The sequence below is a fragment of the Mya arenaria genome, chromosome 1 (assembly GCF_026914265.1).
Source record: "Mya arenaria isolate MELC-2E11 chromosome 1, ASM2691426v1".
In the NCBI taxonomy this organism is placed as follows: domain Eukaryota; kingdom Metazoa; phylum Mollusca; class Bivalvia; order Myida; family Myidae; genus Mya; species Mya arenaria.
The window spans coordinates 3598249-3734255 of record NC_069122.1 but is presented as its reverse complement, the minus strand read 5'-3'; the positions used below and the strand labels follow the sequence as shown (position 1 = coordinate 3734255).

At 34.7% G+C, this 136007-nt stretch overlaps 1 protein-coding gene and 1 pseudogene across 1 annotated transcript; both read left to right on the top strand.

The window, feature by feature from the left end:
• The first annotated feature begins 17304 nt into the window (after positions 1-17304).
• LOC128235411 (putative nuclease HARBI1) lies at positions 17305-19450 on the top strand (annotated as a pseudogene).
• Positions 19451-46053: 26603 nt separating this feature from the next.
• On the top strand, positions 46054-121343 carry LOC128235402 (uncharacterized). The gene is made up of 10 exons (XM_052950223.1): positions 46054-46120; positions 60962-61035; positions 61789-61907; positions 63408-63439; positions 63632-63648; positions 100005-100044; positions 100204-100229; positions 117320-117403; positions 118075-118379; positions 121233-121343. The coding sequence occupies exons 2-10, from the start codon at positions 60969-60971 to the stop codon at positions 121341-121343; spliced, it is 801 nt and encodes a 266-aa protein (XP_052806183.1). The 5' UTR covers positions 46054-46120; positions 60962-60968.
• Positions 121344-136007: the final 14664 nt, after the last annotated feature.

Genomic DNA, 136007 nt, shown 5'->3' with positions numbered 1-136007 from the left:
CAGTTCGGGCACTATCTTAATGAAACTTTGTCAGAATGTTACCCTTAATAAAATCTTGGACGAGTTTGATATTGGGTCAGCTGGGGTTAAAAACTAGGTCACCAGGTCAAATTAAAGGAAAAGCTTGTTAACACTATAGGAGTCACATTTATGACTGTGTCTTCAGGAAACGTGGTCAGAATGTTAATATTGATAATCTCTGGGTCAAGTTCGAATCTGTGTAAGTGTGGTCAAAAACTAGGTCACCTGGTCAAATTGAAGGAAAAACTTGTTAATAATCTAGGCCTCAATTTCTCAAAACTTCTTAAGCTTAACAGACTTAAGTAGCTTATTTCAATTACTCAAAATACTCAAAATACATCATTGAATGGAATTTTGATAAATGAAAAATGGTTTAATTTAACTAACATAATAGATAATTCCTATTTAAAGTATAAAAACTCTTAAAGAATCAAATATTATCCAAATTATTGAAAACCAAAAATAGTGTGTTTAGCTTAATCCTGTTATAAAGGACTTAAGAAGTTTCGAGAAATTGAGGCCTGAGGTCTCATTTACAACTATATCTTCCTGAAAGTTGGTCAGAAGGTTTTTATTGATTAGCTCTAGGCCAAGTTCAATCTTGGTCATGTGCGGTCAAAAACTAGGTCATTAAATCAAATCATAGGAAACACTTGTTAGCACTCTAGAGGTCACATTTATAACTGTATGTTCATTATACTTAGTCAGAATGTTTATATTTATTAGCTCTAGGCCAAGTTCGAATCTGGGTCATTTGCAGTCAAAAACTAGGTCACCAGGTCAAGTAATAGGAAAAACATGTTAACTAACACTCTAGAGGCCACATTTATGACCATATGTTCATGGAACTAGATCAGATTGTTATTCTTGATGATCAGATGAGCGATACAGGACCTTCAGGACCCTCTTGTTTTTTTAAATGTTATAGATGTATAATTCAGTTTAAAGACTCATATTTAAAATAATTAAATATTTTCATACTTTCTGCATACATTGTTATATTCAATGATGGAATGGTACTAACAACATCAACTACAGGGAATTTATATTCATTTCAAACTGCTGAGGTGGTCAAACCATTTTTCCAGGTTATTTGCAAAACCTTAAAAATCTAAATTATACACAATGCTGTTTTACATATTAAAATAGTTTAGTACAGATTAATTGTCAGATAACTGCAATAATTAGTTTTAAGTAATCTGTTTCGTTTACCTTGTTATGTTTAAAGTAGGAATCATTTATTTGTACTGTAAATGCTTGTATGATATTCAGTATTAGGTGAATTAATAAACATGTGTTTGTTATTATGAGTTTTTTCAAACATTAAAATATTAAATTTGCTTTGCATTGCCTTAACCTTACTTGTTATGCACCATAATAATCTAATTGGGGTAGTCAAAGTCATAGTATGTCATATAAAAAGAATTTTGCCTTCGACTCTTGTTTACCTAAGAAAAATGTACTGCATTAGCAGTTTCTGCAGTTGATAACATACCTAGAGCCCGTCTAAGGCAGTGCCTTATTTCATATTATGTTCTGTGTTTGTTGCATTGAACATTGTTGTTCTTTTTTCATTGAACTCTGTATATTTCATTCTTGCATACCGGACGTGTGTTTCCGGTCATGTGAACAGTGCTGGAAAACCCCATCTTACCCCCCCATGTAAGATGATTCACGCGCACAACGCGCTATTTCTTTTATTGTATGGTTTATGAAAAGTATATTATGCCGTTTCAATAAAGCGCAATCAAATATATTATTATGTTTGCAAGACTTTTGATTAAAATTGAAAATAAACAATCGTAAAAAACGCGATTTTTAGTTATTTCAAAATTACTACGCTCTATGACGTCAGTAAACAACGTCGCACGCGCTTTTTGGTTTTATTCAACAAAAGTTCGTTTTCTGCGTCATTGTTTCCACAAATTGATAAATTAAGATATGCAATAAAAATATCAATCATGTTTTTCCGGTCTGGATCGAAAAATCCGACCCTCGGGCACGCTGCGTGGCCGGTAACTCGGCAAGCCTCGTAACCGGCTTATGCGGGTGCCCTCGGGTCGGATTTTTCTATCGGTACCGGAAACACATGATATATACTTATAATATTAATTCACTGTCAGCGCTCTTGTGTGTTCATTTTATATTATTATTATTCATAGTCATATTTATATATTGACCGGTTCCATTCAATTTGTATGATTAATAACGCGCGTATCTCTAGCGTTTATAATAGCAGACTTAATCACCTCTTTTAGTGTGTCTCTTTTTGAAAAAAAACTCAAGCTAAAGAGATACTCATTACACACTCAAACTCAAGATGTCCATATGAACCTTAGAACAAATGTTGGCAGAAAATATATGCTCATGTATTGCATGTGAGCATTATTCTAGCTTTCAATTTTCTATGATCACCTTTTTAAATTTGAAATGTGTACAAACACTTTATGGCGCTTAACTTGAAAAGTCTAAAATGTATTGACTTCAAATTTCTTAGAGATAGGAAGTCGCGAAAATATGTGACAGACCGATTTACTTCAAAGTGCGGCTGCACGCAGTAAATTAATACCAGACAAATTTCTACATAAATAAATAAATTTATATATTCTAAAGTCATCAAATCTGTTCCGTACCTTATATCGCATTCCACCGCTGAAAATCTCGCATAAATAGCCCCGGATAGCGGCTATCCCCGCGTGACGTCATCAACCATCAGGTAATTTCAAACACGGTAAAGGTAAAACGGTTCATATCCATAAATCGTTAGCTACTTATAGTGTTACTAATAATACTACAGTTAAAACCTGTTAATTATAACTGCTATTATTCTATTATTTATACCAGAATCAGACACGGAACTTCAAAATGAAATGTTACTATTGCTAATAAGCGTGTTGTACACAATCGAAATAATTGTTCATTAAAAATAAATAATTCTAACCACAGATTAATATATAAAATTGAGTAACTGATACCAGTAGCTATTCATGTCGAAAGTGAGGAAACAAGCTCGGAACTGGAAGATAGCATGTTTTGAACACAAAGTTCTGCACACCCAAAACAACATATGTCAACAACATAACGGTTTATGTTTATCCAGATATGCATTTATTGTACGATGATACACAAATCATTCATTTCGTTTTATTTAATTCTTCAATATGCATATTAATGTTTCCAACATTGCTCATGAAAAGTATCATCCTGGTTGTACACTCACTCACTATTCCGTGTATCATATTCCTAAATGAAACAACGTGAAGATGAGCATTTCTGGATTAGTTGATACCGGTATGTTGTTAGCATTTGTGTTTGTGCGTGGGCCAGTGTTAAACATAAATGCTCTCTACGGGTCAAAGAATGTTTTTTTCCTCACTTTAGACATGAATAGCTACTTGTATCAGATGAATATTTGTAAACTACATAATTAACGATCGATTTGTTGTTGAAATGATAAACAAAGACTAGGGCTACAACATATTTATCTATTATAATATATATTTCAAAATAACATGTCGCTGTGATACATACATTTTTAGAGTTTTTAAAGCTTATTTATGATTACAACAGGAAATATGCCCATGCATACACAATCAGTAAAATATGATTATACAAATAACATAGTTAATGGTCAGTCTATCTTAAAACTATACAAATTTACAAATTGATTTATAAATCACAGGTCAAAGCACAGTACATACATAGCGAGAGCAAAAAATAAATAAATGAAAATTATCCGTGAAAAAAATATAGCAGCAGTAGCAGCAGAAGCAGCAGAAGAAGAAGTAGCAGAATAATGCTGAAGTAGAAGTAGTTCTGGTGGAAAACATAAACACTACTGTTACTAATGGTGATCAGTATATTTCACATAGGATCTACACATTCTTGACATTGGCTGCGGCACTGGTCAGTACGCTAAGGAGATGCTGGACCTCGGAGTCGGTAGAATGTCGCTGATTGATGTCTCAACTGATATGCTGAAAGCGGCAAAGCGTAAACTGGCCAATGCAATTGAACAAGGTACAGTTTTACTGCAAATTTGATCAATTTATTTTTACTGAATTTTGATTTTTAGGTATTTTCAATAATACTTGTTATAATACAATGGTAATCAAAGCGCGAATGCACTGAAAGACTATATGGGGGTAGGTTTGTGAATGTTTTGAATCTTTTTGAACAATAGGAATGAGGATGATTAAATAAATGTCTGTTTACATTAAACTGGCGTATTGTGTGGTTGTCTAGGGACAAGAGCGCTAGGGCCTATATTGAGCGAGGAAACATATCTAAATCTATTTAATGACGTCTGATGTCATTTCGTCGATATGAAAGTCGCTTTTATCCTTCTATCTTCGTAATCCCCTATCCCCATAGATTTAAGGTTACAATTCAGGCCCCTTTAATCGCTTCAAAAGGAATTTCGGTGCTTACATTAGATATCATACAATAGGAAACTATACATCATACATATCATTCCCTTTTATGAACACGCACGTTATTTTATTTCACGACAAGCTTCAGTTATTATTCATTTCAAAATGCAGAACTTATCAGATGGTCGTTTCACTGCTGTGAACATGTGGTCAGTGAATGTATGGAGACATTATTTTTAGATTATCGGATATCGTCAGTTCTGAAAATGGTATTATAATTGTGCTCCTCCCAGTGTTTGTATTGCTAAATTAATGTTATTTATGTGTAAGTATCATGATGTAAAGAATATTTGTAGAAATAGTGCATTTATTAATGGTTCGTTCTCTTTGCATGTTTTACAAGTTTAATCCGAACTATTTTGTTTGACCAAACGCATGTATAACTCTCTGCCGTAGCCTTTATAGCACATGTTTTATGCCATCAGAAAGAAGCTTTTATTCAAATAAATGAAAACCACTTCATTATACGCCTGAAAGGCCGTATGTGTTTATGACATAGAATGAAAAGAAACTTTGTTGTTGTGTAGAAGGCAACTCATAATATCATAAGCATAAGCAATACGATTGATACAACCTGGGAGGGAGTAGTTATGGGTCAGAGATGTAACTAGTTAAACATTCATATTTGTTCTTATCCTATAACAGTACTTCCAACATTACACCATAAACATAGTTGTGCTTCAGGGTCATGATAACAAACCATTCAGAGCTATCAATTAGGCGATGGGACACTGGCGGATGGCAATCATTTTTTGATATTTTTGTGTGTAACTTTAAATGTCTTCTTCCAGAGCTTCCATAATTTTGATACTCACTTTTTTGTAAAATATTGCATTCTAAAAATAGTTATATTCTGGTTAAAAAAAATGCCCGGTATTAAAGAGTACAGCGCGGAAATAGCCGAACTAGTCAGAACTCATACTGGGGCTGCAATCCAACTAATTTATTTGTATGATTTCGAGGTCATTCTGCTGACATGGAGCTTATTGGCACAAAACTGGGTTAAACACGGACATAAAAAATAGTAGTTCCTCGGAGTTTATGGCCTTAATACGTTTTATGCATGCATTAACACTTTCAATAAGCAAACACACTGACAATAGATGAGTTCTTATAGTCCATATTATTCATATACACCTATTCTAGGACGCGTCCAATGTTTGAGAACCATTAAGGCACCTCCATTGCCATTATACAGCGATTGTTTTGATGTGATTCTTATGACTGCGGTAAAGTATGCTGATATGTATTAAAAACGCACAATTTATAAAACGTAAAAATATATGCATATAGTTGTAAGGTGTTTTATTTTGATAAATTCTCTAACTGAAGAGCTATTTATCGACAACACACTCAAATGTTTTTATTATTCGTTTGCCACTCAAGAACGTGAGTTTCGTTTTTAGTTTTCTGAACGCTGTGAAGCATCACAGCATTCAGACAAACATTGAAAACGCACCATTTAAATAATAAAATACAATTCAAATTAAGAATAGTAACGCGTTTCATTTTCGTCATTTGTCTAAATGAACCAGAGCTTTTCACCGACATTATGACAAAACGTTTCGGTCTTGCAGTCGGCGTTTGTCATTTGCTCTGCCGGTTATGCCGGAAATAAGCAAGACATTGTGTTGTTCTATAACGTATTTTTAAAACCAGGACCAAATTTCTCGACATATATAGTTCAATTAGCGAAATAAGTTGCTGTAATCAACCAAAGCAAAGAAACTTTCGATCACCTTTATTTTCTTTTGTTTCTATTTCACCTTTTATTTTAACACCCGACCACCGATCATAATGATATTGAACTCTCAAGTAACTTCAATGTGCTAAAACAAGTAAAATGATCCTTAGGTAGTTTGTCAATTCTGTATGGTAAATATATTTACGCTTAAAATAGTTTTAGTATCATTCTATACTTTTAGTTCGTCTTTGTCCTGTATAATACTTTGTAATTATTAGGTTTCTAGCAAGATTTAAACTATGGTAACCGTTTTAAACATATATTATTTATGTTTCATTCAATACAGGATATATACGCTTTTCACTAGATTTCATCAATTGATACTATTGTTCATAGAAATGAAAGGGGTTCCATATTAGCCTTTGGCTTTCTCCACCATCCTTTACTTATATATGGGCTTTCTCCACCATCCTTTACTTGTATATGGGCTTTCTCCACCATCCTTTACTTGTATATGGGCTTTCTCCACCATCCTTTACTTGTATATGGGCTTTTTCCACCATCCTTTACTTGTATATGGGCTTTCTCCACCATCCTTTACTTGTATATGGGCTTTCTCCACCATCCTTTACTTGTATATGGGCTTTTTCCACCATCCTTTACTTGTATATGGGCTTTTTCCACCATCCTTTACTTGTATATGGGCTTTTTCCACCATCCTTTACTTGTATATGGGCTTTCTTCACCATCCTTTACTTGTATATGGGCTTTCTCCACCATCCTTTACTTGTATATGGGCTTTCTTCACCATCCTTTACTTGTATATGGGCTTTCTCCACCATCCTTTACTTGTATATGGGCTTTCTCCACCATCCCTTACTTGTATATGGGCTTTCTCCACCATCCTTTACTTGTATATGGGCTTTCTCCACCATCCTTTACTTGTATATGGGCTTTCTCCACCATCCTTTACTTGTATATGGGCTTTCTCCACCATCCTTTACTAGTATATGTAACGTTGTATATATAGAATATCTTACTCAAAATACTGTTTAAACAAAAGTATGGATTACAAATTCAAATAATTTCTCTTGATACGTTTCAAAACGTTTTACCTAAGTATACAGTTTATACCAACGTAAAAACAGAAAAAGCTAATTTTGATCCGGTTATAAGGGACATAAGTTTGTTCAAGAAATTAAATCCAGTTTTTGAACCATACGATTAGGCTTTCTGTGTAACGCTGGATTCTTCATGACGTTCATCTCACGTGATCCAGTATACCAATATTTCGGCATTAGATTGTTTTATGATGTTTTATAGGAATAGCTTGTATTTAGAAAGTTAAAATGCTTTTCAACATAAAAAACAAAATGTGATTATTACTGTAGAAACTGATGTCTTTGAGGTAAACAAACTTAATTTGACGTTTGATATGAGTTAATAAAATGCGACAGGATGAAAACAAAATTCGCAAATAAATTAACTACGATATCACATCAGATATGCTAGTGTGCCTTTTTGTTGGCTGTCAGAATATAACACACGAACACGCACCTTTACATTTTGAATTAGGTGTTACCAAAAATGTTGATATCGCTTGGCTCGATTTCCTTGTTGGCTCGAACTTGATGTAAAGGACCGATTATTTTACTCTTTGTTAGCATTCCTTCTTGGCTTCATATTTGCGGGGCTTGTAGTATTCTGGGCGGTCCTTGTGATATCGAGCCAACGGTTTTCGACTGTACTTCCTTTACCTATACACTTAGATTTTAAACAGCACATTTTTAATGTTTATATTAAACCAAGTGAAATAGTACCTTCCTAAAGAGGCACAGTTTGCCTTTTTTGGTTGAACGAAGTACCATTACCATTGCTTATGGTTGCTTTTTATGCAGGTTCTACACGACACGTGACAAAACATACCCAAACACAATGAAGATGTTAGAGGAAGCCAACAGAGTACTGACTAAAAATGGTACCCTTGTCACTACGAATTCATTTCGCAACGATCTTTCACGTTGCTGGTTCTGTAAAGTATGTCCAGACCTATCCCAAAGGCTTGGTGAACATTTACAGAGTTTAAGCGATTTGGAAATGATGTTTACAAAAGCCAATCTGAAATGCGTTAAAAATATTTTTACGGTCCTTGGCTCTGGCTTCATCAGCTACGAGGGAATGGTAAACTCTGAAGGATATTTAGATCAAGCATGGAGGAATAGTGCATGTTGCTTTGACTTAGCGACCGAGGAGGAGGTAACTGCAATTCAAAATGTAGTGCACACACTATACCAAAATGGAAAGTGGAAAAAAATGGTTAGCAGAAAACGATTCAATCAAAGAGCATGGCATCGTCACATTTCTCTGCCAGCGAAAGGATAATGAGGGACACGTGCTATAAACGCACATTGAGAAAGGATATTCGATTTTATTGGTATATTGCGATACTGAGATGTAGCGATATGTGTCAATACCATGTAAACACATCGGTATGTGTTCTTATTGTGTATACAGTGTGTGTATACCACGTGATAAATTACGTCATTAATGCTACGTCAGACGACAAACTTTTCTTTCGAATGAAGAATTAAAACACAGATTACTTTTAGTTGTCTTCACCATTTGTAATGAAACAAAGGGCAGTCTATGCCACTTAAGGCGCCCGACTTTGGTTTATTACCGGCCGGAGATTGATTAGGTGATTAGTTTCCTCAAACACTTCGACAGAAATGTTTAAACAGTGCTCTATCAGGCGGTGGTTATATGAAAAAGGTTTGTCGAAATGTTTTTAAAAAATAAACCTTCAATCAAACTCTGGTAAAATACCAAATTCGGGGCTTTGTAGTCGGCGTATACTGCATTATGTTTTATTTAAAATGGTGATAAATAGTAAAGGGATCACTGTTTAAAAGCTTCATTCGGAGCAAAAGTTTGCCTTCAGACGTAGCATTTGCTATACCACTGCTGTAAATGTATTTTAATATCTCTTGACAACCAGACTCAAAGATAGAACAAACAATTATTCTCCACTAGTGTGTACACCATAGTCGATGGTATTACTTGCTTTATTTTTATTAAGTCTATGAAATGCATACATTAGACGCATACTTATCGTATTGATCAATAATATCCCTTGTCTATTATTCCTGATAATGAGGATCTCCGCAATAAAACATTTTTAAACTTTTCACAATTTGTGTTATACCTAGTATGAATTTAAAAACAGACTTAAAACATTATATATATTTTAAGCACTCCAAATGAATTTAGAAAACCTAAACATACTAATGTACCAGCCGGACAATATAATACACAGTTTTGTTAATATATTTATTCAAGTAGAACTTGCCGTGGGTATCCGATGATGTTACTTTTTGTACTTTTTATGTTAATGGAATTTCTTTGTGTGGCTATTATGTTACTGAATTGAAATGTTCTGTATTTGTTCCTTAAAAATCGTTGTTCTAATTTCTCTGAACTGTGTATGTTTTATTGTTGTTTTTCTGCCAGTAATCCTGTCCGCTCAATTAATATTCTTGTTTTCAAGTTTAAAATCTAAGACCCTTGATATGAAATATGTTTTGACGTATTTGTATAACGCTTTGGTTTATTGAACTAATTTCAGTTATTTCTTATTCATAGTCATATTGTTCTTCATTTTTAAACTTGTGATAACATACACGATCATGCATATGCACTGTTAATCATTATAATACATTGCAATGAATTTGTTACTACTTCGTGCTGTGCAATAAACTCATGTACATGTACCTTTTGCTTTAGTTTTTGCGAAATCAATATATGTAATATGTGTGATTAAACATGAGCGTTAATAATTTATTCTCCTCTTATTTTTTTTTTTTAAAGCAAATGCGATACTCATTACCCACTCAAACACAGGTCAATATTTCTATATGAAACTTGGAACACCTGTTTCCAAAAAACATATGCTCATGTCTTACATGTCGCTATATTTCTAGCTTTAATCTTTTAATTCTGACCTATGTAATTTGAAAAGTGTACTATATTGATGCTAAATAACTGTAATGAATGTTATTTATACTTATATTATTATTCAGTTTAAGTCTGCTACACTTTTCATACAGCATGCAAAAAAATTGAAGATATATACGAGTAATTATAATAAGAAATAAGAAATAAAGAAGTAGATGAGGCGGTTTTGTATGTATTGTGCAGGTACCTTGTATTTTGTATTCACCTCAACCTATAATGATAGAAGCTGGTTCAATTTCGTAACTTTTATCTGTAACATGCAGTGTAATACAATGAAATTTAAATTGATTTCAACAATATAAACCAGGTAAAGGTTCACTTTTGTATATCCATACTATTAAAATCATTTACATTTTTCTATTCACCACATGCAGTTTGGAATTTAGGATTTTGCTTTCCAAAAGTTCCAAAACCCTGCTAACATAAAGATAAAAGATATATTATACAGTAAAGAACCAAACTAATTCAACGTGATGGATTATCTTAAATATTATACCATAAGGATCAAAAGAGCAGCTGTGTAAAATGTATATGTGTCTTTCATTTAATATTTGTCATGAAGAGTTATTTATCTATACCAAGTTAATAACATTACATAAGGCTTAACACACATGGAAACTACTGTATGTGTCTAAATGGATGGTTCATCGGCACAAACAATATATGTAACACAGAGCATTTCCACCAGCACCGATGTTATAAATCTTACAAATAATAAGATCAATACCTGAAAGGTGCTCCCTTCTTTTGCTCACTTCGCATTGTTCAAGGAATGATGTCAGCGTGACGTCATAGCTTCGTCCGTTATGAGCGAACATCACTATATATAAAATGCTGAAAAGTTGTGACCTGCAGAACACACTGTGCTTTAAAAAGAAAATGTCATAATTCCTGTAAGCGGTGTCCCTAAACTTTGCATTTTTTGCTACATTTATATGTGAGTCTGATATGAAAAGGTAACCTTAAGAATTTGTCGTTTATTACGGTTGCGACATTTAATTCGCGTACATGAAATCCGCATCCGGAGGACTAGAAATATCTTGCCCTAGAAACAGTTGTTGCAGCAAATTTATGGGCAAAGAAGTGACTGATATAATTTTCAGTTCTATAGAACTGTTTCTTTATGGAGATAGGTATCTTTTATGGAATAAAAAATGACCTTAATCCTTCGAGTATTGTATGCCTGTTTAGACAGCTCTGCTAATAAATCTCGTAAAAGCCTTTTTATGGGTGTGTATCAATCTTTTGAACGAGTACATCAAACATAGCCAATATATGTCCTGTAGCTTTTGGATAAACTATTCAAAGTATGAAATATAGATGAATTTATGATCTAACGATCTTGTTCCATATATAAATATTAAGGCCATAGATATTTCCAAGTATTATGTCATCAGTTTTCAAAGATCTGTAGATCATTACAGTCAACTTTAAACGGTTGTAATTCCTGTCGAGTGTGTGTATGTAATTGGATGATCACACAAGTGTAAATACAAAAGTACACAAGTGCCCGTTAACAACATGATATTAATTTTGATTCCATTTATTACTGATATTTCATAGTTTTAAAGTTGTTTTAAAAAAAGGTCCCATTTGATTACGTTAATGCGAATAGAGGTTAAAAGTACAACTATCTGTAATATTGTCTCATTTTTTCTTTACCATTTCCTTTAATCACCTGACGATCATTTTTATCGAAAACAACCTCGGATGTATATGGACGCTTTACAATGTTCGAAATCGGTACACTCTAACTGCGCTGCAAGTAGATCGCGTAGTAATTTCAATGTAGCAGTTAATCCGAATGACTCAACTCTTGGGAATCTTAATTATGTTTGCAATAATACACTTCATTGGCAATTAATTTAAATTTAGATCTATAAATACAAGCTAAACCACGTAATTCAATTAATATTATAATTCATGTTTTACGAACTACTTCTTCTGATGTAGCGGCGTACATCCGAGGCTGTTTTCGTAGCAAATGGCTGAGGAGTTCCGAATGTCTCTATGGTTGTTACCATTTACACGTTTTAGTTCTTTAAATATATTCGCTTGTTATTGCCAATATTCGCATCACCAAATGTCAACGTATTTTATCAGTATGAGGCGAAAATCAAGCCAAGAGCTTTATAGACTGAAGTCGATGGATAACAAGTTTACTCATTTATGTACTTATGCAGTGAACCACTCTGACACAAGTTCCAATCTATTTACAAGATAATAGATAAATAATAATAACTATAAGCACACAGGAAAGTTATATTGAAGCACATAACATAAACAATTGCTTGGTAGATATTGTCTCTGACTCTGAATGCTGAAAAAGTTTCAAACCGGTCACTCTGACACAATTATCGCTTCATAAACAAATTTGACTAGCAATGAGAAAAAACAAAAGATGAATCTACAACCTTATTAATTACTAATATACAATGGGTTTTATTCATTCATGGAACAATCACACACTTATTCACCATTCTCAAGTTCCACATTAATACTTAATGTTTTGTTGCAAACATTGTGATCATAAATAACATAGTGTGTTCCTCTTTTATCTGAGTTAATATCACAATGCACGAATTCGTTTGATCATTGGAAGTGAATAATTACATCAACTTTAAAATTGATCAATAAAGTCTTATATGATTTTACAAACATATTTATCAATGTTACATTTTGTAAAATATCATCGTTCATCTCTGATTTTTTTACGTAGTTATTTCACTGCAAGCATTTAAGAAAAGTAATTCACATATTAACTCGTAAAGAGATTTAACTTGTATGTCGGTAAACAAGTATTAACATTATATTATAACTTTCTCTCAACGTACACAATTAATTGACTTTTCTATATTAAAGGTAGTCCTTAAATTTTATTTTACACGGTCGTCGAATTACGCCAATATGATATCTTGTAAACAGGAGTTAAAACAATAGTGATTGTTGTTTAATGCTCATAGTCATGAATATTCAACTCCCGACCTATCAACTCAATGAATTAGTTCTGGTTGGACCAATTTTATTTTATTTTCAAGGACCATATCACAGAAATTAAAAAAAAATGTATTTTTCTTAAAATTGAACAGTTCTTGTTTTAATTCACTGGAAAGCTGATATATGGAAACTTAAGTTTAAACATTATAAAGATGTGTTATTAAAAAAAATATAACAAATGTTACACTTAAGTTGATAAATCTTGAAACTTTTATAACTGCATGACGTCTGAGTTTTTGGAGTTTTATTTAAATCTATTTATCCTGTTTTTGATGTCAAAGAAAGGTCTCAGTTAAATCAAGAAAGCTTTTATTTTTTTATTTTTATCAAAGCATATTCGGGGTCGTATATTTATTATTAATTTTCTATGTTTCATTATTTCTTTAACTTAGTTAAATATATTTGTTTAATAAGAAAACGATTTGCTCCTGAACATTTTTGTTTATTAAAAAACGGTTTGCTCAGCTGTTCTTCAGAGCGATCTCCCTGCAAGTTTTACTTGTAAAAGTATTTGAATACAAACATCTCTTTGTTGATTATAAGGACATACATTCTCAACGAAAACAATAGAACTAATTTGATTTTTGTTAAAATACTGGAACGCATAGGTCATTTTTCTCTAGTTGTATAGATTAAATCGATCGGTTGTACTGTGTGGAACAATTATCATGTTAAATTACACTTTAGCAATTGTGTTGGTATAGAAAATGAAACTAAGAGCTCTATATCCATTATAAACTCGATAATATACAGTCATTAGGTAAGAAGGATCATTATTGTTAAAGTTACTTTGGAGTACTATCATATAAAGTTACGTAATAACATCAGTGATAAGTCGCCTTTTAAATTTAACTACGATTATCTTAGTAATAAAACATCAAACATAACAAAGGGTAAAATTTCCGGCCTGGGCGCCGTTAAGTTTGGTATGTCTTCATGAAGACGAAGTTCCAGGTTTCACCATAACAAAGGACACTTGTGTGTAAGATCACCACAAATTAATATACACAAATTCAATTGGTCAAGCGGTGTAAGCAGTAAGTAAAAGAAATCTTCATAATTCATCTTCTAGCTCAAACTCGAACTATAAATATATGTTTAAAAAATTGTAAAGATTCATAGTTAAATTGAGGTATGTGCTTATAAGTGTGGTGAATTTATATAAAAAAATATAATCTTAAACAAAGCTATATATTTTATAATTTCTTTTCACCTGTTTCATTCATCAACATTTTATACATAAATTTGTTACAGTTTCCCCGTTTTTTATACGTTAACAGTCGTTTTCTTGCATCAACAAAGTGAGTATTTTACAATAGATAATAACAATTCGTCATCGACATCGTTTGATTGACAATAATTACTCATTATTACATAAAATATTAAACCATCGTCCCATCGTCAATAGGAAGATGATGATTTCACATTCAAACTCTTATTAGATATTGAAAATAGAAATCAGGAACACTGTCAAAATAGCATACATAACTAAATGCATCCTTACATATTCTATAATTCAAACGTTTTGAGAAAAAATAACATCAGATGCCCAAATTTGTTGATAATGAACACCGTTTGATTAATTCTTGTTAATAACAGTTGCTTTGTTGTTAAGCAACCATGAACACCATATAACATGAAGCGTGCTCTTTTTGAATTCGATATGTTCTAAGAAATCTGTGTGTAACTTTTCAATAAGTGACAGGTCACCATTACATCAGATTTCTCACAGAGACATGTCAAAATTGGTAAAAAATTGTGGTCAAACAATTAAAGTTTGCAATCAATTGTGCGGTATGCATTCATAATTTTCCTATACATGTACAATTTAAACATTGCTCTAAGAGCTTGCCTGCTACATGTGTCATAGCTAAAATAATGCAAACGATCTGTTTCTCGAGAGGAGAGCAAAACTCCGTTATGGAACATTAGATCTCACTTAGAGATGGGCCATATTGAAAGCGTATAATGGAATAATGTTTTATCAGATATGGCGTTACACGATAGTCTTAATTGAAACGCCTAACCCATCGTAGACATTTTAGCACTAAATGCCATAATGATGCTACGGTCATTCAGAACTCAAACTTATTAAGCAATATTACATTATATTTGTGACAACAATATATAATATAGTCAAACCTGCTCAAAACATTGATACATGTCAAAGGTAAAGTTCGCTTTGTTCGTTTTTGCCGCTTTGATTAGTACTTATTACTTACTGGCCTACTCTACGACTAACATCATATCTTAATGTGCAGAATGGTGTTCAAGGGATGTTATATATTTTATTGACAACGTAAACACGGATCACGTGGTAAGAGTTTGAATTATGCGGTAATCCATAAACTGTGTTATCAATATAATTAGTTACCCGTTCACCAAAGTATTTCAATGAACAGTAAACCATATCTCAAATACGGTTTACACCGTACGATTTCAGACCACAAATAAAAAATATGAAATAACAAGACAAACACTTTTCTAAGACCATCGAACAAACAGGGATAAATTCGACCTGACATTAAATCGCATTCAACAATAAATTTCTTGAAACTGATATATAATAAAGCATTTACACAAACGTGTGTGTAATGTGTAGGGTTTAAGGAAACACTGACAAGTTGATCGAATGAAACTTGTGCTTTTATATCCTTCATGGTGTTTTTTCTAATATTTTACGAAGATGCACGCGGCAAGCGTGAGTTGAATTCAACAAACTGCAGTTTTGGGAAGAGACGTGTTTTCTGTATGCAAAACGAAATCAGTCACATAAAAGGTCAAATGGAAAGACGTGTCTGCTAAGAAAAATGACGTGTTATCTTTGACAAGAGAAATGACTCGTTGACTATGCGTACACTGAACAAAGTTTCTAATCGGTCAGATTTCATAAAACATTGAAAGTAAAACCGATAAATGAATGCACTTTGTACAGCAAACACAATCACATGTTTCGTATCTTCACCACATTTACCGAATTATTACACAAACTGCTGTTAGATGCAACTAAACCATCAAACATTCATTGCCAACACGAGTGAAATTTAAAGGTAAACTACTTTATTGTTAGAATATATATATTGATATTTTCATTTTTCCTTTCTTATTATCATTCCAATGCCATGTTTCACTTGGAATATGTTATCATTATGTATATAATTTTGTCAAGACACCACTGTTTGTGCCGATAAACATGTGTGTCTGTATGTGTGTCTGATTTCAGGACAGAACATACATTTTTATTACTAAGACTTGTGCAATGATTACCTTTTGTTTGATATTAAATGTCATATTTGTATAAAACAATTCTCTTTTTTTAAATGAATCAAACAAGGCCGAACAAGGATTATAAACCAGATAATTTGATGTCTTAAAATGTAAAGTATGTAAAAGCCGTTCCAGGGTCGGAAAATGACGGAATTTTAACAAATGTCCTGTAATAAGGTTTTGATTTAAAGTAATTGAAAAATTAAGCATTTTATTTTATCCAGACTGAATCAGAGTTCTCAGGGTTGGTCCAAAGTTTCCAAATGTTTCCCAGCCAACACAAACACAGAATCAACCAACTTAGAACCGACAAGCAGAACAACTGACTTAGGACAACCATCGCAAAATTTTATGATGACACTGGTAGTTCTCCTTAATTCTAAAATGTTGAATATCCTTTAACACTGTACGATGCAGTTATTGAACACCTTTATAACATATCTGAACTGTTTAGAAATTACTTTCAATAAACAAAAACTAAATGTATGTTCTTAAACATTTTTGAGAGATCTTTTGAGATATCTATACTGTTTTTAACACAACATTGAAATACAAATACAAGTTTCAGATATCGATAACGGGACAAATAGTGTTTGAAACGGTAAATAACAGGGGCCGGTTGCTCAAAACCTCCGTTAGGCTTAACAGACCGTTAAACAGCTAACGGTTCGTTAAGTTTCAACATGGCGTTAATTTTCTGTTGCTCAAAGAAATGTTAAGTTTTAACGATGGATTTAACGGTGAAACTGACCGTTAAAGTTAATTGAGATAAGAACCTCGATTAAAGTTAACGGCAGATTTATCATGGCAGGTATATTTTTACCAAATGTAAGGAAACAACGTCAATATAGACATACGTCTCATGTTCAGCATCTTGATGATGGCGACATGCACGACAGGTATCGTTTTACAAATGATGGAGTAGCATTTTTGGAGGATATCTTGAAGGATGACATAAAAAGAGACACTCATCGGAACAGGGCCCTCATTGTGCGACAGATGGTGCTTATAACCCTTCGGTTCCTCGCCACAGGGGCGTTTATCAATGGTGTAGGAGACAGCATGGGTTACCACAAATCAACAGTTTCTCGCGTGGTAACCCACGTGACAGATGCAATTTGCAAAAGAATGAAACGGTTCATTGTATGGCCTTCTGGCGAAGAGAAGAATGGAGTGAAGAGCGGATTCTTCACATCGGCAGGCTTCCCTCATGTCGCGGGGTGTGTTGACGGGACACACATCCGTATCCAGGCCCCTTCTGTTGATGAGCCAGCTTATGTCAACCGAAAAGGCTATCACAGTATAAACATGTAGGCAATTTGCGGCCATGAAGGTAAAAATAATTGAAATTTCACCAGAAACATTCTTAGATCTTTTTATTGTAAACGCTTTATCAAATATTTTTTGTCAACTCGTCTTAGACCGAAACGGTCATAAAATCTGAAATTCACCCCGATTATCGATCAATTATGGGCATATTCGGTTTGGTCAGAATGTGACAATTATCATAGAAAGTTTTACAAATGGTCCACCTAAATGTTTTGCGTTTAACTTAATACAGTTTACCACTCTAACCTAACTATACACAGGGACGGCTCCAGGTTTTGATGATTGAGGGGTTTTAATTGGGACATGCAGCTCTTAGTGCTCCCTCTCTCCCCCGACATCGACACAAATAAACTTTACATTTGTGATTGTACATTAAGGAACATTAAGGAACCGTCCCTGATGATAAAAAAGGCGAATGTTTTTTATAATCATGTCATAAAATTGTAAGACTGAACGTGCTGTTAAGCTAATTGATAAATAACTAAACAATTATTTTCCCGGGATTGTTCACAAGTGTCAACGCCAGTTGGCCGGGCTCGTGCCATGATGCACACGTGTTCAGGACATCAGGGATGTGCAACAGGCTTCAACGAGACAATCTATGTCTGGAAGATGGGGTGCTGCTTGGAGATAGTGGGTAAGTAGCACATATAAAGCATAATGACATCAGATGAAATTTGTAGCTGATCTGTGGTCTAGTTGTTAATTATTAACACTTCACTTTCAATCCAGGGGTCGCAGGTTTTATTCCCTGTCGCATTACTAAACATACTAATCGTCTTCCGGGAGGGACGTTAAATGGGGGTCAGTGCTATACACTGGTGCACGTTAAAGAACCAGGGTAGCTCAAACCAGGGTTACATTCTGTCTGTGCACAGCATGCTCCAAAAATTGAAATGACTAATAATCTTAACGTAGCAATCGCTGAATGAGCAAGGCCCGAGGGCGAGTATAAATAAGCTTACACACCCAACGATGAAATCAGTTGAGATATTGAACTTTGCATTACAGGATTGTAACATCGGTTTTGTTTTTGTTTTTTTTTGTCAATTTTATTATTGATATTGTTTTTATTCCCCGCCCCAAGTATCCTTTACGGCCATTCCTCATGACGCCGTTTATGAACGCTGACATTCCTGCCAAGGAGAGGTACCAGCTTGCCAATACTAGAGCCCGTGTTTGCATAAAAAGGGCATTTGGAAGGCTCAAGCTGCGCTTTCACGTGCTGCACAGTAAGGTACTTTCTTAAATATGTTTTTGAATAATCCGACTAAGTTTATTCAGTCTATAGTTTAAGTGCATAAAGTGACTGCTTTCATATTTAACTTTACTGTTCGCCTTTCTGATATGTGATGATATTAAAAACTTGGCTATGATTACTATTTATTTATTTATTTATTTATTTATTTATTTATTTATTTATTTATTTATGTATTTATGTATTTATGTATTTATTTATTTATTTATTTATTTATTTATTTATTTATTTATTTATTTATTTATTTATTTATTTATTTATTTAAATAAGTCTGACAAGGCCTGTCGCATAGCTCCAGCCTGTGCTATTCTGCATAATGTAGCAGTCATTTTTAACATGCCAGAGGTAGAGGATGGAGATGTCATACAGAACATTGAAAATAATGTGCAGGATGTTGTTGGTACTGGAACAGCGACACAGGATTTTATTGTGAACAGTTACTTTTAATCATCATCATCATCATCATCATCATCATCATCATCATCATCATCATCATCATCATCATCATCATCATAATCATCATCATCAACAACATCATCATCGTCATCATCATTATCATCATCATGCAACGCCCCATCATCATGTTCACATCATCATGCTCACATCATCATGTTAACATCATCATCATCATCATCATCATCACCATCATCATCATCATCATCATCATCATCATCATCATCATCATCATCATCATCATCATCATCATCATCATCATCATCACCACCATCATCATCATCATCATAATAATAATAATCATGCTCACATCATCATGTTCACATCATCGTCATGTTCACATCATCATCATCATCATCATCAGCACCATCATAATCATCATCATCATCATCATCATCATCATCATCATCATCATCATCATCATCATCATCATCACCACCATCATCATCATCATCATAATAATAATAATCATGCTCACATCATCATGTTCACATCATCATCATTATCATGCTGGAATAAAGAAAAGCTTTTACTGTTTGCTTTGATTGTTGTCATTTTTACATATCTATTTACAATACAATACAATACAATACAATACAATACAATACAATACAATTAAATCTAATTTAATAGAAGAATTGACTTTTGATGAATGAGTCAACTTCCTCATTGCCATCCGTCTCTCATATTTCTCGAGTACACGTTGTTGTGTCTCAACCAGCTTTTGCTGAAAAAGATTTTTATTATTAATTAAAATAATAATAATAATAATAATAATAATAATAATAATAATAATAATAATAATAATAATAATAATAATAATAATACTTATAATTACAATAATAATAATAATAATAATAATAATAATGCTACTAATACTAATACTACTAATACTACTTTACCTACTGCTACTGCTGATAATGGTACTACTACTGCTGCTGTTAATGCTGCTGCTGTTAATGCTTCTGAAGCTACTACTACTACTAATTCTAATACTACTACTGCTGCTGCTGCTGCTCCTCCTGCTGCTGCTGTTTTTTCTACTACTACGACTACTACTACTGCTACCACTACTACTATAACTAGTTCTACTACCAATCTAGTTCTAATTATATTACTACTAATAATAATTAGCTGCAACAATCACGAAAACAATAAAAATGAAAATTGATTTTATAAATGATGCCACTCGGCAACCTCTTCGCTTAGGGGTTTCTTCCGCTTTGGTCTGCAAACACAAGATCAGAGAATGTAATAATGCAATCATCAAGACAAGGTTAAGTTGAAAGTGTTAAATGGATATTCTAGAAGCTGCCGTGAACTTACTTCGTTTATGCATTCCATATCAACACAAAAGCCGGTTTACACTTTGACAGTTTCACGTTTGTTAACATATTAGTTTTGTGTAGAGTACAAATAACCATATTACTGAAAATGATAAACTAACACAGAAGCTCTCCCTGCAAACGTCGCCCGTATGCTTGAGGTGCAGGGGTCCTGTTTTTCTTTAGTTGGGCATGTTGGCTCGAACGTAGAGGGCTCCTCTCCCTCCTATGGGACCACGGATGGGATTTGGCAATATAACTCAAACCATCGGCAATTAAAAATAATAAGTTGACGTTTATTTCAAGATAAAGGAACAACACATCAACATTGTATATTGAAGAAATCATTTAATTTATATAATAAGTTTAAAACAACCTGTGTTAAAGAACAACGAATTAAAGTACGTTTTGACTTCTTTCAAAATTTACCAACAAGAAAGACAGAAAAGTCAATTAACAGTTTATGACTATCGATTTCTCATGCCATTAACATGCTTTTGAAAGTCGACTAAATTTATAATATATATACAAATGTAACTAAGTTGTAAGTATATAACGATTGTACATGACAAAAACTAGTTTCCAATTGAAATTAAGCATCAATGTAATTGAATTCAATTATTTATATTGTTTCATTTTGCAACAGCTGGTAAAGGGAGCCCACTGCGTCGCAATTCAACTCTTGGTATAGTTTTCTTTGCGGTATTTATTCTTGGGAGTAGAATGCTTAATGATCTAACCATGTGATCGTGTTTCTATAAAACTGACAAAATATGGTGATTACTGTGGATGTGTCGACAAGTGAATTGAATAACAGGTACGTGTTAATGTTTATGTTTATGTTTCGATATACCCTTCACAATTGCAACTTAATAAATCTAATACATCCGTTTTAAAAGCATCCTATTTAGATTTGCAACTAGAAGTAAAGGACGATATATTGTGCATCAATCTTTATGATAAACGTGATGATTTTAATTTTAAAATAATTAATTACCCTTCTTAAGATGGTGATGTTCCTATTTCACCATCGTATGGTGTTTTTATTGCACAGTTAACACGATTTGCTAGAATATGTACAGATGTAAAAAAAATCAGCTCTCGCAGTAAACTTATGACGCAAAAACTTCTAAAACAGGGTTTCCGATATTTTAAATTAAGGAAAACTTTCTCTAAATTTGTTAATGGTCATTATAATCGCATATCAAAGTACAATAGTAGTATTAAATCGCTCATTGCTGATAGTATTGCCCATCCCGATTTTTATGGTGATGTTTTAAAGAAAATTCGTAAAATTAAAATGTTTCTAGCAGGCAGTTGGGCAGATAGACTTAATGAATTACTTGGATTTTATTTAAACCGTGGATATAAAGGCAATATTTTGAAGAGCACTTGCCTTCTTGTATTTGAAGATGAATACCTGAAACAAAATATTGGGTTGAATATAGCATCCCTTCATAACTAAACTTTCAGTGCTTTGATTTTTATGAAGAATTTGCTAATTCATGTTATCTTTAAAACCGTTTTTGGCGGACACGTGTTGACTGACTCCGAGTGTTTTGGCTGTGACTTAAATTTCTTCAAATATTTTACGTTGTCAAATCATTTGGAAGGAGAGAATAGCATATACTAGTCGCTTTTATTTTTAATAATGTTTTTCTTTAGTTGTTCCCAGTTTTAGTACAATGATGCTTTTTATTATGAAACTCTATGATCACATAGTTTTAAACCTTTTAAGGCAGACTGTGTGTGAAGCTTTTGGTTTCTAACGATGACTGCATCGTATCTTTGAAAAGTATTTGCATTAGGTGCTCTGAATTGTTTCCCTCCGTCTGCAGATAGAGTTGGGATCTCTAATCATTGAAATACTTGGGGTTAACCTTTTCGTTTTTTATTATTATTTGTTTTATTGTTAAGTTTCCTCAAGTTAATGCATACTTTGATAAGATTTATCTTTTGCGTTTTATCTTTATTAAGAATTGTTGGGATAAGAGTGAGGATTGTGCACATAAACTGGTTTAAACCCACAGTAAATTTACATTTTACTGACCGTTCCAAGGCAGTACCGAACAATTATTGATAAACATACCAATTATATATATATATATATATATATATACTACAGATATTAAGGTGACCATATATATATTAATCTAGGCATTATGGGGACCGCTGGATTAAGGCGACAAAAATTGGTCTCCTTAATATTTTAAGTCCAGATTTGATGTATCAAATGTCAATAAAAATGTCCATTGACAGTAAGTTGATAAGCTTGAATGTTTATTTACGAGATCATTTTATTGTTTTAAATCTTATTCTCTTTTAATATTATAAAAAATATTCTTAAACTTTTGTGTGAGTATATTTGTGTATCCATAAAAATAGCTATTAAGGCGACCAGGGAAAAAATCATAATTTTGGTCAAAAATAGCTATATACTAAGCATTTTTTATTTGTTTTACTTAATTTAAAGCCTATTGTATATTATCCAATATTATATTGTACCATCAGCATCCAAATTTTCAAGTATACAGAAATTTAACTTTCCGGAATATAACGGAAATTCTCGGGTATCTCAGTGGTACCATCTCCGTGCAGTTATGCAGTATGGCGTTCATCTCTTACGGAAAGAGAATGGTAACTTGGTAAGTGTTTAAAATACATATTCAACGTTTTTATGACTTTTGTACAAAAGTATCAATCGTCCACCCTTTGGATGAAAAGCAAATGATTTATCCGGATTTTGTTCATCCGAAACTAAATCACTAGTATCAACATCCGGTGTAATTTTTGCTTGTATTTTGGAGAAACTCGATTGATTTCTAGCAAACTTGGTTTACCACTACATCGTCGCTTATTATTATTTGTTCCAATCTAAAAAGGGATTTGCTCCCTTAACATCTCAGATTTTAATAAATAAAAGACGAAAGGATACAAATGCCTTACATTTTGTTTGTCAATGTCATGTCATTAGTCATTCTCATCACCTTTGAATAGCAGAACAGAACGAACACTATCACCAATTCGTATTGTGGCTTTTTGCATGTGTCTTAAATTCTCATATTTGATAATAAATGCAACAATAAAATATTTCCTTTATTCTGCCACAGTTATGCACCAGTCAATTGTAACCATGGCCCCCAGGTTTTGTTTATACCGGGGATAGCAGGGGAAATGGGCCATGTTTTTACCTTCCAGGTGGACCGGCAGTGCTGAGTCAATGCGGTGTTATTGTTTTTGCGCTGAAAACAGGGAATGGGCCTAACCTAGGATGTCCCCAGGGGCATTTGACGGGGATCTGGTCATTTCGTAACCTTACCATTTCGTAACTGCTGAATCTTGGTTATTTCGTAACCATTCTGTTAGTCAATTCGTAACCGTCAAGAAATCAATTGCTCATATGGTAACCACCATTTAACAAGGTGATAAATAGTACACTTAGCACCTCGTTAAGTGTATTGTTCGAACCTGGATGTATATGGCACAGAGACCAAGACACCAATTGGGAGACATTACTCAAATTCTCACTAGTAACAAGCCAATAATTTATGTTACTCAATAGTTATTAGATATATATATATATATATATCATGCTAAATTAGAAACGATTTGTTATACTACCAAAATATGTTAATTATTTTCTTACATTTTGCTTACTTATAAACAATAATTTAAGACTGGTCGCGATGTATTTTTGAGTAAAATTACGTTTACATAAATGATCATTCTTGACCTATTTCATTGACTATATTTGTTTGAATTGTTTAAACGAACAAAATTTTGTTCTGTTCTTTTCTCAATTGATCCATATTATGCATACTTTATATCCGAAACCGACAAAAAAACAGCCTAAAATTATTAGTTATGGTATTAATTTCCAATAACAAGATACAAAATTAAACATATCGGCACATATTTAATACAATAAGCATATAAAAAGCGCATACTCTCATTCGGCAAACTCACTATATTTTACAATACTTCTATGCAATTTAAAAAAAAATGAAATTCTAAAGTTATATGGTCTATATATTTAAAAAATATTGGCTTAAGGTCACAATTCCTCTCAATGGTAGAACATCTATGAATTAAAAAATTATTACATTTAATATTCAGCCTACTTATAATATTTCCTTCGCAACATAAAAAATAGCTAGTGTGAATGTTTCTATTTGTCATAGTGTCAGAGTTTATTGGCAAATCGCACTACACTATTAGGAATAAAGAAGGAATACAACTACTAGATTTAACTTTGTTTATGTTGTTATTTTTATGTTTTATACTTACAGTAAACTTATTTTGTAAATTCAAATGGTATTAAATTAATTCCTCATAATTATAGTAGTCAACGGTTAAGATATGACCATTCGATTTCTTAACGGTTACGAATTGACTAACACAATGGTTACGAAATGACCAACAATGAGCGGTTACGAAATGACCATAATTCATTTGACAGGGCTTTTACCAGCTGTTTGTCTGTGCAGAGCGGGAATTTTACCTGGGATTGGCTGGACCGAAAGTCAAAGTTCCCGCTATTAGCAGGACCTTGGGGGCCCATGCTGCAATTGACTGTTGCATTATTTGGATTTTTTCTTAACTTTACGACACGCCCCCCCTACAGTATTTTATAGTCGAGTTTAGTAATATTTATTTACAGAAATTGGATAACTTAACAAGTAAAGTAAACTGTACTGAGCTTTTGAACAAACCTACATACTTATAAATCAAAATTGATATTTTAGGGTCTACACTGAATAAACCCAAAATGTTAGTTTTGATTTGCTAAATTCGAACAGTATTTAGTCTATCCACACAAAATTTACAGATCATCAGATAACAAATTTTCTATAAATTCTCTGTTTGCCAAATAGGGAAGACAGTTTTAAGTGGGGTTAAAAGGTTGCTATCTGTGACCAAAAAAAAATACTGTTCAAAATTGTGAGTATTCATTTATCTTTCGTTCAGTAAAGAGCATGCAATGGCATAGTGGTTGGATTAGATAATCTGACAGCGGTGCTGGACGTCAGGAATTCAAATATTGTTGTGAATTCGATGTACCAAAAGAATACCTTTGGAATACACAATTATCTAGAAAAATGGCAGAGCAAATTGCCCATATTGTAGTAATGTCTTAGATCCAGCTTGGATAACTTGGACACAGTAAGCGGTTCACACCCAGGGAAATGCTCAGATAAAACAGCGCCTATAAATTTGAACATTACATTTTTCATTGAGACAATTAAAGAAAAAAACATTATTGCTGATCTTCTGAAAACAAATCTTCTAACATTCAAATATTTAATTTGTTGGATGAACTAAGGTTTATATTGATAAGAGATTGCTTCAGTTGGATTTAAACTAATCACCAACAAAAATATATGCATTTAAATCACACAATGTAAACAACTGCGCCACAAATCTTATCTGTATGTTTTGGGTTTTTAAAATTTAGCAGTTAAATATAGATTAGCATACTGGTAGGTCTGGTTGGTCTGTTGCTTTAGTTGCTAAGTAAACATAATGTCAGTGATTTCATCACTATTTCTATTAAAATATCAGTTTTCTTCTTCAGAGCTTCTCACATTTGCACCAGTTTTTACCATTTGAATCATAAAAAGATAACAAACACAAGAACTTAACACTTTGTGAATATTTAAGGAATGTAAGGGGTCAGATTTCAGATTGCTCATTATTTCTGGAACACTAAATACTTTATTTGATTGTGTACACTGCACTTTCTTGTTAAGCATTCATTCAAATCATTTGGGTAAATATTGGCAGAAAAACTGCTTTTGGATTTATACTGGTTATCAAAACCGGCACTGACAAAACATAAGACGTGTTTAATTAATGTGCGGGAAAGAGGTTTAAAGGTGTCGGCCCACGATGAAATGCTTGCGGGTCGCAGTACCCCTTCAAGTAGTTCTTGAAAAACAATATTCTCTCAGGTAGCATTTGATTATGTGTACATTGTATTCTTGCATGTATTTTCAAGTTTACACATGATTTATATAAGGTTTGTATAATTTAGTTTTATTTAAGTTTTAAAATTTTGACATTTTTTTTTAAGATTTGCCTGCCCCTGTCTGAACACTTAAATTCTTGGTCTTTGGACTATTGTCTTCAATTTCAAAACACACTTTTTGGAACAGGACACTTTTTTTCTGATATTTTATCCAGTTTGACTGCAATATAAGTTGTATTTATCAATAATTTAAGTAAAAATGACATTTATATTTCCATAAATACCTGGTAGTTATTTGTTAATTTGTTTTGATTTATGGATAGGTTTATTGAGAGTGTCATGGAAAGCTGGAACTTTTCAGTACACAACATGCAAACTGAGAATGAACTGTGTGTGCCGGCTTTGTGAACAAAAACACAAGGCGGCAAAGGTAAGTCGCGTCAAGATATCCTTGGGACCCCCCTGGACACGCAATACAATTTGTGTTTCGCTGATCATCCATTTGGGGATTTAGCTATGTTACCCCAGCCAACAGGCTGAATGTCTAATTTTACTCAATTATTATTACTTAGCTTTGTTTTAGTGCGAACATCAACATGTTTATCTAATTGCAGTTGCTACTTGGGCCAATAAAGTTAAGTCAGCAACCGCCTACCAGACTGCAAGATTCATCTCTTCCAAAGGATGTTGTACCTTTCCAGGTGGGTGTGCATTGATTGATTAATTGATTGATTGATTGATTGATTGTGAGTTTGTGTAAATGAATAAGTGTGAGACCATATCCAAATGTTGGGCTGTAATGGTGTGTGAGTATGAGCATGCTTCACATTTTCTCCGTCCTGGTTGGCATACTGGACCGTCATCAGACACTCTGCCATGAATGTGAGAGAGATTAAAGCCATTTCTTATTTTCCTGTGTAACTATATTGATGTGTGATTAAATTTACACCACCGTGTTACAAAGTAACACTTTGAAATTGGGCTAAAATCATCAAGCTAGAGCTTTGCATAATCTTTTTCAAACTTCTGCGAGATTTCTGCCCTTGAAAGTATCTGCTCGCAGCCCGCCTAAAAGTTACACTTCGTAAGCTTTCGGATACACTTTTTTGTTAATTTGAGATCTTAATGAGGCTACATTGTACTTCTAAGTAAATAGATGCTCAAAGTAACAAGATGCCCTGGGTGTTCACTGGGTGACAAAAGCTACCCAGTATTGGTTGTTTCTTTTTTCTGAAAAGATGTTTCTAGTGAATTGCCCAGTTGCAGTGGTTTTGACGCCACAGAACCAGCACAGCTCCATGACAGGTATATATGTTGTCGTCATTGATGTCAGTACTGCTGTACTGGAGGCCTCACAATTTCTGTGTGGAAATGTCATCTGATACACTCATAACGAAGTATTTTTAGCATAGCTTTCATAAGTGCATTGCCATTCTCTGTCATTTTCAGATACATTGTGTTGTGTGTGGATAAGAAATGCATAGTGGTACCACTAATCACCTATGCCACCATTCCCCTAACAGACAAAAGGCTCATGGGGACAGTTCCTGCAGTTTACAGCAAAGCTCTCAATTGTAGCCCTACAAACTTCAGGTAAGTGATCAATCTGGGCTTCAAGATATCTCTGTACTCACTTTAAGTTTATACTTCATTTGAACAAAACTTACAATTTTAGCATCAAAATCTAGGTTTAGATCCTAGACCGAACCTTGTCTCCTTCATTAAACTTCATTTCAGATGTTCTATAAGCCACATGTTCACTTCTTATAACGGATAAGAACTTTCGCAAATTAATTATAAATGCGTTTTTCAAGAATTACATCCTCCTCTTGCAGATACTGCCGATGATGTAGCTTGGTTGCACCGGGCCGGTTTTCCAGCCGTGTGGAATTAACATCTCCAGCTGAACTGGGGCCGGGAATTATATAAGACTCCTTAGCAGCATGGTGAGCTTTTGCGTATTTATTTCCAGGCTCGTATACCCGGCCATACTTTTGCGTTTAAGCATTCCTTTCGTCATTTTTTTAAACAACATATCTCAAGTCTTTCAATGAAGTCACAATTGTGACACCTTTGGAGACTAGATTTAAATTAGGGAACCATTATGTGTAGAAAGCCTTTTGGGTGATTTAAAATCAAATTAGTAAACAGGATTCTCATGGTTCATGGTTTATAATTGGCCTTGTGGACCTTTTATTCTTTACTTTGGTAAGAGCCGCTTAAGTATGTAAGAAGAGGAGGGGGGGGGGGTACAGATGTGTTAGTAAACAGTGTTTAATAAGGTATATTTGTTTTTATTTTATCACCATTTTGAAGGTAATGATTGTGTTAAATCAGGGATAAGTAACACAAACACTGTAACATGTTCTTAATTTCAAATAAATCCATAAATTATCTCTGGAGAATTATGTCTGATCTCCATTTCTCAGAAAAATGTAGCTGTCTAAGTGCCTATTCCATCAATGAGTATCACTGTCTTTAAATTGCTATTGCGGTACAGTTTAAATAGCAAAAGTTTTATGGCCCTGCTTGTTTGCAACTCCTCATTCATTTGTGTACAGTGAGAAAAGTAAGGGAATTCTAGAGGTTTACTAGAATTATGGATTGTTTTTCTTGAGTTACACAGTACATAAGGAGGAATTAGTGTGTACCCAACTCCTCATTTTATTCCTGTTTATTATTTATATATGTAACATAGATGTGTACAAGACTTACGGTACTTTAGAAACATGACATAAAAGAGCTCACTTTGATTAATTTTCTCAAAAAAAGATTTCTTTACTGTTAAAGTAAGAACTTTTACTGCATAGTAAGTAATGTCTTCTGCTCATCTTTATGACATCATTACATGGAATGATGTCAACTTCCCAAGACACATTTCCACATGGCGCAGCTCATTTATATATATTGCTGATGGAATAATTAGAATGGGACAGTTTTAAATGGACATAATATTTTAATCGCCATTTTACAGAGTGCCAGCCAGTCATTGCTGTTCTTTGCATTGCTGAGGAGGACAGTCCTGCCAACATAACAGTGTGTTCAATAACAGGTAAAAAACTGGTATCACTTTACATTTTCAACCACTGCCAGATTATATAATCTTATATAATGATAACTCCTTCTTCACAACTGTTGTTAAATATATAATGTTTAAACTAACAATAAAATGGAAATTATGCTCTTTAACCTCACAGCCATTATTGACTGTCAGATGCTACTGGTAAATGAACTGGTCTTGTTGTCCTTTTTCTGAGATAATAACTATTTGCATATTACCCAGATACTACTATTGTACATTCAATAGAACATCGTCTTGTTTGTATCGTTAAATGACTTTATAATGTTCCCCCTGTGTAAGACTACCAGTGATATATCGATAGATATATGGGTGCTTTTCAAAATAATGAGGCAAAAGTGTGACCTAGGGGTTGAAAATTCTAACCCAGTTTTCATGATTTTCACCTATTTTACATTGAAATAAATACTTCAAATTACACAGAAATAGCTTTGGGAAAGTATCAGGAAATACAAATAAAAAAATACTTCGACCTTAAATCCAAATATTGCAAACATTTCCAACAATATGGGTGATATATAAAAGTGTCATGAACCTGGAATAAATCATATGCTTTTTCTGAATCATATAATCAGTAAGTCATACTCAGTTGTTAAGAAAAAATAAAAAAAATAATCACATTTTGTCTAAATTTGAAACCAAAAATAAATTGTAACCTAACAAAGTTTTTGCTGTAGATAGAACAAGAATAAAATAAGGATAAAATCTACATTAACCACATACCAAATTTCAAGAATGTATTGTAACTTACAATTGCCAAATTTTTCATTTCAAAATTGGACTATTCTTCGGTGCACAGGGGACACATATTAAAAGACCATATAATATGCATTTATAATCACTTTTATGTTAATAAAATAATTACTTCATATTGAGTATAAAAATAAGAAATTATCATAAATGGTAATATAAAGTACTGGAATTCATACATGTTAAGTACTTTGTTATGTAATGGAAAAGGTGCACAGGGGACAAATTATAATGCATGTAATATTTTTTTAATTATGTATTTTTTTGTAACTTAACTTTTCCTGGTAACATTTTAACAATAAGAGGAACTGTACTTTCAGTAAAGCATGAAACAATACTGTAAATGTTTGAAAGAGTACATTAGAGCCTACAAAACCAAATTTCTAAACATTCGAATTGTCAAAGTCTTTTCTTGCAACTCCACATATTCTTAGCATTGCTTGTATAGACGTACTAGCTGCCTTTTTAAGTTTTTCCTGATTAAGTTGGTGTGCATACTATTCTTGAGACTACGACTGACAGACATCACGAATAGTGTAATTTTCTTTAACATGACTTATTTTAAGACCTTCTCTTTGGTGTAGCATTCTTTACCAGATGGTTAATTGTGGATGCCATGGAATCCTTCTAAAGGGATTGTTTTGCATGTTGTGTTTTCTCTGTACTGATGCTGCGTCAACAGTGTGTGTTCATGCCTTCTTATCTTGCCCTTTCTCCTTTTATTCTGTCTGTCATTTTCTGGACCTTTGTTGTTTGCTAATTTCACTTCATTTTATTTCTTCTCTGTCTCTGCTTCTTTAGTTTCTCCTTTTCTTTTATTTGTAAACCATATTTAGTATCTAGTTGTCTTCGTCTTTGTCTTAGCGTTGGAGCAATACCTGACAAATTCTGCTCTTTTTCTCAGTATCTTGATCTCTGTGATACATGTTCAGCATCTTTTGATCATTTCTAGACTTCATTTAATGTTTTCTAGAGTCTTTTCTTCATTTGTTTTCATATTTTCTATGTGATCTCTTTAGAAAAAGGAAGCTTAGGCCACACCAAATTAGTAACTTGTTCATTGGATTTCCCGAACCTTTTTCTTCAGAAAAGCAAATTTTTATTTTTTATTTTTTTATCACTTGTGCCCGCACAATCTAAAAAAAATAGTTTTTACGAGCGCTAATTTGTTTAGTAGAATGTAGCCTTTTCCCTTATAACCGTGTCATTCGGAGCTCCTCGGCCATTTTTATCAAAAACAACCTCGGATGTATGCGGTACATCAGCTGAAGTAGTTCGTAGATTTTTAAATTATATCATTTATGAAATGAAGTGTTTTAGAATTGTATTTATTGATCTAAGTTTAAATTGATTGTCAGTGAAGTTTATTATTGCAAACATAAGTTAACTTTCCAAGAGTAGAGTCATAAAGTTTAACTGCTAAATAAAATTACTACGCGATCTACTTGCAGCGGACTTAAACGTACTTCTTTTTGAGTATGTAAACCGTCCAAATACATCCGAGGTTGTTTTCGATAAAAAATGGCCGAGGAGCTTCTAATGATAACGGTGTTTTTCGATCGTAACAATTATCAAAGAACCGGCTAGTCTCAAACATGCAGCCACTCTTTAATGTCAATGAACGATATAGACCCGTATACAAGCGTCTAGATGATCGAGACTAAATTGGCAACATGAGAACATTTATTTCACTTCCTGATTCTTGAAAATTACGTGAACAAATGACAATTCTACTACCATTTAAAGTTTGATTAAATTTCGGACAAATGTGTTTGTTTTAATTTGCTTTCCGCTTAAAGTAAACGTATATATACTGGGCAAGAAGTGCTGAATTTCATCGTGAATGACACTGATTATCCAAAGTTGGAATTTGGTTCGGACATGTTTGACAGGAATTCAAAGACATTTTTTGTCAGCAGTCTTACATCACTGGTTTCCATGCATTTTCGCATACATTGGTTCATTCCAAGATAAAAATATAACCTTTTTAAAAATGTTCAATCTGTGAGAGCGCAGCTTTAATAGACCTGTGAAGACTTGTTGATGTGAAACTAAACTCTCAATCAAACTTTGGTAAAAGATCAAATGCGGGGCTCCGTGTGCGGCATAGACTGTGCTAAATTTTATTTATTTTATTTATTATTATCTTATTTAGTACATGAGATCTTTTAAACAGTTATTGACAATAAAACTATGTGTATATGAAGCTTTAGATCAACACTTAAAGCTGCACTCTTACAGATTGTCAGTTTAGACACAAAATTGTCTCAAAATCGGCTGATTTGGTTATCATTCCTTTAATTCAGTCATATTAGATAATTCACAATAGAACCAATCAAAAATGTTTGGTAAAACTGCCGAAAAGTTCATTTACATTAAATTGTTCGTAATGCTTTAAGTCATAAAACATCATTTTTTTAAACATAAATATGATAAACTGCAATCTGATCTTTTTTCAGCAGTCTTATATCACTTTAAATTGGGTCTAGACATTTCTGCAAAAAAATACTCCATTTATAGACAAACAATAAAAGAGTACCGGTAGTCAAAACGATCAATCGGTGGGATTGCAGCTTTAAATACACCTTTTAAGACCGCTGTAAAATTCCTTTTGGTTCGCTTAAATCTTTAAAGCTAGCATACTGTTTAATTGACAACCATACTTATTGTTTAAAAGTGTCATGATATCTTTGTACAATGTTTTTATATAATTCATTAAAGAAGTCAAAACAAATTTGTTTATCTTGTAATTTGTTATCTATTATTTAAATGACTCAGACAAAAATAGGAACGTCAGTGCTAGTTCTTTTAATATTAACATCCCATGAAGTTTCTATTGGTGTAGCAGCAAGGAGGTGTTACATTAAGGATGCATCATTTAAACCAAATTATACATTCATATGCACATCATACAGGCGTGTAGCCGCCTATACGTGAATACGCGGCTGAATCCACATGATTCTGACAAAAAAATCAACCAAAGTTGCAGTATGCGAACTTGACTACATGAAACTAAAACTGGTTATTTTCCAGTACTAAATAATGCACATCGGAACGCCTAGAATGCACTAGATTGCACCATGGTTTTCAAAATTTTCTGAGGGGGCACGCCCCTGAACCCCCCAGCACATTTATGAATCCACATGAATAGAGGGGTAGCTACGCCCCTGACATAATTGAAACCACAGTGTGGCTAAACAACACTTGTATGTTTATCATACGCAGTGATCTCCCATGGAAATGCAATCGTCAAAGAATCTGAATAGGCTGTTTATATGGACTAGATTTGAAATGCACCAAGTGTTTAAAAAAGTTGATTTCAGTCACGAAGAGAATCAACCATACTCCACACTTGTTGGAGTAAGATGAAATGTCCACTTTCCGCGAGAAAGAAAGTACATTGAAAATGTTCATTTGATTCAATTGACATTTTCTTTTTATAAATATGTTGCAATACATAAAATACGTTATTTGTTATAATTGTTTACCCATGTTGAATTTTATTTGGCAAATTTATAAGATATTTATATATTAAGAAACTCAGCCGCTAAAGAGGATATGATTATGACATACTTTTTTTAAATCTTTCGAACATGAGTTTTTGAGTGAATATAAGCGAAGCGTTAAGTGTTTTGTATATGCATCTTTTACTTGGATTTTATAGATTGTTATTACGAAATAAAGTATGGCGAATTAAACAATGTGTTAAAGCCAAGCTATTGATGGCTGAAACCCTTCAATAAATGTTGATATGTGCTAAAATATAGTCTTTGAAGTCCAAAATTTTGAAATGTGTTACTAACCCGAATCAACAAAAGGCTGTTGCACAATCAGTTGATTGACATAATCACGTGATAAACCAATAACTTCCATTAAGGTTAAAATATTCAACACCTTAGTATGAGTCCCTGTGGGCGAGTGGATAAGCGATCCGTTTTTTATTCTATGTGTTATCTGCACCCCCATGTGCTTGCTCCCAACTTGAACAAGATTAAATTTTAATACTTTAATCGTTTTTTAAAAATGCAATTGAAGTATAAAAGAAAATCAACATGGTTACTATTATTTCTGCAATTTCAGTACCAAGGAGTAAAATAAATATATATGTAAGTGTTTTCAGATGCATTACGAGGAAAAATATGTTTGGTGCCAAAACATGAGAGAGTCTCTTTAAACGGAAAAGTTTTGGCAGTTACTCAGTCAGTCAGATGATGATAAATATAATGCATAGCATCATCGCTCTAACGTACGAGAACGTTGTATACAGAGTATGTTTTTACTGAACATGCGTCTGTTTATTTTGATGCCATAAACGGTTTAAACTGTTTAAAGGAACTATAACATTATGAAACAACAAATCTGATTACAGATATCAGTGGCAGATCCAGGAATTGACTTAAGAAGGGGTACGTGAAACTCATGGGCTTAATCTTTCCACATCCGCCCCTCCCTCAGAACAGAAATTGAATGGCTTAAAATGTTGGACCGGGGTGGGGCTTAGACTCCCCTAATTTATAGTCCGAAATAGTGCATTTTTATCTTAATATTGTATTTTTCCCGATATTGACTGAGAACGTATTATAAACGGACGATTCAAAGGGGTGGGGGACGGCGCGCTGGGACCGACCCCCCCCCCTGAATCTACAATTGAGTACATGCATTAAAACCGTCTCCGTAGCCTATTGGTTAAGGCGTTCTATACCCTTCATTCAATTGACTTAATACTTCACACAATTGTTCAGCCAATGAGGTTACATAACTTCATATCCTTAATAAAAGTTATGGCCCCTGATTGACTTAGGTTAAAGTTTTAGGCAAGTAAAATTTAAGGGGAAGTTGGAATTTAATAAAAAAAAAACTTCCATGGGTCACAATGAACCCAATGAACAATGTTCTTTTATCATGAGCTAATTGTTCAAGCGTTAACAGACACATTCGTGTGCAGACGAAACTTTTATTGTTTTTACAAGCACAGAATTTGTATTTAGCATTTACAGTTTCTATATAATTTAACTGAAAGTTCTATTTAACCATAATATATCAAATATTAAGTCACCATTCACTAGCGGATTGAGAAGGGGGCGCAATCGGCGTGCGCTGCCTTTAAAATCGTCCAAGTTTACTTTTTGTGTCAAAATATGAGGAGAAAATAAATACGCACATAATGCATCATTTCCGACTACAAATTGTTAAAAATTTCTTGATTGAGTAACCCTCAATTCTCCTGCAAACGCCCCTTAGTAACGCCCCCTTCTAACGACAATTCCTGGATCCGCCCCTGGCCATTATATATTTTGTTTATCAAACGGTACACATACCAAGTGACTGAAGCTGAATTTTATTTAATGAATGAGATGGTCTGTAAAAGATTTCCGATGAATATCCTAAGAAATTTGCAGTCCTCCCGTTTCGACTTGTCATTGTTTGTGGATTTATTACACACAATTATAAAAAATACTATTACAAAGTTGTCTCTTAAGGTTACGGGAGCCTTCACTGTCAAAAGTAAGATTTATATAATTTGTCCCCCTAATGCCATAAAATATGGATGGTCCCCTTAATGCCTCAAAAATAATATAAAATATACACTGGTCTCCATAAACCCTTCGACATATATACCTGTCCCCTTAAAACCTGCAACATACTTACAAATTATTAAGGAGACCGCAAATTACGTATATTTTTTGTTAATTAATTTAAGAAGCCTAAATCAATCTTGTACACATAATAAATGATCATTTCAATACTAAATTATCAACAAAAAAACAAAATAAAGTATAAAACAAAAAATATACAAATTGTCTCCTTAATGCCGTTAAATACATACGGTCTCCTTAATGCTATATATATATATATATATATATATATATATATATATATATATATATATATATATATATACTAACGAATGCTTTGAACTCGTAAATAAGTAATGTCATAGTCATGAATAATGTCGAGTGCATCTATTGAATGATTAAAAAAACAACATCTTCTAACTCTGTTGTCAAACAAGTTATTCGGTGTGTTGTGTTTTATAGATAAGTATTCTTATGTCGATCGTTCTTTCTGATTAAACACCTTTTGATGCAGTGCACCTTTGTATTTATTGTGTTCTTTTAACGTCCTCTCTTGTTTGGGCCGTTAATTAGTATTGTAATTACTTTGTTGATGAACGTTGGGACTAGCGTGAGGTTATGGCCATATCAGCTAGTAAACTCATGTTCCAGTAAACACATGTTTCACTGACCGTTACTAGGCGGATTTCCCAACATTTATCGATAACACTATTTTGATGAGTAATTGGTCCGTATGTTGTGTAAGGTGTGTTTGTCTCTTGTTCATTGGCCCATGCCTTCTGCCTTTAAACAGGGTTATTTTGTGTTTGAGTGTTTGACTACAAGGCTTCTTTTCCATGTAGTTGCCATTGTGTTAATGCAGTACACAGTAGCTGATATTTCGGAATCTTCTACGCAGTCAAGCATCGGGACACGATCTTTGAGTGCAGACTCATGCTTGTTAATATGCATATACATGTTTGCAACAATGCCTGTATTTTTGTATATTTAGGCTGCTTTCCTTCGTCATATTTGTAATTTTTCACGGTAAGTGCTTCGACATCGATCATGGACAGTATGAACTGGAGAATGAATTATTTGTTTACATTAAAGGATTCATGTTTTAATAATTTCATCCACTCAGCAAACAACGCCGTGTGAGAACAAGAATGAGAACAAAATACAAGAAAAAGAAATAGCATCATATGCGTCAGATGCACCAGAACAAAACACGTAGAATCGAACATAGAATAATGCTTTCTGACGATTATGAGAATGATACTTTTTAGGACATTCAAACCGAAATTCTGAAGTTTAACTTCAGAAATTCAAACGTACTTTTCAAAATAGCCAGAGGAATTGAAGCCCGATATCTGTCTTAGTAACATAACTCATACAGCTGTCGGAGAAGATATGTAATAGACGGTGTTGATGATATATTATAACTATGAAGTCGAGGGTCCTCACATATGCCTCAATATGCAATGTTTTGCATAAATCATCTGATAGCCGGACTACTGGACTGAAGATGATGCAATGCCAAATACACATCTTGAAATATAATGGACTCGCTACAACACACAAACTAATTATCAAAATCTTTCCTAAAGTAACCAATAGCCGATATGAAAGACGTCGTAAAAATAATTAGCGAAGTAAAAGGTGGGTGAAAGCACAAACAAAACAACTAGACCACACCTAGCCACAAGCGAACGACAGTTTACCCATGCTTGTTTTCTTTGTGAACGAGACAACACTTGGCAGCACCAATGATTCTGAGAAGACTTGCTATCAAGCACCTGCCCACAATTGTCCGAGATCTATCCTTATTTGGTGTGTTTAATGAAGGGCGACTCAACAGCAGAGGACATCTTAACAACAGGAGACAATATGATGTATTTTGCTCAGACTCAGTGTATTGAGGAGCTGTACCATAACAATATTCCCAGCTTCTGACGCCAACATTTGGGGGCGGTGGGATGTTTGTCTCCAAAAAAACATTGAAAGTTGTATGCATATAATGATAATATTATAATATATTAATCGTTCCTTTACGTTTTTGTTTTGTATTGGGTTGAAAACATAACATAATCAAGAAGCACTATTCTTGTTCGTAGCTAACTTAAGCTTTATTGTGTAAACGGTTATGTTCATACACTATAATGTGCACTAAAATGTGCACATCTCAGAAAAAAAAAACAACAGTAGTTTGTCTGTGTATGGTTTGAAACTCAAAAACGTGTAAATGTTACATTTGCAGACTGAAGATTACAAGTATGGCAGGATTCCATTATCATGATTTTAATACCACTCACAGCAGTTTCAACAACGATAAGGCAATAGTACAATATTGATAGAAAATCTCCCGAAACCGGAAGAGATCAGAAATACAGGGAAACAAAAGTGTTGTCTGCTTCGAGCTGCTGTAAACATTGTTTTTAAAAAACATTCTTAATTTTGGCATTGTTTAAAGGTAAGGTTTTGCTAGTTTTAGTTTATATTGTATATATGATTGAATAGCACAAATTTGATGAAATTTTGATGGAACTGTGTTACCGAGAAACTAGAATTTATTGATAGAAAATGGCCAATAATATATACTGAAAGTAGAAATAATTTCTGAAAATTAACACATGAAAAACGGTGTGTTTTGGTTTTAATAACTTAAAACACTTGATACGTATAGATTTCATGGGCATGTGCATTTGGTTTGCCTTTATCATAAAGTCATGCAGTAGCTGAACACAAACAGTTCAAAATCTGTGTCTATAATGATTACGTCATAGACACCTACTCTTACCATATGAGAAGGGCGTCATTTTCCCCGATCTTGTTGAGAATTCTGCAGGTCACTCTTCCGGTCATATTGCGGTGAATATTACATCAATGCTTTAAATTTTTATGTCCAAAATGGTTTAAGCTCGTTTTGAATGTTTGGAACATTCTCGAAGCCAGTTTTTGAAACGTGTTGGTCATCAAAGTGAGCAGTTTGAAATAATGTTACTTAAACGTTTATGGGGATTTTAACTTTGTTTATTGATAACATCCAGACCTGAAAGTAGCATTTTTTTCCTAGATATTATAGATGTCAGTTCAGCTAGGCTTAGAAAATAATAATCATGTCAATTTGTATGAATATAAATGCTGATTTTTTCATTTCTTCTTTATTAATTGTTCATGTGAAATTTTAAGCAAACATATTATGTGCTTTGTTATCTGTTGTTGAAAAAAATAAGAGCTTTTGGAGGTGATCCTTACCGCATGCAGTGTATAGTCTTTAGTGGTGGAGTAGATGCAAAGTATTTACATATTTGCAGTTGTGCCACTTTAAAGAAAGTTGTTTGCTTGAATGATGTTATTGGACAGAATAATATATTGTCTGTTAATGTTCTTAATCTTCTCATTAGTTTATGTTGGTACCATTATACATGCATTTTCTAGACAGTGAGTAATTTGCCAGTATGTATGATTAAGACAAAACCAGTTTGAAAGTTTGTTAACACAATTTATTAAGCTAATATGTTTACGCTTGATAAATGACAACAGTAATCAAATCATGAAACAAAATTTGAGTCCTAAAAATGATTTATCTAAAGTTTAACAGAACGTTGATCACAGTTGAAACTATTTTTAAACAGCATCTGCTTATTAAACATGAACTAGTTTTGCTCTCATTTGAATTGACAAATTACAAAGAAGATTGCATTGCTATCAAAATATGAAACAATATATAAAAAATAATGAGAATTATCCCCTTATCCTATGCTTTAAACCAGATGCAATTAATTTTCTGACCAGAGATTTCATTTTCAAGTAAACATCTGTGATTTGTTCTTCATATAAGGCTGGACAACTGATGAATGTGATTGTTATAAATTTATGCAATCAATTAAAAAGTATCATTAAAGCAATTCTCTTAGAAAATGCTTCAAACTAAATAAGTCTTATTTTTCGTTTAGAAAACGTGACGAGATTTAGGAACTGGCCGACGAATTAGTAAGGTATGAAATAAAATATATACATTTTGTATGTCAATGCATCATAACAATTAAAATGCACTTATTATCCCTTGTCCTTTGACTTAGGAAACAATCTAGTTCTAGTAAGATTAATAAATAATGTAAATACAATAATCTAGAATGAATTAAACAACGTCTTGACCTTGCCACAATAATGGGCGTTCATCTAAACGTGTTTTCCCTTTGAACATTTTAATGTTTCCCTGTTACGCCATCATTCTCAACTGAAAATCCCATGCAAGAACAATATCATGTATTATATAGGTTAAATTCTAAATCATTTTTTTAAAACACTTACAACTTATTTTCAAATACAATTTAACATATATTAATTCAGCAAAAATACGTTATGTTTATAAATAATGACATTTTTTAAACCAATCTTCATTGTTAACATGTAGTTAAATAAAAAAATGCAACTGAGTAGCCAATCGTGTCATGAATTATATTTTAATTTGATTCTTATTTAATTAAAGTTTAAATAATATGGAAGCGTCCAGGTGCCAAAGTGAAAAATATTTTCCCGTATTCGATCTCCTAATTAGGAGATACTAACTCATAATTATGACTTACTACGACCTAATTACGAGATACTTTAATTATACTATCTCCTAATTACGACTTACTAAGTCCAAATTAGGAGACACTAACTCATAATTATGACTTACTAAGTCCTTATTACGAGATACTTTCTCATAATTAGGAGATACTATCTCCTAATTACCACTTATTAAGTCCTAATTAGGAGATAGTAATTCATTATTATGACTAACTAAGTACTAATCATCAGATTCTGCCTCCTAATTACGACTTGCTTTCTACTGGTAAGGAGATACTAACTCATAATTATAACTTACTATATCCTAATTTGGAGATGATCATAATTATGACTTACTAAGTGCTAATTACAAGATACTAACTCGCGATTATTACATCGGTTACATCTTTTTGCGTTACCACGCCAAAATGGCAGAGAAGTTAGACCCATACGATTCATCATTCACTAACTTTCTAAAAAGTAGGGGCATACCGGAAAGGGATATTACTCGATTGACCGAGGAAAATGTGAGCCTTTTAGAGTTAAAATCTTAATGACTCGTACGGAAACGTTACATTTTCACGTTAAGCTTTTACAACAGAGCGTTGTAAAAATACAATCATTTGCACAGTGTTTGGTTCCTGAAAAAAGTGATGTGAGCTACACCTGTCTAGCTCATCCAGTCGAATATTTGACTGTGATCAGAACATGTAAATGATTGGAACTAGCTACATGGGATTACTTCCCCATAATGAAATGTCTATTTTTCTCTATGTATTACTTCCGAGGTATATTTTCACAGAAATAGCCGAGCATGATCCCATTTACTGTCAGGCTTATACACTTTTAAGCCTGTTTCTAATAATAAGCCAAGACTATAAGAATACTGGGCACTATGCACACATGCAGGGGTAATACTTATGTCTCCCCCATTAATTGATCAGAAGGTCAAAGGTCAATGTCGCAGTAGATATTTACTATTTAATACGGGTGAATAAACCAAACTTCACTCATTTTTATTCGTCTCCAGTCCAAAATTACAAATTTCATGTCCATCATTTATTTGTTCTCAGATACGACCACACAATAGGGGAGACAAGCGCTTCGTTGCTTTGGGCTTATACTTGATTATTAAAACTAAAACATCATTTATATAAATCTTTAATATAAGTTAGAGATTCAATATAATAAGTCAGTAAATCAAATCCTGATGAAAAGATAATCCTTTCAATACTAAATATGTATTTGTATACTATTAAAATATCATTTATATACATCTTTAATATAAGTTAGAGATTCAATATAATAATGCACATACATATTAACTCATGATGAAAAGATACTTATTTCAATAATAAATATTTATTTATATATTAATTCATAAAATGCAAAAGTTTTTAAAATTGATGAATAATATATAAACCATAAACAAAAATATTCAATATAAAGCAATATTTCATAGTACAAAATAAATTACAAATATATTTATATTGTTCCTCTATTAACTGGCATCTGATCAATTTTTAACAGATAACAATTTTTGATTCAGATCAGACTGTTCCTGCATCCATGGGAGAATTACTAGCATTCATGTGCGGGGCGAGTACCATTCCCCCATGCGGCTTTCACAAGCCTATTGATATCCATTTCTACATACAAGAAGATAACATGACCATTCTTCCATCTGTATCGACATGTTCTTTGGAGATGTGGCTGCCGAGGGGACAGGGGCCAGAAACACTATCTGCCCTTCTCATGCGATGTTTAAGCACACACTCTTCCAAACATGAATCAACATTAGCTCGACGTACTGCGCACAGGTAATCTTGAGCGCAGTATAGTTCTGGACAAGTGTGCATTGTAACCGGGCGTCCACTTGGAATGATGTTGTTGCGAACAGGTATTATGCGATGACAATTCCAGAGTTGACGAACTTCATCAAGTTCTTCATGAAAATAGACAAACCGTCATGTTAAACTCACAGAACATGTTATCACAGGTGCATAATGCACTGTGTCTACTTGAACCCATTTACTGATATTAAAGGTACTGAACACCATATGAAGAAATGTAAAAAAACCACAAGAAAATTGTAAAATATTCCAATAATCATGCTCATCGGTATATTCTAAAGACCTAAAACTCTATTTCACCATTTACTTTATTCATTTTCATTCGCCAAGGTTTACCCCGTTTACCGTAGTTGTGTCTATTTATGCTCTCAATAAACGGCCTTCATCATCACTTAATGTCAAATTACGCTAAAAGTTAAGTGAGGCACACTAGCTCAGTGGTAACCGCGTCCGTTTCTTAAGGGGGTTAACGCCCTTATGAACTCCTTTTAGGCCATTTCGGCTTCCTAGTTGCGATAACAGTGATTTCCTTGGATCTTCTCAAGCGACCCCCAGCTTCCCGTTTGCATCAGAAGTGGGAGGCAAGTGACCTCAGGACATGCATCTGATCAACACATCGCAAAGTCCGTTGCCGGCAGTCTTGGCGTTCGAACCCACGACGTTCGGACTGGGAGTCTAGTGCGCTTACCAACTGCGCTTACCGGGCCGGCGTAAACGTGTCGGCCAGCGTTTTATCTCACCGTGAAGTGTTTGTGGGTTAGATTCCCGCCGGAGACAAAACTCTTCTATTTTTATTAGTAAAATCTGAAACATCGTCATATTGCCCATACGAGTGAAAAAAGAGGAAATCATGGGAACCTGAAATGGTCTAAAGTCAAATTTCTGTTGATATAGCTTCTAGTGCTATTGACTCATTGAGAACAATTCTACTTGTACATGATCAATCTGGATATATAAACACGAAGGCTTTAAATGCATAACGATGTAAGCAGATATTGTATTCGCTATATATAATTCATCGATGCAAATTTAACAAATACTTATATCATATTAACTATTATGTCTGCGTTTATATGAAATAAGACGCCTACGACAACAGCCTTCCATCGCATAGACACACTGGGTATGAACATGTATTTTAAATGAATTTAGTCCGAAACAACATTGAGACATTACCTGTATAACATCCAAGAAGCAGTCCTATTTCTTTCTATTCTTTAGTTCCTATTGCTAGAACCGACCAGATAGCAATTTTGTACATCATGATCTTCTGTAATACTTCTCAGATACATGTGTATGTCTCTCACATAGCATTTTTCTGAACCCAAGTCGGCCCTTACTCTTAATGGGCAACCGTCCATCATATTTACCGTCTCTGTGTAGTATCCCGATATCAGCTTCGGATCGTTGTTGGTTTGATATGCTTCCAACCACAAAACATATCTCAAAAAACCATCAGTGGCATCATGTATACAAATACCGAATGGTTTAAGTTTATCGTACCCATCAATATGCCACAGGTAATTTGGACCTAAGTTCAAATATACTCTTCTCTGCAGACGACGTTGTTGTCGATGTTTAATGCCATTAGGATAAAAATGTTCAAGTGTTCTCTGATTGTCTCTTGCGTGACACAGTAACCATTTTGAACGCACTTCATGTGCATCATTTTGTATCCGTATGGCTTGCCAGAATGTTCAAGTTCATTTATTAAAAAATTGCCACATCAGTAATATTACTGTATTTTTTCCTGCGAAACAATCCAAAACGATTCAAAAAACGTTTTAATGTCCTGAGGCTTATAATTATCTCATTTTTCTTAGAAACACATAATTATAACCGAAAAATTAAGTCCAAGTCGAAAGTATTTGCGTATGACTTCTTCTATTGTAAATGGCGGAGTGTACAACTTTATACCAATTAGCTAAGTCATCATTATAAGTGAATATCTCCTAATTAGGAGATAGTAAGTCATAATTAGGAGATAGTATCTCCTAATTAGGACTTAGTAAGTCATTGTTATGAGTTATTATCAGCTAATTAGTAGAAAGTAAGTCGTAATTAGGAAATAGTATCTCATAATTAGCACTTAGTAAGTCGTAATTAAGAGATAGTATCTCATAATTATGAGATAGTATCTCGTAATTAGGACTTAGTAAGTCATAATTATGAGTTAGTATCTCCTAATTATGATTTAGTAAGTCGTAATTAGGAGATATTATCTCCTTATTATGTGATAGAATCTCTTAATAAGGACTTACTAAGTCGTAATTAGGAGATAGGATCTCCTAATTATGAGATAGTATCTCGTAATTAGGACTTAGTAAGTCATAATTATGAGTTAGTATCTCCTTATTATGACTTAGGAGATAATATCTCCTTATTATGTGGATCGTAATTAGGACTAAGTAGGTCATAATTATGAGTTGTATCTCCTAATTAGGAGATAGCATACTGGAAAATATTTTTCACTTTGGTACCTGGACGCTTCCATAAAATAACTCGACAGTTTGTAGTTCGTATTATTCATGCCTGATCACAGTAAAGATGTTTTGAAGGTAGCATTGAAGTTACTCTGATGTTAGCATTTGGTATCATCAACGCCTTTCCATCAGTGAAGACACTTGGAAGTAGGCAGTTCGTATTATCTACGCAAAATCACCTGTAAAGAAACCCGTAAGATGGGATTGAAGTATTTCGGATGTTGGTATTTGGTAGCAGTAACGCCTTACCATCAGTGAAGAAACTCTGAAGTAGGCATTTCGCATTTCCTACACGTTATCAGTGAAAATACTCGAAAGATGGCATGATGCCTTGTTACCAGTGAACTAGTACGGCATTTTGCAGTAAACTTATTTGGATTGCTTGCACAACTTAGGTAAACCTCATAACAGTATGGAACTGAGTAGCAACTAACATTCTTTTCATGCCTTATATTATAATTTGATGTTAATCTGAATGTGTTTTTACTGCAGATGTTTGATATCAATTCCATTATTGAATAGTTTCTGATATCGTAAATGGTTGGAATTTATGGTCGCGCTGCGTTCCCCATTGATTTAACGCGAGTGAGTATGGACGCCACGAGTCTGTCAATATTAGATATCATGTAAAGGCCAATGGGTGTAAATTTATCAATAAAAATAAACATTCTTCGTACTATAACATACTAAAAGAAATTCCAAACTTGAGATGGACGCCGTCAAAATTGTGTTAAAATTAAATATAGGGTGATGTTGTAAAATGTTTCTTCTTCAGATTACTTTTAATATGTTTGTTCGATTTCAGTTTTTTCTCACTTGCTATATTATTTATTTTGAAAAACCCATGTAACAAAACATTTTTTGTTGTGGCCTACTACTTTTCTATCCTTTTCATATCTAGATGTTCTGATAGATATCGAGTTACGATTGTTAAAAATCCTTTATAAAGTTGTTATGCGTCGGTGCAATGCATAATTGATCGATTTTCACAACAGCTTGAGGTAATCGTCGGGATAACTTGTAAGAAAGTTATATGTTAGTGTTGTATTTGAAGTGTGGCAGAAGTTCAAACGGAGGTTCTTTCAAGAGTACTTGTAAGTTGGTTATATTTCATTGTTTTATTTAAAAGTGTCAACACAATATTTCTACTAAGTCTGTTTATGAATGATTTGATAGTTGTCTACATTTGAAAACGTTTGTTATATAAATCTGAAAATATAGTCCATCGGCAAGCCTTTGTTTATATGTATGCGATGTGTTTCTGCTAAAGAACCATAAATGCATGTAAATCAAAATCATCAAGAAATGTTTGTCAAACATTATGCCCCCCCCCCCCCGAGTACCATGATGTCAGGATTATATTGACAATTGAATAAGATATGGACCGAAATGGCAGCTGATTTTTCACTGACATTGGATGCCGTTGAAGTAGTTTTAAGATTATGACCAATGAAAGTGTGAGGATAGAGTGTGTTATGACCATGACCTTTGACTATTTGACCTCAACATCCACAGGAGTCATCAGTTGGTCACCAAACAACTAAATGTCAAGTTTGAGTGTCATGGGTGCAGGCATTGGCAAGTTATCACACAGACAAGCTTTTTTCGTTCAAGGTCACTGTGACCTTGACTTTTGACCCGAGGACCCCTTAAATCATAAGGGGTCATCTACAGGTCAGACGCACCTCCAAGTCAAGTTTGAGGGTCATCGATGCAGGCATTGTCGAGTTATCAGTCGAAACATTCAAGGTCACTGTGAACTTGACCTTGACTCGATGACTCTACTTGTCAGGCCCAACTTCTATGTCAAGTTTATTGAGAATAGATTCAGGCATTGTTGACATATTACTGGAAGAAGATTTGTTAACTTTTTTTGCGTTAACGGTTACTGTGGCCTTGACCTTAACCCGATGTCCCCCAAAGTCAAAAGGGGTCATCTACTGGTCAGGCCAAATCTCCAAAGTCAAGATTGAGGGCCATGGGTGCATGTATTGTTGAGTTATCAGCTGGAAAACCTTGACCTTTGGCCCAATGACCCCTATAATCAATAAGGGTCATCTACTCGTCAGCCCCAGCCTCCACACGTCAAGATTGACGTCCAGGAATTATTGAGTTTTCACTCGGACAAGCTTTGGTGTACAGATAGACCGACCGTTCGACCGACCGACATGTGCAAAGCAATATACCCCTCTTCTTCGAAGGGGGGCATACAAATAAAAAAGTATAGTACAAATTTGATCAGGAAATGTTTTCAGATAACATTTATGGGGAGAAATGATAAATTCGGTGTTTAATGAAAAATACATAATTCGCTTGGAATTTTAGTCGTTTTCGTGTATTTCAAACATATTCATTAAAGAATCATGGAACTATATAATATTTGTGCAAACATGGGAACCAACTCTTTTGAAATTTATTCATATAATGGTTGTTGTAAACGTTTGACGATTGAGTTTTATGTCAGTGTTGTCGAAATCGATAATGCTATTACAACCGAGTGAAAAAAGGTTAAACATAACTTTGCTATTTTAAACTGTTGCGGTCTCTTTTCATTGTGACATGTATACATACAAACAAACATACATCCAACCACTTAAAGTACCATTCGTTTCAATGTGACGCACATTTAGCATATGCAATGCATTCAAATGACATGACCATTTTGATTGGGACAAAGCTAATTGGTGATAATTTTGATTAAACACTATCATATACACCTAAGCAAAGAAACAAATTATGTAAAAAATATAATAATACAAATATCGCAGACTCGCGAATATTTTTCCTGATAAAAGTATTTGGAGTGTTCCTTGTATTAGCACTGATAAATTCAATACGGAAGTAAACGAACCGGGTAATATTATTCTAACTGAAAGATTTCGTTTTGTTTTAAAAATGTGCGCATTTGTTATTCTAGGTGTTGTCTATATGACACTAAGTACAAACATGTAATTTGTTTTCATTCTTTTTTAAACAGTGAGGTTATTTCGAATAAGAATTGCAAACACGCAATCAAAAACGATGCAGGAGTTGGATGATAGTAATTTGGTATTTAATTTCAAGACAAAAGAACAAAATTGTATAAATGTGTAACATCAAAACCTATCGTAGTCTATTAAATTCTGTCAACATGGTAATCCATGAATAATGAAGGATCATATGAACATTTTCCAATAAGTGGAATGCATTTCATCTTGTCCGATCTCAAACTAAAAAACAATAGCGTATTTAAACTCATTTAGAAACAACAATGAAACCCAACTAGCCAAAAGTTAAAATTTACATATTAACAAGTTTAAAAAAAGAGGATTATAACGATATTTCAGTAAGAGGAATGGTAAACTGTGACAAGACATCGGAATTAATAAATTTCTAACGACCGGTCGTGACAATACAATGACGGCTGTTGGCTGTTAATGTATATTTATTCTACAGAATAAATAGTTCAAGATAACATCGCATCAAAATATTTGAGTAGGTTTTTAAATACCTTAAGTTAAGGAACAATATAAAGTGAAAAATGTGTTTCCTTGGGGAAGTGGTTTGAAAATTCAGTTAAACTGAAAATTTATGGAATTTGTTAATGACTTAGTCGAATTGCGCAATAAAAAATAAAAAACAACAACATTATTTTGTATTTGTATATACAAGGATCAGAAACTGAACAATTATGGTAACATACTTGAAATACGAGCTGCATATTCTGCAATACATATATTTCTGAAAACAGAATGCTGTCAGGTTATCGGAATTTGATAACAAAACAATAAAAACAAGCCCCAAATATGTACCTTCTTCTTTATATTTCATGCTTTATACTAAAAGTGAATTTGTACATTCTTCGTTTCCAAAAAAAGAGCCGTAAACATTTTATATTTTGTCAGATATGCGCACTTCTTTTTTACATACATGAAACTCTGATTTGAGTTGAACAAAGTAGGAATGTTAGTTCCTTAATGTAGCAAAATATATGCACAACATTCCAACGATGATGGCATCCCAAAAGCTGACTCCTTTGTATGCGGAGCAGGCCATGTACAGTCAATTCGAGCCTTCGGTATGGCAGCAAGATCGACAAGTGCACTGTACAGTTGGTGCTCTTTCAGTTGTCACTGGATATAGAAGTTTCTTACTCACTAGATCCCAACCTCAATCTAGCGGGTTCAAAACAGTGTTTCCTTTCCACTTCTGATTATGTAGAAATACCCGCAAACTGTAACACGTAGTACTTCATCACCACCTTTGACCCCGGTATTGTTATTCATGCGCACAACAGCGTCTTTCTTTATAAACATGGATTCTTTCATAGTTTTGCCAACCACTTTAGCTACCACATCTTCACCAATATATTTTGCTTCATCAGCATTACTCTCATATGATGCAACACCACTGTTTATACTCTTCGTATCTGCTTCACATCGGAATTGATGTTTTTCTTGCAAGTACCCCGGTACAGAGTAACCATTTCTATGTGTTTTCTGTCCTGAGTTAGGTTTGCTGTTGTGGTCTCCATGATCCAATCAGCCTTTGAAATTGCACCCATACTCCGATCCCTTGTCAAACCTTCAATAATTTCAGACTCCACATTAGCATCTGCTCAATTACTTAGTCCTCATAACTAACCGTACATTTGTTGTAGAGTAGTGTAATATAATTATGTAAAATGCAGTCATTTATGTTCCTTTTCAGCTTAATTTTGGCTAGTTATTGGCATACTCTTAATTTTCCTACTTTAATTTGTTTATTTAAAAAAACAAAAAAAACATTAATATCACATTTCACAATAAATGATTCGTCTTTACACAAGGTATGTTATAGTGCTCTATAAAATATATCAAACAGAGGTATTCCGATATTTCTTTAATAAATAATTTGATTATAATAGACAAATTCCAGAAATAAGTACTTTTGTTAACATTTTTCAACATTTTACCCCAAATATCACATTTCACAAAAATCGATGTGTCTACACGTTAGGTATGGCGCTGTATAATATATATTAAACTGAGTTATTCTGGTATTTTTAGGATAACCATAATTGTGATATAGACAAATTTCAGAAATTCACACGTTTGTTTACATTTTTTTTAACATTTTACCCAAAGTAAATGTTGTGTCTACACATTTGATATGTTATGGTGCTGTAACAATCTATCAATTACAGGTTATCTAATATTTCTTTTGCTAGATCTAATTTTGATAAAGACATATCCCAGAAATGTATACCTTTGTTCATTTTTTTTGTTTACATTCAACCCCAAAAAATCACATTTAACAATATATGATGTTCCTATACGTAAGGTATGTCATGGTGCGATCAAATTTCTATTAAATACAGTTATTTTGGTATTTTGATTGTTAGGTCATTGTTGTATACAGACGATTTAAAAACATCCATACTTTCGTTTACAATTTTCAACATTTTACCCAAAAAAATCACATTCTTCACCATTCGAATTTTCTATTCTTTTTTCCAAGCACATAAGATATCTAACAACAAAAATATGCCCAAATCATTTATGTGTATTTTTTCCTTTATTTGCATTTTTAGCGACAGGGTCACTTGACTAATTTATGAACATCACTGATAATAACAATCTTAATACTACAATGAAAACTCTACGTACAAGCCATGGAGGCAAATACATTATGATGACTCTGACACCACTCTGTATAAAAGCACAAAAACCAAACACACATCAACTCTGGACGTACAGACATACCACATGCATGAAAACATAGGCTTACCAAACACAAATCGACCAAGACATACCCAATACAAAAAAACACAGACATACCGCATACAAGGCAACATCGATATACACCAAACAAAACAACACAGACATACCAAATATAAAACAAAACCGACATATCCCACATTTTACATCACAAACATTATCCATACCAGCAACGCAGACAAACCACATACAAAACAACACCGACATATCCCACATTTAACAACACATACATTGTCAGTACCGACAACATATCCATATCACGTACAAAACAACAGTGGTGCGTCACATGTTCATTTAACACTTGTTAATAATTGACCTTCGATTATCTAAGTATTATTTAACAATGTTTGTTTCTAATAAACAACCAATAAAACATTTTAGTAGCAAAATGTTTTGTTGATCATTATCAATCAATACAAACTAAAGCCGGTCATCCCAGTAAAGTTCTGTACTATGCAAATATACCTAGGTAATAATATTAATCTTAGTATCAACACTATCAAGAAAAGTATCATAAACGCTCATGTTTCAGTGTTATCCATATTTAATACAGATGTCAATTCATTTTATTTGCTTTAATACTTAACAAAGCCAAAACAAATATTACGCCTGTGCGTTCAAACTTTCGTGCCAAAATATCACGTGACTACAGACACGGATGTGCTTGTGGGTCAAATAAGTGTGGACACTAAATATATTCATTTAGGCAAAGTATAGAAAATGGTGCGAGCTTTTTCGGAATGCGCTAGCTGATATTTTTGGTAGATTGCCAACTTTGTAAAATAAATTATCTGCTTTTGTACAACTTTTATACACAGATTCATAAACCACTCTGCTCAAATGTGCAAAATTATTCAAATTCCACAACTGTGATTTGCATATTACCGTAGTAAAATACTATTTAGCCTCACTTAATATTATCCAACCTCCTAACTTAAATAACAGTTGTATTAATAGAAGAATATCTCAAAATATCAAATGCCTTACACCGAAATGATTTCCTTATGCTTCTAAGTATAGTCACTCTTCATTAATCTCAACAATAATCTCTTCTTTAAATCTGAACGTATCCCAATAAACATCGCTCTCCGACTCATTTCCGCTGAATGTGGAATACATATGTTACAGGCAAGTATTGGCAAGTCTCCTGCTCGAACTCAATATCACTGCTATCATTCATAAACTCTATTTGATCATGCCACCACTTTCATTATGCTAAATCACAAATGTTACCTATCACTGTTGAACACTTTAGTTGCAAAGTCCGTGTGTCAACTTGTTCACTAAAGCACACAAAGTGTAACATTAGTGTTCAGATTTCACCTGATCCCAAAACCAACCATAAACCTCCAATCTAAACATTGTGTTCTACAATAACCCCCTGTACTATTTAAACCAAATAATCCAATTGGCACAATTGTTGAACCACTCTTTTAAACTAAACATCAATGAAATATACAAATCACTATATAAACTCAATTTTCTAAATAAGATTCACAAGTCACTTCAAATGCGTCCATTATAAATACAAATACTTAAATATCATCACACTAATCAACTCCTTCCCTTACTGTTACCATATTTTTTTAACCAAGTATATCAATCTCCCGCCATAATGAGCACGATTCAATATAAAAAAGAATCACAATAATCCATGATCTTCTACCATTAGCATGTTTTTTATTACACGCATAAAACTTCAATATACATTCATGAATTAGTTTATGTTCAACTTCAACATTACTATAAGTGAGTGCTTACTGGAGGTCAATACACAACGCAAACGCACAGTATTAAACTTCCAGTTCAAGCGTTTCAGCTTATAAAGACCCTTGAATTCAATCCATTTCGTATCTCTTTAAGTAACACCCATTTTAATACTGTCCCTTTAATTCACTTAAGTTAATAGTGTGTATCAATTTAAGCAAATTTTGATATGACAGAAAACTAATTTGTAGTTTGCCTCTTTTCACTTTCAAGTGTAGCAACGTCCACTTCACATGCAAATGTACCACTGGCATTGTATTTAATTCATTTCCCCCACTTGTCTTCCATTAAAAATTACCAAATTACGATTAAGAACTTAATTGTTGTAATGTGTAACTTGCAAATGAAACCCAATGAATATTAGTTTTGCAATTTGCGGTTCATGTTTTATCTTTGTAATTGTAACAGTTAAGCGTTTTATGAATTCAAACAAATCAATAAAATAATTTCAGGAGTCCAAAAAATATGTTGGAGTTCAATTTAAGTAATTAATGCAGCTTATTTTATAACCCTAAATGTAACTAATTTCTAAACTGTTTTTCAAATATTTAATAAGTTCAACATCCTTATTAAATTATATCTACGTTAAGCAAAAAAAGCACTCATTACTACTAAATTAATACTTTTTTAGCACCCACTGCTTTTATTTAAGTAAATTCTATATAAGGTGTACTACTATGTAAAAAAACCACATGGCAGTCAAATATTTACGTATATAAGTCACATGACAAATTAATGGCGTAATAATTGTCAATGAATCAATATTAACATTCACCGCACAGGTAAAATAAATAGTACCATGTCTAACTTCGAAATTGCAATACAACACGGAATCAATGACAATGTTTACCATATACATATAAAATGCAGAATGAAAGATATTATCCCTTAAGCCTTGAAAATTGCAAAATAACCCTGACTTGAAAACATACACCTGTATGCACTCAAAGGTCGTAGACTAGGTCAATATAACAATAAATGTTGTATTTGAAATGTATTGCAGCCGCTGATCAATGTAAACAGATACGGTATCACATAATTTCCAAAATAGCAGCACTGTAAATCACTAAATATGCCGTGAACAGATTAAACTTTAAATGCATTAATGAGGAAGTAATTAAAATTAGCAAGCAGTTAGTAATTATTATAATATAAATACCTTAACCCTATTGGTTTTTTTTATGCAAGTAAAATATCTCTATTAATTTACAAAATATCCCTAAATCATGTTAAATGTGCAATCTTCAAAACAAAGCCATAGTTTACTGTTCAGACAATCCGTATAGCATATGTTCACCATAGATTATATAATTGATGCAACAACCTGAAATTTAGTATACACAGCCACATTAAATCAATTGCAACACCATATTTGCTTAATATTGAACATGTTTAAGAAAAGTATTTCATACAATATCTAAAAGTGCTAAATGACCTAGCCTTTAGCGTGTGATATAAAAGGGTTATTAGTACTGCGTTTTGATCCGGGAGGTTGTATTCAACTCGAGTGGATTTTTGCAGATTCGGATTTCACGAGGCACAAGCCGAGTGAAATCAAAATCTGCAAAAATCCACAAGAGTCGAATACGACGTTCCGGATTAAAACGCAGTACTAATAACCCTTTTATTATATACATTACTGGTTAGATCACTTATAAGCCACACGCTTTCATAATAAATGTCTTTCTTACGACGCATTATTTTGTTTAATGACGTCATTTTAACATCGCACAACGATACTCATCATGACGTGACGTCACAAGAGTGGAATACGGCCGTATTGCTTTTTAAGGTTTAAAAACTCATTTATGAACATGAAACTCTATAGTTTAAACATACCAATTGATAATACCCATTCGAGTGTATAAAATTACTGGTATATTGTCAAGACTGATCTTGATCGTAATCGGATACATTTTCCTTACACGTACTGGGATTGTAAAACAGGTTTGCAGGATCAAATATTTAAATAGTCGGCATCTCTAGGAAAGTTTGAAATAATATTTGGTTATCATATGACTAGTCGCATGTTTATTTTTCGCAGCTCTGTTATAATTTACTTAATTCTTTGTCTTACTATCACGACATTTGCAACGAGTTTCGGCGAGTTTATAACTCGCATCTATATGTATATATATATTTATGACGACAACCCACGACAAAATGCAAATGGCATACGGTTGTTGCGACATAGTTTGTGGACGGATTGAATATCCTCTACGATATTTCTTTGTGGGTATTCGACGAATGTACAACACCTTGCGATAGTACTACGAGTCAAGTACGAGCTTAGGAGCTCGGTTTAAGATAACCGTCGACAAAACCCTGATAAAACAGGCAAACGTTTGTCAATAATATCAAATAACAACTAACGTGCGCGACCTTGTGACAACTGAATACTACATGAAAAAAAAATCATTACAAAAGCAGCAGACCAATTTAGTCACAGTTTGATATTCCTTCTCAAAAACCTTGCAATGATTGAACACACTCCTACAATCAATTGAGATTGTCAAAAGATGTCCGTGATTTCACGCAGTTATTCATGACTGGGCCTAAAACCTTATAACGACAATGGCGGGTAGTCTAATTATAACATAAGTGAAACCATCATGGTAATGGTCATTTGGTACTGGGCCGTGCAGATATTGTGTCAAAGCGTCGAACGAACGTTTATTTTCTCAAGGCGGAAAAAAGGATGTACAGTTTGCGTTTGTTTATTTAAGGAATTGGGTTGGTCAAAGTATGTGGAGTCAGCATCAACCCCGCAATTAATTTCTTATATTTACACCACTAGTCCATTATTTTATTCAAGAATTGTGAAAGAAATACTTCATTTTATTTAAGAAAACCAGTCATTAATCCTTTCTTACCCATTTTGTAAATAGAACGACCTGACTGTAACCGAAAACATTTTTTTTTTCAAATGACGTTACAATAACGCGGGAAAAGATCAACCACTTGAAATCACTGTTTAACGTAAAATCTAAACACTTATGGTAAAATACATTTAGAACATAATCAATTAACACTTTCTAAAATGTTGATTTATATTTTACGGGACCTGCTGACACAATACAAACAATAAAAATATCAATAGTTTTCATGTATATTGTTATGCGATGGATTGCGATCCGAACATATCCGAAGATGTTGATGAACGCAATTGCTGAAAGGCAGTTCATTTAAGGAATGGAAGTTGAGGTGTAAATATTTGTTGTACAAACCCAACGACATGTAAAAAACTGATTACATGACCACATTAAAAGGTTAGGTATTCTGTCAGCTTTGAATTTGAGCTAGAATTAATTGACTTCGGAGAACTTTATTAATAAATATATACTGCTATAACATTTTTATCATGTATTTACAGTAGATCGTCTATATTTATCACCTTACAACTATAAACCGAATAATCAATTTGAAATTTAATTTGAACTTTCTTTTGAAGGGATATTTTGTGACTGTTAAATTCAATTCCCGTGTTTATACAAAGATCGTCTTTTGAAATGAGTAAATTATAAACCAGATCGTCGAATGAGATCGAGTGTCGGTTTTACAACAAGCTTTGTTTTGTGCTGTGGATGTTCATGCTTTTCGAGGAAAATATATAGGTATCTTAAGATTTGAAAGTTTTATCTAGAATATTTATGTCTACATTGTATTTTCTTAATATCAGTATTTTGAGATGTGTCTGTTATTTATTTGTTTTCTTGTCTGATTTCCTAATATATCTGAATAACTTTTTTATCTTCTGAACCATCTTCAGTCTTATTTTGTGCGTGCAAAGTGATACGAACCTGGTTGACTTTCCACATTCATGCTTTAAAATTCAAGATTCAACACAATCATTGAAGAAATCAAACATACGTTTCTCAATATAGGATATAGATGTTATGCAATTTAATTTAATTTACAATTATAACATAATAGATATTATATTGAAACTAAAAAAGAATGCAATATTATCAACATAAATTATAATTAGAATAGTTGTGTATTGATATTCTGGCACATTTCATTAGAATGCTAACTTAACAATAATTTGACCAGGTATAAATGCTTTTTAAATAACAAATTAAGTTATACTATATATCATGGTAAATACAACACAAATTCGTTGATTGTATTGCGACAGGGCGTATCAACTATATACTATACTTTCAACATTCCTGATATATCAGATTTTGAGCCTGCTATCTTTACCCTAAATAATCACTGTCAAATTTGAATAACGAGCGATCGCGTGATCAATACCCAAGTCAACGTACACTGACACGGAAATATTTGTGTAGATTAAGCCGTTTTCACAATCGTATACAAAGAAGCAGTAATTTAAAATATGAATAATATAATACTAATCATATATCTACTGAATGTGTAATTTGAAACACAGTTGACTTGGTAATCCTTTACCACAAAAATAACTTAGACGGAATAATAGGCAGTTTTGATGCAGTAGAAATAAAGAGCAATAAAATCGCTTGTTCATTTAATTATATAATACGTTTGCAAATGGAAACATAACGCTTTTAAAAAGGATCTTTGCAATATGGCTATTTCCATAACGGTAAAAAAAGCAATTTAGGTCACTTTTTAATTTCTTGTTTCTGTTTTTTTTCAAACGGACTGCGTGTAGATGATTTAAATAAGAAACCAACGTCGTTTAAATATGGCCGTAAATAAAAATAAAAAAGAACAGCAAAACATTCTTGAGTTGTAAATTTTCTAACGATTGGTTATAGATGAAACGAATAAGATACAAACGTTTAATTGAAACATTATTTATATAATTAATATAACAGTCGTACGTTTTTAAATTAATCCTGTATAAAGAACAAACTGTCACTTTACGAGAGATAATTAAACAAATATGTTTTAATGTTGCATGTGACAACGCGTAACTGATTAGTTCAGTAAAATGTTATTGATTCGTAAAGCAAACGGCGAGTGCATTAAAGAAGGTATTGAAATAGTCAATCATTGACATTGTTTATGCTTTGCAAACTTGATATATGATATTAAGTGAAACTAGGTGGAAAGCTTGCGTTGGAATCTCACAGAATGACATTTTAAACAATTTTTTGGCAATATAGGTGACTCAGATGAAGATTATTGATCTGCTTAAATATTAGTTTCATATATTCAAATGCATAGTTCCGACAAAGGGGCTTTAAGAAAATAGTCATGATAAACTAATAATGAGCTTTTGCAACACAATTTATGTTGGTGTATATTTTTAATTGGATAAATGCCATAGCTCTGGTATTACTGACACAAATACCAGAAAAGGTTCAGTTTTTATACCGGTAATGTTTGATCATAAATGCCCATTCTACGATAAACACAAACGTGAGTAAACACATGTTTAGGAGAAGTGTACTACATATGACTTAGGAGTCAATATTGATAGGTCAACTCTGGTCTTGCGGCATAACGCACATAAGGTACATGCATTTTATTATGCGACACAATGTACATTTACGCATTTTGACTAGTATATTGAATCAGAATGTCCGTTGTATTCTGACGTAATCATGCCATAAAAGGCAAATGTCTAAATAAAGTTAGTGTTCTGGAAATCAGAACGTTTGCTTACAAATAGGTCCGCAGTAATTTTCAAATACTGCTGACTGAGGGAAAATACTTCAAACAATATGAAATCACTTAATTAAAGAGTGTTTCTTTAATAAACTATCACGTTTGGATTCAAACATGCTGATATCTGCCTTATTTGGTTATTCAATCGGTTACAGTATTTCCCTTTTTTCTCACAATATAGTATTAGTTTGATGGGGTTGAAATCCTGCTTTAGTGTCATATGACCTGTACACAATTTAGTGATATTTAAACTTTAAATGTTTATTTTTACCTTCAGATTTATCTAATGGGTCTCTATTTAAAACTATCAAGCATAAACAGCAATGAATTACTACAGTTTAACAATGTCAACAAATCTCGCCTGCCAAAATATCGATAGTAATTTGATGGGAATGAACTCCTGCTTTAGTGTCATATGACCTGTACAAAATAAAGTGACATGTAACCTAAAGATTATACGTTTTCCTGCAGATTTATCCAACGGGTCTCTCCTAAAAACCATCTAGCATAAACAACAATATTTACACCTCAACTTCCATTCCTTAAATGAACTGCCTTTCGGCATTGCGTTTTTCAATCGATGAACGCAACATCTTCGGATATGTTCGGATCGCAATTCATTGCATAACAATATACATTAATATTTTTTAACTTGTTATTGTTTGTATTGTGTCAGAAGATGCCGTAAAATATTAAATAATGATATGTTAAATGTATCGTTGCCAGAGGTGTTTCAATTTTACGTTTTAAAGTGATTTCAAGTGGTTGATCTTGACGTCATTTGAAAAAACTTTTCCGGTTACAGTCGGGTCGTTCTATTTACAGAATGGATGAGAAAGGATTACTGAAAGGTTTTCTTAAATGAAATGAAGTATATTTGTTTAACAATTCTTGAATGAAATAATGCACTATTGGTGTAAATAAAAGCAATGAATTGCGGGATTGATATCATTATCGGGGATATGAACGCAATTTGGCTGGTCAAAGTACGCGTTCGGACTCCACACACTTTCACCAGCCCAATTGCGTTCATACCTCGATAATGTCATCAATCCCGCAATTCATTCCTTAAATGAATTACTGCAGTTATGAATTTATGTCAGAATACTCGACATGACTAAATATCGGACATTAGTTTGATTGGAACGAACTCCTGCTTTGATGTTATATGACCCGTACAAAAATTATTAACATGTAACCTAAAGTACGTATGTTTTCCATCATATTGATCGAATGGGTCACTCCTTCGAACTATCTAGCATAAAAAAACAATGTTTTACGGCTGTTTAATAATATCAGAAAATCTCAAAATGGGTACATATCGGGAAGTGAAAGAACTTAAATTTCGTCGAAATGTTTTAAGTACGAAACACATGCTAGGTAAAGTACCCAAACGAGAAATGTTAATAAAAAAACATGCAGCCTTCATGCAGCTTACCCTCCAATCTTTCAATAAAACCAGAATTATCACCTGAACATGCCTCAAGTTGAATAAATTTGTTAAAGTTTCAGAAAGTATAAACACTAATCTAAACACAGCGTTCACGTCCATTCACTAGCACAACAATGAAGGCCTGTCTATTTTTCTAATTAACGTATTTAATAATTCAAACTTATTCTTAATTTTATTTATTACCCTTCAATATTACACGAACACAAAAGCCTTTATTTGAGAAAAATAAAAACATTCGCGTTGTGGTAACATTAAACTTTCATTTATGAAACAGATGTGGTAGCCTTATTTTGGGAATAAGTAATAGTGTAATATAGCCATTTGTACTGTTCAGTTTAAGGAAGCATATATATTCGTGAGTATTTCGTTATCATCTGCCAAAAGAACTATGTTTTCACCTTTGTCGTCCGTTTTGTTGGTATAAAAAAAAATATTGAACAAAACAGGATTTCTTGTTTACATTTTTACCTCATTGCTTCATTGATTATAAAATTATGTGTTATGATAATAATAACTATTTACTTACATCATGGAGTACAACTGATTATAGATGAGCAATTTCCAAAGTGAATGTCTTGTTTGTCTTGGGGTGGTATTCAATATTGGTATTTATTGGATCAAGATTCGTGTATCGTATCAGATTGCATGTACTGAATAACCAACCAATACAGTGAATGAAGTTAAAGATGTATGACAATAAGATTGACGTAAGTTGCATATTGAATACCACCCAGAATAATGATTGACTTTTTCTGAGAGAAAGTGCACCGTTTAAAAATAGTAAAACATATAAATCTCGAATAATACTGTGTGGCTATGTGGTTATGACATTTGAGCAGACGACTAAAAACTTAGTTCTGGTCCGGCGCTGGTTGAGCAAATGAAGTTGTACCATAAACACTTAGAAGTCCTGCGCCTTATCAAAAGGGATAGCTAGACATTTTTTTTTACTTGAGCCTTTTTGCATTAATATTTATGCGAAAAGCTACAGAAACAAGCTCTGTAGGAAAAAGTTTAAACATGAACCCGATTTAATGGCACTGTGTAAACGCCAAAGACATATAACATAAACTCCCAAACAAGACACCTGGAAGAACAGCACAAAACTCCACAATCAGCAGAGTGCACATATACTATATATAAACAAAAACTAGGTGTGTTTATCAAGGATTGTATGGTACTGCCTTGGAACGGTCATTAAAATGTGAATTTACTGGGGGTTTAAACCAGTTTAAGTGCACAAACCTCACTCTAATCCCAACAATCCTAAATAAAGATAAAACGCAAAAGGTAAATCAAAGTATGCATTAACTTGAGGAAACTTAACAATAAAACAAATAATAATAAACTGATTGTTTTCTATAAACAAATTTCAGAGCAACAATGACGCCCTTTTATGGCGTGTTGTGGATCGTGATCTTATTGGTGTTGGTGTTAGCTAAATATATAGGTAAGGCGTTTTTTTAATATTTAACATTTTTTTGCCTATTAGAAGCGTATATATATATATATATCATATTATATATTTTTGATATTGACAATTCGTGCAAACTTTTGTTCTAATGTATAATATTTTGTAACAGTACGGATTTTTAGTATTGAACATGTTGTTTAATAATAAAAGTCTAAGTTCTAAGAGACATACAACATAGATAAAAAAAGTGTGTTTGTGCAGGAACCTGTAATGTTTTAAGCAATACGCATACGTTACGAATGATCAATCGTTAGTACCTTCTATTCATCCAGTACTTCCCATCAAAACACGCGTGCTTCATAGGTTATTTTCATATTTTACGGCAGGCCATGTTATTATCGACAAAATGGAGGCCATGCATTCAACATTTATATTTCCATATGATAAATTTTGTTTTATGCATACAAACACTTCGAAATAATCTAAAAGTTTTCACCCAGTATACAGACGGTGAGTTCATATGATGGCTGTCTAGTATGTAACATAAATATGTATTATGATGCAATTATTACAATGAACAAACATTTTTATTTTATAACACGAAAATCAGTCATGTTCGTGTAGTTTACATGCTGTTGGACAAGATCTCTTGCTCTGTTTAAATAGGGCTAAACTATAACGCAGGAGGAAAAACGACCCTTTATCTAGTTCTACTTTCCTCGTTTCTGAATCATAGGAACACTGACTGTGTATAATTACTGCACATTTAACACTTTGAATTGTATACAGGTGCGGCAGTTTATTGGTGCTTTAACAAATTGACAGCAAAATCTTATAGCAAAATGAGCAGATCAAAATCACGACGCGATTATTGGAAAATGACAAAAGGGAAACCAAACCAACGGCAGGTATGTTATTCCATGTTAGTTAAACAAAGTATTTCTATGTGATTAATAAGGTGATAATCGTAGCAAAATAATCTTACCTGACGCGGTGCTCGGCCTGTATACACAAGCGTGGTAAACATAAGCATTTCATGTGCCCTCTGGCCGGGTTTCGGCTATTTAAATTTACTCCACAAAGTCAAACGCCTGAAAGGTGTGAATGCTTTTGTATCACGATGATATACCACAGCTATATAAGCCAACCAAACACAGGCGACACTAGTTAATATTTCAAACGTGTTGTGTAAGCATATTTTATTGCATTTTTTTCTTCCGAATTTATCTTCCCTATAAGTTATTTTTTCAAACATCCCCATTATAGTAATTAAACAAATTATTGCAATTTCGATACACATGTTCATAAAAGTAGGGTCCATTTGTTTCTGACTGAAATTAAAAGGAATCATCAGGTGAAAAAAATATTTTAATAGTCGCAATTTTAGTTTAAGTGTTATGACAGTCATTCATATTATGTGAGTGTTCCTAATATATATATATATATATATATATATATATATATATATATATATATATATATATATATATATATATATATATATATATATATATAAATTATCTTTGAACAGCTGAATATATTATATAGGTGTCGATGTTACAATTGATTCCGAGTGCTATGTTTTGAACCTTCACAAATAAATATCTATCTAGACGGATTTTGTTTTCATTGATCCAATAACAATTTCAGAAGACTGTTCAAAGATTGAAATAGAATCCTCACAAAATGATTTAAATCCATCCAAGTTTATTGTTGGAATCGCAATATACCTTCACAAGCTATGAAACAGTAGTTTATCGACGACGAAAATATGTCGAACCAGACGATGTTCTTAACTGTTTTCGTATTATTATTTGAAGGTAGTATACAAATGACTGTATCAACAACAACTATGAATTACAAATGTTTCAACCTTACTGATCTCAACAATATGATTAAAAATTGCCGCATCGCATTTGCTCTGATACCATTTTAAATTTGAACAACTATAGGACCGATCCATGTGTCCAAAGTTGTATGTCTTTTAAATGTTAAGCTTATAGTTAGAATAATACACTTGTGTCATTTCATATATGTATTGGTATTTTGAGAGTTTCGCAAAAAAACATTAGTTAAAAGAACATTTCCATTTCAAGTTCCAAAATGTTTGACTCATTGCATTTGAGGGTGCTGCGTGTATATTTGATTTTTTAAGAAACACATAAGCAATTTTATTAAAAAAATGTATTCGATTTTGAATACCTTTCCTTTTTATATCAACAAATAGCAATTGACTTTGCTGATCGGATGGTTTGAAGCATCTATAATCCACAGCATTTAATGTTGTCAAAGGAGCTTTGCATTTGGATGAAAAAAGGTTTTCAATAAAATGGGCATGAAAATCATAAGCCCAAAATTGTTGTTTTCGTCTTAAAAAATGTAATTATTAAATTTTGTATTAATTACAGAGAACCATTTCCACGCCATTAATACTGAAAACGTAAGTAAATTTATCTATTGGGAAACCGTTCTATTTTGAGGCAAGATAAGCCGTAAGAATATTAGGTTAAGTCGTATGTTCCTAATTGTTTACCGATTTTAATATAGAATTAGAACACTATGTTTACAGACATTTATATGCAAATTGTAACATTGGATACAATTGATTAACATTTTATTTTATCTATTTCAGCCCGATAGACCCGACAGGTGTGTATGCGCTTAAAATTGTATTATTAAGATGAGAGATGCGATACAATGTCATGTTGTCCAATTTAAAATGGAATGGAATCAAACCAGGCAGGCGTTTTTATGTTTTGCTATATACGCCTAACTCATGATAATTTGTGTCCGATCATACAAGGTTTAGATTTAAAATTATTTTGCGTTCCGACATTTGGTTGTGCGGGGTCATTAAGCGATTTTTGGAGTAAACCTAATTGTTTAGTTTTCACCATGTTACATTCGGGTCACTCCTGTGAGTGGACGTTGGAAGTCAGTCCCTGAACAAGATTTGTTGTGCTTACACGTGTGGGTTATTTTGCCACATTCAATGTGATTGACTTCAGGTTTTAGAGCAGTGCCGTGTTCTGTAAATAGAGCGTTTAAGAGTTAAAGATTACTCAGTATGAGTTCAAGTTTGGGAATAAACGTCAACAAAAATTATGTCAATTTGCGCCCTATGTTTGTTTTCTGGCAAGTTTGCATTTTCGCATCGGCCAACACGCCAGTAAGTTAATATATAGCCAATACGGCAACGCTATTCGTGCCAAAACGACTACATGACACTTAAATGTGTCAGTCATCAGCATGAAATCACGACAGAACGCGATAAAAGTAAGCTGCCACCATTACCTCCATCTCGTTCTCTCTCTTATCTTTTTACATCAGATGCATAAAGTATGATTTAAATGGTGAACAGTGTTTCAGTAAACAATTTTTGCAGCATAACTCGAACATAATCAAGATATTAAGTATTCCTATTCATATTCAATAAGTATGTTGATTGGTGTGATGCATTCCGTTATGCATCTGCATTAAAGAAGGTTTTTTTTTTTTTTTTTGACAAACTGTTGGTGTACATTTGTATGGGGACTTATTTGCTCATTTGTATGCTCTTTTCGGTTTTGAACGTTCACAAACATGGATGATTAGATGTCCAAATGGTAAAAGTCGGATGAATGTTATATCTACTTAACTTTTATAGTAACTGGTCGATGAAATGAGACGTGTAAATGTCAATACTATGACAATATATGGCTTTACGTAATAAATATCAATAGGCGGTAATATTACCTTCAGAGTTTTTATTTCAAAATGAATCTTTTGAAAACAGGATTGGTTACCTTTTCATGTTTGAGAAAACAATAGATGGGATAGTGACATCAACAGGGTTGATCTTGTAATGCTTCACCAATTTGAGAATAGGAGACTATGGCATCAGATATATTAAAGTGAACCTATAATTAGTGAAATCGGTGGCTTCTTTAAAAAGTTCTGACAACCCGTATTGCACATAAATGTTTTCAAAGTAATGTCTTGATGGAGTCTTAAAATACTCGAGACAAATTCACCACTGACAAGCATTTCTAATATACCAGTATTTACTGCGAGACCAATGGAATGGTTTATATTATAATGTTATTGATTCGGTGATTTCATATTGGCCCAGTTATTTGGCCAAGATCTGCCGTATTAGCCTAAAACCAAATAATAATTAACTATTACGTATGATACGACATTTCGTTTTAAACATTATATTAGTAAAACCTTACCTTCAGTTATAATTGAAGCTGGTATCCATTTTCATTCATTGACTCTGTTTTTCTAGACGGCACTTTGCTGATTTTGACATGCATCCTTAACATTGCACTGATTTACGAATAAAACCGATTGCTTCATACAATCTAAGGAAGCATCGTCGTTATTTAAGGTTTCTCAAAACAATATTGTTATAAAATCCTCCAACAGGTTAATACAACGTACTATCAAACCGGTTACAGTATTTTATACGCTAGAAGTTCCAACTATGTTTTAAACAAGCCACACGGTAAAATAGAAAACAAAATGGATGCACTTCAAAATGATTTACAGCATTCTCATAAAAGAGCGAGTCTCGACAGCCTATGAAAATGGTTCAGGCCTCGAATCCCGTATTTTGCGAGTTAAGTAGCCAATCAAAACAGCAGAAACTCGTACAAACAGACTTTTGTCGATACTGGGCGAGTTTTGGCATTTATTGTTGTAATTGTTACGAAATACTACTACGATTGTCGTGTCAAATAGTTGATTAATAGTAGAACATAATTCTGCGCTGACATTTCAAGGGGAAAAAAGAAACCTATTAGATGATGTTTCTCTTTTACAATAACCCATAAGCACATGCGTTCTATGTCGTTGATCTCAAAATCAGAACGAAGCAAGATAAAAGTAAAAGTACCATCTTAAACATATATCCGTGATTAAGATTAAAACAGCATCGTTATTGGTGCATGTACTAAATCTTCGCAAAAGGAGCGCTACCTCGAAGAAACCAGATTTGGTAAATATATTAATCAAATGAGTCATAGTTTTAGATGAACATTGATATGACTCGTACATTTGGACTCTGTAGCATAAGTTAGTGACTATTTTGCGCAATATGCGCAAATCATGTTCCTGGGGATGTAGGATTTGCCGTTGTTCGGCTTACTTTTTATTGAACTTAATAATACAGGAAAAAAGAAATATGTCACGTCAGAAAACAGAATAAATAAAACAAAGATGTTCGGTGTGTAGCTAAACGTCGATTACATAATACCCTTTGATCAAATAGTGCCGTTAAGGTCACTATTTGCCTCGCGAAAGGGCTAAAACAATTCATCAACAATAGTAACAAGTAATGTTATTTTCTCTACATTTTATCCTTAGCCATTTAATCTTATGTCTTAAGGTAGCATATAGAGGAGCAGTTAGTAGTAATAATCACCAAAAAAGCATTTACATAAAAACCTAACGCCTCATTTTTAAATTTAAAAAAAAATTATTTTCTTATTTCTTAACATAAGTTATGAAAGTCCGATATTTTATCAAATAGTATTATTTCCTTCAAACCTGGTTGTTCAATTTTATGTTTATGATGAATGCTGTCAGGCGGAACGAACGATCGGAATCAGGATTTTTGACTTAACGTCCTACTTACAATCTTTTCAAGTTATTTCGTGTGTATTCTTCTTCAACATTTATTTTTGTACTTAGTTTGTATAATAAAAGCAGTATGTTTTGAGTCAGAAGTTGTCCGAATTGAAGCGGCGAAGTAAATATGCCCAGTCAATTAATGAAAAATAGTATGTCCATTGAATAATGTCTCTTAAATTGCTTTTCCTGTAATAAAATAGCAATGTATTGTATATTAAGTAGTTTAAAGATTATACAAATAATTTCACATGAAATCTGCCATCTTCCACACAACTATTAAATAACCATTTGACGTATTTTACTTGATATACTTCATATACTACTTTATTTCTGAAACTACTTCCTTTTTGTCGGAGTGATGGGTATAAAATAATTTGGGCTACACTGAGCCATGAACTGCAAAGATTGCAATGTACCTCGGGTGTTTCCGTATTGGTTTTTCATTGGTAACGGAGGATAAACCCCGCCCTAGACATGTACAATTTGCTCGCCGTCCTGCACGCGCTTCAAATGAGCAAAAGATGACAACCTTTCCTGGTTCCCATTTTCATGGTTCAGTGGTGCCCAAATTATTTTATACCCATCACTTCGGCAAAAAGAAAGTAGTCCCTTGCGAACACTTTACCGTCAGAGGGCTTGTTAAGCTTCAAGTCCGTAAAAAATATATTTTGAAAATGAAATTGTTCAATGGTTTTATTTTAATTTACACAAACAAATGCATTTACAAGATCTTATTTTAGTGAGACATTCAAGAATAAAGGTCAAAGTGAAGTGAATTATATTTAACTAATACAACATGGCATTAAAGTAGAACTGAACTGATATTTGACATTTAATTATTACATAACGATATAAAAGATTGATAATTTTCAAGTTTGATACGATATGTTATTTAGTTCAAATCATTTTCATAAGCTGGCAATTTTGTTACAAACTATCCCCTGTTCCGCATTTTCCGAAAAACTCAACTGACTTGCGTCCCTTGGCGTTGCTATACATGCGTAGTTGCTTCCCTTGGTACTGCCTCTCGGTTTTGATAGAGAATGAAGATGAAACGGGAGCCAGTCAATCGACATATCAACTTCCGCGTCCGCGAAAATTCAGTAAAAAACATGGACTTTCCGAGGTTTCCAGTCCACTTACATGGTTTATCACCAAAATAACGAGTAAAACATATGGATTTTGCTTAATCTTCCGAAGTAGACGCTTTTAATTTGAAAGTTAACAGAAGAAATGGAACGAATCAATATGTTCAACCAAGTCAAACACAGAAAGTTTGAAACAGTTTCAAACTGACGATAAGTCCTGTGTTCCTGAACCGGCTGAAGTCTGAATCTGTGAATAATTTAGTGTACCAGTATCAGTATAATATGCAGGGGCGGTTATACAATTTCAATTGGGGATCGGTGTGTTAGCCCAAATAGGCAACAGCTTTGCCTCTGTCCAATCCAGACCAGATGTGATAAAGTGTTTAATGCGTCTGCCGGCTCTACTAGTCCTAGATACCCTTGATTACTACGTAGGACCCCTTCAAACCACACCAAAACACTCTTATTTTCTCTATGAACACAGAACACTTTTTCCAACGTCTTGTGTCTACGCGGGCTGCATCCAAAGAGAGCGCATGCGCAGTCTTTCGATCGCACCGTAAGGCTCTACAAAACGCCTCCTTATAGTCGGCCGGGTTACATACAACTAAGTGACAAAGCGTCGTCACAACACTCCCCCCAACTTTATAAATTAAAGTCTGGGTACAAAGGGAAGAGTTAACTTGCCTAAATGTAACCTCCCTTTAACCTGTTGCCGACAAGTTGCACCTTTGATTAAAATTGGACTAAAGCTTAGACTAACCACCTTAATGGACCATAACCGTGATAACCCCTTAATTGATGATAAACTATGGTAACCCCTTATCTTAACCGTTCTATACCATGACCCCTAACATGTTTTTGAGATGTACAGTGGGACTAAACATTGCAAGAGAAAAATTCTTGTATTGGTCAGCCTTCATCTTTAGTATTAGTTTTTTAGCAGTAAAAAATACTACTTCTGTCTCAATGGTAAATAATACCATTTCCTTGTGAAAATGGAACATTTATTATTTTATTATTATTTTATTTCCCCAAAAACAGAAAACTGGTAAAAAATACCATATTTCTCTTTCCCTTTTTCCCCAAAAACAGAAAACTGGTAAAAAATACCATATTTCTCTTTCAGCTTTGTTCCATTTACCCCCCTGCCTCTAGTCCTCCCCACGAAACAGACTCCTTCCATTTTCCGCTGTAGCCTGGAGTAGTTCCGCCGCTGGCATTCCATATAATTATATGGCTAACAATCTTTGCGGTACGGTACAGCTGATTTGGAGCCGAGATCCTTTCTCCTTCGGGTGGAAAGTATGGGGCATCCGTCTCCAACAACATGGAAGTCAGCGGGACCTTCTTCATGGCTTGTTTCTGGTCTTCGTTGAAACTTTTAGCCATCGCTGTGAAACCACAATACAGGTGGGTGAATGCATGTTGCCACTTTTCGAGGACGTAACTGTCTCCAGTAAAGCAGTGGAGATACACTGTGTGGTCCTTGTTCAGGTATTTCTTGGCATAGTGCAGCAATACCAGATACGCCTCCGTCCCGTCATCATTCTGCATTCCCCTACAGTGGAAAATAACTGTCTGTTTCTCTTGAGCTAGTGGCAAAATGACGTCCAGCAGCTCCAATTGATGGTGCCAATGATGCGACCTCTCCGAATGGTCCACACCAATCTCTCCCAGCGCAACAACCCTTTTCTGGCGCAGAAGAACTTCCAATCTTTTGAGATCTGAAGACTCTCGTGCATATTGGTGGTTGCTGGCGTGCTTTGGGTGAATCCCTACCGCCACTACCAAACTCCCGGGAAGATCCTGAAGTTGTCTGTTTGTTGGCCACGTCTTAGGATCACAGAAGCTTGCACAAGATCCGATGAGGTCTATTTCCATGTCGGGCAATACTTCTGCTTTAGACCAGATGGCCTCCAACGTGGCACAATTTGGCAGACTCAACTTGGTCTTCAACCTGTCCAGATGAAAGTGTGCATCATAGGCAATTGGCAGGGGATCCCTCATCAAATCTGCTGGCCCGTCAAAAATGGTTCTCAGATAAGTCTGCTGTTCCTGATCAAACGTCGCCAAGATTATCATCAATGCTTTATAATGAAGTACCGCCCCAATAGAATTGAGTGGGCACACTGTAAACTTGGCGGGAATCGAATGTCCAACATATCGGCAAAAAGCCTCCATATGCAACTTCAATCTGTCTGAAACAGAGACATTATCCGCAAACTCCAACACTATCTGCATCCGGAGACACTCGGCCAACTCATCCAAAAACCCTGGCCTCCCAAGCATCCAGGTCGTCATAAGAACCAACGCCCGCTTTCTTCTTTCAAGAACCTCCTCGTCATCTTTGGGCAGGCGCTCATCAAAAATGCCTGGGACATGTTCCCGGAAGGCATGAACTTTTGGATACCTTGCATTACCTCCACAGCCTGGTATGATACAGGTGCGATTTTTTTTATATCCGTAATGCAAGGCCATATCCTCCATTGCTCCTCCAGATGCTTAAGTGTCCTGGCTGAGTGGAACCAGATCAGTTTTACTTACTGACTTATCACTAGAGTAAGAAACTCCCTTTGATATGGTCAGACGTCCACTCCCTCCAGCCTCTTCAGAGTAAAAAACTCTCCTCTTCTCTGGGTTGTTAGAGCAAGAAGCTCTCTTCAACCTTTTCCTGTCTCCTGCACCGGGCTGATGTTGATATTCTGAAGTGGATGGTTGCTGTTAATCCCTACTTGTCTTCCGGCTACTTTGTTCAGGCAGTTGAGTCTTGACAGGGGAAATCCTTATTACCGCAGGGGATACCACAATCTTTACGGGGGATTTTCGTGGTGATCTACCCTTTTCCCCTTCCAGAGTATTTAGTAGAGATGAATGTGCGGACAAGTCCAATTCAAACTCCACCTCCATTTCTTCACACTCAGCCCCTTTTCCGGCATCGCTTACCACCTTTTCAATCTGGGAGTCAATTTCCAGCCTGAAGTCTTTTGTTTGCTTCAGCGGCTCATAGATCTGTTCCTTGGTCACTTTGATGGGTGGAAGTTTGTGGATATTGGTTACTATCCACTCCCTGTCCACGACTTCCAGGATGTTCAGTTCATTGGCCACTCTTTTACAGAAATTCAACACCTTCCCTTTTCCTCGTCTCGTACTACGAGCCAGATCACATGTCGCCTTTATCAAGCTTTTCAGAAGATCTTGGTCCGCTTCCTTTCAGAGTGCCAAGCTGAGGCGTGACACCAATTTGTCTGCAGGCTCATAGTAGCGGCCTTTCTCAAGAAGGTCTTTCACCTCCCGAACGATCTTGCTGTCAGCCATCCTTAAACAAATAGACAAAACATGACTATTAAACATTCCTTGATGTTATGCAACTCTTACACTTGTATTTATCAATATTCAAAGCCTCTGAGGGTGTAACATTCACACAAGAACCATGGTACCACTCATCACAATAGTCACACTGAATCATGAATCTACCTCCCCATGGCTGCTTGCATACACAGTACTTTGTCTCATCTGTCCCAGTTCCTTTTGACAGGAATGGATCACTATCCGGTTTTTCTTGGTACTTTCTTATCCAAGCTGGGATAGTTCTTGCTGTACAAGGCATCAACCTGTCATTATTGGTTACCACCACCGCATTCTTCAACTTAATCTGGTACTGGTAGCCAGACACCTTTCTTGTAATGATTTCCATGGTGCAGTCAATTTCTTGCACTTTCCTTTCACCACTGCCGTGTCTAACAAGTACACCAGATCCCCCTCTTTGTATGGCCTTAATAGAACCTTTAGATCGTAGTACCTTTTCATCCGCTTTAAAGAAGTTTTCAATTGTTTTCGAGTTGTGTCATGAGCATTCTTCATCCTCTCTTGTAGCTCTGCTACATACTCCTCCGGTTCAACACTTTTGTCAGCGTGATTTGGGAACATTAAACTTGCCGGTGTGTCCACCTCACGACCCAACATCAACATAATTGGTGTGAAACCTGTGCTTCTGTTCACAGCTGACCGAAGAGCTCCTGCTATCTGAGGTATGTGCTCATCCCATTTGTTTTGCGACTTGCCCAAAAAACAACGCACCGCCTCCATCAGTGTTCTATTATACCTCTCAACCTGACCATTTGCTGAGGGTCTATACGGTGTGGTACGTGCCTTGTGTATTTCTAAAGCACGGCAAAGGGCTGTAAACAATTTACTTTCGAAATTGCGTCCTTGATCAGAAAAAAATCTGAAAAGGAAAGCCGAATCTTGAGAAAAACTCATTCACGGCTGCATTTGCGGTAACTTCTGCTTTTTGTGATGGTAACGGTATACATTCTACCCACTTTGTAAATTGATCCACCGTCATTAAGCAGTGCTCATTGCCTTGTGCTGTTTTTGGCAAAGGTCCAATAAAATCTATATGGACCCGTTCCATTGGTGCCCCGGCATGGTACTCAGTCAGTGGTACCTTTCCATATACCTTAGTTTTCTTGTTCTTGCCACACACATCACAGGACAAGATGTATCTTTCAACATCTCTTCCCAAGTGCAACCAAAAGAATTTTTCTTTAATCTTAGCTTTGGTTCTTGCAATCCCCTGATGTGCGGCAGAAGGTATATCATGATGCCAATAGGTTGCCAGTTCTTGCAATGCTTTGGGTACCACCAATTCCAAATCTTCCGATTCCTTCTTTTGCTTAAGCAGCACACCATGACTGAGTTTAAACAATTCTTTGTTTATCCAATAGTACTTGCTGTCAGAGGAGGCTAAGAAAACCTTTCCCTCTGTCGGCACAGTACCTGCCTCAAGATAAGCCCTAATGATACCCAAATCTCCATCAGCAGCTTGTTCTATTTGGAGTTCCTCAAAAGTAAACCCCCAACAAGATGGACTTTCTGTTGTCGCTTCTTGCGGTACCTTAACAGAACAGGTTCTAATCACGATGTCCGCTCCATCTCTGATAATGTCAAACCCTGACTGACTGTCAGATATGTCATAACCCAATGAATCAGAAAAACTGTCTCCTTGTTGAAACATACGATTTTCCCTGACACACGAATCAGGTTTACCTTCCCGGGTGTATAATCCGGTATGTTCCCCTTGATTTCGCTCATTGAAAATCCCTTCCCGACATAACTCGGCAAGCCCCTGATCTCCGTCACCCCTGAGTGCCTTCCCGGCAGTACTGCCGGTTTTATCTCCCTGGTGACTTCCACCAGGAATATCCTGGCTGAAACAGCCTGAATAATTGCCTGAACAAGGTGTCCCTAAACCTTCATTTGACTCAGACCCTCCCTTTTCATCTTTGACATTATCCCCTGCTCTCCTTTCCCTACTCTCTCCAGTTATCACTCTCAAGGCTACCGCTTCATCCACTGACCTGGTGAACTCACCCCACCGATCATCTGCTCTTTTGCAGTAATCACAACCACCACATGGTAACTTGTCTGGAGTTACCCCTGCAATATAAGAGTGACATGGCACCAGATCATCCCGCAACTTAGACATGGCATCTGCATTACCATGCTTAGAACCTGGGCTATGTTGCACCACCATGTGATATTGGGACAACTCTTCAATCCACCTTGCTAACTGACCTTGTGGCTCCTTAAACCGTAACAACCAGGTTAAGCTACTATGGTCTGTCCGCACTCTAAAAACATTACCAAAAAGATAGTGTTTATAGTGCCTGGTCAATCTTACAATAGCCAGCAGTTCTTTTCGGGTAGTGCAATAGTTCTTTTGCTCCGTTGTGAGCGTAAAGCTACAATATGAAATAACCTATTCTACTCCATTCTGAATTTGGGTCAGCAACCCACCCACTGCATAATCGGATGCATCAGTATCGAAAATGAAAGTGTCCTGGTTGTTTGGCATAGCCAGAACAGGTGGACATGTTAGAGCTGTTTTTAGTTCATTAAATGCTTCATTTTGCACTTCTTCCCAGATAAATGGTTTTTTCCCTGTCAGATTATACAGTGGCTGAGCTACTTTTTCAAAATCTTTCACAAAGAACCGCTGATAGTTAGCCAGACCCAGGAATCTCTCTACATCTTTTGAGCAAGATGGAGTAGGCCAGTTTACAACTGTTTCTATGTCCCGGTCTGCCATGGCGATCTCATTTTCGCTTACAATCCTACCCAACAACTCCACTTTCTTCTGAAATAATACACATTTTTTCGGTTTAAGCTTCATCCCCTGCTTCTTAAACCGCTCTTATGTCTCAGCCAGGTTATGCATATGATCTTCGAAACTTTTTCCCAACACCAAGATGTCATCCAAAAAGGCTAACACCGTTTTCCAATTCATTCCCCTCAAAATAAGATTGACCACCCCAGACCATACTTAGTTAAGAATGCTGTTTTCTTTCTATCAGCGTCACTTACTTTGACCTGCCAATATGCACAATTTGCATCTTGTTTCGAAAACCATACACTACCTGCTAATGTGTCCAGACAATCATATACTAATGGGAGGGGAAAAGTGTCTTTCACTGTCACATCATTAAGAGCCCGATAATCTACACACCAGCGAACCGAACCATCTCTTTTCCGGATCAACACAGGAGATGAAGCCCAGTCAGAAACTGACTCTTTGATTACCCCTGCGTCAACCATTTTCTTCAGATGCGCCTCTTCCTCATTAACAAAGCATGCTGGTGTTTTACGCATTCTTTGCTTGACTGGGCGAGCATCTCCAGTATCAATGGTGTGTTCAATGGTAGAAAAACTACCTAAATCAAACTCATTAATGGCAAAGACCTCTCCATAGTTACAGAGCAGATCTGCCAACTGATTTTTTTGCTGTTCATCTAGATTGTTACTGGAATTTTCAAACAGTTGACTTAAATGCTCCGGAACTTCACTTCCTCCCATTCTCTTTTCAGGTGAGTCTTTATCAGATAAGAAAACTGACTTATTTTGGGGTAAATAACCTCCTTTATCACCATGCCCTTCATCACAGCACTGCTTTTTGCTGTCCTTTAGGCCCACTTCACAAACCTCCTCACTGTAAGAATCACTGTAAGAAACAGTATCTTTCTCTTCATTATGTACAAAACCCTGAACCTCATATGCATCTGCAACTAGTTTCCCTTTCTTAAAGGTTTGAAAATGATCAGTAGCATTCACAAAAGACATGACAGGCCTCGTCCCTGCCTTCCGCAGTACCCTAGGGGATTCAATACTGAGCTCACTACTTGGTTCGATTATGTAATCTTGCAATGCCTGATCTATCTTACATGAAACTCTAACAACTGAATTTGGAGGTACTACTAGTCTTTTTGCTATCGTTACCCTTGCTTTTTTTGGTTTGTTTTCCTTAAATTGTGTTCGTTATGGAATGTGCTCTCCTCTAACGACCAATGTTTCAGACAACCAGTCTATACTAACGCCTAAATGATGTAATAAATCATGTCCTAACAACAACTCCTCACTAATTGGTGTTACATACAGTCTAGATTTGAAACTTTGCTTTCCTAATTGTATTTCTACCGGTTGAGTTACAAACCCTTTCAAAACTACATCGTTATCTGCCAATTGCATGGATACCTCTTTCACCTTAGCCGGTCTTGACGACAATTTATTATAACATTCAGTAGACAGAATTGTTATTTCTGCACCTGAATCTATCCTAGCTGTTACCCTAACATCACCTACCATCATGTTTACGGACGAAGACCCCGCACATACCCTATGCACTGATGTTATTATCTCTTCCTCTTTGAAAAGCTCAGGTTTTTGTACACAACTTCTCACCTCCTGCCTGGCCTTATCAACTGAAGTTTTACGGCCTAATTCTTCCTCGGACCTAGGGATTGGCCTACTGGCCCCGGCCCTTTGCCGTTTCCCTTTTGCGGCTGACCCTGAACTGCTCTCCCCTGGCTATTATCTTTTTCCTTTTGCCACTCTTTACGTTTCAGGCAATCTCTCTTGAAATGCCCTTTCCTCCCAAAAAAGAAACAAGACCCAAAGCCTTGTCCCTGGTTACCAACTGAAGATTTTAATTCAGCCAGCTGTTCTGTCAGAGACTCAACCATTTTTTCAAGGTTCTCATTTCTGCTGTCGTCAACCACATTGACCTGTACCTCATCCGACCTACGTTTGCGGCGACCCCATGGCTGAGGTTGTGTACTGAAACTCTTTTATAAAGTTCAATGCCTCCTCCATGGATGATGGGTGTCGTAAACACGCATACTTACCAGCCTCCTTATCCGTACACCCCTGACAGAATTTCTTCACAGCTTCTCTTTGTACTACAAAGTGCCTAAACTCTCTGTATGCTGGTGTAGCTAACATCAGGACTCGATCAGCCCAATCCTCCAACGCCTCACACCCATTATGGCAAGCTTGACCAAACTTTGCCCTTGCCGTTTCTGGCAGCTCTGTGGTGCCAAAACGGTTATCTAGCATGCACATTAACCGTCGAAACGACAGTTTATGCCCATTCTGGACCATTAAAGAATAATGATCAAGTGCCTTTCCTTGTAGACACCAAGACAGATAATCTAAGCTCTCCTCATCCGTCCATCTCATAGCTCGCCTGTAACTGTCAAACTTAACTTTAAAGGATGTCCAGTTTGACACCCCGTCATATGTTAAGTACTTGGGTATTTTGCTGGGATTACCCCTTACCCCTTGGTCAGAATATTCTGTCTCACTTGAAGAGCAATATCTCTTCCCCCTTTTATCTAATGATGGTGATCTACTACTGGATGAGGACGAACTACTACTGTAATGCCTATGAGCACGCCTCTTTCTAGACCTTGAGCGCTTTGATTTTTTGTGTGTGCGTGATTTTTTATGTTTTCTATAAGGTGATTTTGAATGTGATCTACTACGATTCCTATTTTTACGTGATTTATATTTAGATTTAGAATGGACTGATTTACTAAGATACCCCCCCCCCATATGTGACTCATCTGTTTCAGTATCACTGTCGGTGTCTGTTTCTTTTAAGTTGGTTACCCGTTCCACAGAATGTTTGCTTTTCTTTTCAGGGACCTCCACCAACTTCACAGTAGACTTCACTCTACTACCCTCAACCTTTTTAAGCCTAGGTACCTGCACTGTCGCCACTTTCTGTTTAGGAGTAAACTCTAATTTTTCGGTTTTCAGTGTCTTTGGTACCTTAGGTGTAACAACCATTTTTTTGGAATGGCCCCTAACTTTTCACCTATTGGTGTGAGAGGCACATCAGGTAAGGAGTCAACCCCCTCCCTTAATTGCCGTCTCAAATCTGCATCCAATAGATCATGCTCGAGAGATTTAGCTGGCTCCTCCATTGAAAAGTCCAGCAGACTTGATATTTTATCGTAAGTCTCCTCTCCCAACACATACCTCAACTTTTCTTCATCAAATGGACCATTTATTTCCTTATACCTTATAAGTAGGTTTGATTTTTTCTCCCCGTACCCCGGTATAATAGCTGCAATTTCCTCCTTTGTAGCCAAATTTATTTTCAACGCCATTCTTATTATTAATATTCTAATCTTTTCAATTTATATCATTTATTAAATTATGATGATTTAAACATGATTGTGTGTTGTTGTTTCAAATCTCCAATATCTAAAAATAGTTAATACTAAAAATAGTAAATGATATGACAAATAAGTAAAATCCTACAAATGCTGATATAGCGCTAACTCAAGGCCTACTGGTGTAAACAATACACTTTACCACCACGTATACAAATACACCAACGACTGTGTAAAAAATACACCCAAGTCTGTGTAAAAAATCTGTCTCAGCAATTTCTAGATACCCAATATCTAAGCAAATGTATCACTAGCACTTTCAAGAAAAAATCCTGTTCAAAAACACCATTAGATAAAGAATACCCAATGTGACAAATACAAGTGCAAGACACTGCAACCAACCACAAATCCCTCTCACAAACAATCAATTTAAAGCGATAACTAATCACAGATCTATTTTTAGAGAAAAAAAAATCCAAAATAATGTTTTAATTTTTAGGTAAATTTTTATCAGGCCAGCTATAAGTTCATATATTATCAACAAATATTTTACTTTTTAAATCTTTAACTTTCCACAAACCGCTATGTTGTTCTTTTTCGTCTATTGAGGTCTTTCTTGCCTGAATCTGCGACTCCTTGCACTATCAACCTTAACACTTGCTAGTAAAAAATACTAAAACTAAGTGGACAGGCCTCAATTTACACCTACTTGTAAAAAATACTAAGCCAGGTTAAATTTCAACAAAATACACACTTGCTAGTAAAAAATACTACAACAAGTCTACAGTCCAACAGAATTTGTTAGTAAAAAATACTGAACAAAATAGTCCTAATTTTCGCTGGACCAAAACCATGCGACTTCCGGTCAAAATTATGTAATTTTCCAGACGACGTTTCGTTAATTTTTCTGACACCACTAAAGTGTTTAGTGCGTCTGCCGGCTCTTCTAGTCCTAGATACCCTTGATTACTACGTAGGACCCCTTCAAACCACACCAAAACACTCTTATTTTCTCCGTCTTGTGTCTACGCGGGCTGCATCCAAAGAGAGCGCATGCGCAGTCTTTCTATCGCACCGAAAGGCTCTACAAAACGCCTCCTTATAGTCGGCCGGGTTACATACAACTAAGTGACAAAGCGTCGTCACAACAGTGATGTTGAAAGACCAAGAAAAAAATTGCCAGCCATTACAAATTTAGGCACTTAAATTCTCATGAAAAACTTGGCCTAACAGAAGTGACACGCAAAATGATGGCAATGCCAAGCTGATTTAGTGGCAGTCATTTGACTGACAAAAGGAATGTCGTGCTATGTTACAACAAAAGTGGCTTTAAAAACCTAGGTATTTATCGATGGAGTACTATCAAAGTCTGTATTTAAAGAAAGGCCGTCTCTAATCGTCGGCTTGACTAAAGAGTAACATCCCTTTTATGTAAATTAGCCATGGAATAGATTATTTGCTAAGCTTAAGTTCTCAAATGTCAACCACATTTTACATCAAGGTTAGCTAGATAAAACCTGCACAAAATGTTAAATCATTTAGCATTTGGCAGATCCAAACCAGTGCATTTGTAGTCTATGGGATGCTTTGTCACAATCTGCCATTCACGGAATCTGACAGGGTTATACAAATTAACTAGATAAATTAAGGTAAGTGTGATACGATTTCAAAGAATGAAGTCATGTGGAAAGATTAATGACAAACTTGCAACTCTAGAGTCTAAACATCAAAGTGGTCAAGACATGTTAAAGCTGCACTCTCACACATATAGCATTTTTACAACTTTTCATTCTTTGTCTTGGAAAGAGCAAATTTTTGCGTAGGTATCAGCAAATATACGATAAAAGATTGCTGACAAAAGATCAGATCATAGAACTTCATATTTCCATTCGAAAATTCATGTTTAATGGTTACTAACGGTTTAAGAAAATTGCATAAAACATCAATTTTTGAACTTAAATATAAAAATCGGAGATCATTTTTTTTTGGTCAGCAGTCATAAAACTAGTTTCAGTGCATTTTTCGCAAAAATTGGCTCATTTCAAGAAAAAAATAAGAAGTTGTCAAAACGTTCAATCTGTGAGAGTGCAGTTTTAATTTTATGATATGACGATAAATCTCATTGATTAATGCTTTTAGCGCAGATCTAGATAATGTCTTGAAAAAACATTCACAATACTGATTTTCCATATGAGTATTCCATGTATTCATGAGCATTTTATGATGTTGACTTATTTAAGTTGATTCATCTTCATGATATCCAATCAAAATTATACACAATAAACAATATAACTGATATTTGTTTTTATACTTATATTAAATGTATTCATGAGCATTTCATGATGTTGACTTATTTAAGTTGATTCATCTTCATGATATCCAATCAAAATTATACACAATAAACAATATAACTGATACTTGTTTTTATACTTATATTAAATGTTGAAAAAGATACTGATATAAAAATATTGCATGTAATTGTTTTCAATACTCTAATATGTTTGAAATTTGATTCAGTGTTTAACCTTACAGTATTTTTTAAATCCTATATAATTACAGTTTAAGGACAAAAAGCAGTAAAATAAAAGTAAACATCAAATGCTGAATACAGAATATTTCACCAATAAAATCATAAACAAAGCAACAGTAGGTCATAACATGTACATGTACATAAAGAACGAATCTCCACCAACACAAAATTTGACATACAGCATACAGATTTAATGTCCTTAAACTTTGATTTTATTTTAGTTCTTCTGAATCACACTGATAACATTCATAAAAATGGTCATGAAACATTACTATTATTAATTATTTGAAAAGTGTAAACTTATATTTCTATGAGCACAAGTTAAACAGTATCTTAATACCATGTATTTAATACATGTAGTATTATTAAAAATCATACACAAATTTTATCAAATTAATTCTCTATTTTATGTATGAAATTTTATTCATTACAACAAAAAATGCATTTCAACAAGCAGTTTTATTTTTTAAATTTTCAGGAAAGATTTTTCATTGTTTTCAATGATCAGGACAATGAAGAAATTGACAAACTTAATAATAATTAATTGCAACAGAAATTAAAGTGTAAACCTCTTTTCAATAAAAAAGATAAATGTCATTATTTGGGAGTGACAGAATACAGTCATTGTCCATTTCACTCTTTGTACTCAATGCATTTATAGCAGCTGATTGCTTTTTGTTCACAAAATGACTTGTATACTTGTAAATATGGTAAACATAGATATTTTCAAGTGGGGTTTAATTAAAATAATTCAGAAAACCCCCCAAAGATTTTTCAGTCTGCTGTACAACAAAAATTTAGAATGATAAGAAGTTTGTCATAAAGCATTAATATTTTAAGTTTTCTGATTTGTCACAATTTGATAGAGAATTTCACAAGCATATCCAGTGGGATGGGGACACCCCCCCCCCCAAATATCTAAGATCAGTTTTGTTTCAATATAGTAGAAAAAGAGTAATAAAATAATATCCCCAAAATGCACCATTTCGATCAAGAAATTGTGCAAATTTCAAACACCACTGCCAATGCTTTTAACTGAATACATTTCAGTTCTGATGGAGGGCTGCAAATTAAATGTTTTGCCCCTAAACTATGCCTCCCAGTATCAAATACTGAATCCGCCCTTAAATTTCCCATTATAAATCAAGCCTTTATTAAAAATTGCACAATTGAAGGATCAACAGCCTTTTAGCTAGGATCAACAGCCTTTTGATAACTGTAAATAGTACAAATTTCTATTAAAATCACTGAACCTTATTTTCACCCAGAATTATGAACTGAACTTTCCACAAACTCTAAAGTTGTTAATTTATGAATTTTTTCAGTCTTTCTTGTTTTTATTTGTTTTATTATTTTTATGGATCACTCCCTTTTAAGCGGTTCCTAAAAGTGTTAAATCATGTGATTATGGGGGGTAAAGGCCCATAACTGTAGCTCAATGATTTGTTTACAGATTTATTTTACAACATACTTTCAATAAATAGGCAAAATAAGTGAGTATCACTTAAATGAAAACCAACCATTGTTGCATTTAAAATGTGAATGACGGTCTTTAAAATCTCAAAGTCTCTTTTTGGCCAATATAAATTAATTGCTTTTCAACCATTTTTTTAAATGGGGGTATTTTGTTGTTCATTAGATGAATGTTCATGCTCTTTCTTAATGCATAAGGGGCCATAAACATGAGTTTCTAGACGAACCACGATCAAGATCATAACATTTCTCCTTTTTTATAAGTCAGTGTTTTACATCGAAGAATAAACTCAGTTCCTAGACAGTTCTGGACCGATATGCAAATACATACCGGTACACTAGTAGTGTGCATTGTATTTGGGGAAGCAGCAGCTTGGTTAGTTAAGTTAATAAGAATTCAATCCTAACTTTTGAGTGATTTTTGGTTAAAGTCCAACACCGGACACACTGTTCATCCAAGGTTAACTTTTATGTTAAATGCAAGGGTGTCTTGATTAGTCTTTAGATAAAAGGGAGAGGGGTGAAGTTTGTGGGTAATCCTATACGAACATGGGGCATCGGTTAGTGTTTTAGTGATCATAGGTTCGAGCCCATCATTGGGCCCACTTTTCCTCACAGATTTACTGTTAACTGTTATTGTGGAGGTCATTCTTTGATAAAATACAAGTAATTATCAAATCACTCACCTATATCACCCACAATTTTATCTTCCTAAGTAGAGTGCAACACAGCATTCCATTAACAATGCTGACTTAAAACAGCCAAATGTAAAGCAATATTATGGAATGCTGGTTGTTCCAATTTCCTTGTATCAAAAAATCTCCAAAGTGTATAACCTGTCCAAGTCCTCGCAAGTATTACGATTGAATGGCACTGCAATTATTGTTTGGTAAATCAATCCATTTCAACCAGCTGCCCCAACATACGAGCACGGTCGTAAAAGTTTAAGATCGTCTGCATTTCATTATCGCTACCTATTTTGTGCCACTGACTTGTCTGTCATAATGTATCTCACCTAATATCGTGAAGTCCTAAATAGATCTTATTATACAAAAGTTAACAGTCAGTTGCGCACGTCTGTTCGCCTCGCCGTCCAACTCAGTAACACCGATGTTTTACCCTAGCACCGGTGCACTCGACAGTTCCCGCTCGGGAACCGTCACGCTTATCACCCCGGTGGAGCACTCCACAGTTCCTGCTGAGGAAAAACCACTACACCCCCCCCCCCCATTTTAAAAAAGAAGTGTTACCTTGTATTCCGTAGCCGGTGATACCAGAATGCTCCACGACTCACTGCCGGGCCGTCATGATAGTTGCTGTACCATCATGATCCTCTCGCCTCCCCTCACCCAGCTTGAGAAGAGGCAACGCCACGCCCTACTGTAATGGGCGCATACAGCCGCTTGCCATTGGCGCAAGCTAACTGTAGAATCTCCTGCCAGGACTCCGTCCTGTACCGCGCCACGGCATTGGCCATGGTTCCCAGATGTAGTGGGCTCCCCAACATAGCACCTTTCGCTTTGAAAAATGGAGAGTCGGTCTCAAGCAGCAGCCGACTCGGATCCAAGGTCCGTAGTTCCTCCTTAGCTGCCTCTGAGCAACTGGCAATCAAACTTGTGTACCCGAAGCACACATTGGGGAACTCCGTCACCCATAAATCCACGGTTTCCCGATCACCCGTAAAACAATGCAGATGGATACGTTGGCTTGGCTGTACCCTTCCCTTAAGCATATACAACAGCTGCCACAGGTTGTCCTCCTGTACCCTCGCCCTTGCATGCAACACCAGAACTTGGTCCCCCCGTAATTTAGATAATGTCCTGTCAAGAACTCTATGTTGCACATTCCACTTGTGCACGTACCCCTGGCAAAGCCAAACACCTTTCAAAGTTAATCCAATCTTCCTCCGAAATATCAAAGGTTGATTTAGGGTGAATCCCTATTGCAGTCCATATGCCCCTGTCCATAAGTGCAGTAGTTAAGTCTGCACTTGGGTAAGACTTCGGGTCGCAGAACACGGCCACGCCCCCTCCAGCTGAATAGCAAAGTCACTATCACTGGGCTGACACTCTAGCACGGTAGAAATGTCCATTACGGGAAGACGCGCCCTACTAGCCATACTGTCTAAATGTAAATGGCTGTCCCACCCAATGGGTTTCTCCAACTCCGTCACTCCCCTGAATTCCTCTCTAAGGGACGCAGTCCTCTCACCACCCAGGAGATCACACAGCACTAGCTGCGCTCTCCAATGAACCAACGCCGCGGGAGAAGTAAGCGGGAACACATCACAAGTATCCGGAGCAGATATCCCCAAGATCTTTCGCACCCCATCAACGCACTGGCGTTGACGCTGACTGAACATAAATGATGGACACGGTCCTATGGACATATTCACCATTCTCATGGTCCTTTCTAAGTCACTGGACCCAATCAACATCCGGGCCATCACATTCAGCGCAGTCACTTGAATTGCGGATACCTCTTCATTCATGTGCTGATTTTCATTGAAGATACCCGGCACATGATCCTGAAATGCATGGGCACGAGACAACTGGACATCACAGTTTGATACCACACAAAGTCCTTGCCGGCTTTTCTTCGCAGGACGCTGGTCCCTTGAAGGAGAACGGCTCTCATAATGTCTCTTTCCATAACGAGAAGAAGGCACAGGCCTTCTCTCCGCAGTACTCTTCGACTGCCCCCGTCCTCTACACCTCACATTCCGAACTGGAGACCTAGGAGTTCGGGGTCCCGATCCTCTACCGCCACGCCTAACAGGTGACCTTTGGAGTATGGGAACTCGACCCTTCCCCCCCGTCCTCGGAGAAGTTCTCAGAGCTGGCGGGTTTGTCTCACCAGTTGACGTGGAAGCTTCCGCGTCTGCCTTTTGTGGCGAGCGTCCCGGGGACACGGACAGATGTGCCATTCCCACTTCCATGTCCTGATGCAGAGGACTCCGCAGGAGCTTGCCCTCATCCAAGTCCTTTTTTTCCTTCTCTATCACGTAGGCTACACGCTCTAAGTCCGGATTATCAAGCATCCGAACATCTCTCGCCGGCATAACAATCTCATCCTTGTCAGCCATGTCTGAAAATAGAGAATGGTATATTGAGATTTTACTGCCTACACACATAGCACCAGTACTTATCAATAGTAAGGGCGTCCGATGCCGTTACACCTACACATGACCCATGAAACCATTTGTCACAGCCGTCGCATTGAATCATGAAGCGACCTTGCCACGGCTGCCTACAAATGCAATAAAGGGTATTATCCACCACCCTGTTACCTGACCCCTTTTGTGGGTTCTTCAGGAACTCTAAGATCCACTCAGACAACTGTCTGTCCCTGCAAGGTTTGATACGATCATAGTTGACCACCAACAGAGATCTGCGTAGCTGTATTCTGAAAAGAGAAGAAGAAAGTTTCTCCACAACCACTCCCGGCCCCTTCCAGGGCGGCGAAAGCTTTCGACACTTGCCCTTGATTACAGCCGTGTCCAAGAGATACACCACATCACTTTCAGCGTATGGTCTCTGGAGCACACGCACGTCATAGTCTCGTTTCATGCGCTTGAGAGACGTGTCTAAGTTTTTCCTTGCCACCTCATATGCTGCCTCAATATTTTTTACTTAAGCAGCAACATAATTATCTGCCGGAACCAAAGTACCCGTTGATTGCGGGAACATGAGATATGCCGGGGTATTTACCTCACGGCCTAACATGAGTTTATTTGCAGTGAATCCCGTACTACGATTCACAGCACTCCTAAGAGCCCCTGCGATTTGAGGTAAATGTAGATCCCACTGATCTTGTGAATCTCGTATATAGTATCGTACTGCATCCATCAGTGTGCGATTGTATCTTTCAACCTGCCCGTTCGCCGCTGGGCGATAGGGGGTTGTTCTAGCTTTATGAATTTCTAGTACTTCACAAATGGCTGTGAACAATTTCGACTCAAAATTGGAACCCTGGTCCGTAAAGACCTGAAATGGATACCCAAATCTTGAGAAAAACTGGTCAACAGCCGCCTTGGCTGTTACCTCCGCTGTTTGGTTTGGTAATGGTACACATTCGACCCATTTAGTAAATTGGTCGACCATCATCAACACATGCTGATAACCCCTAGCAGTGATAGGTAAAGGACCCAGAAAGTCTAAATGCACCCTTTCCATCGGCGCTCCTGCCTGGTACTCCTTTAAAGGAGTAACACCATACCTGTCGTTTTTCTTGTGCTGATTGCACACTGGACATGTAGCAATATAGTTAGCGATGTCATCGCCCATACGATACCAGTAAAACTTCTCTTTCAAGCGCGCTTTTGTGCGAGCTACTCCCTGGTGGCCTGAAGATGGTATGTCATGGTTCAGCATCATAACTTCCTCCCGTAATGATCGTGGGACCACTAGGTATTTATCCTCATTCTTCTTGCGAGACCTATAAAGAACATTTTCAATTAGTAGAAACTGCTCTTTATTGAGCCAATATGTCTTAGCACATGAACTTGTTAGAAATAGATCCCGCTCACTAGGACTAATTGTGTCCTTTAACCAATTTAACAAAATAGCAAGATCAGAGTCCTCTGACTGGGACTTTTGCAAGTCTTCTTTTTCGAAACCCCAACAAGTACGAATGCCATTGGGCACCTGTATACCATAAACTCTTACATTGGACTCAGTTTTTGACCTAATTATCTCAATGTAAACCCCCACATCCCCTGTTTCTCCTTCTGTTGGTAGGCAACTATATGCAGTTGTATCCTCATTCGGCCCTATTGCCGCCGCTGATACTGTAAAGTCACTATCAACCCTAAGTAACCCTTCCTCGTCTCCCGCCTTGCCACTGTTACCCAAAACTTGGCACTTACTAAACTGTAACTGTGTACTCTCTGACTCAGTGTGCGCACTATCACCCTGTGACTGCGGGGCCATCCCCGGTGGCGCACTACCATTCAGGGCTGCAGCTTCCCTGACAGTCGCTCACGGGCTCCTGATGCTTGAAGGCGCTACCTTCTCCCATACCAGCCCTCTGCGCTGCCAAAGAAACCGCATAATCCACATCCTGTGAAAAAATACCCCATTGGCTATCAGCTCTTACACAATACTTACAGCCACCACAAGGGAGGTCAGTCACCCGTACCCCGACCTGGTATAAAGGGCAAACGCCCGGATGAGGTCTACGTGAAAGCGCGTCCGCATTCACATGTTTCTTACCCGCACGATGCTCCAGTACCATGTTGTACTGGGACAACTCCTCCATCCATCTAGCAAGTTGACCTTGTGGTTCTTTGAAATTAAGTAACCAAGTTAGACTCGAGTGGTCGGTTCTGACCTTAAAAGGCTTACCGAGCAAATAGTGCTGAAATTGCCTTGTAAATCTTACGACAGCAAGCAGCTCTTTCCTAGTTGTGCAATAACGGCGTTGCTCCTTAGTCAGAGCATAACTACCATAAGCTACTACTCTTTCCACACCATCCTGCACCTGCACTAACTCTGCACCTACAGCCATATCTGACGCATCTGTATCTAAAATGAAATCACCTTCTACCCTAGGTAAAGATAACACTGGTGGCTGCACCAGTGCCCTTTTAAGTGTTTCAAATGTTATTTGCTGTACATCTCCCCAATGAAACTTCTGCTTACCCACTACAGCATACAGGGGTTCTGCTACCTTCGAAAAGTTTTTGACAAATGTACGATGGTAGTTTGCCAAACCCATAAAACGCTCTACCTCCTTGAAGCATGTAGGCACCGGCCATTTTGACACGGTCTCCGTATCAGCTTCCGACATTGTAAGTGAATCTCCACTTACCTTCCTTCCCAGGAACTCAACCTCTTTTTGAAAGAAAATGCATTTCTTGGGTTTGAGCTTCAACCCATAGAGCCTGAAACGTTCCAGGGACTCCTTAAGGTTTACCATATGTTCCTCAAATGATTTTCCCACGACCAAAATATCGTCCAAGAATGCGAGGACGGTTTTCCAGTTTAAACCACGTAGAACAGGTTCATAACTCTAGAGAAGGTGGCGGGGGCATTGCATAAACCAAAACCCATTTTTACATGTTCGTACAGACCCCATTTGGTAATGAAAGCTGTTTTCTTTTGGTCCTCTACCTTAATAGGGACCTGCCAATACGCTGAATTTGCGTCCAACTTAGAAAACCAAATATTACCAGCCAAAGTGTCAAGACAATCATCAACAAGAGGGAGGGGGAATACATCCTTTATAGTGACATTGTTTACCGCTAGATAATCAATATACCACCTTACACTCCCATCCCGTTTACGAATAAGTACTGGAGACGATGCCCAATCTGATGTTGATTCCTGGATGACCGCGACCTGCAGCATCTTTTGCAAATGCGCTTCTTCCTCCCCTGCAAAACACGGTGGTGTCCTGCGCAAACGCTGTTTAATTGGTCTTGCATCCCCTGTATCTATAGCATGTTCAATAGAAGAAAATGTGCCCAAATCAAACTCAGTTTTAGCAAACACGTCTTCATGAGCAATTAGTAAATGTAATAACTGCTCTGATTGCCCAGGTTCAAGATTTCCTATCGACGATTCATGTGTTGTAAATGATCAGGGACGACCAAAGGCTCATGACTCACCCTAGGATGGTCGTGTCCATGATTGTTCTGAGCCTGACATTGGTCAGTATCCACCCACTGCTCTTTTGGATCTTCCTTATCACTATCCACATCTACAAATGACTCAACCGGATAGGCTCTTCCTATTTCTTTACCCTTTTTCAAAAGTTGAAACCTATCAGTGGTGTTTACAACACACATAAAAGGCTGCTGACCCTCACTACGAACAACTCTTGGTCCAAAGACTTTTAAATTTTCATTCGGCTCAATATAGTAATCAGGCATTTTTGCATCTATCTTACAATTTACCTTTACTACCGAGTTTGGCGGTACCACTCTCCTCTGTGCTACTGTCACACGTGCAACAATTGGCTGCCCACTCCGATTTGTACTTTCCATAGTGATCTCACGGCCGTCGTAAATCAACGTACCCTTCCCCATGTTCAGGATAGCGCTACCCTGCTGTAAAAGATCTGCACCAAAAAGCATGTATTGATCAATAGGGGCCACATAAATAGGGCCTACATAACAAGTTTCTCCTATTTTTAACTTAACACTCTTTGCTACAAACCCATTTATTGACATCTGCCTACCAGCAGTGTCCAGTCTTACATCATGCAATTTTGCAGAAGGATTTTTCAATTTTTCATACACCTTGTCTGAAATGATAGTCACTTCCGCCGCAGAATCTACCACTGCCTTTACTGATACATCCCCTACCCGTACCGGTATGGTGAAAGTGGACAATGATTTCAGTAAACATACCTTAACATTATCCACCGTCTCCCCCCCACGACTAGGAAGAACGGGTATAGGTTCCGAAGGCAACTGTGCCTCTGAACTTACAAAGTCAACACCTTGGCTAGACAATACCTGCTCTACACTGGCAGAACTAGGTGGATTGTTAAGCACCTTTGCACTCTCAGGTACAACATGACCTACCTTGTCATAGGTTTTGGAGCTTCTTCTCTTTCGGACTGAGTGTGTGCTCCCCGACTCAGCCCTTTGTCTTTTAAAGCCTGTTGTACCTCTGCTTTATACGGACATTTAGCAGCCATGTGCGTTGTCTCATCGCAAATGAAACACTTCCGAGGGCCTGTGCTGACAGGTACCCTCCGAGCTTGGGGTCTACGACCGCCCGAATTGCACATACTTTTCATCTGTTCTTGCAAATCCTCAATTTGCTTACGTAGCATACTTATCTCTGATATGGGCTCCGCTGTCTTCTGCACTGCCCGCACTTGCACAGCACTTTCATCATAATCTACAGCTGCCGGCAGGTGTGAAGTCTTCCTTTCCCTCATCACACTTCTGCTATGCTGAAATAATCTTAAATGATTTACGGCAGCTTCAATTCTAACAAAACCTTGCATGAATGCATTATGTCCTGCCTCCGTATCTACAAGGCCTTGAAAAAACGATCAATAGCTTGGCGATTGCTAAATGATTCCGGCAAGTCAGCGTAAGCATCCACAGACAAAGTTTGCACCCTGTCTGCCCAATCCTCGAGGCTTTCGCCTTTAGACTGACAGGCATGTAAAAACTTTGCCTGTGCTGTAGCCGGTGATTCTGGACCAAAACGGTCCTCAAGGTTTTTCAATAACAAACGATAGGTAATCTTTGGATCGCCTTTAACCAGCCGAGCACCATAATCAAGGGCCTTCCCTTGCAAGCACAACAACAAACATGTGCGACATTCTTCTGACGTCCATTTGAAAGCCTTAGCATACTCATCAAATTTCATGAAAAAAGATTGCCAATTTGATGTGCCGTCATATGACATAGACTTTGGCATGTCCCTAAGAGCATGTCTATCCCTTGTATTGGCAAATCTTGGCTCATGAACATTTGTAAGCCCATAACTAAAAACATCCGCATTGGCGGACGGGGTACTGGCTGGCTGAGTCTCTCTATAATTTTGTCTAGCAGGCTTAATATCTGACAAAGGGGGTTGTTGACCCCTGAGTGAAGGTGACTGGCCCTCTGTGGGTTTATAATAACCTGGGGTAAACTTTTCTCTTACCTGCCCATACTTACTCTTAGGGACTTCTGGCAAGACTCCCAATTCATCCTCCTTCCTGGGGAACGTACCACGCATCGATGCCAACCAACTTTCCATTCGGCAGATCTCCTCCTTCATGTCCACCAGATGCTCATCCCCACCACTGGCCGTTTGCTCTTCGCCATACTCCTCTCCCAATGACAAATCACAAGGACCCCGTTGGAGGTCCCTATTAGGCCTGAAATCTTACTTCTCCAAAATATCCCTAGACATTTTGCTACGGAGAAGAACCTGCAGAGACTGCTCTGTAAGGTTGCCCATTTCCGTGCGAATAACAACAATAGTCTTTGCAAGACTAGGGCCCACATTTGGCAATTGCTGCAATTCCTCCTCTGTCATAAAATTTATAGGAAAATTCGAATTAGCCATACTTACACTGAAAATAAAAGTTATTTATGCCACACAATACCAATGATAACTAAGAAAGTTAAAAAAGAAATTCAGAAAAGGAAAAAAAAAAATACCACGTGGCCCGTTTGCGGGAAAAATTTCAACAGAAAAAATAACCAAACTCCTAATTAAAAACAACTGAAATCTTTATTGCAAATAATAATCTAATCACCGCTGCCACCATTAATGTATCTCACCTAATATCGTGAAGTCCTAAATATATCTTATTATACAAAAGTTAACAGTCAGTTGCGCACGTCTGTTTGCCTCGCCGTCAAACTCAGTAACACCGATGTTTTACCCTAGCACCGGTGCACTCGACAGTTCCCGCTCGGGAACCGTCACGCTTATCAACCCGGTGGAGCACTCCACAGTTCCTGCTGAGGAACAACCACTACAGTCATTGACGGTTTCTGAAAGTAGTGTTGCCATGGCCTCCATTTTAAATGGCTCATTTTAATCCAAGGGAAGTAACACGTTTATATTTATCGCAAGGATACAGACTGACTTCATATAAAACACTTCGTATCGCTATTCAAACCGACTACGTAGATTTTGTTGATTTAATTCTTATATCAATATGTAGGCGATATCAGAAACCCAGAAATATCTAACATTTTCCGGGAAATTAAAGCAATGAATTGTGGTAAATGGTGCAATGCATTGTTGTACTCGCTGGGCATGCGCTCTTAAAACAAAGGGAGACAACACAGTGTCCACTCATTTCAAGGGCATTAATTCATCTAGCAACCATAGAATGGGCAGAACAGAGGCCGGATTCTGTGGTAACGGTAGACCGTAGAAGCAAAATTTACGCTTTGTATATTAAACTTGAGCGCGTTTAGTAGAAACAATGAATAAAATTAAGAACTAGAAATTACAGTTCAGTTCACCTTTAAGGAAAAACATTGTGTTTGTTTGTTTCATTATACCGAATTGCTTACGCCGACCCAAGCTGACACTCGTTTTTTTTAGTTTCAAACAAATTCCAATTTGACAGTGTTCCTTAATAATTTAATTTCGCTTGATAGCATTGAAGTTTCAATTATTTGGAATTTTGCTTGCAATGCATTGTTTTTATTTGAAATATTTGTTTCAATCTTTTTTTTCAATTTGACATGATTTAAATTTCACTTGATAGCAATGGAGTTTTTAAAATGTTATTATTTTGATATTTGAAGAGTCCCGGCAAACTGGAGTTATGTAAGTCTTATGAAACTGCATCATACATTTGCTCGCCTATCTGAAATTGAAAATTTATGGCGCACTTACCATATTCTCTATTGTTAACCAGTGTGCATTCCAATTCACCTTTCTTTAAAACTTATAACGATAAATATATATACTTCTTGGTCGCTGTCTGTAGCGTACAATGAACTATAGTTCAATAAAAAAACATGAAAACTGCGAATATGTTAGTTGAATCATCTGTTCGGTTTTACAATTTTAAAATAATCATGTCGCCATAGCCGTGAGGAACCGTGTGACGTTTGAAGTCCATTCAATGAACCAGTATTTTCAATTTTGTTCTTGAAACCCGGATTAAAACACCTACGTTTGATGCATAAATATTTTTCAATTCATGTAATTGCTTCTATAGATGACAATAGACATTTGTACTTAGTGCATTATGCACCCATATTGTAAACATATCAACAGTGCATACTACATACACATACAAAGAAAATTTCACACACAAACACTTACATACATATTAAAATATTGATTGCATGTTTGTTTTAATGAAATAAAGAAATATTATGGTGAATATTACCTCACCTTATATTGCCACTGCAATGAAAATATGGAAATATAAATTTTCATTGTTTTCAAAACAAAAGGTGCTTTTTCGTCAAAATCAAACATCATCAATCACAGGGCTCGGTCACACTTTAAAAGACCTTCTTTCTTTGCATTTCGGGGAAGCGGGCCTAGCCCTTTAGGAGGGGGTATCCGTGATTTTGTTTCCAAAAAAAAGGGAACTTCCCTTGTTATTCTCAATTATGGTACAAGTTCATTAGTATGACAAATAGAACTACATTCATCATCTTCCCACATATTAAACATAAACTAAATTGAACTGTCAAAGTTGCATGTGTTGCTTTTTGTTTGCTTTAAAGTGACACTCGTATTCAAAATCAACGCATACACATGTTTAACCAAGATTTTGTGTTATAGATCTTTACTACTAACTGAAAAATGCATTTATGGAAAAAATAAAAGCATATAACAAGACTGTAACCGTGTATTTCATAGCTGAAAACGCACAAGAATTACAGGAATGGTGAGTTTTAAAAGATATACAGTGATCAACTATCGTTTCATAAGGTAGAAACACCATGTTATTTCACCTTTCCTTCAAATTTAACACAGTATCCTTCGTGAGAACCATTGATTTCGATATATAATAATCCTTTTTTGTATATTAAAACAATTGTATTTATTGTGGTACGTCTAATTAAGGAGTAAGAGTGCATCTTTAAACACATCAACCACAGTATTCGAACTATAGGCTTTAACTGTGCCTGGTCTAGTCTGTTCATCAGTATCGACATACTATATGATTTTCAGTGTGTTTTCAGAAAGTTTTACATGCTGAGAATTAATTGTCATGGAAATAATTTTTAGAACTGAAAAAAAGAAAAATCAATTGTGGCTAGTTTGGTATATTTTGTAATACGTCCAATTTTGAGACATGTTTGTAACGTAAAAGGGACTGTGATGGAAGTCGTTAAAAGAGTGCTTGATTGAATGAATTGCAAATCCGGAACTAATAATCAAGAGATGATGTATTACATTAAAAAAAGATTTTTGAAACATAATCCAAACATTATCCGTACCAGTTATATTTGACAAGCATCGTATAAGGAAAAAACAAAACAATCAATGTTGCATTCACTTTCAAGTAAAATATCACTTACAACTGTTACAAAATCAGTCGGAAAATTTTGACCTAAATACAGATTGATCTTTGCTCTTTGATTGTAACTTTCCGTTTAAGCTGCAGGATTCCATTTTGACTGATTGGACAACTCCTTTATTGTTTATCTTAGAATGAGCAAATTGTGCGCTCATCATTTTTTTCATTTGCATAGATTATGTAAAGTACAGGGTTGAAAATGGATAAGGGTGTACCAATCCGATACTGATATCAACGAGTGATATGTTGTTTTTTTCCATACCGGTACTGATACATGAACAAGGCTTTTTAGTATATCTGATTATCAGCAACAAATGCTGAGTTTTAATTGACCATTAGCCATCTTATGTTTATTTTATTATACCGAAACAATTTAAGGGGATTGATAGTCTGTTGTTTATACCCTATAACATTTAAAACCAACAAGACTCAAGAATCAATAATTCACAGTAAACAATGGGTTTTTTCGTAATATTTGTTGTTGTCATATAGTTACAACGAAAGTAAAATAAATGCGCATGCATATGTTCAACGGATTTTTTGTTGATTTCCGAACCGGTAGACAGTATTCTTTTATAATCCCTTTGCAAGACAGTAACTTTTGACAGTACTGATTTCTGCTGATACAATATAGCACTTTTCATTCAGAAATGTATTGGGGTATAATACATACACATTGCCGTCAAAAATTGTGATTCTCGCTCAGTTTGATATTTTGCATATTTTCTGCTGTATTTTGGCTGAAATTTGATTAGAATTGTATGGAAATATCGATAAATCGGATATGGTATATATTATTAGTTGATGTATTATTATTAGGTATAGTAACAATACCGTTTACCGGTGAAAAAACCCTAGTATTAAATCTAAGGATCTTCATTTTATACTATAAGTGGTAACTTAAAGTGGGAAGCATGCCCGAAGACCAAGACATCGTACACAGAGTCTTTTTAACAGTTCTGACCGGTTAATTTCGACCCGTTCAGAAAATAATAATTAATACCATTGTAAATGGTTCTGTCAGTCTGACCGACATAAAATGTCACTTATTGATAAAATATTTTAAGACAATTTTTGTTTGTATATTTTTAACAGGCGCCATTTGTACTAGCTTTCTTTCCGGTTATATTGCTTTTGTTTTACGAAGACAGATTAATTAAGTGTAAATCATGCATTTTACGTCAATCAATTGATTCTATATCACCAGAACGCTTGTACTATTTACAATATGGAATGAAATTTAATTGTTTTGGTATTACAAATGGAAGCAGGTTTTGTTAATAAAATAATTCGCTATCAAATATATTTGAATGAAGTTTTTAAGTGCAAACCTAAATGCACAGAAGCATTTTTAGCACCATTTCTTGAGTTATTATAGTATAACATGTTACACTACTAAAATGTTGAATACCTATAGGGATATAGATTCTTCAATGTATCTAGTTTAACTCGTAAGAACTTATTTTTCAAATTTGAGCTTTTTACACCTTCTCGGTCTACTGAACACGTGGCCATTGTTAAAACAGGGTTAACATGTCTTACCGAATTCATCAATACACACATTTTGGGATGATTGGGACATCCGTGTTATTTACAATGTACGTACAACTGAATTAAATAGAGTTATGAGTTGGATGTTCGTACTTATAGAGACAAGAACAAGACGTAATAAACATCCGTTCGCTCATTAACGGAACCCCTGATGAAATATAAACAATTTATCCTGAAACGTTTCAGTCCTGTGAAAAAATGTGAGGTCCTGCACACTGTAAGAGGACCTCATGTCATGTAAATATTGTTTTTTCTCCAGAACAATAGATAGTTTTCGGGCTTACAAATAATGTATACTGTCAGTCTGAATGACTGACTGACACATTTCCTGATTTTTTACAAAATCTAAACATCCCCAGCAGGTAAGATACATTTCGAATTGGACTTGTTTTAGCAAAAGTTGTTTAGAACCCTTTATTATTTAAATTTTGGATAGTTTTAACAGATTAATATATCATTACACCACATATAATAGTTTTACCGGAACTTTATTAACCGTGAGTGTGATATGGAAAACAAACCAAATATGCTATAAGCTACCACTCACATGCAATGGTTGTAAACAAGACGTAATGTTTCAAAAAGATAGTACATACAAAATACTTATTAATCCAATTGACGATTTGCAAAAAAAATTTGTATAATAATGCATTTACCAATATTGGTACTACAAAAACAACAAAATATTCACAGATGGAATGTTTTGTCGATTATTAAAACTTTAAGAACACTTAAATTAGTTAAGGCCAATAAACACAATTGGTTAATTAGATTTTTGCCAGCCTTTATGTTTTGTTTTTATTTTACAGGAGCATAAATGTTTCAATTGATATATTATGAATACAGTAAACATTTATATTATGTTGAGCACTTAATCAAATCGATTGGTTACCATCTGTTGTCGCCATCTTTGTCAGAGACATCTTACAAAAAACGCTACCGTACTGTTCCACTGACAACATGAGCAAATATAGAAAACTGCATGGGGTAAAATATAGTTTTTAATTATCGAGAAGAGAAAGTGTACAAAAATGGAGCATATATTTTCCATTTCAATAATCGATCATACACAATTATAGATATAACACACATCAAGCAGGGGCCGTATTCATAAAACTTCTTTTCTTAAGAAAAGTGAAATCTGTCTCAACTTAAGATAGGAATAAACGTTCTTAAGTAATAGCTGGTAAATCTCAACTTAAGATATAAGGGATTCCTAGGAATTTCCTAGGAATTTCTTAAGTCCCGTTGCTATGTGTTGAATACTTTTCAAAGAAGAAATGCGCCAAAAGCTACCGTCTATTTTTTTACTGTTTTGGAAGCAAATTTTGTATCCTTGTAACTTGAAAAAATTGAGTCTTTTAAAGTCGTGTAATAATTGGCGATATTGTAAATAAAACAAATCATCAGTTTTGGCACAATTTCTCTGTGATATTGGTGTACATAACAATGAATGTCACCTTAAAGTGCTAACAAATGCATTTATAATAAGCATTGTGAATGAACAATTATTCCCGCTCTATGACCACAGCTGAGGGACAGGGCGTAAAGTCGAGAAGCCAGGCTTCGTGACATCAATTTAATTTTATTTGGGATTTTTTTCTTGAAAAAGGAACAAACATATACTTATTTGGCATTGGGAATTGGTCAGATATTCTGACCCATTAAATGCAATTGCGGGTTTAGAGGGGGCGCACCAGGCGCGCGCCCCCTCAAAAATTGTCGAAGTTAATTATTTTTTTACACCAATCCGATTTCAAATTGCTAAATTTTCTTTGAGAAAGTAAGCTCAAATTCACAAGCAAACAGTTTATGCCATGCACCTTGGCTTTTGTTCTAAAGGAGGGGCGCATGTCAAAGGGTTGCGCCCCTAAGATACGCCACCTCTAACGTCAATTCCGGTTACCGCCCGTGATGGGCGGAAAAAAGCATATTCAGTCAAACATGGGTTTTTTGCATGTGGCAACATTCAAAGCCAGTTTGCAATGATTCATAACTTATGAATATCTTGAGGGTGTGTACAGTAATAAAATGAACAGGTTTCTGCACACATAACATGTAGCCAATGGTACCAAGGCTATGACAATAAATGAGGAAATAACAAAAGGACAGTTTTTGTTTTATTAATTGTAATGATTTTTTCTATAAACACTGCACATTTATTTCAATGATAAACATAATTTCTCCAAACACTTTGGCACAGACTGCAACCATGTGTTCCTGAGGACTCCGGTGAATGTCCACGAAATGTAAATTAGTTTGGTAGTTCACTCGATATTAACATCTTCATGCTTAACCCTTTCCCCTAGTTTGTTTTACACAACAATTTGAGGTTCAAATCACGGCCACATTGAAATATCCATGATGAACGTGTAACTCTCTGAAAATATAAAGGCAATATGTTCAATCATAAAACATGTCTGCTATAATGGATATGTATTGTTATGCATAAAACAGTGTTCTGTGTTAATTGTGAATACAGCTATGAGCCCACTTAGTATATGTCCAGGGGAAGAACCTGGATTTAACCTTATAACTTGCACCTTTAGGCCTATCCAAAGAAATTTTTAACAATTGTCAAGTACAAAATGGTGCATTTTGTGATTTTTTTTAAATTGGACCATTTCGGTGGATGTGTGCTAGATGCGCCCCCTCCCTGGATTCGATAATGTGTTTACATACATTATAGAAGAAATAAAACAAAATCAGTTTAAAAGAGTATAGAGGAAAATTCTTTGTTTCAATGTAAGAAAACAGTAAGATCATAATATATTTCACCCAATGAGCACCAAAAGCTTATTTTCACGAGTGGCTTCAACCAAGAGTAGTTAATATAATAATAGTTTTAATTAGGTGAAATATGCTGCAATCGTACACTAAAACAAGCAAGTTCCTTTTCATGATATGTCTAGAAATAATTTGAAATGACAGTTCTTTGCAGTATTTCGGAAGGGGTAGTCAAAAACGAAATATTTATATAAAATTATCTGATAAATCTCTATAAGCAACTGTAACATATAAATAGCATATAAAAAATCGAGGATAATTGAAGTTTTGAGATTATACCAAATATGAGAGCACTCTGGAGCTATTGTTTATAGCCATTGAACTGTTTAAACAGGCTTAGATAACTATCAAATCATTGAAGTCAGAGTAATGAACGCGAGGTTTCAGTTTAGTGGCCCTTATAACAACGCCAAGGCTATCACAGTACCAACAATAACCTACCAGCTGCCACAGCTTGAGTGCGAAAAAGTGGCTACAGCTCTTTTAGGAGCTATAATAGAAAAGAACCAATGACGCTTCCGAGTGAGAGACAAACAGAAGAGCTCAAGATATAAGTATGATTATTTATTTCACATAATATCACGATTATGAAGGCTTATTTGAAAAATCCGGGAATGCTGTCCCATATAAATGTTTATCATGGGAGAATCATTTGTAACACTCCAAACACTTACAAAATAACCGAAATACATGTGAAGATTAAGCACATTTAAATGGCACGCCATTCCTTGATTTCTCAAATAAGCCCTCATAATTGTGGTATTAGGTAGAATTACGAGTCATACTTGATTTGTCCTGATGTTCGCTCTTTATCTCTAGTTTGGAAGTGTCATTTGCTCTTTTATCTATATATAGCTCCAAAAGAGCTGAAGCCATTGTTTGGGATATGTGCACAGGTCTTAGATTTATATTTGATTATTGATTGTCCAATTTTATTTTGACATTCAAAAATGATCATTTTATACATTGATGTTATACAACTTTTATCAATACCTACACATGTACATGTACATGGCATACATGCTATCAGCTCTAACTGCATACATTAACTTGATATCCAAAAAAAGCAGAATGATAATTCCACATTTTGAAAATTTGGGGATGGTAAAGAAACAGTTGACCCAGTCGACAAGAGCACCCTGCAAGTATGGGTGTTCCAACGGTTGAGGGTCCAAGGGTTTGAACCCCTTGCTTATGCACCAGTCAGTTGTGACCACGCCCCACAATTCCGGGGAATAGCGGGGACTTTGATCACCACCGTAAAATCCTAACCCTGCGGGACAAACTGCTAGTCAAAGCCCTGCCAAAAAAACCCCGCACCACAGGGGCATCCTAGGTTAGGACCATTCCCCGCTAGTTTTGGTGCAAAAAAACGGCGCAGTCACTCAGCACAGCGGGGCCACCTGGAAGGTAAAAACATGGCTTATTTCCCCCGCTCACCCCAGACCTGGGGCGTGGGAGGGGGAGGGCGTGGTTACAAATGATTGGTGCATTACTTTACCTTTAATTGCTGTCAGAAATAAATGAAGTGACTTAGTCAGACATCAACGAATGTGTTACTCGTTTACTGATAATTAATGGGGTAATTGTACAGGCAGAACATGTTTTCTTTCAGTATTATTAAGACTGACAATGTGGCAATGTTTCAGAATAAAAGCGGTTCCCCACCAACTCAAAGTTTCTTCAATTTTGAAAACTCAATCAGTTAATGCATAAATCCTTTGATAAACTGCTTACTGAATTAATATTGTTGCTTTATTCAAAGATATATTCATACAACTTACTGTAAACGCTGAACTTTTATCCGTTTGGTGTTGTTTACGGACTGACAAATCTCAAATACGTTGGTCAAGGTCAATATGTTTATTTTTAGCTACGAAATGTACTGTACATAAAATACGCAACGGTTGCTAAAGTGCGCAACGTTCATATGAATTTATCAAGAGCGAAAGCGTTCAATTATTTAAATACTCACAATGAGATTTAGAATAACACTTGACGATGATTTCATTTCAAGATGGCCGACTCTTACAAACGACTTAATATTTTTTCTTAACTAGTTAAGACACATCCGACGTTGTCTTAACTTTTTGCCCGATTTAGGAAAAACTTAGGAAATTCTTAAGATAAGAAGTTTTATGATTAGCACTTAGGAAAAAATAGTAAACTTAGCCACACATAAGTCAACATCTTATCTTAAGAGGTTTTATGAATACCGCCCCTGGTCTTCATAATGGCTATGTTTCTGACTATTGAAATAGTCAAGCCAGTTATTTGGATAGAGAAACACAACTTAGGGAAAAATGAATTCAATATTATTTAAAACTTGCTATTCAATACCATATACAAAATGCCATTAATGTAAGTTTTGATTTCTGTTTATATTTGTTCTTGTGAAATAGTAAGGAGGCCAGTTTTGGTCCCCTTAATCCACCGGTCTCCTTACTGCCTGTTGTTATATATTAACGGTTGCCAAATGATAATATGCTACTGTGTTATAGTTTTGTACTGTAGTGTAGTTCATCTTTTATTTTTCTTTAGTTCCAGGAAAGCATGCGGTTCCAAAAACTATAGAGAAATAGTAAGTTCAATTTTCGTTGTTTCAAATGAAGTAAACAGTTCAATGTATTGTGATATTTCAGCACAATATGCAAACAATTTTAGAAACACATGATATTGAAATAAACATACCTTAATTTGTATTACTTAAACATTGATGTTATATTTCATTTTATTTCAGTGAGATGTACAATAAAATCGAAAATGGTAAGTTAGACACCGCTTATACATTATAAATACATTATTTTGAATTATTGACTTATCTGAAATAAAGAGTAATATTACATACCTAATATGTGAACGAGACTTTGATTGGTCAAGGAGTGTTACATCAGGAATCGACAAATGTGTTATTAACTCAGAAAAGTGAGTATGACTCTTCAAGATTTTGTTTTCTGTACCTGCTAATTGATACTAAACAAGAAAGAGGAAAAGGGATGTATATTTGTATTATTGATTTATGTCAATGCCACTTCATGTGTGAGTTTTATAGTTAATATTGATTTAGTTTAGTTCCATTTTGAAGACAGCTGAAGGCTGATATTAATCACTTTCGAAATCGCTTCCTGTGACAACGAAACAGTACTAATGTTCTTTAGGGATTTTGGCCGCCAAATACGTTGTATGTAAGGAATCTAATGTACATTGCGTCATCAATTAGGCATAAGAAAGCGTCGTGTTTAATATCCTGAATACTGGCAAACTTGATGTCTCTATTTTCAACAAAGTAACATCCAAGCTTTGCTGAAAGGAAATCTACTTTATATATTATATATATATATATATATATATATATATATATATATATATATATATATATATATATATATATATAAATTAACTTTCAAAATATATTACTCGCTGTAAAATATGTATCAAACGTCGCATTTCCCTTGGGAAATCCCTGTTAGGAAATATCCGCGAAAAATATAAAAACGTGGATTTATTCAAACGTGAAAAAGTAGGACTTCTTTTGCATATTTAAAAACATTTATAAAATCATTAATACACATTGTTTAATATATTGGGAAATTAAAAGTATCTTTTCGGAAATGTATACCTTACCAAAGAAGGAAAATCACTTTATTACTTTTGGAATCTTGAATAATTTTTTGCTTTTTGATAAAATACTGAGATTTAACAGCGAAATGATAGCAATGCAATTTCACAGCAAACATAGTTTTAAAAATATCAATTTTATAATCTACTATTTATATCAATAATAGTATCTTCCCTTTGATATAAACTGAGTTAAACACTTCTCAACCAGAAAATTATATCAAAATATCAATGTGATTTTAATTATGGTTGCATATGGTTGATGCATAAACATTGCTTTCGTTACGAACATTAGATGAACATAAACATTTGACATACTTTCGATGTAACTTCATCTATTTAAGATTATTTAAGGCGTCGATTTCAATAATACGAACTTCCTGGAAACTTAACAAATCAATTAACTTATAAACTAAAATATTCATCCACATGTCAAATAACGGCATTTGTAAAACTATGTAGCGAGGTATGTACCCCATCATGGAAACAACATGGTTACAAGCAAATACGACAATAAGGTCAATTTAATATCCATGTAACATGAATCAATGACATTCTTGTTTAATCCAATGTTAATTTGATTTGATTTTATTAACGACTTTTCAATTATGCACTCAGTTATTGGCTTCCGGTGTAATTTTGTCAATGTGTTCAAACCCTGTCCAACTTATTCTAAGAATTCGTGCATTTTATGTTATTTTAAGAACGTAATTGCCTGAATCAATGTTTGTTGATGGCAATTTATAACCGAAAGACGAGAAAGAGATAAACTTTCTTTGGGAAAAAAAAAATCTTGGATAACTACTTCTCCAAAGCCGGCAAAGAAACAACAGTCAAAGTTATCGACGATCAAAACTACGCGTGAGGGGCTTCCCACGTTAATAGTTAAGTATTGGAATGATTATTTATTATGTGACAAGATTTAGGCTTCTTAAAATAATTAACAAACAATATACGTAATTTGCGGTCTCCTTAATAATTTGTAAGTATGTTGCAGGTTTTAAGGGGACAGGTATATTTGTCGAAGGGTTTATGGAGACCAGTGTATATATTATATTGTTTTTGGGGCATTAAGGGGACCATCCATATTTAATGGCATTAGGGGGACAAATTATATATATCTTACTTTTGACAGTGAAGGCTCCCGTTACCTTAAGAGGCAACTTGGTAATAGTATTTTTTTTATAATTGTGTGTAATGAATCCAAAAACAATGGCAAGTCGAAACGGGAGGACTGCAAATTTCATAGGATATTCATCGGAAATCTTTTAAAGACCATCTCATTCATTAAATGCAAGTCAGCTTCAGTCACTTGGTCTGTGTACCGTTTGGTAAACAAAATATATTATGGTCAGGGGCGGATCTAGGAATTGAAGTTAGAAAGGGGCGTTACTTAGGAGCGTTTCCATGAGGTTTGGGGTAACTCAATCAAGAAAATTTTAACTATTTGTAGTCGGAAATGATGCCTTATGTGCGAATTTTATTATTTTCTTCTCATAAATTGACACAAAAAGTAAACTCGGACGATCTTAGAGGGAGCGCACGTGGACTGCGCCCCCTTCTCAATCCGCTAGTGAATGGTGACTTAATATTTGATATATTATGGTTAAATAGAACATTCAGTTGATTTATATAGAAACTGTAAATGCTAAATACAAGTTTTGTGCTTGTAAAAACAATACAAGTTTCGTCTGTACACCAATGTGAATGTTAACGCTTGAACATTTAGCTCATGATTAAAGAACATTGTTCATTGGGTTCATTCTGACCCATGGATATAAATGATTTCAAAGTTGGGGTCAAATTTCGGCATTGTGATAAACATTAAATAGAGAATAAAAAACTACCTTAAGTTACCTATTGGCATTAAAAACGATAGGGGTCATCTGCTTGTCAATATCAACAAACTACCTCGTTGGAGGACACTATGCCTGACCATTCATCAGTTATTTATAAGACATGTTTTTGTATACAGGCAGAAATGGTTATTTGAAAGTAACAAAGGTCCATAACTCTACTATACATAACTATATAGATTTTGACGGCATGTGACATGCATCATTCCCATTCCTGTATATTACCTAATGGAAAGTGATATATGACCCACCAGTATTAAGATATGGCTCCTGGTGGAAATTTTCCTTAAAAAATAGCTATTATTAAGTTCCAAACGGCCATAAATGTGCTTTACATTAGTGGAATGTAAAAGCTCTTAATACATCATTTCCCTTATCAAGTATACATTCATTCAAAGTTTCAACAATTTTTTACTATAAAGTACCAAATTATGGCTCGGGACAGAAAACAAGTGTTACAGACGGACGAACAGGGGGAAGGAGGGACGGACAGACATCACTGAAAGAATATCCATCTGCCTTTAGTCGGGATTAAAAAACTGATATAAACATACATTGTATTGTTAAAATAAGTTCAAACTTTTCAGGCAGTAACTTTTTATTTTTATAGTGAAGTTGTATTTGTACAGTTTACTCTTGTACGAGTATTACGTTCTAATTCTGTTTCATGTTTCATTGTATCATATTATGTTTATAAACATTAAGTAAAGCAGAGGGTTATGGAAGATGCTGGTGTCTCTGTTAATACTATGCTATCAAATTCCTGTCAATGCCAGTCGAAAACCTATTTTGGTTTTAGAAAATAACAAACACCTGAATTTATTTAGATATATTTACGGAACATCTAAAAAACAAACATTTACAACTTTGACACAATGTTATAATTAAGCACTCGTGTTAACAAATCTCTTGAAATAATTATGTTGAATGATGTGTACGTATGACAAGGTTTTTGTATTAGTATGGCGTAAGGCTCGAATTTTCAAGATCTGGGTGCAACAATATCTCATCAATGCAAAAAATCGCCATTTAATGAATTGTTGACTGATTTTTGTATTGTCTCTTTGAAACTCAATCTCAATTTTTATGGAATATTCACTGTAGCAACAATGCAGCATGCAGTTGACAGAATGGTGGAAAATTGTACACAAATTTTAAAGCTACATTAGCTTTTGATGAATACAACATGTATCACATAATGTTGTATTATCATTATATCTTTATATAGATTCTAAGACATAAAAAATAAAGAAGGTCAAAACTGTCAATTTGTGAGAGTGCAGCTTTAATGGTAACTTTAATATCCATGGCTATATATCACAGTGTGTGCACAGTGGTCAGTCAAACAAATAGGTAGTTGTTGTGCTATTTATTTCACACCTGTTTTTTGTAATACAGTGTCAAATTATGTTAAGCTCTATGCAAAAAGGCCACCTGTTTCTTCTTTTTTTTCAACTTTATAAAAATATTGATACTTGAACACAAGCAATCTTTTTTCTGTATTCACATCCAGATGTTTGGTGGGGGGGCAGATAACTGTGGTCTTGAGCCTATTTAAGCAACATTTTTTCAGAAACAGACTTCAAAACTCCTATAGTTCAGCTACATGCGATATGCAGCACATACTGAAAGTTTGGCAATGATATATTAAACACTAAATGAATGAGACAAGTATTAGCACCTGTGGAATTTTCATAAAAAGCAGAAACAGCCATTTCCCTCAAATGGTAAGCCGCAAACCTCTTTGCTTATGCATTGGAATAATTTGACCAAGTAAAGTTTTTCTTGTAGCTTTTACTGGTGTCTATAGAACAGCACCACAAAAATGGCCTGCCTACTCATTTAAGACTTTTTATCTAAGCAAAATAAGTTTTTTCCACTTCATCGGCTTAGTGTTTTATATAAAAAATGACATAAAGCCAAACTGAAATGCTTCAACTTGTCAAAATTTTGCTTTTCTGGTCCACTTATATACAAAGATAACAGCACTGTTTAATTTTACAAAAGAAATTTAGTGATCATGTGTTTATAGACAGCCTAAACACCACTGTATGCCAAATTGTTTGCTTCGGGGACGAGTTGCACAACAAAGGAAATGGCAAAAAAACACCATAACTGAAAGATTCATGGCAACTGCTAGTAATTTCATGTATGAGGTGGCTACATGATGTAGAAAATGCAGAGATAGCATTATTATGGCCATTTTATTTTATTTTTTTTACTTTAAGTATCTGTTTTGAAGGCTAGATTTGGCATTAAATTCAGAGTACAGCACTTCACCATTGTCTACAAGTTGCTTATTTACACCTGAAATGCTATAAATCTCACTCTCTGGAATAATTTACACACAAACAAGTACTACAGAGTTGACTAACATCTTCATTCTTCTGAAACATTGGATTCAGAGCTGCATCTCCTGGATTCAGATTGCAGGACTACCGCCGGGGGCAAAAGCCGCAGCTAACTGGAGCTTATTGGCACATCATTTTATCTGCAAGCAAGACACAAAAGTAATGTTTTACTCTAATAAAACTGTCTGCCACTACTGTTAAAGTTTGAAAAAGGCATGTAAACACACATTTCAGGCATACTTTTATGTAGTCATAAATGTGATAAATATGCAGAAAAGTTCATGAATTCAAAGATTTTCAGGACAAATTTTATGAAATATATAGTCTTTTGGACATTTCGCAATCAGTTTTTAACACTTTAAACAATCTCATCTTATTGAGTACCGAGATGCATTTTGAAAGCATTAAAACTAGACATGCTTAGAATTTCTTCTTACTTCGAGATGGTATTCCTTTCTCGGAAATCCTTGCCGAGAGCAGGTATGGAAAACCACACGAGACCACATTTTGACCAGCACTGGTTCTTGTCCTTGAAAATTCCTCTGTTGTTACATCAACCAGGCTATTAAAATAAGCAATAAATTAGGGGTTTTAAGACATTTATAATGTATTAGGGTTTTTTTTTTTAATGCATGAAGGGAAAAGGCTTTTTATTTCTTTTGCCTTGAGAAATGTCAAGTTTTTCAATGTATAAACTGAATAAATGAATGAATTAATGAATATATATGAATGATTGATAAAATGAATTAATAAAAGGTGGCATTATTTCTTTAAAATAGGGATCTCATTGTGTTGCTGTGATTGTTGAAGTAGATGTTTTCTTGTCCATAAGCTGAAAATCATATGCACACTAACTAAAACATCATTCTGCATCAAATGTGCAATAAGTTTTGTTTAATTGCTTATAGAATTTGTAATTAATGTAATGTTTGCTTAAAAGAGCAAACAAAATTTGGCAGTAGTTGAAAATGTAAAGTGAAAGTTGGAAATATTGTCCTCGAGTTTTTACTATATGATAAATAAATATAGGGAATAATAATTTTAATTATCTCATTGTGTGCACACAAAATTCTGTTTGCAATCAAAAATGCAAACGAGACAAGTTTTTTTACCTGTTACTGAACGAGCTGTTATGTTGGCAGGTCTGTCCTCCTCAGCAATGTAAAGAACAGCAATGAATGGCCGGCACTCTGTAAAATGGTGATTTAAACATTATGTCCAATGAAAACTGTCCCATTTTAAACAATCCATCATCAAAATATATAAATGAGCTGCGCAATGTGGAAATATGTCTTGGGAAGTTGACATCATTCCATGTAATGATGTCATAAAGATGAGCAGAAGACATTACTTACTATGCAGTAAAAGTTCTTACTTTAACAGTAAAGATATCTCTTTTTGAGAAAATTAATCAAAGTGGGCTCTTTTATGTCATGTTTCTAAAGTAAGTCTTATACACATCTATGTTACAGGTATAAATAATAAAGAATTTTCTCCTCATAAAGTCTGCAATAAACATATGAAAATAATGAGGAGTTGTGAACACACTAATTCCTCCTTATGAACTGTGTAACTCAAGAAAAACAATCCATAATCGTAAATTTCTAGAATTCCCTTACTTTTCTCGCTGTACAAAAATGAATGAGGAGGTTGCAATCAAGCAGGACCATAAAACTTTTGCTATTTAAACTGTACCGCAACAGCAATTTAATAACAGTGATACTCATTGATGGAATAGGCACTTAGACAGCTACATTTTCTGAGAAATGGAGACTAAATTCTCCAGATATAATTTATGGATTTATTTGAAATAAAGAACATGTTACAGTGTTTGTGTTAAACTTGTTACTTATCTCTGATTTAACACAATCATTACCTTCAAAATGGTGATAAAATAAAAACAAATACACCTAATAAAACACTGTTTACTATCACATCTGTACCCCCCCCCCCCCCCCCTCTTACATACTTAAGCGACTCTTACCAAAGTAAAGAATGAAAGGTCCACAAGGCCACTTATAAACCATGAACCATGAGAATCCTGTTTACTAATTTGATTTTAAATCACCCAAAAGGCTTTCTACACATAATGGTTCCTTGATTTTAATCAAGTCTCCAAAGGTGTCACAGTTGTGATTCCATTGAAAGACATGAGATATGTTATTTAAAAAATGACGAAAGGAAAGCTTAAACACAGAAGTCTGGCCGGGTATACGAGTCTGGAAATAAAAACGCAAAAGCTCACTATGCTGCTAAGGAGTGTTATATTATTCCCGGCCCCAGTTCAGCTTGAGATGTTGATTCCACACAGCTGGAATACCGGCCCGGTGCACCAAAGCTTCACCATCGGCACTAACTGCAAGAGGACGGTGTAAATCTGGGAAAAATACATTTATAATCAATTTGCGAAAGTTCTTATCCGTCATAAGTAGTGAACATGTATGTGACTTATAGAACATCTGAAATTAAGTTTAATGAAGGAGACTAAGTTCGATCTGGGATCTAAACCTGGATTTTGATTCTAAAATGGTAAGGTTTGTTCAAATGGAGTATAAACTTAAAGTGAGTACAGAGATATCTTGAAGTCCAGATTTATTGCTTACCTGAAGTTCGTAGGGCTACAATTGAGAGCTTTGCTGTAAATTGCAGGAACTGTCCCCTTGAGCCTTTTGTCTGTTAGGGGAATGGTGGCTTAGGTGATTGGTGGTACCACTCTGCATTTCTTATCCACACACAACACAGTGTATCTGAAAATGACAGAGAATGGCCATGCACTGGCCATGAAAGCTATGCTAGAAATACGCCGTTATGAGTGTATCAGATGACATTTCCACACAGAAATTCTGAGTCATCAATGGCAAAAACATATATATCTGTCATGAAGCTATGCTGGTTCTGTGGCGTCAAAACCACTTCAACTGGGCAATTCATTAGAAACATCTTTTCAGAAAAAAGAAACAACCGATACTGGGTAGCCTTTGTCACCCAGTGAACACCTAGAGCATCTAGTTACTTTGAGCATCTATTTACTTAGAAGTAGCCTCATTAAGATCTCAAATTAACAAAAAACTGTATCCGAAAGCTTTCAAATACTGAACGAAGTGCAACTTTGAGGCAGGCTACGAGCAAATATTTTCAAGGGCAGAAATCTCGCAGAAGTTTAAAAAAGATTATGCAAAGCTCTAGCTTGATGATTTTGGCCAAATTTCAAATTGTCACTCAATAACACGGCGGTGTAAATTTAATCAAACATCAATATAGTTACACAGGAAAATAAGAAATAGCTTTACACTCTCTCACATTCATGGCAGAGTGTCTGATGACGGTCCAGTATGCCAACCAGGACGGAGAATATGTGAAGCATGCACATACTCACACACCTTTACAGCCCAACATTTGGTTATGGTTTCACAGTTATTCATTTACACAAACTTCCAATCAATCAATCAATGCACACCCACCTAGAAAGGTACGACATCCTTTTGAAGAGATGAATCTTGCAGTCTGGTAGACGGTTGCTGACTTAACTTTATTGTCCCAAGCAGCAACTGCAATTAGATAAACATGTTGATGTTCGCACTAAAACAAAGCTTAGTATTGAGTAAAATTAAACATTCAGCCTGTTGGCTGGGGTAACATAGCTAAATCCCCAAATGGATGATCTGATCCTAGCCAACAGGTCATCGAAACACGAATTGTACTGCGTGTCCAGGGGGAGGGGGGGGGGGGTCCCAAGGATATCTTGGCGCAACTTACCATAGCCGCCTTGCGTTTTTGTTCACAAAGCCGGCACACACAGTTCATTCTCAGTGTGCATGTTGTGTACTGAAACGTTTCAGCTTTTCATGACACTCGCAATAAACCTATCCATGAATTAAAACAAATTTACAAATAACTACCAGGTAATTATGGAAATATAAATGTCATTTTTTACTTAAATTATTGATAAATACAACTTATATTGCAGTCAAACTGGATAAAATATCAGTAAAATGTGTTCGTTCCAAAATGTGTGTTTTGAAGTTGCAGACAATAGTCCAAAGACCAAAAATTTAAGTGTTCAGACAGGGGCAGGCAAATCTTAAAAAAATGTCAAAATTTTAAAACTAAAATAAACTAAAATTATACAAACCTTATATAAATCATGTGTAAACTTGAAAATACATACAATAATACAATGTACACATAATCAAATGCTACCTAAGAGAATCATTTTTTTTTTCAAGAACTACTTGAAGGGGTACTGCGACCCGCAAGCATTTATTATAGTATAAATCCAAAAGCAGTTTTTCTGCCAATATTTACCCAAATGATTTGGATGAATGCTTAACAAGAAAGTGCAGTGCACACAATCAAATATAGTATTTAGTGTTCCAGAAATAATGAGCAATCTGAAATCTGACCCCTTACATTCCTTAAATATTCACAAAGTGTTAAGTTCTAATTTAAGCAATAAAAATCACATTCAAGCAAAATAATTTCAAGCAAAAATGAACAAGAAAATAGAATCCAACTGAAATTTATTGTATTTTCAAATGTTTCATCCGTGTTTGTTTGTTATCTTTTTATGATTCAAATGGTAAAAAATGGTGCAGATGTGAGAAGCTCTGAAGAAGAAAACTGATATTTTAATAGAAATAGTGATGAAATCACTGAAATTATGTTTACTTAGCAAATAAAGCAACAGACCAAGCAGACCTACCAGTATGCTAATCTATATTTAACTGCTAAATTTTAAAAACCCAAAACATACAGATAAGATCTGTGGCGCAGTTTAAATCCAGCTGAAGCAATCTCTTGTCAAAATAAACCTTAGTTCATCCAACCAATTATATATTTGAATGTTAGAAGATTTGTTTTCCGAACATTAGCAATAATGTTTTTTCTTTCTTTGTCTCTATGAAAAATGTAATGTTCAAGTTCATTAGCGCTGTTTTATCTGAGAATTTCCCTGGATGTGAACCGCTTACTGTGTCCAAGTTATCCAAGCTGAATCTAAGACATTACTACAATATGGACAATTTGTTCTGCCATTTTTTATAGACAATTGTGTATTCCAAAGGTATTCTTTCGGTACATTGAACTCACGACAATATTTGAACTCCTGACGTCCAGCACTGCTGTCAGATTATCTAATCCAACCACTATGCCATTGCATGCTCTTTACTGAACGAAAGATAAATAAATACAATTTTGAACAGTATTTTTATGGTCACAGAAAGCAACCTTTGAAACCCACTTAAACCTGTCTTTCCTATTTGGCAAACAGAGAATTTTTAGAAAATTTGTTATCTGATGATCCTGTAAATTTTGTGTGGATAGACTAAATACTGTTCGAATTTAGCAAATCAAAACTAACATTTTGGGTTTATTCAGTGTAGACCCTAAAATATCAATTTTGATTTATAAGTATGTAGGTTTGTTCAAAAGCTCAGTACAGATTAAATACTTGTTAAGTTATCCAATTTCTGCAAATAAATATTACTAAACTCGACTATAAAATACTGCATAGGGGCGTGTCGTAAAGTTAGTAAAAATCCAAATAATGCAACAGTCAATTGCAGCATGGGCCCCCAAGGTCCTGCTTATAGCGGGGACTTTGACTTTCAGTCCAGCCAATCCCAGGTAAAATTCCCACTCTTCACAGACAAACTGCTGGTAAAAGCCCCGTCAAATGAATTAAGGTCATTTCGTAGCCTTTCCATTTCGTAACTGCCCATTGTTGGTCATTTCATAACCATTGTGTTAGTCAATTCGTAACCGTTAAGAATTCGAGTGGTCATATCGTAACAGTTGCCTCCTATATGAGGAATTAATTTAATACCATTTGAGTTTACAAAATAAGTTTAGTGTAAGTATAAAACATCTAGTAGTTGTATTCCTTCTTTATTCCTAATAGTTTAGTGCGATTTGCCAAAAAACTCTGAAACTATGACAAATAGAAACATTCAAACTAGCTATTTTTTATTAAATGTAATATTTTTTAATTCATATATGTTTTACCAGAGGAATTGTGACCTTGAGCCAATATATTTCAATATATAGATCATATAACTTTAGACTTTCATTTTTTTTAAATTGCATAGAAGTATTGTAAAATGTAGTGAGTTTGCCGAATGAGAGTATGCGCTTTTTATATGCTTATTATATTAAAAATGTGCCGATATGTTTAATTTTGTATCTTTTTATTGGAAATTAATCATTTTAGGCTGTTTTTTGTCGGTTTCGGATATAAAGTATGCAGAATGGAATATGGATCAATTGAGAAAAGAACAGAGCAAAATTTTGTTCATTTTAAACAATTAAAACAAATATAATCAATGAAATAGGTCAAGAATGATCCTTGATCATTTATGTAAACATAATTTTACTCATAAATACATCGCGATCAGTCACAAATTATTGTTTATAAGTCAGCAAAATGTAAGAAAATAATTAACATATTTAGGTAGTATAACAAATCTTTTCTACTTTACCATGATATTAATAATATCTGTCATGTGTTCCCGTTCTGGATAGAAAAATCTGACCCGAGGGCACCTGCGTTGCCAGGTAACGAGGATTGCCGAGCGTGCCCGATGGTCGGATTTTTCTATCCGGAACGGACACACATGATAGATATTTTTACTCGCATACATTAAATTACATTTTTTTGTGAAGAAAATACATAAAAAAAGCGCATTTTTGTACATATCACCAAAAAGCGTGTGCGATGATGTTTAATGACGCCATGACGCGCAGTAATTTGTATTCACTGCATACGTCAATAAGTTCCTTCGATATCACGTCTTGTAAAGGTTATTTTGTTTTGTTTTTTAAAGTTATTTCTGTTTAGTGTTAATGTTAATGGAACTCATCTATTTAAATCTCATAATTATGATTACATAAAGTGTATTATAAAAAAAATTGAAATTATTACGTCACAGCGCATGACTCATCTGGCATGGGGGATGCCAGATGGAGTTTTCCGGCTCGGCTGAATTCACCGGAAATGCCTATCCCGTGTGCAAATTATTGGCTTGTTATTAGCGAGAATTTGAGTAATGTCTCCCAATTGGTGTCTTAGTTGCTGTGCAATATACATCCAGGTTCGAACAATACACTTAACGAGGTGCTAACTGCTAAGTGTACTATTTATCACCTTGTTAAATGGTGGTTACCATATGACCAATTGATTTCTTGATGGTTACGAATTGACTATCAGAATGGTAAGGTTACAAAATGACCAGATCCCTTGATGGTTTCGAATTGACTATCAGAATGGTAAGGTTACGAAATGACCAGATCCCCGTCAAATGCCCCTGGGGACATCCTAGGTTAGGCCCATTCCCCGTTTTTGGCACAAAAACAATAACACCGCATTCACTCAGCACTGCCGGTCCACCTGGAAGGTAAAAACATACCATTTCCCCTGCTATCCCCGGTATAAACAAGACCTGGGGGCCATGGTTACAACTGACTGGTGCATAACTGTGGCAGAATAAGGGAAATATTTTATTGTTGCATTTATTATCAAATATGAGATTTTAAGACACATGCAAAAAGCCAAAATACGAATGGGTGATAGTGTTCGTTCTGTTATGCTATTCATCATAGGTGATGAGAATGACTAATGACATGACATTGACAAACAAAATGTAAGACATTTGTATCCTTTCGTCTTTTATTTATTAAAATCTGCGATGTTAAGGGAGCAAATACCTTTTTAGATTGAAACATACCAAATATAATAAGCGACGATGTAGTGGTAAACCAAGTTTGCTAGAAATCAATCGAGTTTCTACAAAATACAAGCCAAAATTATACCGAATGTTGATTCTAGTGATTTAGTTTCGGATAGACAAATTCCGGATAACTCTATTGCTTTTCATCCAAAGGGTGGACGATTTATACTACTGTCCAAAAGTCATAAAAATAAACGAAAAAACGTTGAATATGTATTTTAAACACTTACCAAGTTACCATTCTCTTTCCGTAAGAGATGTGCCATACTGCATAACTGCACGGATATGGTACCACGGAGATACCCGAACATTTCCGTTATATTCCAGAAAGTTAAATTTCTGTATACTGGAAAATTTGGATGCTGATGGTACACGATTTATCGAATTTCTTGTTTCTGTGTTTTATGGAATGAAACTTCGGGAAAGTGTACAATAGGCTTTAAATAAAGTGAAGCAAATAAAAAATGCTTAGTATATAGCTATTTTTGACCAAAATTATGTTTTTTCCCTGGTTGCCTTAATAGCTATTTTTATGGATACACCAATATACTCCCACAAAAGTTCAAATTTTTTTTTTTAATATTAAAAGAGAATAAGATTTTTTGTCGCCTTAATCCAGCGGTCCCCATAATACCTAGATTAATATATAAATGGGCACCTTTGGTGATTTTAAATTTGATTATTTTTTTTCAAATTAAGCGTTAACACAGACAAAATACTGTTAGATTATACGATGTTAAAGTTTTTCTATAAAATAGTGGTGCTTCCAGTATTCCGTATTAACAAATTTAACATTGCAAAATTAGTATGCATGTTTAAACCACATAAATACTTCTAATTTGGTCCACATGTATAACTGTATAACACTGATAGTTTGGATGCTGACTCTGAGATCATTGAATTGCTTACCACTGCGAATCATTTATATCTCTTTAAGTATTGATATTTTCAATAAATCTTGTCCAGAGTTATAATAAAACTACCCTTAACATTGTCAATGACAGATCATTACACGAACAATGACTAATTTAAATATGATGTTATATCTAGATGGCAGGCGTTGTTAAATATCAATTACCGAAAAAAAGATTGCATAGTTACAACTTATCGTAGATTCATTTATATACTGATTATTGTAATTCAAACATGTTCGTTATCATTTAAATTTGAATGATGTGTATGTTGCTATTGGTATTACAGTATGTTTACTTAATACTGAGAACATATAGTTAATATTTACAGAAATAAATCATGTCATATTGCTCCGAATATTCATATAGGATTGATTATGATTGAATTGAATTGTTGTTATGTTGATACTGTATAGTGGTTACTGATAACACGGAATAACACATGTTTGAAAAAAATGAATTTCATTCTATTAATTAGTCTTTCATTGTTATATCAAAACAGTAACCAGTAGACATACCTTAATATACACACGCTACGTATCAAATGCTAACCATAAAACTATGGTATAGAACTAGTACTGCAACTCATTTCTGAAATTGAACATGACTTGTGCAGTGCGCTCGTGTATAATATCAATAACTTTTTATATGTGTTCATATACGAGGGTAATACGATTTTGATATGGGCTTGATTCTGACATAAAATAGATAATTAACACATGCAAGTTTAAAACACATTATGGATACACTGAGATATACTTTTGATTAAACATTTGAAGTTACGCTAACACAATATGCCATATTATAAAAACTATGTCAGCAACATCAACCTTGTGATCCTCGTTGTTACTGTGATGGTATGAAACCTTTGCATTTGAAAACAAGTATACTAAAAGGTGTTTTGGGGTTAACTCTTTACCTTGACAATATCATTACAACTCATTTTTTTTTAAACTCTAAAAACACAACCCGAGAGCAAGAGCGATCAAGTAGTCGAAGTTTCTTTTCATAAAGAACGGTTTTTCTCTTGATATATACATACTTTGTTGATTCCGGATATTTTTTCTAACCAATGATGACTTTGAGAACAGTCTATGAGATCTACAAAACTTAAACTTAAAAATTGGCTCGTTTTAAAGTAAATAAATTATTAGTTTGAATACCAATATTATGTAGGTATACAGTTATTTGAGAAACAAATCAATATATAATTAATTGCAATTATAGTATTTGTTTTGGTTTTATTACTTCCCTTTGATACTTTACGTAATAGAGCAGCAACTTTACATTAGTTTTCAAAAACGTATTCCATGCGCACGTATCATAATTTCAAAATATTCAAAAATTAACAGAAATGATCTCGATGTTTATACCGCTCGTGTAAAGGCTGGTGGGCCACACCAAAGAAATATATTTATGCTCATAATATTATTTTCCGGTTTTGCGCTTCTGTAAATATTTTAGCGCGTGTTTAAATATTGATAGCGCATATGGTAGACTGTTGGTAGAAACAATATATAATTGTGGAAGGGAATGGGAATATGATCATACTGGCCCAAAAATGACATTTTCAGATATTGTAACCTTTATGATGCTAAGTATTTTGAGAACAAGAATCCAAAGGTTCAAGTCAAAATTTACAAAACTTAAAAATCTATCGTACTTTACGTAACACAGGTGTAGAAATTAAAATGAACAAAATGTATGGTCAAATGTGTGTATTAAGAATTAAATATTCATGACAGATTAGTACCATGTCAACAGTAATTTACATGTAACCTATAAGTCTGAGCATAGAAACAATAAGCACTCATCGTTTGATTACAAAAGTTAACAAAAAGTTTATAACTGCATTTGGTTGCTATGGTAACTATTGATAATGCCATTTCCACTCATTTTCTACATGTTTCTCACAAAATAATGTTATTCATAAAGTTGTGTTTTGAGTTATTTACATTTTTATAATATCAATCAATTGCAGAAATAAAATCTGAAGTTGCAAGTCAAATCTTAAAAAACAACAACAATGGATATGGAACATTTTGTAAAAGAAGGCTAAAACACAATTTGAAATTAATGTTCGCTAAATGTGTTCTTACTTTGAATGAAGTATACATGTCAACATATTAAAATATAAAACTACCATTTACTAGTATCACGTAGACTACAAAAATAAAATAACAAGTACACTTCGCTAATGTCCACAATGACATAGAAACTTACAAGAAAAGTTAAAGCAAAATTCGGTTGTATGGTTAGTTATGAAAATGCTATTTCCAGTCATTTTTGAAAGTCTGCATCAAAAATATTTATCTTAGTAAAATTGTTTTAAAGTTATTGGCATCTTCATGATATCAAGCATTTTCATAAATTAAATCTTGAAGTTTCACGTCAAATTTCACAAAAGTTAAAAAAAACATATGATACATTTTGAAACACACGGCCAAAAAAACATTTGAACAAAACTGTTTTAATTTTGAATGCAATATCCATGTCAAGATATTTAAATATTCAATTGATCTTGACTAGTTTTAAATCGACTTCAAAATGAAAATAGCAAGTACACATGTAAAAGTACTGTCTAATTGCATTATCAAGCTTGTAGATTGTGCTATTCTAATTAAACATTATCATTTGATGCTTAAATAACATTTTATTTGCACTTACCACTCGTAATTCCACAACTTTAACCCAGAAACGTTAGAGTTTAAAACCGGATGCTGCTTGTGATAAACCGGGAAACGGTGTCTCTGTTACTGCGCTGTTCATCAGAATGTGAAAAAAATATCGGTTATAAACAACTATTACATGATCAAGCATATTCTGATCAATATCTTTTTGTTTCAAAAGAAAAAAAATATAGTTCTTATTCCAAAAACGCCTCACAGTATCGGCCAGAAATTTTTGCACCTTACCCTCGTGCAGACGTAGTTATCAACTTCCAAACGCCGAACAACTGACCAACTCTTTCGGTAAATTAAACACAAGTTAGGTTATGATCAACTAAACGTCAACGAATAATGTTGCAGAAGGTTTATTGCCAAAATTGACGTGTTTTTTAATGTTGACAACAAATAACTTAGTTGTAAGCTTATAAATAACATGACATCAAGTGGACAAAAGTGCGCGATTTTATTCTAGCTTTTTCTCATTATTCACGTAAGCGCCACAATGATCAAAATCGCCTTCCCATCCACAAATTATATGAAATGCTTATAACTATACTCATAACTGCTTTGTCGCATGATGTTTTTCTATAACGATTCTTCTTTGCATATATATACATATGTTTCTACTTGACTTTGGTTCATATATATTATCTACACATGTCTGTATACCCTACTAAGTTATATTAATTATTGTTTTATTTTGATATTAACCTCGCTTAAATTGTAGGCAGATTCATATGGATATGCAATTTCGGTGATCCCAAAAACGAAATCGCCAAGAATTTGCTCGATGGCGAAGACAAGATTGAAGGTATACTTGAACATATTTCTTAATATACATGTCAATAAGAAATTGTTTCAACACAGAGCTTAACAAAGTATCAGCACAAGTATGAACAAGGAAGTATACGTATTTTACATTTGATTAAGCGTTTTAGACGTTTGTTAATTGTAGCAAACGGATTTGTATGACTCTAAGGCAAGTTTAATCGCCAAATTGACATGGTATGTTAATAAGGTAACAATCGTACCACTCCTTTTAGGAATGTCTCAGCCTCTGAAATTTAGTTAAGATTCAAACAGATGCCAGCTGTATCTTATAGTAAAACTTATATATATATAAAAATGTGTGTGTGTGTGTGTGTGCGTGTGTGCGTGTGCGTGTGCGTGTGTGCTTCAAGCATTTAACATGATCTGAATAAGTACATGCTGTCGTATGTCTTACTTCAACATTTTGCTCATATTGCATGCCTAAATAATAATTTATTGGCATTTCTCAAAGCGACAAAAACAGGAGTCCTTTATACTTTAAGCAAGTGCTACCTTGACAGAATTGCATTTCCGTAAAAAATAAAATAATGAAAACTGTTTAAAGATACATTCGTTATGTTTAATATTTCATAACGAAATTAAAAACGTTTATTAAACGATATTTGTATACTGATTAGAACTATTAATAATATGATTTTTTCTTCGTTTTAGATTTATTCATCGGACAAGAGCCACACACAATAAAGTTTAAAAAATATGAGAGGAATAGGGAATATAAAATTAAACATGCGAGAAACACCTGCCAATGGATGTTGAAAAAGGAGCTTAATGTATACACCGATTGCTTTATTTGTATAATATCCTCATACAGCAATGACACACATATATTTAACGATGACTCGGAAGAAAGTATTGCCTCATTTTTAAGTCTTGATAACCATTCCACTAATAAGAGGCTTCAAAACAATCCGAAGATTTTGATATTCGACTTGCATGATACGAAATCTAAGAGAGAGGTAAGCAGTTTTTATGCAGTTTTTATCGCAAATGAAGATTTTTGTCTATACTATTACTGAGATTATTTCAAGCAAATGATATCATAGGAAATTATTGACCTCAAATATAAATAACGATTATATGTTTCTCCTAAATGTGTGAAGATATATATTTTTTTTACAATGCAACTTGGAACAAAATGAAATCCTTTTGTGTAAACAGCATCTAGGTCATCTTTGTTTCGCGCAAATTGAGCATGTTCAACATAAATAGTATTGTACATAGTATTGTAAATATTTGTGTTCTAACTACCATACAAAATAAAGCTCACAATCAACATTTCAAATAACAGAGAAAAAATACAGCCTTTTTTGGCTTTGTTAGTCAAAGACCATAACAATCGATGTGGTTTAAGTGTTAATAAAAGAAACCCAATCCATTTAAATTGAGGGTTTTGCTTGCACTGCAAATGTTGTACTTGAAATATTTTTATGGCCCTAATATTCAATGCAGGAGAGACGATGATTTTCTCCCGCAGCCACCTTATATAATTTGACTTTATTATGACGTATAATACAGTAGTGTCTGTCTGTACATGCTCTAAAGTGGGTCTGGAAAGGCACTGTAACATGTGGGTTAATAGCGGATGATTTCCGCAGATTCCTAAGAAATCTCTAGAGTCACTTCTGAAAAATAGAGTGATATTTTTCTGGACATTGTTAATGTTTTCCGTTAATTTAAGGAAAACTTCTGGAAAATATATGGAAAGTTGGGACTTAGAATATTTTCCTACTGTTTTAATCTCTAAAAAGAAAAAAAATAATTCTAGAATGTTTAGATCAAGCGTTTTTGTGGATATATATTGATATTTTTCATTGCAAACACACATTATGCTGTACGAAATAAAAGGGCAGATACAGGGCATAATTGACTCGAAATTAATTAAAAGCGCCTGGACTATAGACGGAATAATATTAATCTGTGTGTAAGTTCAAATGGTTTCTTATAGACTACAAGGCGTAAATTATATCAAGGCGTTACTTATTCGTGGAACAAAAGTCTGCATCTTCACAGGCCAATTACCAAAGCTTGAGTCTAAGATAGAACTCATAACTGTAACATTGAAAACTTGTAATGACTGCACATATTATATGGTCTTTAAATAACGGTTTCATTAGATTGGATAGTTTTATACGTATTCTCAATTTATCGTTTAAATTAGACCTTGTATAATACAATTCATTTGGTTTGATTTAAAAATACAACAATCCTTTCCTGACGAGCACAAATGCTACCAAATCAAAATGTTTAATATAATAATGTAGTACTAGTTTCAACTGCAAGAATAAATGTTATTTATTTGGTTTTATATTTCAGAAGAATACTTAATGGTGTTTAATATTTTCAATCGTAGGTATAATCGAATGTGGACTAATGATGTTGCATTGGTGAAAAACAACCAAACTTAATTTCAGTTTTTTTTCTTTACTCAGGGCATCTTTTGAATGAAAAAATAAACTATTCCACCGGGTCGTTACATAAACAATCATACGAAACAAAATCTGTAATTATAACTAAGTATTTGAGTTCTTAGAAATGCAATAAATTAATATTAATAATACAAAAATACATATACGAGTACAGGAATCGAACCCACTTTGTATATTGTACTAAAACTGCTTTTGGATATAGAAAAGCTCGTTGCCATTTTAGTTATTATTCAGGACAATAGTTTCTCCACGAGTTCATCTTTTCCAATGACCATGTTTTATATACCACGTGTTTTGTACTAATTATAGGCACGAACCTACCTAATTAATTTATAAAATCATTCAGCTGTAACATTATACTAATATACGTCGCCAAGATGAGGTCAATATTGCATTTTAATATTAGTTATAAATAATAGATGTCTCTTATCCAATATCTGATAATAGTACAGTCAATTTGTGACAGATAAAGGGCTACCACAAATTGCAACAGAATATCTTACAAGTGTTTATTGATCATTATAGAGTCATCTATATCCAAATTAAGGCCCAAGGAATCCAAGTGGAGGAAAGTATTTTAAAATAATGCTTCTTAACTCTACTTTGGTACCCCTTTTTTATTACTGTATATTGGGAAATTTAGCGATTTTCTAACACAAGAGTTATAGCTAAACACACATTCGTATTGTAAGGTGGTTTTATAAGTGAGATTACAATTGCCATCAGATAAGACCTCTAGATGGCTTATATACACTTATAATGGCCTGACATATATATTTCCATAGTGCATGCACTGATGTTGAACACACATAATAACGCATACCGATAAGACGTCGTTTATTTCTAAAACAATCTTTTAAAGAAACATCACTTTTATACTTGTTCAGATGTCAGACATTATCTGGTTGTTCAGTCACTGTTTTCATGACCGTCAAATTCACCGTTATCACATTCAACGTTCATAATTAATTAGCACACCCAGCAGTTGCTACATACAAAAGCTATGTTTATTAAATGTGCACCTATTTAGTCCGCCCGGTTAGCTCAGTCGGTAGAGCAGAGCGTTAGACTGTTCATCGGACAATCCGGGTTCGATTCCCGGGCGGACCAGGTCACTTCTGTTGTGATTGGTTATGAAATTCTTTCTACGACCATCGCACTGTACCACTACCCCTGGCATGTACAGAAGTTGTCAGTTCCTTGCAGAAGTGAAGGCACCTAGTACTGGTTCACCGCCCAGGATAGGTGTGCGGTGGTTGAACTGTCACTCTTGGACCCTTCAATGTGCTCACGCCGGGACCCGGAGTATGAACTTCTAACACCACCACCTGTGCACCTCTGGATGCTGTAATCTGCCTTGCAGTTGCATCTGATGGCCTGCAGGAGTTTCTGTGGAGCCAGTGGAAAGTCAATTCGCACAGGGAAAAGCACCTTTCACTGCTTGCACCTGGTAGTACACACGGAGACTGTGATATTTTGTTGATGCTGAGGTAGGTGGTAGGGTCTGTGGCTGTACATGAAACACGCTAGTAGCCACTTGAGTCCGCAAGCTTTCCATTGTACAAACTCACCAAAGCATTATCTCCTGCTGCCACAACATCTGATGTCTGTATGTCGAACACTGTAGCTTGCTCACGGAAGTCATAACTGGTAATGAATTCCATGAGGGCGGCTCCTTTACCAATGCAATACAGGCGGGATGTCGTGTCACACCCACTGATCGCATACATGAAGATGATGTGAGTGCACATACTGGGAGCCAGCTGCTGTTTGAGAACTTTTAATTTCCAGACGCCTGGATTATTCCAGGTTTTTTTTGGCTCAGGTTGGAAGAAGAGGTCATGTGAATCAAGTTTGGTATGATGGACGAGGAGTATAAGCTGATCTGTATCATCACAAATGAGCACAGTGTTTCATGTGGTCGCAGACTCCACTGCCTAATGCTATATGGGGAGATTAAAATCATCTTGGGCAAAAAGCGTCCGACAGGTTTTCTTCTTCAGATGGCCTCCGAGCATGTTGATAAACTGTTGCTTGTTGGTGCTGCTTCCGAGGAACTCATATTTCCTAAGTGTTATAGCCATGTCCTCATCAAAAGTAACGGTTGGTCCAGTCTTTCCACCTGCTCGTCTCTATTTTGTCACATCCTTAGTGCCTTCATAACCATCAACCACAACAATTGCCTCTCCATACTTTTCTGTGACGTACTTAGAATACAACATGCAAATGTAATTGTGTATCCACGTGTAAACAGGATACGCCGAACAAGTGCAACACCATACAGCACATGGAAGGTCATATGACATCAGCTAGCACTGTGGCCGTCGAAGCAGCATTGATGTGTCAAACATTGCTGGTTTGTGACTGCAGAGCTTCTACTTAAACACTGATGCCAGATCGCGTGATGCTTTTGCAGCAACTGTGGGTCGCTGATAAAGAAGTCAAGGATCCACATGAACTGCTTAGCCGACAACCTTCACTGAGGATTTGTTGCTTACGGTGGTTGACTTTTTCTTATTGAATGTGCACTCAGCAGTGGTTTTTCCAACTATCTAGGCCCAGATAGTGCTCTCGATGACCTTCGCTTTGAGATTATTCACAGTAATTTGTGCATTGACCCTAGTCTAGAAACTACTTAAAAAGCTTGGATCTGGGCGGAAGGGATTTCTTTAAAGGTTATTGTTCTGAACTAGGTGTGTCCTTCATGTCACGTGCTTGTCTTGCATCTGGTATGTCCTTGTACTGCTGACCAGTGTTGTATTTGACTCCTGTTAGCTCTTGCATGGCATTGTTGAATTCAGCACAAGCTTGCATTGCAAAGAGCCATGTTACACGCTGCTGCTCCGTCATCTCTCGCCCTCACATGTGAGTCCACAAATGGTCTTCATACTCCTCATCAGCACCTGCTCGATAATGAGATTTACTTAGAAGCCAGCTAATCACTTCTTCTGACCACATGGTTTCCCTCTTTAAATCTTTTGTGGATATCTGGATGTTCCACCTGAAGCTTGCACATAGATCTGAGTATATTTCGTATAAAAAAGAACGTTATTGGCAATCATTATAACAACTACATAAGACCGTTCTAAGTTTATTTTCCGAATATCCAGTTGAGTTGCCAGGTACTGGCATCATCCAAAATGACAATGTTATGAATGCTGCAATGAAAAATATAAAATTGTATATAGAACACAATTTAACTTTTCTTTCAGAAATTCAAAAAGTAATAGGTTATCAAATCATTTCAAAGTAAAAAGTTTTGTATTAAGATCTAGAAAAATCATTATAAAGAACCATACAACTATCAGTTGTATATTTAAAACACTAAACCACAATTTTATTAAATGTTACAAAAAATGAGGCTTCTATTAGAAAATGTGTTCAAAAAGTATGGCTATGCGAATATACGGACACAAACATAAAATGTGTTGTAAGGCATAATCAATATTTCAAAACATAATGCATAGACAAGAAGCTATAAAAATATTGGAATAACAGTTGAAAGTATAAAATACAGAAGTTATGAACTTACATTGCTGCCTATGAAAAGTGCTTTGAAAATATCTTTTCTCTGGGTTCTATTTCTTAATAAATCAGACAAGTGCAAAACCAGAAGCTGACCGGAAAATTAAAACCGGGACATGCACTGTACTGCATTCAAATTCATATCTCATATTTACCAAAATTTCCTGTAGATTGTGGATAGTACTGAACCATTTATGTGGGCATCAGACACGCAGCTATGCAAAAATCACATTTTCAAAATGGATGGCAACGGAGAGAAATGTCATCATAGATTTCCGTACTTTTCATTATTTTCTCCACTTAGATTCTTTAAAACTTTTGATCTGTAATACAGGGCACATAATAATATTATATGAAATTAAATCAGCTGAAAGAAATTATGTTTCAATTTGTGTGAGGTCATGTCATAGTATACTTTGTCTTGGTCTAAACAATATTTATTTCGGTATAATATTTACAATTAGTTTAGTTTATCAAATTTGAAACAAAGAACATTTAAATTATGCACAAATCAATAGTGTCAACAGAATTGAGAAGAAAGCCTTAAGGCTTATACTATGTCTCGCTTATGTTAGTCATTCAAGCTGCTTATTTTGGTGCGCAAGTTGCGGATAAATTATGGTATGTAAAAATCAAGTTGTTTTAGTCTGTAATCACCTAGTTAGAAAGAAGAAAGTATGGAGATAGAAGAAAAGGAAGGTGAAATGAGGGGAGTAGTACAGGCACTGGTCAGATCGGGATCGGGAAAAGGTTTGTTAGAATGTGTATTCAAAAACGTTTAGATTGACGTTTATAGTTCTGAAAATTGTCAATTTGTTCGTTTTATATTTTGCTTCCTTCGATTCAAAGAGTAAAGGTTGGAGAGACAACTGACCAACGGTGGATAACTGTACAATGAGATGATTTATTTGGACGTTATAAAATGGACAAGTGAATACATAGTGGAAGGTGTCCTCAATTTCACCGCACTGACAATTAGGACTGTTGGCAATATGTTTTGAGAATAGATGTTCTTTACGAATGCTACAGTACATACGCAACTTCGATTTACACCAGATTTGCGGTCACCTTCGTAGTAGAAGTCAGAAACTTGTTTTATTTTCATATTAAGTTGGTGTATATTTGCGTTCCATGCGGATATAGTTGACGGCTGAAATGAACTCGTCAACAACTGTGATTTGCATGAAATGTTCCGAAGGTTAGCTGCATTCCGAATGTAATACGAAGTAGTATCGCCAACTCTTGTTGGAATCAGTGAAGTTAGATATGCTGGTGCAAGAGAGTGAAACATCTTGTAAAACTAGATAAGTTTATGTTTACTTCGCCTTTCTTTGAGTGGTTCGATTCCAGTTTCAACATAAAGATTGGTCAAAGATACCAGTCGAGTTTCACCGGATATAATTCTTGTCACCTTATGTTGTAATTTTTCTAAGTTATCCTCGTCAGCTTGCGTCAGATTATTTCAGACATCGGCATATTCCAACAAAGGCCTAATAAATGTGAAATACAGAACGTCAAGCGATTTACTATTTACGATCAAGAACGTATTTGACTGAACGCGTGAAGTGAATTCGCTGCCAAGCCTTCTGTTTGACGGATTTAATATGATATTGCCAGGCGCAGGTGCTAGAAAGTGTGACGCCCAATGAGTTGTAACTTCGGATATTTGGGTATTATTCATAAATATGGAGGGTTGCACATGCCTATTAGACTTTTAAGTGAATAGTAGCGATTTGGATTTCGCATGATTGAATGTTACAAGCCATTTGTCAGCCCACATGTTTTTTTTCTAGATCATTAGTAAGTTGCTGTGCGGCAAACACGGGGTCTTCGGCATTTGAATACAAGGATGTATCATCTGCGAATAGTCATATATGTGATTGTTTATCGCAAACAATGTTATTGGTGTAGATAAAAAAGAGCAGAGGCTCAGGAATTGAGCGATGAGTGACTCCAGCTGATATTTTAACCGTATCAGACATAGAACCAGAAAGAACAACACGTTATTTACGTTCACTGAGATAATCACAAAGCCATAACAATAAAGAACCGGTAATGCCACTTTCACGAAGTTTATGGATTAGAACGTCATGCCATACTCGATCAAAGGCTTTCGAAATATCATAAAATATTGCTCTTACTTATTTACCTTCATTTAGAGCGGGACAAAAATAACGATAAATCGATACGAGCTGGTTGACAGTGGAGACATTAGGATCAAAACCAGATTAATGTTATGTAAGATAGTCGTTTTGACGCAAGCAATTAAACATATACTTATGCAAAATTATTTCAAGAACCTAACTGACAACACTTAAAAGGGAAATAGGACGATAATTCCCAACATCTTGAGGGTCAGACTTTTTTTAAATAGCACAGACGTGAGCGAGCTTCCACTTACATGGTACTACTTTACCGAGACTAGGTGAGGTATTAAAAAGGTCACGTAGTGGGTAAGACATTCAATTGGTTCTGTCCTCAATACATAGCTATTTATTAAGTCTGGTTCAGTTGCTTTGCCGGTTTTAAGAACCATTATTGAATCAATTATATCTTGAAGTGAAATAATAAAGTATTGTAGTTTGGAATAATCAGTGTCAGTGGAGGAAGGCAGGGGCATGTTTGGTATATTTAATAGAGTCCTGGATTGAAATAAATGATTTAGTAAGTTTGCTTTGTCCGTTTCTGATTTGATTGGATTAGCGAATTTCATTATGGCATTCCAAAAGGCGAAGGTGGGAATTGTTTTTCTTTCCTTCAGTCGTGTTCCTAGTTTGTCAAAATGTGACTGCTTGGCAGTTCGAACAAGGTTGGTAACACTATTCAGTATTTGATTGTATATACACCATTGGTGCTTGGAATTTATACGTTTTGCCGTTCTAAAAGCGCCGCCTTGTCGAATATACTTTCGGATTTCGTTGTGAAACCAAGGAAGGTCCCTATCGCAAATTACAACAGTTTTTGTAGGTATGCAGGTCTCACACATAGTCATGAAGAGGTTAGTGAAATTATCGGTATATATATATATATATTGATATATGAGTGCACACAAGACTGCGAGTTTGAATTAGAGATAAGGTTCCTTAGTTTTGCATGTTAACCTTGAACGAATTTCCAAACCTGCGTTTGAATGATGAACCGTCAATTTTATCGAAGCGTAGGACGGAATAGACTGGACAATACTACCGGTTTAACTGTTCAAGGAATGGTTCACCTACTCCACAAACGAGCACAATATCTTTTGAAGAGATGAGAAATAGGTCAACGAGAAAATCAGAGGATTTGGTTAAATGGATTATTAATAAGTTGCTAGTTAGTCGTTGAGGCAAGTAGTTTAAAAATTTAGCTGTGTGCGGTAAAATGAACTGACATTTCCTAAATTGAAACTTTTGAAAAATGGTTGTAATTTAAAAGTAACTTGATGATTAATTGTGCTTTTATGAACATTGGAATATCAAGTATTTTTACTTTGACCTGCAAGTCTGTGAAAAGTTTAATTAGGATTTATAGTGAATTTCATTATTTGATAGTATAAAGTGAGAATTCAAACATTGCGAAACAGTTTTTGCTTTTTTTTATTTCAATCTGCATAATATGTGTAAATGTATCTTAAGAATGTTTGTTACAGTAAAAAATTGATTAAATATTGAGTATATTGTAAATCAAAAATAAGTATTACTAAGAAACTGTGTTTGTAATAAGACATATTTTTTTGTAATTATTGTGCATGTATTTATATCATTTTAAATAGAAAACAAAACATGATGTGAGACCCATCAAGTTTTCACTGCGAACCTGCTGAGGTGAAGTATGAAAAGGGCAAGTTCACAAAAAATACAGTTTTCTGTATGTTTGACGTTTGTTTTTTGGAAATTAGTTGTTGTTTTTTGTTTTATAATTTTAGCTGACTCTCTGTCAATTTATAACTGAAAATCAGGAATTTAAAATTATATACTTGGTCAGACATTTAGAAATGGTTGTTTCTTTTGTATTGATTTTTTGCCGACGTAAAGCTGTTAAATGTGAATTTGTATTATTATAGACTTATTCAAGTTTTAACTGGTTTAAATATTAATAATATTTATGTCCGTCGTTCGATTGTGAGAGGTCTCGCGCATGTTCAAATATATATATATATATATATATATATATATATATATATATATATATATATATATATATATATATATATATATATATATATATATACATATATACATATATATACATGTAATTTACATCTGCTGTATAACGAGACAGAATCCACGGGCAGGACCCGTAAAGAATGCTAGTCGAATGTGAAGTACTTTCTGAGGCCTTTCCTTGAGGACTAAACTGGACTTAATATATTAGATACTTTTCTGATATGTATTTTCCATAACAATGTGTCAAGTGTTTTTAACAGAAAGTGATATTTTCATTGGTATTCCGGTATGGGTTATCTTTTTTATTAGCTCTTGAAAACTACTGCAGTTTTGCCTTGTGTAAAATCCTTTACTTTCGGCATTTCCTTGAACATAGTCCGGTGTATTTACATTTAACTTAGTACATACTATTCATTATATCAATACATTCCACGGCTTTTTGATAGGTCATACCAAATCCATTTATTTTTATATTGAATTGCATCGCAATTTTATCATGTCTGCACATTTATTGGAGTATATGCATAGGACGTTCAATATTTCTAGCTCACACAGTTCTAAGAAAATGTTCTTTTTTCAATTAATAAAAAAAGGTTGAGCAAAATTAGTTAAAGTATTGTTTATCTTTAGGACTGTTAGAAACGGAAGTCTATATAGTGTGTGTTTATGTGTATGTGTGTGTGTGTGCGTGTGCGTGCGTGTGTGCGTGTGTGTGTGTGTGTGTGTATTTCAAGAACAAATCACAGAAAAGTGACATTCAACAGTTGAAGGGGGGTGACAAAATGCGGAACATTTTAAAGTCATCAAGACATTTAAAAAGGTCATATTGAAGAATTTAAAAAAAAAGTGCTGATTGTACATCTGAGGTTACATTGCATATTTGGAAAGTAAGCGCAAAGTTATGCCCTTGAATTACCGAAAAATGACATTTTTGAACATTTGTTTCTCAAAACTGCTTAGTTGGGCAAGTGACGGCAATCGTATCCTAGTACGGACACATTACTAGTTATATTTTGCTTTTGTGATGATTTTAAAACATTTTTTTTTCAGTTCGGAATAAATCGTTATTACAATTATTATTATATATGGCCATGGGCAAGGTATTTCCGAATATTGCCATATATGATATTGGACAGTGCAATTATATAACTAAGCGGCTAGTGCAAAAGCCCTTGTACTCGTGCCTTTGTAATTCGAGGTATATACCGGGCTATTACACAGCAGAAAACTGGTATCCCCTTCTTCCCACCCTTTATTGTTTTGTTTAAGCGTGTATGCATGTTTAGGGTTTTAATTTTAATTAAGAACATATTCATAACGTTAGTATGTTTTCAGATGAACGTATTTGTGTCGATCCGCACGAAAGTTTGAGTGGATGACATTGGTGTACATACTGAAAGAGGCGGTTTCATGCACATTTTAACTAGTTGCTTGTCCAATGTGTACTTTTGTGTTTCATGATACTATGTATCGTTCACTCCTATACATTCGTTGTTTTATATTTGATAATGTTATTGACTTTGGCTGAAATTAGTGAAAGAAAACATAAGTAATGTTTAAAACTATACAAAATTTGCATCAGTTTTTACCACATTCGTCTATATTTTTTTCTTAAAAAGGAATTGACAGGACTGCGGAAAATTTACAAATGTTAATGGAATCTCCCGAGATATCAGTACTGTTTCTTCAATGGTGTTTCATGGACTACTCTGGAAATCAGTCCGAATACTCCCGATAATCCGCAGTTCTGAGAATTTATCAATGTATTTACCAGATTATTTCCCATAAAACTTCCAGAGTGATTCCGCAATACATTTTCCGCATTTTTTTTGCATATACCCCCCACCTTTTCCAGCTGTTTTCAAAGATAAGAACTTCAGAAAATCAGTCCGACTGCTTCGATTCTGCCGCAGTTATTTGTTCAATGGAATTTTCATAGACGTTTCATAGAAATTTTATGGACAACCTGGAAAATATACAGACGGACGCGTACGTGTCTGATGTGCAGAATATGTAGCGTGTTTATTTCTAACATTGCATCTTAATGGGACAGGAAAAAGTTTACCCCCTCGTTAGAAAAATGTATTTTGGTTGGGTAGGAGTGAGCTTGTTGGTCCGTCGTTTTTTGTCTGAGTTACAACGCATGAAAGAGTGGAAGGATTTAAATTGTTTAACATCAATCAATAAAAGTACAGTTTTGTCTTCAGTTCCAAACTACTATTTTTTGACGGAGCTTTTGTTAAAATTAATGGAAATCATTATTCATGTTTTAGGCATGTTTCCAAAATGAACAACGGACAAAAAAGCAATCATCTCCGATGTCCAAAAGACTCTAAAAGAGAGATTTTTACATGACTTTTTATTCATATTTAAGTGTTGTTTTTTGTTTTGTTTTATTTTTGCATTGAAAATAAAGAATAAACAGAATATAATACAAAGCAAATAGTTCAATATTTATTACATGGAGTATTAAAATCACCATAACTGTAGTATGCATATGTTTAAGGTAGTTTACAAATTACAATTGCAAAACAAATTCACTTTATATCTATTTTTTGAATTTATATTATTCTCAAGCGTCTTACATTTGAGCTGCAAAGGTAATTTATCTATCACTGACAATATTTTATTTTCTAAAAACGACATATATGTTGTTTTGGGAACAAAGTGGTGTATATAATTAAAACTGTTATTTATTTGGAATTCATATAAAAAAATTATGTATAAATACCAACATTCTTGTCTGTATCCCAAAAATGCAAATCGTGATATGTCAGTAGCACTGTCCCCAAATCACTGCATTAGAGGAAAGAAGAATTTTCAAACTGCGATATATCCTTACCCACTACTGTTTACATGTTTGCGCAGTTCAATAGCTTTGAAAAAAAATGATATTCTTGATGATTACACTGACTATATATGCAGAAAGCTACAGAAATTTATTCAGTAACAACATGTTTAAACATAAACCCGGTTTCGTGGCAATGGGCAAACGCCAAAGACATTGAACACAAAATCACAAACAAGAAACATAGAACAGCACAAAACTCTACAAACAGCATAGTGCATAAATACTATATATATATATATATATATATAAATAATTGGTATGTTTATCAATAATTGTTAGGTACCGCCTTGGAACGGTCAGTAAAATGTAAATTTACTGGGGATTTAAACCAGTTTATGTGCACAAACCTCACTCTTATCCCAACAATTCATAATAAAGATAAAACGCAAAAGGTAAATCTTATCAAACACCAACACATAAACGTCCACAAATATAAAACAAATGTTATCAATTACCACATTGTTACACTGATTTATAGCACTTTTTTGATCGCTGACCTAAATATTCAGTGAATATTAACACTTGTTACTGTACGCTGCTATTATGCAGATCAAAGATGTGATATATTTCGGAGGTTTACAAACGAGCGTGTCTAAGAACTTGGTGTGATAGGTGTTGTAATAAATAAATCATTAATTGTGTAATTATCATTCAAACCGATAACAATCACGATCTACTTAATTATGGCTTATCCTTTATCGGCTGTGTTATCGGTTGGAAACTTCTTTACTGAATGTTATTTCTATTACAGCGTTTGTAAATTGTTTTCGGTACGGGTGAAAATTGTTTCCGGTTCGAGTTTTAATGCCCAACAAGTTACTTCAAAACACAACTATTTTCTAGCTTTATCAAACAGTTTGATGCAAGAGTATTGTTAATTTCAGCGCGCCATTTTATTTTTTGAGAATTATAATGTACTTGTTTTAATGCGAAACAAGAATTATTGTTCAGCAAGCCCTGGTATTGTGTCAATAAACAGGGTTAATGTTTGAGATTTCGACTTATAGGCAGTAAACATTGTATTCTTGGTTAGGGATTTCATGTAATTTATTCATTTGCCAATGTTCTTTTTGATATATATAGTTAAAACTTTAATCATTAAACAAATTTCCATGAGAGGCTCTTTTGCATTTTAATATCACTCAGCATTGACCTCATCCTGGTGACCTCTTTGTGCATAGTTTCGCAGCAATATTATTTTCTAAAATTATCTTCGGGTCTGTCCTGCCTATAATTATTGCAAAACACATGGTAAATATAAAACATGTTCATCAGCGAAAGTTGTATCCGTGGGAAAACTTTTGACATAAAAGCTCAAATGGTAAAGAGCTTGTCAATATGCAAACGCGGTTTTAGTACAATATACCTTATGAGTTCGATTCCGGTACACGCCTTTGTATTTCATTAATAAGTCTTGTTTATTGCATTTTTCTAAGGTTCCTTATACCTAGTTATATTTACAGAAATTTGTTCAGTATGCTGTTTCATGTAATGCCTTGGTGGAATGTATAACCCAATATATTAACACCATATATTGAAAAAATAACTGCCACAGTGTTTTAATTCGTACAAGTTGTATTGTTTTATTACATTTACAGGACGTTTATGAAAGTGGTATTAACAAACGGAGTTCAAACGGGTAACATGTTAACAAATAAATTGATAGTTTTCACGCTTTCTCCTAAGTTACAGAGGATCATTGAGTATTAGTCATTCGTGCTGATATTAAATAACTAAATGGAATCAACCATCGCCGAACTCGTCACGAAAGTGACCGGGACTGCATGGAGAGCCCATGCGAACTGATTTCTTCTCCGTAAACACAGTATAATACATTCATGCATAAGGGTCAGGATCAGGTTAATATTGTCGGATAATAAACACCTAAAATATTGTGCACTGACCAGATGATAACTAATTACGTCTTTTAGTATCTAACCATTTTATGTTCACATGTCTAGCCAACACGTATATACGTCTGTCAAATCACGCAAATATGGATAAAGAGGACAATTTGAAGACACATCAATGATGGATGGTTATACAGATGCTCATCAACACCAAACATTGACACTCTTTAAAAGGCGCTCAGTTTTGGCTTCTCTTTGTTGAAAATCAGGCTCTGTCTTATAACATGATTGATGACAGCAAGTTTAACAAGACTGCTCCACAAATATGAAGTGCTGATACTAAGTCAAGTCAAACAAAGTCGAAATTTGAACCTTGCTATTGTCTGTGTTTAGTATTTTGAAGTGTACAGATTGTTCGTCGAAACAAAGCATAAATATTGTCTGGAAGACGGTTCGGCTTAAAAAGGCTCAAAATCTTTATTGTGAAAAGAGTGATGGCATCCTGTGGATGTTACTGATAATTTAGTTGGATCTTCTTATGTCAGATCAAAGCACAATTACTCTGGTGTATATATATATATATTGTGAAGCACAAGGCAAGATCCCAAACGACAATTTACTAGAGACACTAACGTATAATCACCACGCACACACACTACACCACCACAAACAGATCAGACACTCAACAAAATAGTTTCAGTGTTAAATGATGGGGTTATCGATCGGTCAATAAAACTCGAGATAACTTTAACATGAGTCTACTGAGGTCTTAACCTAACTTGTATGGCGATAACCCAACAAACGTCCCTACATTCATCAATAATTAAAAACAATGGGGAATAAAGTTAAATATATTTAAAACCGTTTTGTATAAAACAACTTGATGTTGGAACACTCTTCTTAAGCATTTATTTCATTTTCTTCAGACTCGATTTCGTATCAGTACTTGAATGCGTCAAGGGTGCCGGGGTGAACATGAAAGTTTTACATCGTATGCCACGAAAGCTATTTTTAGGCGGTATGTACGAACCTTTACCTTATTAAAAGTGAAAGTATTAAAACCAACAATTAGCATTGACTGTTACAGGTTTTGGAAACCATTCCAATTAATTGCCGTAATGCCATAATTCGCTCGTTGTTTGGTGCAAATATTTTATGAACAGTTATCGATGAAAATTTGGAAGGTCGAATGTGTATTACGTATTACATCTCCAAATAGTTCAAATTATATTTGAAAGCTGATATAACATTGCATTTATGTTAGAACAGTTGTTTTCGTCTGTTATTTTTTGGTATGAAAACAAATGTTCGAACATTCAGCTTCAAGACCAAGGAAACGTTTAACAAACCGAATAACCATTTTTCTAATAAACGTTTTTTTGCCAACATTTTAGGGTTTAATGTGAAGTGTTTTGTTTCGATCAAGGGGAAGTTACTACAATGGCTTTTAAAAGTAGTTCTGAGAGTTGATATGTTCACTCCTTATTTTGCATGGTAAAATATCAAAGTGATATTTTCACTATTGCTATTTCACTGATAAAACTGCATATTTCACCGAACAGCATGAAAGTTTTTTCTATCTCGTGCTTTATAAAATACTGTAAAATAGTAACAGTTAAAATTTATAATGTTAAGTATTTGTATAAACAATTTAGAAAAAATTAAACGTCTTTAAAAATCAGTGTTTAGGAGGATAACCTTTTAATATGATCAACATCATATGGCTTTTTTGTAAGACCTTTTGCAAAGCGCTTAATGATCACGGTGCATGTGTCCTGGTTGTATTTGACATATACGGGTTTTTTTACCTCTTCAAAGTTTGTGAACTTTGTCATTCGAGAAACGTTATTTTGTTCATATCCACTAGACTATAGGGAGAAATGTCGAAAACTATATTTATTTTGGTGCTAGGTCTGTTGGTGGTTTTTGTATTTGTGTAAGTGGTGTTAATATAATTTTGTCTCCGGTTTATTGTCGTTTGATTCTTGCCCTGTGTCCCTAAAAAACGAAAACGTTATCAAAGGGATTTACTCTGTTTTTCATTTTTGTTTTTATCCTTAATAGTTCCAAATACATCTGTAAAACTTATATTTGTTTTCCAAAGCAAATATTTAACAAGAGTATGTAAACATAAGAATGTGTCGGTGCCATTAATTATATTGAGTAGAAAACAAAAAGCCCTTTTCTTGATCGCGGGATACCAGATCCTCAAGTATTAAATGTTAATAGTTAAACTAATATGTTTGGTAACATTAACTTTCTCTTAGATATAATGATAAGTAACGGACTCCTGTTTACACAATCGACTCGTCCAATAAACGGACTGGGGACACTAAAACGTTGAATTTCTTATGTTTGTGCTGTCGTTTTTCAACATAAAGAAGAAATGCTAAAGTTTTTGCAAAGATCGAGATCAAATGAAACTAAAATACATGCTCGCTATTATTAATACATAAGAGATGCTGTCGTATAAATTCGTTCAAATACATGAGTTATGTTTAACTTTGATATTTGTATTTTCAGAGAGAATGCCGAAGCTGGAAACAAAATCACTGTAAGATTTTGTTTGTTAAATTGACGTTTCCCTTGAGATATAATTTTAAAAAAGTGTGCATTTTAGTGTATATGAAACGTTTTCTTCAACACGCTAACATAAAATCTTACTCGTCTTATTAAATACCTTCTTTAAGGAAATGTGCTATTTAGAAATCGCGAGTAATATTCGTCGTTGAAAAACTCTTGTTTCCGACGATTTAAAAGAAAATAAGTAATATTTAAAAGTATTTTAACAGTTGTTTTTTGGGTATTTCTTTCCTTGAAAATATGACAACGATAATAAATCTACAACTAGATGGAAACGATTTACCTAAAAATATCATTTTAATGTAAATAGTGAATGTTTGTACGCGTCATCCACTAATTGAAATGCACATAATCAATGGAGGCGAATCATTCTGTCAAATCCAAAATTATATTCTCACGGTCAAAAACAATCAATATTTAAAAAAAATCATTATTTACTTATACATTGCCTAGTGAATCATGCACAATTTATAAAACTGTCAAGCAAGAACTTAGTTTTCATTTACATATTCTAATTATCAAAACATCATAAAAATCAGAAAATGTTAATACAAAGTGAATTGTTGTAAACTTAATGCTCCGACAATATACCAGCTATTTATTATCTCTGTCCGGTTAACCAATAATTACGGTGACATATTTTGATTAGCTGAATTCTAGTTGTTTCACATGTTTTGACACGACTTGTATTTTTCTAGGTCACATTACGTTATAAACGGTAAGATCACGTAACTACACTTAAAACACTGTTCACGTCTTTATTGGTATATGTTGTATATGTAGCGGTTGTATTGTAATTTTCAGTGTAAAGCAATTATTTTAAATTCAAAGTTCACAATTATTTTCAACTGTGTCTGATAAGACAACATATCGAATCGATTTACTGCATTCCATAAAATTGGCATTATGATGCTTCTTATTTAGGTGTTGTAAGGTGTTGCTTTTTCGGATGGCCGGCGATGGATTTGAAAGGGATTGAAAATGACAGAGGTAAGCATACACATTGCTACATAGCGACGAAGTGATCTACGGATTAATCGAAATTTAGTAATTTGCTGACATGCCCTACTGTGTTACTGCATAACAGCAAGAAAAAATGCAATCAATACTTATGATTACATTTTAAATAATTATTCATTACTACTTAAAGATTAGCAATATCTCCTACAATTCGGTATTTGTTCTTAAAAAAAATGCAATCGAT

What these genes read in the sequence shown, in the direction of transcription:
- LOC128235402 (XM_052950223.1), top strand. Translation starts at nt 60,969, where the DNA reads ATGACGCCCTTTTATGGCGTGTTGTGGATCGTGATCTTATTGGTGTTG. An exon ending in GGAAACCAAACCAACGGCAG is followed by an intron (nt 61,908 to 63,407) that starts GTATGTTATTCC and finishes TATTAATTACAG; the next exon opens with AGAACCATTTCCACGCCATT. An exon ending in ATACGAAATCTAAGAGAGAG is followed by an intron (nt 118,380 to 121,232) that starts GTAAGCAGTTTT and finishes GATGGCCTGCAG; the next exon opens with GAGTTTCTGTGGAGCCAGTG.